General features: G+C 40.8%; 7 protein-coding genes and 1 long non-coding RNA gene across 12 annotated transcripts; 4 read left to right on the plus strand and 4 right to left on the minus strand.

The window, feature by feature from the left end:
* Nucleotides 1-1,630: 1,630 nt before the first annotated feature.
* LOC119004665 (multidrug and toxin extrusion protein 1-like) lies at nt 1,631-9,884 on the minus strand. Its single transcript, XM_037071792.1, has 17 exons — nt 9,642-9,884; nt 8,601-8,702; nt 8,446-8,514; nt 8,212-8,360; nt 8,054-8,096; nt 7,846-7,890; nt 5,395-5,492; nt 5,201-5,298; nt 4,557-4,670; nt 4,405-4,472; nt 4,184-4,292; nt 3,499-3,574; nt 3,076-3,145; nt 2,832-2,964; nt 2,587-2,681; nt 2,456-2,498; nt 1,631-2,235 (listed from the first exon to the last, which is right to left on the minus strand). The coding sequence occupies exons 1-17, from the start codon at nt 9,777-9,779 to the stop codon at nt 2,024-2,026; spliced, it is 1,662 nt and encodes a 553-aa protein (XP_036927687.1). The 5' UTR covers nt 9,780-9,884; the 3' UTR covers nt 1,631-2,023.
* Nucleotides 9,885-11,297: 1,413 nt separating this feature from the next.
* On the minus strand, nt 11,298-21,017 carry LOC119004674 (multidrug and toxin extrusion protein 1-like). The gene is made up of 17 exons (XM_037071804.1): nt 19,497-21,017; nt 18,421-18,522; nt 18,266-18,334; nt 18,032-18,180; nt 17,874-17,916; nt 17,666-17,710; nt 15,226-15,323; nt 15,032-15,129; nt 14,388-14,501; nt 14,236-14,303; nt 14,010-14,118; nt 13,325-13,400; nt 12,902-12,971; nt 12,658-12,790; nt 12,411-12,505; nt 12,280-12,322; nt 11,298-11,664 (listed from the first exon to the last, which is right to left on the minus strand). The coding sequence occupies exons 1-17, from the start codon at nt 19,632-19,634 to the stop codon at nt 11,453-11,455; spliced, it is 1,662 nt and encodes a 553-aa protein (XP_036927699.1). The 5' UTR covers nt 19,635-21,017; the 3' UTR covers nt 11,298-11,452.
* Nucleotides 21,018-21,159: 142 nt separating this feature from the next.
* Nucleotides 21,160-31,053, minus strand: LOC119004682 (multidrug and toxin extrusion protein 1-like). 2 transcript variants are annotated; one of them, XM_037071826.1, is made up of 17 exons: nt 30,785-31,053; nt 29,286-29,387; nt 29,131-29,199; nt 28,903-29,051; nt 28,742-28,784; nt 28,509-28,553; nt 26,623-26,720; nt 26,429-26,526; nt 25,820-25,933; nt 25,668-25,735; nt 25,435-25,543; nt 24,241-24,316; nt 23,818-23,887; nt 23,574-23,706; nt 23,315-23,423; nt 23,198-23,240; nt 21,160-21,526 (listed from the first exon to the last, which is right to left on the minus strand). In XM_037071826.1, the coding sequence occupies exons 1-17, from the start codon at nt 30,920-30,922 to the stop codon at nt 21,344-21,346; spliced, it is 1,647 nt and encodes a 548-aa protein (XP_036927721.1). In that variant the 5' UTR covers nt 30,923-31,053; the 3' UTR covers nt 21,160-21,343. The 2 variants fall into 2 exon arrangements, with proteins under 2 accessions (XP_036927721.1, XP_036927712.1); XM_037071817.1 differs by having other exon boundaries at nt 21,167-21,526; nt 23,329-23,423.
* Nucleotides 25,792-31,571, plus strand: LOC119004693. Its single transcript, XR_005070271.1, has 4 exons — nt 25,792-26,539; nt 27,057-27,175; nt 27,270-28,113; nt 30,838-31,571. It is a non-coding gene; the product is annotated as an uncharacterized LOC119004693 (long non-coding RNA).
* Nucleotides 31,572-37,676: 6,105 nt separating this feature from the next.
* slc13a5b (solute carrier family 13 member 5b) lies at nt 37,677-46,156 on the minus strand. Its single transcript, XM_037121677.1, has 12 exons — nt 46,001-46,156; nt 44,935-45,063; nt 44,717-44,853; nt 44,308-44,528; nt 44,044-44,224; nt 43,821-43,943; nt 43,475-43,687; nt 43,267-43,373; nt 43,067-43,188; nt 42,191-42,352; nt 40,924-41,061; nt 37,677-39,841 (listed from the first exon to the last, which is right to left on the minus strand). Exons 1-12 carry the CDS (start codon nt 46,097-46,099, stop codon nt 39,716-39,718), a joined length of 1,758 nt encoding a protein of 585 aa, XP_036977572.1. The 5' UTR covers nt 46,100-46,156; the 3' UTR covers nt 37,677-39,715.
* A 5,256-nt stretch (nt 46,157-51,412) lies between these two features.
* On the plus strand, nt 51,413-64,669 carry wdr81 (WD repeat domain 81). Of its 2 annotated transcripts, none has more exons than XM_037121691.1 (12): nt 51,413-51,730; nt 52,461-52,979; nt 53,641-57,218; nt 57,296-57,403; nt 57,547-57,746; nt 57,864-58,045; nt 58,712-58,877; nt 59,191-59,356; nt 59,480-60,298; nt 60,446-60,591; nt 60,753-60,935; nt 62,817-64,669. In XM_037121691.1, exons 2-12 carry the CDS (start codon nt 52,618-52,620, stop codon nt 63,141-63,143), a joined length of 6,237 nt encoding a protein of 2,078 aa, XP_036977586.1. In that variant the 5' UTR covers nt 51,413-51,730; nt 52,461-52,617; the 3' UTR covers nt 63,144-64,669. The 2 variants fall into 2 exon arrangements, with proteins under 2 accessions (XP_036977586.1, XP_036977597.1); XM_037121702.1 differs by having other exon boundaries at nt 51,413-51,571.
* Nucleotides 64,670-65,195: 526 nt separating this feature from the next.
* On the plus strand, nt 65,196-69,593 carry serpinf2b (serpin peptidase inhibitor, clade F (alpha-2 antiplasmin, pigment epithelium derived factor), member 2b). Of its 2 annotated transcripts, XM_037118878.1 has the most exons (10): nt 65,196-65,414; nt 65,798-65,898; nt 66,009-66,077; nt 66,177-66,251; nt 66,401-66,686; nt 66,844-66,987; nt 67,128-67,316; nt 67,453-67,595; nt 68,517-68,721; nt 68,833-69,593. In XM_037118878.1, the coding sequence occupies exons 3-10, from the start codon at nt 66,024-66,026 to the stop codon at nt 69,183-69,185; spliced, it is 1,449 nt and encodes a 482-aa protein (XP_036974773.1). In that variant the 5' UTR covers nt 65,196-65,414; nt 65,798-65,898; nt 66,009-66,023; the 3' UTR covers nt 69,186-69,593. The 2 variants fall into 2 exon arrangements, with proteins under 2 accessions (XP_036974773.1, XP_036974764.1); XM_037118869.1 differs by lacking the exon at nt 65,798-65,898.
* A 681-nt stretch (nt 69,594-70,274) lies between these two features.
* rpa1 (replication protein A1) lies at nt 70,275-97,773 on the plus strand. Of its 2 annotated transcripts, none has more exons than XM_037083700.1 (17): nt 70,275-70,543; nt 70,945-70,992; nt 71,378-71,456; nt 72,524-72,632; nt 72,723-72,811; nt 72,996-73,070; nt 74,252-74,366; nt 75,540-75,642; nt 75,769-75,837; nt 76,152-76,344; nt 78,531-78,667; nt 80,339-80,487; nt 87,039-87,168; nt 90,466-90,642; nt 91,449-91,556; nt 91,828-91,914; nt 97,033-97,773. In XM_037083700.1, the coding sequence occupies exons 1-17, from the start codon at nt 70,514-70,516 to the stop codon at nt 97,135-97,137; spliced, it is 1,803 nt and encodes a 600-aa protein (XP_036939595.1). In that variant the 5' UTR covers nt 70,275-70,513; the 3' UTR covers nt 97,138-97,773. The 2 variants fall into 2 exon arrangements, with proteins under 2 accessions (XP_036939595.1, XP_036939586.1); XM_037083691.1 differs by having other exon boundaries at nt 70,276-70,543; nt 74,249-74,366.
* The last annotated feature ends 31,398 nt before the right edge of the window (nt 97,774-129,171 follow it).

Below are 129,171 nucleotides of genomic sequence, written 5' to 3' on the forward strand. Positions count from 1 at the left end.
TGCCTCCATATAATTTTTTTTATATGATAGTGTATTCTACTGGAGATTTCTTAGATTAACTCTTGCTGTTTATCACTGCCTTCCTTTCTAAAATGTTAATGTCGTGCAGACATTTGGTGGTAAGAACCTGCAGCGGGTGGGGGTGATCCTTCAGCAGGACATCATCATCCTGCAGATGTTCTGTCTGCCCTGCTGGGGTCTCCTCATTAACACTCAGGCCATCTTGTTGTGCCTGGGCCTGAACCCGAGGTGACCACATAACTAGCTAACTACATTCTACAACTTTCTGTTAAAATGCAAGAAAGGAAATACACTTACATTTATGTTTGCACTCACCAAAAGAGTCTCAGTTTGTCTTCCACCTCTGGTTCGCTTGAAATAAATCTTTAATTGATTGAAAGATTGAGAGATTTGATATTTCAGCACCATGTCTGGCTACCATGTTTTCAATGGCTGCTGAAGCCTGATTCTCTCTCTCACCTCTGCTCCCCCTGTTGTTTTACTAACCCCTTATCTCTGGAGCCATAGTCCACGTCAGAGTAAATCACCTGTAAATCACCTCAATACTGTTACAATAGCAAACTGCAGCAAATGAAAAAGGCTAAAAAGGGCAGTGGATGTTGCCTCCTATATTCTTGGCACTCTCTTTGAATTCTGGCCATACTCTGCAAATTACACCTTTACCATGTCTTCATATAAAGGGTTTTGACACTCTGTGCTTTAGCATTTGACTTGCAAGACATACCATCAGCAGATACTCAGCAGCTTTAATACATGACTACACTAGACAGGGGTTATCAGAGTGATTGTAAGCATTGCTGCCTGCTGCTGCTGCTGCAGGATACATGATTTGACCACTGATGTCCACTGATGTACCAGAATGATAAAACCATTAACATGTGAAGTCAACAACAATGACAATCTCATTACAATGCAAAGTTCTGCTGGGAAACCTATGGTCCTCGCATTCATGTGGATGCTGCTTGATACAAACCATCTCAGACACTGTTGCAAACTATGTGATGTGTACATGGTAATTATGTTTACCGAGGGCTACGTCCAGCACAGCGAGACAATGTGCCCTGCCACACTGCAAAAAAATATCAATTAGCATCCACATGAATGCCAGTAACCCAAATTTCTAAGGATGAATATTTGATTGAGACGACGTGATCATTGTTATTCACTTAACCTCAGTAAATAGCAATGATCACTGGTTTTAATGTTATGGCTGATTGGTGTAGGACTGTGCAGTAAATGTGAGAGCCAAAAAATGTTTCAACAGTATCTTCTTATGTTGTACCCGCAGAACCAGGTGCAATGCTGGCCTAAACCCAGGTCCAATTATCTGTGTTGATCCCACTGTGTCATCTTTTATAAACTTTTATAAACTAACTGACAGCACCATAACTCAATGCGTTACATTAACGCTCAGCTTGAACTTCCTATCCATTTGCGCATTTTCATTTGCACATCATTTCTTGTAATTGTTCACTGCCAGCTGGTCTGCTCTTTTTATCCTTTTAACCAAAAAACAGATTGTGTATATATATTTATATTGTATAGTTATATTTTCTACTTTTTAAAATAGTTTATATTGTTAATTTGTTATATTTTCTATTCTTTAAATAGTTTATATTGTTAATTTGTTATATTTTCACTTAATAGTTATTTGATGCATGCACCAATATCACCACAACAAATTCCTCGTATGTGTAAGATCGTACTTGGCAATAAAGCTTTTTCTGATTCTGATTATAGGAGAGGTGGCAGTAATCACAGGTATGTGGCTGAGAGCAAATCACTGGCAGATTCACTGTAACATCGTAAAGCTGTGTAAAAGTGACATTTTGCATTGATATAAATCCACTGATCATAGATCACTTTCACTTTCTGTAATTTTTGCTCATCTGCGCTTGTTCCCTTCATCTGCATGTCCTGCCGTGACATCCTGCCATGCATCTGCATCACACTGGCGGATAAAGACATACTTCACTAAATACAATAGACTTTTTTTTTATGTTCATGTGACCAAGTTCGTGGTCAGCAGGTTTATAATAATTCCAACAGCCAGGACAAATAGCATGACAGCCAGAGCCAGGCCCCTACGCAGCACCAGTTCCCTGTAGGAGAGCTGCTTCTCCACTGGATTTTCTGCTGATCCACGCTCAGGTTCAGCCAGGTCAAGGCTGTCTGTGTGGCCGCATGAGTTCCCTTCATCATCTTGTTGGATACCTGGACATTCAAATGCAAATGCAACTAATGTTTTCACTGGAAAATATTAAATTGTTAGGTTGTGTAGGTGAACTTTCAGTTTGATGCATTAATAAAGAGCTGAATTGAGACCATGACTTGGGTTCTGTTTGAGATGTGAGAAAGTCCCACTGACACTGAGTTACAGAAGTTATGCTCTTATTCTGAAAAATAAGGAATAAGGCAGCACAAACATTCTTACTTGTATCTTTGAAGACCCCGTGCACTCCTGCTCTGATTTGAGCCTGGAAGTAAAACAAAATGTGAACATACATCCATAAAGAAGTTCCTTTATACCATTTAAAATAGGAATATTTTCCTCTGAAGACTAACCTCATCTGTCACTGTCTTCCAGTTTAATCTTGTCACATAGAACAACAGAAATGTGCACTGCAGAAACACACAGGTAAACAGGCCTGTCCACAGACCTGAGGGAAAGAGAGAGTTCTACATCTTACTATAAGAATAGTGAGTACTGTAGTGTTGATGACGTGGTGAATCTCACACATGCTGCAAAACTTAAAAATGACTAGTTGGGGAGCAGAGTGGTAAAAAAACATCTCTGTTATAGATCTTACCCTTAATCCCTAATTTGGCTGCAAACATCAGCGACACTCCAATAGGAAAACCAATTCCATAATATCCCACAATGTTGCAAATAGCTCCAACTTTCTGTTTACCTGCTCCTCTCATTACGCCACCCATGGCAGCCTAGTCATGCAAAAAGACAAAGACTTGGATAGACTTGACCAAAACGAGCACGTTTCAGAGATGCAATAATACATGTGTGTGTCACAGGATCTTAATGGCAGAGGTACTCACTGCTGTTGCCTCTACGAGGACGAATGGTGCATAAAGAGTGATGATATCAGCAACCCTTTCCCTGATTTGTCTGAAAGAGGAGTGAATCAAAATGTACAGTTTGACACTGAGAGAAATTACACTTTCATAGGTGTTTGTGTGTGACGTTTGAGCACTGTGACATGATGATCAGTCAGTAAATTGCCGTAGGTACATGATGCATCTCAACATGACTGAGCTTTGCTGTCAGGTAATTTGCCTTGAGTTAATATGTAACAGATTATGTAGCAAAGTTCACTTTTTACTGTGTAAGACAGACAATGACTGACATAATGGTGAAAGGTCATTAAGAGCCTGTTATCTCTCTGAGACTTGACACTGACTCTGTGTGTTTGAAAATAACACACCATGGGAATAAACAACATATGTTAGATTCATACTCACTCATCATATGTAAAGACATAAGAGATATGGTCCTTCAGGCTTCCAAGTGCAATCGACAAGCATACAGAGGCTGACACTGATAAAAAGTAACACAGTTAATTGTTTATGTTTGACTGTAAATGCACTGACATACAATATATTCACAAATAGAATGACCAGTCTGTTGTTGGCCAATGAGTGGCTCTGCTGGAGCAGTAAGAGAGCTTGAAGGAATGGTTTACCCAAAAATGAAAAGTCAGTCATTACCTACTCATCCCCATACCAATGGAAAGTCAGGTGAGGTTTTGTAGTCTGAAAAAACAGACTATTTCCAGCGTTCTCTTAAAGTGACACTCTCGTCAAAAAGGTCCCCAGATTCTTCGGTTGTATAGAAGATGCCACAATGCTGATTTGCTGTAGTTCCAGAAATGTATTATAGACAACAAAACTTGACCCACCTTTCCATCGTCTTGGGGGTGAACAGATTATGACTGAATTTTCATTTTTGTATGAACCATACCTTTAATGCCCGTCCAGAGCGACTCATAATTGCTTGATAGAGTAACAGCTTGCTCCTCTCACTAAGCTTTTTCTTCACTAATTTCTTGATTACATAACAGTAATTCTAGTATTATCTTCTTCAAATACAAGTAATTTGTGAGATATTAAAATAAAGATTTACAATTGTGTTTAAGAGCAAACTGACCTGCGCAGAATATTGACAGTTTAGCAGACAGCTTGGCCTGCTCAGTGTCTCCAGCTCCCAAGGCATTTCCAACTCTTACTGTTCCTGCGATACTAAAACCTAAAGGAAACTAACAACAAAAGCACACAACACGATATACACTGCATGATTAATTTCACACTCAGAACAATTTCATGTCTTTTTCATTTTTGGTTGAGGAAAGAATATTTCAGGAGCGTTACCATGTATGCCATATTTCCCATCTGGTATACAACTGACTGAGCTCCAAGCTCTGCTTCATTGATTAGACCTGTCAAAAACAGGTGTTAGATTTTAGACCATCCTTAATTAATACAAATGCTTTGAGAACATAAAGTGGCTAAGTTGACATTACCTGCCAGAAAACCTCCAATCTCATACATCCAACACTCAACACATAACATGACCATGCTGGGGATGGCCAAGTGAATGAATGAGCTCCAGTCCTGCAGACACTCTTTAGACCAACCTGTGTTGGCAATCAGTGAATCAATAAATCATTCAGCTATAAACAATGTTTCATTGATGCTAATACAGTGTTAACATGCACAATAATATATGGGTCATACTCAGTGATGGAATGTCTTCAACCCTCTGCCAACCTCCATTAAGTCATAACACATAGATGACGTAATGTAGGCACTAACTACAAACAAAAGTCAATACATCATCACAATGTTATATTTCGAAAACTATGTTGAAGTAAACATGTATATGAGGCTGTGATCCTGCACTCTCACTGAAGTTACATAGTGCAGAAACAAGTGAGGGGCGGTGGAGTGGCTGAGACAAAGACACCATTCACCTCAGTACAAGACACTGGACCATCAACATGATTTTGAGCCTCTTATTTTAGGTTAAAAAGTTACATAATGTTGATTTAAACCAAAAGCGTCCCTCTCTGACTTTTCGCTGTACCTCATTAACAAATGGGAACATTTGGAGACTTATTATATAGTATGCAGGGTCACTATCTTCAAATGCAAATGTTGTCCCCACCTCCCCAGGTGGCCTTATGAAGACCTTTCCAAAGGATATAAGCATAGAGAAGTCCTGCCATGCAGAACTGGGAAAGGGCATTGGATGCTGCAGAACCTCTGTAAAGAAAATGTAAGTGGCGATACTGGTTATGTAATGACAGGAATAAAAGTGTTACTAAAAGAATCATGTGAAGTCAGATAAGCAATACTCACGTTACTCCCAGATTTAACTGGTAAAGGAAAATGTAGTTGATGAGTGCGTTAAGAATATTAACCACAACGCCCGTGATTACCTGAGGCCAAATGATGCCCTAAAAGAAAAGAGCCACATATTATCCTTTTTGGACAGTAGTTAGAACCTAAAGATGGCTAGTTTCCCACCAATGTGTCATTGTCTCATCAGCAGACAAAACAAACAAAAAAAGATGTTTGCTGAATGCTGTGTATGGAAAGGTCCTGCTCACAGCTGTGTAGAGCTGCTCATATCTGGCAACAACTAGAGTCACAATCAATTCTGCTCTGATCTGGAACTGTTTAACGATGGGAGGAGAACTCAAAGATTACTTTTCAACTTTTGGGATTAAAAAGTGGATTTGTGTTCACTCCCATTGTTCGTACCCACAGATGAAGCTGTTCCCTGTGGATGTAAAAATGGATTCTGAACTGAACTCAGATTCCCAGAATTCTGCAGTCGTCACATATAGTTGCAAATTCAGCTCTGAGCTGCTATCGGTGCCTTTGTTCTTTCTCTTCTCCATTTCCCTCCCCACAGAGCTGCCTGCCCTCAAGTGCTCCTCTCCTGGATTTTTCTGGGCCTAACAGCTGCTAAGAGCTGCAGCCTACATTTCTAGCGAGCCCAAAGAACGTCTCCTCAATGCAGTGACACATGTTGCCCTACTAAGGCAAAATACCTTAACTCTCCAGAGTGTGAAACTGAGAAAATGACTTTAAAATTATCTTAATGTCCTGACAATTGAGTTATAGATATAATATTGTAATTTTCACATTTTGTAGTGTATACCTGTATTAATCTAGCTGCAAAAAAAGTTGAATTTAAATTTGACCTTAGACTCTTTTTTGGAAGTTATTGCATTCTGCCTTAGCATTGCCCACAAAATGACAATTGGTCATACCAAGGCAAAAGACCTTAACTTCTATTTTATAGCACAATGTTATGATAACAATGATAACTTTCACTTAAAATGTAAGCAATATTGACCCTATTGGACTCACACTTACACACACTCCTTCAGCCCGGAGCATATCACATTCACATGTGATATCAGTGAGCACATTATCCCTTATAATCATTAATTGTTATTAATAGCCAAATTTAACACAAAACTCCTTATTAATGTTGCATGAAGCACTACATATGGTGCCCCGTACCAGGAACTGTACTGTTTGATAGTCATTCATAAACATGCAATATTGGTTTCAACATAATTTCGACAGTGCTATAAATTTGAGATTCCCATCTTGAACCCTTTAGCCAAAAGTCTTTACATTTAACCCCACTAGTCTATTTCAGGAGTAGACATTGATTTATACTTACAGACAAATGCAGTGTGGTTAAAAATTGATTATCAATCAAATTTATAACCCATTTGATTCATCTTTTAGGTTAGTGACTGCCTCTTTGAGCCATTTGCTATTGCTATCGATTGAAAGTGCTCTGCCATCTCTTCTCCACAGGAAGCTATCCCCTACTGTGTAGGTCAACACGCTGTTTGGTTTGGCTACTGTTCTCCCCAAGCAACGCTACAGAGTGTCTGACAAAGCAACACCATAGCCAACCACACTGACTGTTGTTGCACAACTTTTTTAACAATGGAGAGCCCATGTGTAGAGTGGTTTATTTCTTCCCTGGCACGAAGTGTAAAACACTGACTGCCTTAAAGTCATCAGCAGGGTAAATCCTACTTAAGGACAGGTGTGATGTGCAGACCAGATTCACAAGCCAGTTGTTAAGATGTTAACTTCTGATTTTCCACAGCTAAATCAGCCTTGTTGTTCAGAGCAAAACAGCCTTAGAACAGGGGGTAGAACTCCTTAGAGCACATATGTAAGGTCGACTCCCTCTCCACTCAGAAGATGTGACCAATTCCCAACTGACCCTAAGTCCTTGGGAATTAAGTCATTTCCTCAACCTCCACCGAGAGACAGAGATAACAGTAACAGTAAAGACAACTAGAGTGTCTGGTGAGCACTGAGTTTAGTGAGACTATGACCTGACTTCAAACACATAGATACACACATTGTTGAGGTGTACTAATGTACACTAATGTACAGTAACATGATCTGGGGTGACAATACACTTAATATAGAATTGTTACATATTATAACTTTAACAAACTGTTGACAAATTTAGACCTGGCAAGGAACCAATTTGGATTTCTAACATTGCACTTTTCCTTATGTTTAACATATCTAAAGGGAATCACTTGATGGCATAGTGGAGGTTTGTGGTTTCACACACATTTATTATAAGTTCAGAAAGCCCTGACCTCATTGCCTTTGGAATTCAGACAGTATACAAAGTATTCACATCAACATGCTACCTGACATGCCGAATAAATAGAAGGCTGATTGAATTGTCCTCTTTATCTAATTCCACTGTACTTTTTTGGATAACAGCAAGCAAATCCCAGGCTATGGACTTACCTGGTTTTGTAGGTATTTTGAGAGTAATGCATACATGAATGCAGCCTAGAAAAAGCCACAAAGACATTATTAAAAAACGGATATATTCAGACACAACAGACATCATTTTTTTTGACAGCTTGTTATTACTCAGAGTAATCAGTAAGTGTAGCAGGTAAAATTCCACAAACAAAACTTTTGCTTCATATTGAGGTTTGAACATACTCACAGGAAGCGCTGGCATAAAGATCTTCACATACAGCTGAGCCAACCTAGAGAGGGATTTTCAATTAGTATCAACATGAAACTGTTTTTTATCGGTTAAGAAACTAAAAGAAAGAATGAAAAATAAAAACAACTGAAGCATGAGAAGAAGTGAATTTTGACCTGGCCACTGCTGGTTCCTGTTTGACAGCCAGCAGAATGGGTTCTGTGTTGATGAGGATCGCCCAGCAGGGAAAACATGCCAGTAACAAAATGAGTATCGCCCGCTGTAGAACGACCCCAACTCTGAGGAGGTTATTGCTCCCAAAGGTCTGAAACCAGAGTATTTTCTTATTTGTCAACCAACTTTATGATTATTTATTTCTATTTATTAATACAGCACTGACAGTTTCATACCTGAGAAACTAGAGTATCACAAGCTGCTGCCAAGCCAATTCCAACAGATATACCTGTAACATTAATAACCTGAGGATGACACAAACATCGGTGGATTATGTTCTGTTGCTTTACTAGTCATTTTCACTGTGGGAACATTAATATACATTACTCACTGCTATGGCCAAAGACACTCCTGCCAGCTCTATCCGCCCCAGATGGCCACAGAAAACAGTACTGATAAAACTCAGTCCAAAAATCAAGAACTGGGATACAATCTGATGGAAAAAAAAAAACACAAATCAATGGAAAGTCACTGAGACAAAAGTAGCAAGTACTTTTACTGACAGTTTCAGCTACTAATTACTATATAGATTAATATTTTGCATATCAAAATATAAAAAACTATAAAATATGTTTTGTTCTAAACTAAACTACTCAACAATCAGTGTTGTAACAATGACCTAAAAGATGCAACAGAGTAAAAGTAAAGGTATTTTATTAAAACATTACTTTGTTGAAGGTGAAAGTAATCCATCTGAATAAAGCTTTAGTAAAAGTACCTGATACTAAATTTACTTATTTTTTGAGGTATTTACAAATGAGTCCTTCATTTGATTTGATTGATTTCTGAAAAAATTAATTAATAAAAAAAATGTACTACTCTGGCAAAGTAACTGGTAACAACAAATGTACACTGTTCGTTTTAAAAGCTGACTTTACCTTAAAAAAGTCACAAACTGAAACATATGCATATATCTACATGCATGTATCTACTGTAAAGGGGGTGCGGGAGTTAGTGATTATCATTGATTATCGGCTGGAAGATGATGACAATCAGTGTTTCAGCTGATTGCTGTTAAATAAAATAATTTCGAAAAGTCTAGAAAATGATGTTAAATAGCTTGAATGTAATGGGAGTAAAAAGTACTAGAAACTGTAGTGGGGTGGAAGTGTAAAGTAGCAGAATACGGTTTTTAATATCTAATATATATTAACTATGGAGTAAAAAGAAAGTGCTTAAGTACAAGACTTTCCCTTGAGTCAGTGGGATATTAATAGACGACTTTTAGCCGACTTAAAGTCAGTATCTGACCGAAGCAACTTCCTCCACCGCTGCAAGCTTCAGTGATTCACCCAGTGGGTTTTAAAATGTTAATTTGACTTTTTGAGCTCATTGATCGGTACTGTCAGGACGTCAAACCCAGGCTACTCACCACTGGTCCGGCCAGTTTACACAACTCTCTGATTTCTGTGTTGAAATCAACAGGGATCATCATGCGGATCCGCCTTATAACAAAACATTCACTCCATGAAGAAGGAGGGAGATGTGAGCCCTGTCCGCTGCCCTCCATGATTCAACTGGAACACTTCCTGCTCTGCTCGGTGCACCGCTGTATGCAGCTGTCAGGGAGGCTTCGGGTCGGTCCAGGATCTCAGCCTGTGTGAGGAGGAGGAGGAGGAGGAGGAGGAGGGAGGAGACACCTGAGGGAGTCAGAGAGAGCCACGCTGACGTCGCCTGCTCACAGACAGAGTGATGGATGGGCGTCCGCACTGAGTTTTTTCTCTCACCATTACGTGTGAATTCTTCAAATTTTTCGTTATTAATTCTTTATTTTTCTCCTGCACAATAAGCTGTTCATACATGGAGAAAAAAAAACGGTTTATCGAGCCATGTTTCTCTGCAGGTAAAGTTCCTACAGTAACTTCAAAGGACCACCTTGTCTATTCTCTGAGCATAAATGAGTTTCTCTCGCCCCCTGCAGGCTGATTAGTGGCATCGCTGCAGGAACAGGGCTTTGTTTGTGTTTGTGTTCTTACTGCCTACAATATTGACTAAGGCTTAATTATTTACATAACCTTGTCTCAGGAAGATTGTGGGCCTGGTCTCACACTTGATGACTGCTTGCAATAAAATTGTATCCATCCAAGTCAGTGAATTAGTTACAACATGGTGGCCAGGGGAGCAGGACTGCATAATAATAAGTGATCTGTCTGTTTCACTCGACTGCGTGTGCATGGGCATCTTCTTAGTTAAGGGCGAACAGAGGACTCCAGCTGTGGCCAATTTCACTGGATACTACTGCATAGGACTTTCACTGAGTGTTACTCTCATGTTTGCTGCTAAACTGAGAGTAACTGAATAACTGCATGAAGGGACATTCTTTGTCTCTGTTTTGGTTTTTGTTTGAATGTGGAGCCGGCTGTGGCACTAACAGACTGCGGTACCCTTGATTCTCTTCAGAATCAGTAACTGAGCTTTTAACATTGACTTGTTGCATGCAGGAATTAGAGAAATTGAAAGTTGGTTGTTTCTGCTTGACTGCAGGCTGTGGAACGAGCGCAGAAAAACACGACCAGGCCATTATTAAGCTCAGATGCTCCCCGCCTGACCTAAAGTAATGGGAGTGTAAGCTGCCTGCTAAAGCTAACATTAGCATCAATTCATCAAATGTTATTTTATGGAAATGTATGCTTTTCCTTCTTTTTTAGCTATCCTTCGACCAAGTTTGACCACTGTTTGCTTAACACATGTCTCAACAAATCTTTTCCCCAAGTCAGTAGAAGGCTACATGTCTCTGAACACTGAGTTCCATGATGGGAACCCGGGGAGGCAGGGTGGACGCAGGGTCCAGCAGCTGAAGGGTGGACGTCTCTCCATCACACAGCTCCTCCTCAGGCGAGGCCTCACTATGTTTGCAGCAGTTACTCTTCTAGCCGTGGGAGCAAGTGTGCACTTCCTCGCGCCCCAGACTCAGCCTTGAGGGGCCAACTTTACTTGGGACTGGATCAATACTACATATTCTCCTGAACACATTATCTCCACTTCCATTGTGCTGGTCCCAAATGAAGAGACAGATTGACCTTGATGGTCCCAGATCACCACAATGTTTCTGTTTAATGTATTGAATACAAACTCAAGAGAGTTTGACAGAATGTGGTTGAGAGCAAATCACTGGTAGATTCACACAGAGCACTGCTGGATAAGGAGCTACTTCACTGGATACAATAGATTTTTTTTTCATATTCATGTGACAAAGTTCATGATCAGCAGGTTTATAATAATTCCAACAGCCAGGACAAATAGCATGACAGCCAGAGCCAGGCCCCTACGCAGCACCAGTTCCCTGTAGGAGAGCTGCTTCTCCACTGGACTTTTTGCTGATCCACGTTCAGGTTCAGCCAGGTCAATGGTGTCTGTGTAGCCGCATGAGTTCCCTTCATCATCTTGTTGGATACCTGGACATTCAAATGCAAATGCAACTAATGTTTTCACTGGAAACTATTAAAATGTTAAAGTTATTCACATGTTGTGTAGGTGAACTTTCAGTTCGATGCATTGACAAAGAGCTGAAGTGAGACCAAGACTTGGGTTCTGTTTGAGACGTGAGAAAGTCCCACTGACACTGAGTTACAGAAGTTATGCTCTTATTCTGAAAAATAAGGAAGAGTTTTAGTGTGTTACTGACCTTTTCACACACTTCATCAACCCAAAAATAAAAGTCCAGACATTGTCAACTCAGCCTCACGTCGATGTACAGTGAGGTTTAGTAGTCTACAAAACAATTCAGAAGCAACTCAGCAAAACAGAGTTGTAAACCAATGAATTATATGGAGCTGTCACATCGCGGTGAGGTTGTCTTGTCTTTGGGATCTGTCTTGTGGATTCATGTTTTATTTTGAAAGTAACTTCCCTCTCGTTTCAGATCACGTGCCCTTCCTCCTGTGTTCCTCCTGTGCAATATCAGTGTTCCTTTATCATAATACACTTATAATCATTTAAAGTGGCTCCACGAGAGAACATGTCATGTTCTTCATCTGTGGCAGTATAAATTGTTGCACAAACATTCTTACTTGTATCTTTGAAGACCCCGTGCACTCCTGCTCTGATTTGAGCCTGGAAGTAAAACAAAATGTGAACATATATCCATAAAGAAGTTCCTTTATACCATTTAAAATAGGAATATTTACCTCTGAAGACTAACCTCATCTGTCACTGTCTTCCAGTTTAATCTTGTCACATAGAACAACAGAAATGTGCACTGCAGAAACACACAGGTAAACAGGCCTGTCCACAGACCTGAGGGAAAGAGAGAGTTCTACATCTTACTATAAGAATAGTGAGTACTGTAGTGTTGATGACGTGGTGAATCTCACACATGCTGCAAAATTTAAAAATGACTAGTTGGGGAACAGAGTGGTAAAAAAAAACATCTCTGTTATAGATCTTACCCTTAATCCCTAATTTGGCTGCAAACATCAGCGACACTCCAATAGGAAAACCAATTCCATAATATCCCACAATGTTGCAAATAGCTCCAACTTTCTGTTTACCTGCTCCTCTCATTACGCCACCCATGGCAGCCTAGTCATGCAAAAAGACAAAGACTTGGATAGACTTGACCAAAACGAGTACGTTTCAGAGATGCAATAATACATGTGTGTGTCACAGGATCTTAATGGCAGAGGTACTCACTGCTGTTGCCTCTACGAGGACGAATGGTGCATAAAGAGTGATGACATCAGCAACCCTTTCCCTGATTTGTCTGAAAGAGGAGTGAATCAAAATGTACAGTTTGACACTGAGAGAAATTACACTTTCATAGGTGTTTGTGTGTGACGTTTGAGCACTGTGACATGATGATCAGTCAGTAAATTGCAGTAAGTACGTAATGCATCTCAGCATGACTGAGCTTTGCTGTCAGGTAATTTGCCTTGAGTTAATATGTAACAGATTATGTAGCAAAGTTCACTTTTTACTGTGTAAGACAGACAATGACTGACATAATGGTGAAAGGTTATTAAGAGCCTGTTATCTCTCTGAGACTTGACACTGACTCTGTGTGTTTGAAAATAACACACCATGGGAATAAACAACATATGTTAGATTCATACTCACTCATCATATGTAAAGACATAAGAGATATGGTCCTTCAGGCTTCCAATTGCAATCGACAAGCATACAGAGGCTGACACTGATAAAAAGTAACACAGTTAATTGTTTATGTTTGACTGTAAATGCACTGACATACAATATATTCACAAATAGAACGACCAGTCTGTTGTTGGCCAATGAGTGGCTCTGCTGGCGCAGTAAGAGAGCTTGAAGGAATGGTTTACCCAAAAATGAAAAGTCAGTCATTACCTACTCATCCCCATAGCGATGGAAAGTCAGGAGAGGTTTTGTAGTCTGAAAAAACAGACTATTTGCAGCGTTCTCTTAAAGTGACACTCTCGTCAAAAAGGTCCCCAGATTCTTCGGTTGTATAGAAGATGCCACAATGCTGATTTGCTGTAGTTCCAGAAATGTATCATAGACAACAAAACTTGACCCACCTTTCCATCGTCTTGGGGGTGAACAGATTATGACTGAATTTTCATTTTTGTATGAACCATACCTTTAATGCCCGTCCAGAGCGACTCATAATTGCTTGATAGAGTAACAGCTTGCTCCTCTCACTAAGCTTTTTCTTCACTAATATCTTGATTACACAACAGTAATTCTGGTATTATCTTCTTCAAATACAAGTAATTTGTGAGATATTAAAATAAAGATTTACAATTGTGTTTAAGAGCAAACTGACCTGCGCAGAATATTGACAGTTTAGCAGACAGCTTGGCCTGCTCAGTGTCTCCAGCTCCCAAGGCATTTCCAACTCTTACTGTTCCTGCGATACTAAAACCTAAAGGAAACTAACAACAAAAGCACACAACATGATATACACTGCATGATTAATTTCACACTCAGAACAGTTTCATGTCTTTTTCATTTTTGGTTGAGGAAAGAATATTTCACAGAAGGAACGTTACCATGTATGCCATATTTGCCATCTGGTATACAACTGACTGAGCTCCAAGCTCTGCTTCATTGATTAGACCTGTGAAAAACAGGTGTTAGATTTTAGACCATCCTTAATTAATACAAATGCTTTGAGAACATAAAGTGGCTAAGTTGACATTACCTGCCAGAAAACCTCCAATCTCATACATCCACCACTCAACACATAACATGACCATGCTGGGGATGGCCAAGTGAATGAATGAGCTCCAGTCCTGCAGACACTCTTTAGACCAACCTGTGTTGGCAATCAGTGAATCAATAAATCATTCAACTATCAACTATGTTTCATTGATGCTAATACAGTGTTAACATGCACAATAATATATGGGTCATACTCAGTGATGGAATGTCTTCAACCCTCTGCCAACCTCCATTAAGTCATAACACATAGATGACGTAATGTAGGCACTAACTACAAACAAAAGTCAATACATCATCACAATGTTATATTTCGAAAACTATGTTGAAGTAAACATGTATATGAGGCTGTGATCCTGCACTCTCACTGAAGTTACATAGTGCAGAAACAAGTGAGGGGCGGTGGAGTGGCTGAGACAAAGACACCATTCACCTCAGTACAAGACACTGGACCATCAACATGATTTTGAGCCTCTTATTTTAGGTTAAAAAGTTACATAATGTTGATTTAAACCAAAAGCATCCCTCTCTGACTTTTCTCTGTACCTCATTAACAAATGGGAACATTTGGAGACTTATCATATAGTATGCAGGGTCACTATCTTCAAATGCAAATGTTGTCCTCACCTCCCCAGGTGGCCTTATGAAGACCTTTCCAAAGGATATAAGCATAGAGAAGTCCTGCCATGCAGAACTGGGAAAGGGCATTGGATGCTGCAGAACCTCTGTAAAGAAAATGTAAGTGGCGATACTGGTTATGTAATGACAGCAATAAAAATGTTACTAAAAGAATCATGTGAAGTCAGATAAGCAATACTCACGCTACTCCCAGATTTAACTGGTAAAGGAAAATGTAGTTGATGAGTGCGTTAAGAATATTAACCACAACACCCGTGATTACCTGAGGCCAAATGATGCCCTAAAAGGAAAGAGCCACATATTATCCTTTTTGGACAGTAGTTAGAACCTAAAGATGGTTAGTTTCCCACCAATGTGTCATTGTCTCATCAGCAGACAAAACAAAAAAAAAAGATGTTTGCTGATTGCTGTGTATGGAAAGGTCCTGCTCACAGCTGTGTAGAGCTGCTCATATCTGGCAACAACTAGAGTCGCAATCAATTCTGCTCTGATCTGGAACTGTTTAACGATGGGAGGAGAACTCAAAGATTACTTTTCAACTTTTGGGATTAAAAAGTGGATTTGTGTTCACTCCCATTGTTCGTACCCACAGATGAAGCTGTTCCCTGTGGATGTAAAAATGGATTCTGAACTGAACTCAGATTCCCAGAATTCTGCAGTCGTCACATATAGTTGCAAATTCAGCTCTGAGCTGCTATCGGTGCCTTTGTTCTTTCTCTTCTCCATTTCCCTCCCCACAGAGCTGCCTGCCCTCAAGTGCTCCTCTCCTGGATTTTTCTGGGCCTAACAGCTGCTAAGAGCTGCAACCTACATTTCTAGCGAGCCCAAAGAACGTCTCCTCAATGCAGTGACACATGTTGCCCTACTAAGGCAAAATACCTTAACTCTCCAGAGTGTGAAACTGAGAAAATGACTTTAAAATTATCTTAATGTCCTGACAATTGAGTTATAGATATAATATTGTAATTTTCACATTTTGTAGTGTATACCTGTATTAATCTAGCTGCAAAAAAAGTTGAATTTAAATTTGACCTTAGACTCTTTTTTGGAAGTTATTGCATTCTGCCTTAGCATTGCCCACAAAATGACAATTGGTCATACCAAGGCAAAAGACCTTAACTTCTATTTCATAGCACAATGTTATGATAACAATGATAACTTTCACTTAAAATGTAAGCAATATTGACCCTATTGGACTCACACTTACACACACTCCTTCAGCCTGGAGCATATCACATTCACATGTGATATCAGTGAGCACATTATCCCTTATAATCATTAATTGTTATTAATAGCCAAATTTAACACGAAACTCCTTATTAATGTTGCATGAAGCACTACATATGGTGCCCCGTACCAGGAACTGTACTGTTTGATAGTCATTCATAAACATGCAATATTGGTTTCAACATAATTTCGACAGTGCTATAAATTTGAGATTCCCATCTTGAACCCTTTAGCCAAAAGTCTTTACATTTAACCCCACTAGTCTATTTCAGGAGTAGACATTGATTTATACTTACAGACAAATGCAGTGTGGTTAAAAATTGATTATCAATCAAATTTATAACCCGTTTGATTAATCTTTTAGGTTAGTGACTGCCTCTTTGAGCCATTTGCTATTGCTATCGATTGAAAGTGCTCTGCCATCTCTTCTCCACAGGAAGCTATCCCCTACTGTGTAGGTCAACACGCTGTTTGGTTTGGCTACTGTTCTCCCCAAGCAACGCTACAGAGTGTCTGACAAAGCAACACCATAGCCAACCACACTGACTGTTGTTGGACAACTTTTTTAACAATGGAGAGCCCATGTGTAGAGTGGTTTATTTCTTCCCTGGCACGAAGTGTAAAACACTGACTGCCTTAAAGTCATCAGCAGGGTAAATCCTACTTAAGGACAGGTGTGATGTGCAGACCAGATTCACAAGCCAGTTGTTAAGATGTTAACTTCTGATTTTCCACAGCTAAATCAGCCTTGTTGTTCAGAGCAAAACAGCCTTAGAACAGGGGGTAGAACTCCTTAGAGCACATATGTAAGGTCGACTCCCTCTCCACTCAGAAGATGTGACCAATTCCCAACTGACCCTAAGTCCTTGGGAATTAAGTCATTTCCTCAACCTCCACCGAGAGACAGAGATAACAGTAACAGTAAAGACAACTAGAGTGTCTGGTGAGCACTGAGTTTAGTGAGACTATGACCTGACTTCAAACACATAGATACACACATTGTTGAGGTGTACTAATGTACAGTAACATGATCTGGGGTGACAATACACTTAATATAGAATTGTTACATATTATAACTTTAACAAACTGTTGACAAATTTAGACCTGGCAAGGAACCAATTTGGATTTCTAACATTGCACTTTTCCTTATGTTTAACATATCTAAAGGGAATCACTTGATGGCATAGTGGAGGTTTGTGGTTTCACACACATTTATTATAAGTTCAGAAAGCCCTGACCTCATTGCCTTTGGAATTCAGACAGTATACAAAGTATTCACATCAACATGCTACCTGACATGCCGAATAAATAGAAGGCTGATTGAATTGTCCTCTTTGGCTAATTCCACTGTACTTTTTTGGATAACAGCAAGCAAATCCCAGGCTATGGACTTACCTGGTTTTGTAGGTATTTTGAGAGTAATGCATACATGAATGCAGCCTAGAAAGAGCCACAAAGACATTATTAAAAAACGGATACATTCAGACACAACAGACATCATTTTTTTTGACAGCTTGTTATTACTCAGAGTAATCAGTAAGTGTAGCAGGTAAAATTCCACAAACAAAACTTTTGCTTCATATTGAGGTTTGAACATACTCACAGGAAGCGCTGGCATAAAGATCTTCACATACAGCTGAGCCAGCCTAGAGAGGGATTTTCAATTAGTATCAACATGAAACTGTTTTTTATCGGTTAAGAAACTAAAAGAAAGAATGAAAAATAAAAACAACTGAAGCATGAGAGGAAGTGAATTTTGACCTGGCCACTGCTGCTTCCTGTTTGACAGCCAGCAGAATGGGTTCTGTGTTGATGAGGATCGCCCAGCAGGGAAAACATGCCAGTAACAAAATGAGTATCGCCCGCTGTAGAACGACCCCAACTCTGAGGAGGTTATTGCTCCCAAAGGTCTGAAACCAGAGTATTTTCTTATTTGTCAACCAACTTTATGATTATTTATTTCTATTTATTAATACAGCACTGACAGTTTCATACCTGAGAAACTAGAGTATCACAAGCTGCTGCCAAGCCAATTCCAACAGATATACCTGTAACATTAATAACCTGAGGATGACACAAACATCGGTGGATTATGTTCTGTTGCTTTACTAGTCATTTTCACTGTGGGAACATTAATATACATTACTCACTGCTATGGCCAAAGACACTCCTGCCAGCTCTATCCGCCCCAGATGGCCACAGAAAACAGTACTGATAAAACTCAGTCCAAAAATCAAGAACTGGGATACAATCTGATGGAGAAAAAAAAAACACAAATCAATGGAAAGTCACTGAGACAAAAGTAGCAAGTACTTTTACTGACAGTTTCAGCTACTAATTACTATATAGATTAATATTTTGCATATCAAACAAGTCTAAGCTTATGCCAGCTTAGACTATAAAATATGTTTTGTTCTAAACTAAACTACTCAACAATCAGTGTTGTAACAATGACCTAAAAGATGCAACAGAGTAAAAATGAAGGTATTTTATTAAAACATTACTTTGGTGAAGGTGAAAGTAATCCATCTGAATAAAGCTTTAGTAATAGTACCTGATATTAAATTTACTTATTTTTTGAGGTATTTACAAATGAGTCCTTCATTTGATTTGATTTGATTCATTTCTGAAAAAAATAATTAATAAAAAAAAAAATGCACTACTCTGGCAAAGTAACTGGTAACTTAAATATCAAATAAATGTACACTGTTCGTTTTAAAAGCTGACTTTACCTTAAAAAAGTCACAAACTGAAACATATGCATATATCTACATGCATGTATCTACTGTAAAGGGGGTGCGGGAGTTAGTGATTATCATTGATTATCGGCTGGAAGATGATGACAATCAGTGTTTCAGCTGATTGCTGTTAAATAAAATAATTTCGAAAAGTCTAGAAAATGATGTTAAATAGCTTGAATGTAATGGGAGTAAAAAGTACTAGAAACTGTAGTGGGGTGGAAGTGTAAAGTAGCAGAATACGGTTTTTAATATCTAATATATATTAACTATGGAGTAAAAAGAAAGTGCTTAAGTACAAGACTTTCCCTTGAGTCAGTGGGATATTAATAGACGACTTTTAGCCGACTTAAAGTCAGTATCTGACCGAAGCAACTTCCTCCACCGCTGCTAGCTTCAGTGATTCACCCAGTGGGTTTTAAAATGTTAATTTGACTTTTTGAGCTCATTGATCGGTACTGTCAGGACGTCAAACCCAGGCTACTCACCACTGGTCCGGCCAGTTTACACAACTCTCTGATTTCTGTGTTGAAACCAACAGGGATCATCATGCGGATCCGCCTTATAACAAAACATTCACTCCATGAAGAAGGAGGGAGATGTGAGCCCTGTCCGCTGCCCTCCATGATTCAACTGGAACACTTCCTGCTCTGCTCGGTGCACCGCTGTATGCAGCTGTCAGGGAGGCTTCGGGTCGGTCCAGGATCTCAGCCTGTGTGAGGAGGAGGAGGAGGAGGAGGAGGGAGGAGGGAGGAGACACCTGAGGGAGTCAGAGAGAGCCACGCTGACGTCGCCTGCTCACAGACAGAGTGATGGATGGACGTCCGCACTGAGTTTTTTCTCTCACCATTACGTGTGAATTCTTCAAATTTTTCGTTATTAATTCTTTATTTTTCTCCTGCACAATAAGCTGTTCATACATGGAGAAAAAAAAAAAACAGTTTATCGAGCCATGTTTCTCTGCAGGTAAAGTTCCTACAGTAACTTCAAAGGACCACCTTGTCTATTCTCTGAGCATAAATGAGTTTCTCTCGCCCCCTGCAGGCTGATTAGTGGAATCGCTGCAGGAACAGGGCTTTGTTTGTGTTTGTGTTATTACTGCCTACAATATTGACTAAGGCTTAATTATTTACATAACCTTGTCTCAGGAAGATTTTGGGCCTGGTCTCACACTTGATGACTGCTTGCAATAAAATTGTATCCATCCAAGTCAGTGAATTAGTTACAACATGGTGGCCAGGGGAGCAGGACTGCATAATAATAAGTGATCTGTCTGTTTCACTCGACTGCGTGTGCATGGGCATCTTCTTAGGCAAGGGCGAACAGAGGACTCCAGCTGTGGCCAATTTCACTGGATACTACTGCATAGGACTTTCACTGAGTGTTACTCTCATGTTTGCTGCTAAACTGAGAGTAACTGAATAACTGCATGAAGGGACATTCTTCGTCTCTGTTTTGGTTTTTGTTTGAATGTGGAGCCGGCTGTGGCACTAACAGACTGTGGAACCCTTGATTCTCTTCAGAATCAGTAACTGAGCTTTTAACATTGACTTGTTGCATGCAGGAATTAGAGAAATTGAAAGTTGGTTGTTTCTGCTTGACTGCAGGCTGTGGAACGAGCGCAGAAAAACACGACCAGGCCATTATTTAGCTCAGATGCTCCCTGCCTGACCTAAAGTAATGGGAGTGTAAGCTGCCTGCTAAAGCTAACATTAGCATCAATTCATCAAATGTTATTTTATGGAAATGTATGCTTTTCCTTCTTTTTTAGCTATCCTTCGACCAAGTTTGACCACTGTTTGCTTAACACATGTCTCAACAAATCTTTTCCCCAAGTCAGTAGAAGGCTACATGTCTCTGAACACTGAGTTCCATGATGGGAACCCGGGGAGGCAGGGTGGACGCAGGGTCCAGCAGCTGAAGGGTGGACGTCTCTCCATCACACAGCTCCTCCTCAGGCGAGGCCTCACTATGTTTGCAGCAGTTACTCTTCTAGCCGTGGGAGCAAGTGTGCACTTCCTCGTGCCCCAGACTCAGCCTTCAGGGGCCAACTTTACTTCGGACTGGATCAATACTACATATTCTCCTGAACACGTTTTCTCCACTTCCATTGTGCTGGTCCCAAATGAAGAGACAGATTGACCTTGAAGGTCCCAGATCACCACAATGTTTCTGTTTAATGTATTGAATACAAACTCAAGAGAGTTTGACAGAATGTGGTTGAGAGCAAATCACTGGTAGATTCACACAGAACACTGCTGGATAAGGAGGTACTTCACCGGATACAATAGATTTTTTTTTCATATTCATGTGACAAAGTTCATGATCAACAGGTTTATAATAATTCCAACAGCCAGGACAAATAGCATGACAGCCAGAGCCAGGCCCCTACGCAGCACCAGTTCCCTGTAGGAGAGCTGCTTCTCCACTGGACTTTTTGCTGATCCACGTTCAGGTTCAGCCAGGTCAAGGGTGTCTGTGTAGCCGCATGAGTTCCCTTCATCATCTTGTTGGATACCTGGACATTCAAATGCAAATGCAACTAATGTTTTCACTGGAAACTATTAAAATGTTAAAGTTATTCACATGTTGTGTGGGTGAACTTTCAGTTCGATGCATTAACAAAGAGCTGAAGTGAGACCAAGACTTGGGTTCTGTTTGAGACGTGAGAAAATCCCACTGACACTGAGTTACAGAAGTTATGCTCTTATTCTGAAAAATAAGGAAGAGTTTTAGTGTGTTACTGACCTTTTCACACACTTCATCAACCCAAAAATAAAAGTCCAGACATTGTCAACTCAGCCTCACGTCGATGTACAGTGAGGTTTAGTAGTCTACAAAACAATTCAGAAGCAACTCAGCAAAACAGAGTTGTAAACCAATGAATTATATGGAGCTGTCACATCGCGGTGAGGTTGTCTTGTCTTTGGGATCTGTCTTGTGGATTCATGTTTTATTTTGAAAGTAACTTCCCTCTCGTTTCAGATCACGTGCCCTTCCTCCTGTGTTCCTGGTCTGACGTCATCCCTAATCCCTGATTGTTTGCACCTGTGTCTCCCTCCCTCATGTGTATAAAGTCTTTGTCTTCCCCTGTCTGCGTCGCCTATGTATTTCGTTGTCTTGTCGTGTACCCAAGCCTTGTCTCACAGCCTTGAATTCTCATCCTGATAAGTATTGTCTTGTTTTGTTTTTCTGTATTTGTCCTCTTGAGAGAGTGATTTTGATTTTGTAAATTTTCCGGTTAGGATTTTGTGTTTCAGTTTAGCCTGTTTTTTAGTTGTTTCTTTTCCTCCCTCGGGAGCGCCTTTTGTTGTAATTTTTTGATATTTGATAGAATGGTATATTTTTCATAGCCTTGTGCCATCCTCTGCGGAGTGACTTTTCTTTTGTAAATTTCATATCTCAGATATTAAGAATAGTGTAGGTTTTCCTCCTTCGGGATCGTCTTATGTTTTTGTGTGTTTTGTGTTTGTTCGTCTTGTCTGTCCCCACAGAGTTTCATAGCTTTTCATTTATCATCTCGTCTGAAGAGTTGCGAATCAGAAAAATAAAATTTGATTCTACTTCTGTCCAATCTGCGTCTGAGTCCTCTCTTTTGTCCCAAGTCTGACAGGATTCTTGTTTTGAAGCGTAAGAAACAACCAGAATAACAAAATCAAAAGATGGCTCCAAACATCTTGTCCAGCGTAATCTTACTTCTCTGGGTACCCTGAGATCCAATTTGAAAAACAATTCTTTACACTCTCGATGCACAGGTGAGCTCATGCACGTACCTCACCGAGGTGGGTTCGCAGCTACAGATTTGATCAGATTTCAGCTTAAAAACGTGTTAATAACATATCTTCATATCAAGGTATTTGGATTAAACTGGACGAGCTGTACGGAGCCATTGTCTGTTTTAATCTGTTGTTTGATTAGGTTTTAAAAGTCCTCAACTACTTCAGTTGTTTGGGAGAATCCTGCACTGTTTTCTGTTGCTTCAGAAATGTTTTGTGGACGATGAAACTTCACCACAGTTTCATTTTTGGGTGAACTTTTTCTTTTAAAAAAATGCTCCACGTATCCTTTTTTAGGCAATATCAGTGTTCCTTTATCATAATACACTTATAATCATTTAAAGTGGCTCCACGAGAGAACATGTCATGTTCTTCATCTGTGGCAGTATAAATTGTTGCACAAACATTCTTACTTGTATCTTTGAAGACCCCGTGCACTCCTGCTCTGATTTGAGCCTGGAAGTAAAACAAAATGTGAACATATATCCATAAAGAAGTTCCTTTATACCATTTAAAATAGGAATATTTACCTCTGAAGACTAACCTCATCTGTCACTGTCTTCCAGTTTAATCTTGTCACATAGAACAACAGAAATGTGCACTGCAGAAACACACAGGTAAACAGGCCTGTCCACAGACCTGAGGGAAAGAGAGAGTTCTACATCTTACTATAAGAATAGTGAGTACTGTAGTGTTGATGACGTGGTGAATCTCACACATGCTGCAAAACTTAAAAATGACTAGTTGGGGAGCAGAGTGGTAAAAAAACATCTCTGTTATAGATCTTACCCTTAATCCCTAATTTGGCTGCAAACATCAGCGACACTCCAATAGGAAAACCAATTCCATAATATCCCACAATGTTGCAAATAGCTCCAACTTTCTGTTTACCTGCTCCTCTCATTACGCCACCCATGGCAGCCTAGTCATGCAAAAAGACAAAGACTTGGATAGACTTGACCAAAACGAGCACGTTTCAGAGATGCAATAATACATGTGTGTGTCACAGGATCTTAATGGCAGAGGTACTCACTGCTGTTGCCTCTACGAGGACGAATGGTGCATAAAGAGTGATGACATCAGCAACCCTTTCCCTGATTTGTCTGAAAGAGGAGTGAATCAAAATGTACAGTTTGACACTGAGAGAAATTACACTTTCATAGGTGTTTGTGTGTGACGTTTGAGCACTGTGACATGATGATCAGTCAGTAAATTGCAGTAAGTACGTAATGCATCTCAGCATGACTGAGCTTTGCTGTCAGGTAATTTGCCTTGAGTTAATATGTAACAGATTATGTAGCAAAGTTCACTTTTTACTGTGTAGGACAGACAATGACTGACATAATGGTGAAAGGTCATTAAGAGCCTGTTATCTCTCTGAGACTTGACACTGACTCTGTGTGTTTGAAAATAACACACCATGGGAATAAACAACATATGTTAGATTCATACTCACTCATCATATGTAAAGACATAAGAGATATGGTCCTTCAGGCTTCCAATTGCAATCGACAAGCATACAGAGGCTGACACTGATAAAAAGTAACACAGTTAATTGTTTATGTTTGACTGTAAATGCACTGACATACAATATATTCACAAATAGAATGACCAGTCTGTTGTTGGCCAATGAGTGGCTCTGCTGGAGCAGTAAGAGAGCTTGAAGGAATGGTTTACCCGACAATAAAAAGTCAGTCATTACCTACTCATCCCCATACCGATGGAAAGTCAGGAGAGGTTTTGTAGTCTACAAAACACTACTGGAGCTTCACAGCAAAACAGTGTTTTGCAGCGTTCTCCTAAACAATCGCAGTAGTGGTAGTATATTAATAATCAGAGAGCCAGTTTGACTGCAGGATCATTTGTGTTTGCATTACTCATGCAGTGTTTATCTGCTAAAAACAGCTAGATTGCTTTACTCCATTAGTCTCCATTAAACTCACACTATTCTTCCTCTTCTTTTCCCCTCTACAGTCTTTAATACCTCCATGAAATAAAGTTTCCCATTTCCAATTCAGCTCCTGTCAGCATTCACCACGAAGTAACAAGACATAAATACAGCCAACGTAGGTCTCCTCATCCACTTTTCTATGTCAAAGGTTTAAAAGTAATCTCAAGCTCCCCTCCTGTCAGTAAACCAGTCTGTATTAGGGGAGAAGTCGATGCAGGAGCCCGATTGCAGCAGAAATTACTTACTGTACATTTAAGCTGAAATCTTAACTGTAGTTGTTATGCTAAATGTGTTCAAATCTATTCAGGATCTTACAGCCTTGGATTCTGCTCTGCTGTATAGATCTATTTCATATGTTTTGGCTGTTTTTCTAAAAGGTTTTCGATGCTGCAGCGCTGTGTTGCAAAGTAGCTCCAGAAATGTATTGTAGACAGCAAAACTTGACCCACCTTTCCATTGCCACGGGTGTGAACAGTTTATGACTGAATTTTCATTGTTGTGAGGACCGTTCCTTTAATGAACACGTCCAGGGCAACTCATAATTGCTTGATACAGTGAGAGCTTGCTCCCCTCACTAACATATTCATTCACTACTTTCTTGATTACACAACAATAATTCTAGTATTATCTTCATCAAATACATATAATTTGTGAGATATTAACATAAAGCTTTACAATCATGTTTAAGAGCAAACTGACCTGCACAAAATACTGACAGTTTAGCAGACAGCTTGGCCTGCTCAGTGTCTCCAGCTCCCAAGGCATTTCCAACTCTTACTGTTCCTGCGATACTAAAACCTAAAGGAAACTAACAACAAAAGCACAAAACTGATGTGATCTACATTGCATGATACATTTCACACTTTCACACACAATTTCATTTATATTTATTTTTTTGTGGAGGAAAGAATATTTCACAGAAGGAAAGTTACCACGTATGCAATAGCTGCAATCTGGTATACAACTGACTGAGCTCCAAGCTCTACTTCATTGATTAGACCTGTTAAAAACAGGTGTTAGATTTTAGACCATCCTTAATTAATACAAATGCTTTGAGAACATAAAGTGGCTAAGTTGACATTACCTGCCAGAAAACTTCCAATCTCATACATCCACCACTCAGCACATAACATGACCATGCTGGGGATGGCCAAGTGAATGAATGAGCTCCAGTCCTGCAGACACTCTTTAGACCAACCTGTGTTGGCAATCAGTGAATCAATAAATCATTCAACTATCAACTATGTTTCATTGATGCTAATACAGTGTAAGATGGACAATAATTTATAGGTCATTCCAGTAATGGAATGTCTTCAACTGTCTGACATTTACACCACCCACAGTTTCTGAGTGCAACACCACTGTGAAAAAATAAAAATCCTTGGTCTGTAACAATTTGCCAGACTTAATGTAGGTGCTAACTACAAATAAAAGTCAATACATCATCACAATGTTATATTTTGAAAACTGTGTTGAATTAAACATGTATATGAGGCTGTGATCCTGCACTCTCACTGAAGTTACATAGTGCATTGAGCCTCTTATTTTAGGTTAAAAAGTTACATAATGTTGATTTAAACCAAAAGCGTCCCTCTCTGACTTTTCGCTGTACCTCATTAACAAATGGGAACATTTGGAGACTTATTATATAGTATGCAGGGTCACTATCTTCAAATGCAAATGTTGTCCTCACCTCCCCAGGTGGCCTTATGAAGACCTTTCCAAAGGATATAAGCATAGAGAAGTCCTGCCATGCAGAACTGGGAAAGGGCATTGGATGCTGCAGAACCTCTGTAAAGAAAATGTAAGTGGTGATACTAGTTATGTAATGACAGCAATAAAAGTGTTACTAAAAGAATCATGCGGAGTCAGACAGGCAATACTCACGCTACTCCCAGATTTAACTTGTAAAGGAAAATGTAGTTGATGAGTGCGTTAAGAATATTAACCACAACGCCCATGATTACCTGAGGCCAAATGATGCCCTAAAAGAGAAGTGCCACATGTTATTGTTATTAGAACAGGTCAAGGTTGGAATCTAAAGAATGTTTTTGCACCAATGTGTCATTGTCCCATCACCAGGCAAAGACGAAGATTCATACTCATTTTCACAATATGTAATGGGGTCTCTCAATCAAAACAAAGCAAAAGAATGTGTCTGTGGAAAGGTCCTGCTCAGAGCAGCTCAGAGCTGGCAGCAACCAGTCACAATCGATTCTGCTCTGATCTGGACCCATTTCACAATAGGCTAAGATGTCAATGTGTTACAGCCTGTCAAATTATGTGGACTTTTGTGATTTTCTGTTTTTTTGTGCTTGCAGAGGTGCAGTGAGGGGCTGGATGGAGTTTCACACCACCAGGGCTGTGGACGCACACCTGTGGCTTAAAAGCCGTAATCTTCACTCTACCTGCTGCCAGATGATTTTGCTGCATGGACATGGTATATGGCTCCTGCTAAGTCGCTTCACAAAGCCATTTATGAGTATTTTTGGGTTTTCTCTCTAAGATCTGTCTATGGTTTGTTCTGCCTCCAGCATTCACTTGTGTTCCCAGCCACCAGTGGCTTCGCAGCCAGGCTCTCTGCATGTCAACCGTCAGCTGGCACCCTCGCATCGAGCTCTACCCAAGCCTCCAAACGCCACCTTGTCCACCAGCACCACAGTGAGCAACCTCTCCCCTCTCCAACAGACTCACCAACCGGAGTTTTGCTACACCTTGCCCCTGCATTTCCCAGTGTTGAAAACTCAATAAATCAGCAGAATCATCTGGCCCTAAATATGGACCCAAATGCTCCGGGAGATGACAGACTCAATCCAGAGTATCGGTTACACCATCTCCCAGCTCAGCCACAAGTTTAACCAGTCCACAGCCCAGTCACCTGCAACTCCCTCTGCCACAGCCCCAACTGTGAGTAATCCCACTGCTACAAACTCGGCCCAACCGCGCTCCCCCCCAACCAGGGAACCTTTTGTTTCACCAACATTATTCTGGTGACTTGTTTTTGCAGCAGTTTTTTTATAACAGCCTTATGCCTCTGATAGGTCCAGCATAGCCGACAGTATGACGATAGAATATTCAATAGATTTCTGTATCTTGGCAGCTGAGAGTGGCTGGAACGAGCAAGAACTTGTAAGGCTTTAAAGGAGAGGGTTACTGGAGAGTCTACAAGACAAATCAGCTTCCCAGGAAGCTCATCTCCCAAGTTATTTGCCTGGATAACCATCTTAGGGAGAGACAGAGAGAGACGGCTTCTACCAGCCATAGACATGCTAGCTTCACCCCCAGCCAGATATCCCAATCTCTGCCAGCGCCCCAGAGCGTCTCACACTCTCCCAGGATCCCCTGAGCTCCGCCTACTGCCCTGGGGAGCCTTTGCAGGTGAGAAGAACTTCTTTATCTCCTGAAGAACGTCAACGCCTGTTTCAAGTCAGCTGTGCCCCTACTGTGGTCACTCCGGACCACATCTTGCTTCCTGCCCAGCTTTGCAAAAAGGACAAGGAACCAATTTGGGTTTCAAACATTGCACTCTTCCTAAATATAACAGTAGTATAACAGATCTAAAGGGAATCACTTGATGTCATAGAGGAGGTTTGTGATTTCACACACGTATTATGAGTTCAGAAAGCCCTGACCTCATTGCCTTCTGAATTCAGACAGTATACAATGTATTCATATCAAGATGCAACCTGACATGCCAAATACATAGAAGGCTGACTGAATTTCCTTTATATTTGATTCCAATGTACTAAGCAAATCACAGGCTATGGACTTACCTGGCATTGCAGGTATCTTGTGAGTAATGTAAATATGAATGCAGCCTAGAAAGAGCCACATTGACAATATCAAAATGAATATATTCAGACACATTAGACATCAAATTGCATGGTTTTTTTTTTACTTTTCATAACTTATTTTTATCTCATGTACTGCATTTACTGGACATAGTGAAGCAGGTAAAACTCTACACACAAGACATTTGTTTTATGTTGAGGGTTGGAATACTCACAGGAAGCGCTGGCATAAAGATCTTCACATACAGCTGAGCCAACCTAGAGAGGGATTTTCAATTAGTATCAACAAGAGTGATACTGTTTTTATCAGTAAAGAAACTAAAAGAAAGAATGAAAAATAAAAACAACTGAAGCATGAGAGGAAGTGAATTTTGACCTGGCCACTGCTGGTTCCTGTTTGACAGCCAGCAGAATGGGTTCTGTGTTGATGAGGATCGACCAGCAGAGAAAACATGCCAGTAACAAAATGAGTATCGCCCGCTGTAGAACGACCCCAACTCTGAGGAGGTTATTGCTCCCAAAGGTCTGAAACCAGAGTATTCTCCAATTTGTTACCACCTTTATTACTATGCATGTTTTAAAGACAACGCTGACAGGTTCATACCTGAGAGATTAGAGTATCACACGCTCCTACAATGCCAACTCCAACAGATATACCTGTAACATTAATAACCTGAGGATGACACAAACATTGGTGGATTATGTTCTGGTGCCTTACTGGTAATTTCTACTGTGGGAACATTAATATACATTACTCACTGCTATGGCCAAACACACTCCTGCCAGCTCTATCCGCCCCAGATGGCCACAGAAAACAGTACTGATTAAACTCAGTCCAATAATCAAGAACTGGGATACAATCTGATGGGGGAAAAAAAGCACAAATCAATGGAAAGTCACTGAGACAAAATAAATGATATTGAAAAGTTCATTAGTATTCAGTACTTTTACTCAAGTATCGTACTTAAAAACAAATGTGAGGCACTTGTACTTTACTCTTCATGCCAATTTATATTTCTAGTCTGTTAGAGGGAAAAATTTTAACAGCTTCATCTCCTGATTACTTTACAGATTAACATTTGTGGATATAAAACACATGTAGAGCCTAGACTTTAAAATATGTTTGTTCCAAAATAAACTACTCAACAATCAGTGTAAAAATGACCTAAAAGGTGTAACTGAGTAAAAGTAAAGGTATTTTGTTAAAACATTACTTTGGTGAAGGTGAAAGTCACCCATCCAAATGAAGTTTGAGTAAAAGTATCTGATACTAAATGTATATATTTTTTGACATATTTACAAGTAAGTCCTTCATTTGATTTCATTTGATTTGATTTCTGATACAACTGATTAATTGAATAATGTACTAAGGTTAAGAAAACGGATTACAAAGTATAATTACAAAGTAAAACAGACTATTACATTTAAGTTGCACAATCTAAAAAGTTTTAACAACTTTGAATTATTAGTCAAGTGTACTTGGTAATTTTGAGGGAATTGTTTTCCTTGACTTTTTGAAGTAAAGTCATTTGGTCAGATCTTAGAGTGTAGTGGCGTAAAAAGCACAGTCACTGCCTCCTAAATGGAGAAGAAGTCTAAAGTGGAAGGAAATGGAAATACTTAGGTACAAGTAGGCCTGCCTCAGAAATGTATTTTGGTACAGTATTCATACTTTACAGTTAGGTTTTATCAGTCAACAGTAGCACTGAAAAGACTGGTTGATAAATTGATTAGTTCAGTCAGTTAACAGACAGCCGCTCTGGGTAGTTAATAGTTAAAGGGTTGGCGTTAGTCATTTCCAGTGTTGGGTAGTAACGCGTAAGCCGTTACGTCACGCCGTTACTTTATTCAGTAACTAATAATGTAACGCGTAGTTTTTTTGTTTGTTTGTTTGCTTGTTTGTTTGTTTTAATTCAGTAACTCCGTTTCCATTACCAAATGCTACGTTACTCTGTTCCTTTTGGTGAGGTTTTACAACGGCACGCAGTTCCCATAATATTTTAGCGATCAATAAATGATGAGATTCAGTGATGTGGCTGCTGATGAATTGAAACGGTTGTTTTAATCACCACTTTGTATCATTCACCATCAGTGCAGAACTGCAATGACGGCTAGAGGGGAAGAACGTTTTACAGTAACTAAAAAGTTACTTTCTCAGTAACGCAATACTTTTTGGTTGAAGTTACTAACGGAGTTACTTTTTTTTTTTACAAAGTAACTAGTAACTGTAACTAGTTACTATTTTTCAGGCTACTCACCACTGGTCCGGCCAGTTTACACAACTCTCTGATTTCTGTGTTGAAACCAACAGGGATCATCATGCGGATCCGCCTTATAACAAAACATTCACTCCATGAAGAAGGAGGGAGATGTGAGCCCTGTCCGCTGCCCTCCATGATTCAACTGGAACACTTCCTGCTCTGCTCGGTGCACCGCTGTATGCAGCTGTCAGGGAGGCTTCGGATCGGTCCAGGATCTCAGCCTGTGTGAGGAGGAGGAGGAGGAGGAGGAGGAGGAGGAGGGAGGAGACACCTGAGGGAGTCAGAGAGAGCCACGCTGACGTCGCCTGCTCACAGACAGAGTGATGGATGGACGTCCGTACTGACAGTGAAACCAAACTACTGGCACTGCAGTATTATTATGTTGCTGTACAGTTGTTGTTGTTTTTTGTTGTTGTTGTTGTTTTTTTTTAGAAAGGTTGTGCTTTCTTGAAGTGGTAAAATATGGATACGCCAACGAAGAAATAAATTAAGTTTTTTTTTTAATTTTCATCCCTGAATTGTTCGATTATAATTAAATGGTTGAATGATAATATAATTGTATAAAAATTGTGTGGTTTTTAGGACTCCCTGGGTCTCCAGTCAGAATTTGCATCCGCAAATATGCTGTCAAGTAAATGTAAATAAAGGATTTGCATTGACACAGGTGCAATCCCAAAGACAAACACTGAAACTGTAACTGAAAACTAAGGGTTGTGTTGACTAGCTGTGGGGACATCAGTGCTCAGGTGAATCATTTAAAAAAAAAACAAAAAAAAAAAAAACAGTATTCAAGAGAAAAACACTGGCCGTGGCTTGGGCTGCTACAGTAGCAGTGCAGGAGTTTTTCTTTTCAAACTTGGCAGTAGCCTAATTTATAGCAACACAAACTGTACAATGTCCATGAGGAAAAAAGCGAGGACACTTTAGAAACGACTTTAGAGTGTAGAAATTCAGTGTTAGTCAATATCTTGTGATGTACCACAGAAGACAGACGCGTGGGTCTTTGCAAACCTCAGGCTATTCTAGCTTGTAAAGAAACCAGTCACTGTTACTATACTTGTCACATCCTGCTGACGGGCTGTTTCCTGTAATGTAAATATTGATAATGGTGTCACACCAGAATCAACAGCAGATGGGTTTTCCAGAAACTGACATAGAATAGAGTGTGCTCATTTGTTGGTAAAAATACATTTTTTAAAAATCCGTATTAAAAAATACAAAACTACAAATTACGTGGTGCAAGCCCCTTCTCTGGCGTTTTAAACAAACGATGCCTCTAAAACTTGATTGGGCCAAAATCAGTCATCTCAGAAAGTTGTGGGAACAATTCCTGAGCATCCTGAGTGTAAATGACATGCTTGGCATTTACATTTACTTTTGAGGTATTTAGCAGATGCTTTTGTCCAAAGCCTTGTCCTTGAAATACATGTTGAACAGGGTTGTTTCACTTTTATACATCTAAAACAAACAAACAAACAAAAACCAAGAGCAAAATCACACTTTTTCTTTCTAATTTCAGTCAGTGTCTTTCTCTTTTCTTTTTTCATCATAATTTTAAATGTGTCCACGGAAATCTGTATCTGTGAAATTCCTCCCATGAACTGGATTCCTTTTTAACACTACTTCTTCATGCCAACAGATGGAGCTATTTTTCCAAGAACAGATGCAAAGTGATTAGTTGGATTCATTTCTCCACAAAATGATGGTTAATCAGTCATTAGATACTGTTGTTTGCTTCCATTGTATGCACACACGTGTAAGCAGTAATGTAACATTGTTATATGTCCTTTTCTAATGATTAAACATATTGATAATGAGTTACAAGCTTTATCAGATCTAATAAAGGCAAGATCTATTAAATAACCCTTTAATAATTACCTGATATTGCCCTGGAGTTAACAATGCAATGCAAAGACCAAGACATACCCTTAAACGGAAAAATTAGAAGCATTGAGACTACAGTTGTTTTGAGTTTTAGCCCTGAATTGTTTCATTATATCAGCTGTCAGAAATTAAAGGGTTGATAAAGGCTGATAAAGTAGAAAACAGTTGATAAAATACTTCTTTGCCCATTATTGCATTTCAGGAGGGTTTAGAATCAGACTAAATGAGAGGAGAAGAATCTAAATGTAAGTTAAGCATCTGCCACATGAATAAATCAATCTGAAAAGTTTTATTTCTTTTAAGTGGTTGTGTGGTTTTTAGGACTCCCCGGGTCTCCAGTCAGAATTTGCATCCACAAAAATGTGCTGTCAAATTGATGTGAATAAAGGATTTGCATTCACACAGGTGCAATCCCAAATACAAACACTGTAACGTGTCATTTATTCTGGCCACCAGGGCATGAAAAACTATCACAAAGACCTATTTCAGAGCAAGCTGTGCAAGAAAAAACAAATCGCTCAGTTTGTTTGTTACATGTTGTCGTGATGTTGCCCTGAAGGACAGACGTTGGATCGAGCCACGCATGAACAACAAAATGTCTTTGTTTTTGACCTGCGAGAGAAAAGCAGACATCTATGGGCCAACTGCAAATGTAAATCAGAGGCTCGATTGACGAGCCAGTTTCATCAAAACAGTCTATTGAGAAGTTCAGACAGAGGGATACAATAGCAGGGTTGCAGTGCTTTAACCTCTTATTAAGCTTAAAAATGTCCTTTTTTTGCGAGTGGAGTGGTGCAAAGAGCACGTGAACTGTGGTCACACAGTCTCATGAGTCATCCTTCTCTCTGTTTTTGAGTACATGTGTGGTACATGCAAAACACTAAAAGCAGAATGTTCCCTGAAGTGAAGGAATCTGTGTGCAAGAGGTAGAATCCCATAGAAGTAAAGAAGTAAACAAGAAGCGGTAAGATTCAGTGAGAGCGTTCCACCTGGACGACAGTCTCCATCTACAGGAGTCCTGACCAGTCACTTTTTGATTTAATAAGCATGGAAATTATCAGATATGCACGGCTGGATTTATCTGCTAAGGCTACGGCTGAAAATTAGCTGTTTGGGCCCCATTAAGATCCAAAACTTCCCTCTTGTCACTACCACTACAACCTAAACTATGACTACAGCTACTACTACCATACCATAGTGACATGGAGGTTAGAGCTCATGTCCATGTACTAGACTGCATAATCAGCTGTTCGAGGTCTGGTTGTTGGTAACGCAATGTGAGGGAATTTTTGGGTTTCTAGCAACGGGCATGTCAGCGTTCATACTGCATTTTCAACAGGAAATGCATTTTACGATCACTTACTGACCACGCAAAAAAAAAAAAAATTGTGATTGAAAATATATCAAGGCTGACCTTAATCTATTCAGAGAACAAGTGCATGAGACAGGGAGAGGCCGAAATAAAGACGACAGGAAGGAAAAGGAACAAGTTCAAACGAAAACTAATTTCTGAGTCAAAATATATCCAGTTTCTCTGACACAAAGACGGTTACTAAATCTCCAAACGACCTCTGGTCTCTCGCCTGGCCACCACTGCCACTCCTCGTCCCGACTCAAAGATCATCTCATATACATGTAATTTGAACGTGACATGACCGGGATTGTAGGAATGTTACACATTCGAAATGCACAAATTTAACGTATCTCTGCATTTGAAGAGATGTACATTTTATTCTGGTGACTGGGCTCCAAATGTTGATCTGTGCAAATCTAATGCTGAGGATACCTTGTTGATTATGAGGTTAAAAAAGTGTAATGATTAACAAAATAATGTGACCAAGGGAAGTGTTGTAAATGTTGAATCTGGTTGGCATGAATATACTATGGCATACAGAGAGCAAAGAATGGCTCTCTGTCCTTTTCTGGAACTTTTTGGATTTTGTCCTGTTGACTTCTGTCCAGAGCTTAATTGGATGCTCGGCTTGCTAACTGAAACCATCTCTACACACAAGTCTTTATGTCCCAGGAAGGATTGATTGTATCAGACAGGCTGCGTATTGTCCTCCTGTAACTGATATAGAAAAGGTGGAAGGCCCATTTGGCTTTCAAAAAGCCCTCCCATCCATGAAAATACATCCAAATGCAACAGGTGGAAGAGACACAAAATGTGCTTTTTGACCTTTTGTGTATCTTGAAAATGCTCTTGACTCCCACAAGTCAGGTAGTCATTTATTAAACCCTCTATCTGCTTACTCAGCAACCAGAAGGCCTAGTTTTCTAATGGTTTAATAGAAATGTGTTTTTGGGTTCACCAGAGGTCTTGTGTATGCAGTGAGCTGCGTGAAACACCAGCAAAGAGAACGACTTGCAGGTTCAATTTCCATCTAAAGCCTTATATTATACAGCCAATAATGGAGGCTATGATACACGAGGATGTGTTTCAATTGGATAATGAGTGGGTGGCTGAGAGGCAGCAAAGGGAGAGAAAGGCACTGTAATTACAAAAGCTTTTTTTCCCCAGTAGGACCCAAGATCATAGTGATCTAAACTGCCCTATGAACCAAACTGCTTGTTAACCACTTTTAAACCATATAACATTTTAATTGTCCAACAGCAGTGATCGCATGATCCTTTCATTTCTTTCTTCCCACTACCTTTGCTGCAGTGTAACAAGTCTGTCTGTCACACGATGCCACCAACATGGTTTCGTGCTGCGTCTGCTGCGGAAACCTTCTGTTTTGTGGGATCCATTATCTCCCAAGACCTGAAGGAGACATCCAACATTGTCTCCATCATCAAAAAAGCCCAGCAGAGCTCCTACGCCAGCTCAGGATGATCAACCTGTTCTCTGCACATTCACCACTGTCTTGTTAGGATCGGACCCCAATCATAACAGGAACAGTTTCCAATGGACAGTCCGGACCGCAGATTCAGGACTTATACATCTGCAGAGTCAGGAGACACAAACGTCCCCATGCTGATGGAAAGTTGGGTGAAGTTTTGTGGTCTGCAAATCGTTTCTGGAGCTTCACAGCAAAACAGTTTTGCAGCATTCTCCTGATCAGCTGAAAAACTTCAAAAACAACAGCAGTAAAAACCCAGTCTGGCATATTCCAAGTGTCTGGAAACCTTAAGGTCCCAAATTGATAGAGAAATGTATCATATTTTTGTCAGTCGTGCAGGAGAATGCTACGAGGCTGTTTTGCTGTGAAGCAGGAAAAATGTTTTTTGTGAACTTTCCATCAGCAATAACTGAACTTGAATGCTTTTGAGGGTGAACTTAACCTTTAAATCAGCCATACAGTGTCAATAACAGTGCAACTGAAGTACACAATTTTCTTTAACACATATTTATCATCTATCATTGTCAAATATAAACCTAAGTACGCTGCAGACATTGTGCATAGAAATGTACAAATGCATATAGCCTACTGCTCATGGCTTTTACACGGTGCTGGTTGACCGCAAGTGCAAATTGGAAGGTGGAGTCACACAACATCTGAACGTGACTGGCACACAACACGAAGAAAATATAGTGTGCCGTCTCACACACGACATCGGGCACAAATATGCACACGACTCCAGTGAACTGAGGTCACTCTTTGTGGACACTGAAAAAAGAATTTTTGTTATGTAACATGATGGGCTTGCACTATTGGAGCGCAGGTTTCTCTACACTGAATGATGGGATTTTGTTTTGTTAATTGCATTTCTTGCGTTTAATTTTTTAACTTCTGGGTTCATTTTTTCTATGATTTATCTGAACATTGTTTGGACCCAAATGTTTTATCTGTCTGTGTCAATTAGATAACTAACTAAATAACAGACATGGGGAGCAATGGAATGCATCTAACAGGATTATGTAATCAGGATACAAAAAAAGGGAACTGTATTCTGTCAAATGTACAAAACAATGTACATCTTATTAAAGAATAATTTAGTTTAGTTACAGATTTACAGATGCAATTGACTGGTAGACATTCTATGACGCTGGTCCTTGTTGCTTTTTATATATGAACAATATACTGTATGCACCATTTTAACACTTGTGTGTGTAGTAGAAGGCCTTCTATCTTTATTTTTACACAACTCCTTTTTTGTTGGTTTTAAGCTGCTTGCTTTAGAAAACAACTTAAAATCCCACATATGTGTACACTTCTGATTTACAGTATTTAAAGATGATGCTCTTCCGTTGCGCTGTAACACATCATTTTCCTGATCATCGCATATACTCCCAGTGTTGTAATAAGGAGGAGTGAGGTCTTTAAATGCAGACATGTGAAATGTCTTCTCTGAGCTCATAATGTTCATGACGCACGACAACGGCAGACAATAACTGCCTTGACCGTTGGCTCACGCAGTTTTGGCAAAAGGACAATGACAGAGAGCTCATGGCTACATACATAAGGTGTGTCCTTTCAGTCCAGGATTACTGTGGCTTTCCACACTGTGTTTACTGGATTATACTGGCTTTGGGCACGAGACAAGAAGTCACTGAGCAAGAAGCCAAGAAACACGTGTGCACTTTGAAACACAGGTAATTGTCATGTGAAGTTGAGAAAGAGCCGACTGCTGATGAAAGTGGGATCATTTTGTTGTGGATGACACTAAAGGATGACAATGCTGTTTTTAACTGCTTAGACTGAGTTGTCTTTTGACCTACTTCATCAAAGCCTTATATTTGTTTTAAAGTCTTTAACAGACTATAAATAATCCTGCTATAAACCAAGAGCTTACATTTTAAACCAACTTTTGTCTGCATGACTCAATGACTAACTAAAAAAAGAATAAATTTGTCAGTCTGTCTTTTGTTCTATCAAACCAGAGTATGTAGAGGCAATGACACAAGAGAGAAGCACTAAACTCAATATATTAAAACTCATGTCTTTTTTAATTTTTATAGTTACAGGCCGAGAAAATAGTGTTTATGACAGCAGAAAAGATACTTTATTCACCATTTTCCTAGTACAAAAGTCTTGCAATTGAAAACAAAAAAATACAGATCGGTTCTTAAATATCACTTTATTACAATTCAGACAGAATTCATTATTGGAGTGAGACATTTCGTAAGTCAGCATAAAATGTATTGATCAAAATGTGTTTACAGTACAATAAGTCAAGGCACATAGGTTTGTTGTTTTGAAGTGACAATACATTTCAAAGGTCAACTGGTACTGGAACAACTCCTGATACATCAATATATATGTCAATACAGGGGTCGCTCAAGGGAGTGGAAGTATTTCTTTACTTGTTGTCAAGGGTCAGCTGTACTGCACTTGTTAGTCCTATCTATTAATACCAAAAGGGCAAACCTGCAAAACAGCCTTTGTCACGTGCATACAAAAAAGGTGTCCAGCCCTGGATAGCAGTGGTGGAAGAAGAATTTAGATTTTTTTTTTTTTTTTTTTTTTTTTTTTTTTTAACAGAAGTAGCAACAACACAATGTAAAAAAAAAACAGTTGATCAAAAGATTTGCATTAAATTTACTTAAAGGTGTTATTTGTAAAATATGGCAAGAATCTGGAGGTGGCTCCAAAAATGTGGTGCAACCAACAACAACTGCTGCTCTTTGCTAGCTATCTTTGTAGGTAGCTAACTGCCGTTAACTAATTAGCTCATGGTTCAGTTGTCTGTGGAGCCAGTTGACCTAGAGTTTGCCTAGACCAGGATCTCAGATTTCAGGGGAAGTCCTAACTGGCGATGGGGCTCAGCTCAACAAGGTTAAGCAGCCTGAGATTGAACAGTGCTGGACAATGAACTGGGACTGAACACAGCCTTTCAAGATCGTCAACAGGTCAGTTTGAGGACAGGGGCTACAGTACAGAAGCGATTTACATCAGCTCTGCGATTGTGGAAAGACAAACCAAGACTGTCAGTGAGTTTTATTTTGTTCATGTCAAGTTTGAATGACGTGTGTTTAACAGTGAGTTTATAAGGCAATTAAGATCATCTTAGTTCCATTAATGAGAAAAACTTGAATTCAGAAGATGAATGGTTATTTTTTTTTTCTTTTACGGTTAAGTAAGGAACAGAATATTTCATTTCTTGGCATTTGAAGGTTTCATTTGTTCCTATATGTTTGGGGTTATCAAACTATAGCATCTTTCTGGTGCAAAGTGACATTATGTGATAAAACAGAGCTGAGGTTAGCTGGTTAGAATGCTAACTTTTAAGTCTTTGACATAAGGGGGATCATATTAGTTCTTTTTTAAAGTGTTTTAAAACCAAACTTCTGAGTACAGCTTTTGACACAAGAATGTATACATAGTAAATGTACTCTTCAGGAAGCTGAGATGCTTTTGTGTTACAGGAAATGTTATTGGATTACTATTTTACAGACGTGAAATTAAGTGGTTGGAATGGGGCTAATTTGTATGCGGTTGGATCATTTAATCTATAACCATACATACTTATTATCTTAATATGAAAAGTAACTAGAAACTACAGCTATTAAATAAATGTAGTCGAGCAAAGAGGACAATATTTCCCTCCTGAAATGTAGTGGATTAAAAGCAGAGGTGGAAGAAGTAAAGTACCTTAAAAATGTACTGAAGTGCATCACATTATGTTTGTTATACCTTACATCTCATTGCTAATAAGATATGGCTACATATAACTTCGTAAAAAAATTCTAATAACTCAGCACGCTTGAATAGCGCTTCCTGTGATTTACTTTGTTCAAAAAGAGTGGACTTGAATGTTTTTCCTAGAATTGGCTGCTTGGGAGTATTATAAAGTCTCTCTATTTGAAGATATAAATAATTTGAAGTGTAACGTCATTACTATACAATGCTAATAAAACAGAAAGATTTTGATTTTTCAACTTCTCCTCTCCCAATCATGTAGATCACCACTTTCTTTTCCAAGCAAGACTCGGGTGTCAATGAAAACAAGCCTTGAGGGGCTTGTGTTCTTAGCAGCAGTCGGATGCATGCGGTCCAGCGCATGGTCCTGTGCTTATGCTCTGACCAGAGGTCTTTGTCTGGCACCTGTGGATAAGGAGGGCAGGGTGTGCATGGATCATCTTCTGTGGCAGAACCATGCTCACACCCCGGTGGCGTTAGCCCAGCTTGGGAAGGTGCTCAGGTCAAACATGGCCTTGCCCCAGCTGTTGATGGCCAGTGTTATACAAAGGATGCCAATGATGTTCATGACTATTCCTGTCCTGGCCTGAGGGAAAGGAAGAGCGAGTATTGATGTTAAAGCAACAACAGGATTGGGAAATACTTGTTTTCTTATTGAAAGTTGGACGCAAACATTGATATGAATGTTAGCTTAGCATAAAGAATTGAAAAGTAGGCAAACAGCTAGCTTTGGTATGTCCAGAGAATCTGCCAGCCAGTACTTTTAAACCTTGCAACTCAATGCACAGTATGTAGTTTCTGTCACTAGAGGTCTCTTAATCAAAACAAAGCAACAGTAGCGTAGGATCATGGGAGCTGTAGTCTTCATTGTTAGACAACCACCATTGCAGATGAAAATCTATCTACGTGAGTCAGGGACAAATGTGCATTAACAAGATAATGTATCAAAGTTTTATTGATATTATCTGTCAGTTGATGACTTTCTTCCTAACTCCCTGACTCACTTCTGGAAGTTATGTCGACAGCTAGGCGAGTTAAATTACAGGTTTTTGGGTTTCAACATTGTTGTATAGGTTAAATTGCATTTTCAGACATTTGAATGCAGAAATGTTACATATCATATCATGTCATCTGAATGTTAAAATGTCAGGTTGCATTATGTGCAAGACTATTTTTCATTTTCACATACTAAAACCCTATTTAACAACCACCACAACCTTTTGCTTTTACCCCTCTGGTTTTGTAGGAATTATGCAAACTAGAGTGCTGTTGTTGAATACTGAATTTTAAGGTTTACAGATGCTAATAGGCAGGACTTGTTATTTTTTGTCAGGCCAGCTATTTCCTTGTTTATAGTACGTAAAGCAAACTGTCTGGTGGTGGCAGCTTCATAAACTAAATCTTCTTTATCTAAATCTTTCTTATCAAATTCAAGAAAGCAAATAACCTATGTTTTTGTGTGTATGTGTGTGTGTGTGTGTGTGTGTGTGTGTGTGTGTGTGTGTGTGTGTGTGTGTTTTTTTTTTTTTCACTGTCTCAGGTTACAACTGCAAGTGACTCTAAGCCCACATGTTACACTCACAGTGTAAGGGTTGCCCCAAAGTGACAACTTTGCCTGTTCAACATATAATTTTCAGAATAAACCCAACAAACCACTGCCATACTCACCATGTCAGCAACTTTGAGGTACCCGTATGAGAAGACTATAGCGTTTGGAGGCGTTGCAACAGGCAGCATGAAGGCAAAAGAGGCACTCAGTGTACAAGGCACCATGACGTACAGTGGATTGATCCCAATGGACTGAGACTGCAAAATGACACAGAAAGCATCAACAGTCTGAGACATGGATGAACATAGCCTTGATAACAAAATGCTCCACCTCCGACATTTGGCTATTTTTCTGCCGCTGTAATCACTGACTCATAACTCAGAGTGAAATGTGTGCAATTCTGTGTGGAGAGAAAACTCTCATTAGGTGGGTGTAATTAAGATGTAATTCCTGCAAGCTTGGGGCTGAGTCATGATATCTAAAATAGAAAAGCACTACATATGTAGCGATAATGGCAGACTTCTAAGTTGCAGAAAACATTACTCTGGAATTTGCTGCTGAATTACATATCCCGCAGCGCAGCAAGCTTACAAGTGCACAGTAATTTCTGTTTCTCAAAATAAACAAAGGGGTGAAAAGACAAACTTTATAGTTAGTCTTATTTAAACTGTGAGCCGTAAATCAGGTCACTGCGATGACAGTGTTTTGTCTTGTCTGATGTCTTTTGTTTAAATCAAGTGAGAAAGACTCACTTGACAGGATGACACATATGGTGACACACCGCAAGCCATGACTACCACCAAGTGTCATCTCCCCACTTTCAGCTGCATGTAACTGATCAGATGTTCTTTTTTTCCCTCTCTCTTTCTACCTCTATTTTCACACGGGGGTTGGACATCCTTGCGAAACCCACTTGGCTTCATTCTCCATAAATGTCCCACTGAATACCCCTGCTTGGCACTGTCTTTCACAACCCAGCTTTGGCGTTCTCTCGAGTGCTCGACCAGCGGGCACAGCAATGCCATTCTTCAGCGGCAGCGGGGTGGGCAGCATTACAAGGCACTGGACTGAATTGGTGTCTTTGGCAGCTTATTAATGGGAGGAGGGGCCCGGGGAAGGGGACCAAACATATTCAGCCTGAATGACCAACTAGATGGGTAACCAAACAAGGGAAAATAGGCCGGCTCCCACTGGGAGTAGTTTCAATGCTGGACTCCAATTGGGGAAATGAGTTCAAAAGAACTTACACTACGGAGCACTTCACCTCACTGAACCACTGCTACCCAAACATAATTGTCCGCCTCCTGTAGTCTGAGACTCTGCTCCTGTTTTTTTTTTTTTTTTTTCATCAGACACATTTTACTCTCTCTTTCTCTCACAACTTACCATTGAAGCTAAGACAGGTAGGAAGAGCGTCGCAGTGGCCACATTACTGGTGCACTCGGTGAAGGTAGCAATCAGCAGGCATAAGATGATAGCAATTGCCCAGGGAGGGATGTTTTGCAGTGGAGTCATTTGATCTCCCATCCACTTTGAGAGTCCTGATTCCTACGGAGATGTACATAATATACATAGACAGGGTGAGTCTCTTCTGGAAGTGTACACAGTATTCATCTAAACAGCTGAGTTGACATTTGCTCATTTACTGTGAGTGTACTGTAATTAAGGTTTGTGTGTCATAAGCAGTAGCCTTTAAAATGTTACTCACGTGCCAGCTGCAGCATAAAAAAAGCAAGATGAATTAAACAAAAGCAAAATATTCAAGAGGCGCTTTGTATTTGCGGAGAAGAAATTCAAACTCCAAATACAAATTGAATTTATTACCTTACTTCATCTAATTTACTTGTTCATTTTGAGACAATCGGTTAACTTAATTTTTTAAAATAAAATCAACTTTTTATTATTTACAGTGTACAGCAAAGCAAATGGTAATTAGTGAGTCTGATTCTGATCAAACTGGATTTCCCTTGTGTATGAGCATTTTTAATCCAGTGCCGGAGTTAATGACTCCGCCACTAACAATAAAAACCACTATATAGGAAGGTACTCACACAACGTAAATACATTGAATAGCTTCTTCTGAAAAATATCAACTTAAATAGTATAGAAGAAGAGGATTTGATGTCATGAAAATATTTTGCACAACCAGCCATGAAGCCAGCACCACACTTCATCCTTTGGAGACATTATTAATCATACCATACTGTGGGCAAGCTCCCAGTCCAGCTTCACATTAACATTGTGAGTGTCAGCGTCACTTACCTCACTGCCTTTGGCCAAAGCAAAACCTCCTCCAAGAAGAAGCACAATGCCCCAAGGTAACTTCTTTTGGGCAACTTTCCAGGTGAGCAGAGGTGGAGTTGGGCCAGCAGCTTGATGGGGTGCTACAAAACCATTAAATTCAATGTCAGTATCATGACTTTATGACATGTGATCTGAACTCCCCCAGACTGATGGCTCACCTGTGTCAAAACTCTGAGTCCTCCTCAGACAGAAACGTGGGGGTTTAGAGGGCAGAACAAAGAGAAGGACGGCAATGAAGATTGCCACTGTGGCGTCTGTCACGTACCTGAGGAGTGAACAAATGTAGTTAAGATATGAAAGTGTTCTCAGAGTGGATCTTTAACAGACATTTGGTGAAGAATTAGATGAACACTTTTGTCTACACACTCTGCTTGGGAGTTGAAGATCTCTGTGGCCCAGCCGTGGACGAACCCGGGGTCCCTTGAGAACCACAACACCACCAGCAGAATGAAGAGAGCTAGGACATTTATCTCTCCAAACGACATGGGCCCCAGCAAACGATGCTGCTCACGGATCACGTTATAGGCGGCGATGTCCTTCTCTGTCTTCACGGCCCCACAGCCCCAGGTCTTCTTGAAGCTGGAGGGATTGCATGGGAAAAATCTTTGTGTCACCTCGGCACTCAAAAACACTCCTGACGCGGTAAAAAGTTTCTTGATGTTGAGTCAAGTCTCTGTCAGTATAATTAGGCTTTAACCATCACCAAACTCACTTGAATCCCATGAAGACAAACTGCAGCCAAAGCCAGGCCAGCGTGAGCATGAGGATCATGTTGGGGAAAGCAAAGCCAAACCAGGAGGCAAAGTTAATCACATCTCCGTTTTGAGGGAAGAGTCTGAGGAAAACAACAAAAGGGATTTTAAAAAAAAAAGGTATTTTTGGAACAAGACTGAGGGCTATAACGTGACTACATAATGCCTTGAGAAAACACTCACTGGTTCATCTGGCCCATGAGCACCAGATTGGGGCCGGTTCCTGTCAGTGTGGCAGTTCCTCCAATGCTGGCAGCGTAACAAACACACAGGGTCATTCCTTTACACATTTTCCGCCTCTCTGCTGCCTCATTAAGCCTTGTAGCCTCCACTGTGGCATCTAAGAAAGTCACCACCGTCGAGCCTTCAAACAAAGAGCATGGGATGAAAAGAGCTGTGTGTTTTTCAGCGCCAAACAGACTCTGCTCGAAGGTGACCGTGTCTCACCTTGTCCGTCACTCTGTTTCTCTGTCTGTGGAGGCTGTTTGCTGTCAGCGTCTGACGTCTGGACCTCCTCGTCCGAGCTGAGGATCTGCGGTATCTCCCCCTCAGTGTTGTTGAGCTGCTCCAGCACTGCTTGGACAATGGGCACCATCATGGCCGTGGTTGCCGTGTTACTGATCCACATGGACAGGAAGGCTGTCACACCCATGAAACCCAACATCAAACTGCAAGGAAGATAATAATAATAATAAAAAAACACTGTTAGTGGCCTTGGCTTGGAAGAGGTGGGCCCTTTATGTACTCTCTTATCTATATCAGCTGTTTCTGAAGTCGTAGTTGATAAGATATGCTTCAGGAATGTAAATCATGAAAGAGAGAGTCTGCTGTGGAGGTGTGCGTCTGAGCCACTCACAGCGCTGGACGCACGCCGACTAAGAGCAGCACCCTCAAGGCGATGCGCTTGTGCAGGTTCCAGTGCTCCACGGCGACTGCCACCATCAGTCCCCCCACAAACAACAGGTTGGTGTCCTTCAGGTACTGCATGCACACCTGAGACAGCACACAGAGTCAGACGCGTGTCAGCAGAAATTCCTCCCGACCGAGCAAAACTCCTGCAGGTATTCTACTTACGTCTTTGGACTGCATGATGCCAAACAAGGGGAAAAGGAGGGCCGGGAGGAGAGCCGTCACGGCCAGCGGCAGGACCTCGGTGCACCAGTAAACCGCCATCAGGATGATCACATAGGCGCATTCTGCCTCCTGCGTAAAAGGATCAAGAGCCATGCAAGGTGTAAAAACAGTTTCAGGGAGCGGTGTTACATAATCTTAATGGGATGTTATTATGGTTCAAAGGGTAAAGATAAGTGCGCTTGTTGTTCTATTGTTTTTGGTCACCTGCCTGATCATTTGCCAAGAAGATCACAGCTCTGAGCTCTACAAACACCCCCTTTAAGTATTATTATAACATGACATGTTCCTTTGTCACTTTTATTGCCCTGCAGCCTGTGTTATTAAGACGTTTGAAGCATTGTTTCAGCCCAAAGAGTGCATTTTAAATCCTTTTGTCGTCGGTTTTTGCGGGCAAACAATACAAGTTTGAGACCGCTCTTTCTGTCAGCCTTTGTTCATGGCTGCAGTCTGCAGTCTATCATAACATGCGTACATGCCTGTGTGCATCTCTTCTGTGTCACATGTGTGTTCCCACGCTGGACGTGACCCTTCACGTAGACAACAAGGAGCTAAAACAACAGGACCTCAGAGAGCCTCAGCCTCAGGCAACACTGCACAGATCGCATGCGATTTGCTCCAGAGTGCGCTGCGCACTTGTGGGCAGCATCAACAGGTGCAGGAGAGCACAGATCATACTCATTCATTAAAAAAAAAAAAAAAAAAACCTCGTGGGAAAAAAAAAAATGTCAGTGGCGCGCTGAATTAATGTGCGCGGCAAATTCTCTCATGTGTTAGAAGTGCGTGAACGCCGAATGGGACGTTTTAATTAAACTTTATAAAAGTAAATTAAAGACATTCTGAGTGCGCATGTTGCCAACAAACAAACAAACCAATCAGAGATGCAACGTTTCTATTAATTTTACGCCTAAATCGCCAAGAAATGTCGTTTTTTTTTCACCCCCCTACTTTTCCAACACTGTGACAAAGTTAAATTGAATCTATTGTCTCTTCCACATCATTTACATACCGAGGTCCCGATCACCAGAGGCAGTGGAAGAAGAAGAAGCGGAGCTGAGAAGAGGATAAGCTCATTCTTAACAGAGCGGAGATATTTGAAGAATGCCATCCTGGAGGAAAACGGAGAAAAGGAGGCTTTCGCACCGTGGATCGCGCTTTTTGAGGCAGAGGAGAGGAGGAGGGGAGGAGGAGGAGGAGGAGGAGGGGGAGTCAGCAGATAAAGATAAAGGAGAGAGAGAGAGGGTGAGAGAGAGAGAGCGAGAGGGAGAGAAAGAGGGAGAGGGGCGAATCACAAAGAAAAGAGAGAGAGAGAAACAAAAGAGCTGAGAGATTATTTCTCAGAATCAACGCAAAAGTTTCTCCCACATCATCAGTGAATCTCCAAAATGATCTAAAAAAAAATCAAATTGTCTCCTTGAGTAATTATTAATGACTCAACTGCTGCAAAGTTGATAAAAAGTTGATAAAAAGTTGAGGAGCTTGAGGTTCCTGGAGCAGCCAGACCACATTGACAGGTGCATACCATTTTAAACCATTACTTCATTCATTTATAGATTTTTCCAGTTGTGATTGTTAAAGGACTGCCTGCAGTGAGCTTAGTTGTGTTTGTTTGTAAGCCCCCTTGGATAAAGATCATGCGGATACCTCTTGCATCAGATCAGACTGATACTAGTTAGTCAGTGATTCACTGTAACATGAAGTCATTTTTAATTCGAAAAGGATTTCAGTAGTCTGGATTTCTGCGGAAGAACTAATGTAAGAGAAAAGTCAAAGCTCATATGACTACACAGGGGTGGTCATTTGCATCATTGCTGCTCCACCTTATTATTTTGGTTGACCAGCAGTGGAGCAGTGAATTTAAGTAATCTTCGGTAAGTATTACATTTATCTTAAAAAAAAAAAAAAAAAGATGACAAGCTATGGCCTTCATCTGAATTTTCACAATAGTGAGGTCATGAGACCAGATTTAGTGATTTACTGTATATCTTTTAGTGCATGCAAAAGGTCTTAAAGTTAAGGAGGTTAAAGTTCGCACCAACAGAAGCTCCTCACTCCCACAGAAAACACGGTCCCTTAAACACATCATCAGTAAACCCCACCTTTACATATGTGACTTTGTGACATCATGCTACATCACAATGTCACAGAATCACGAATTGTGTTTTTGAGCATTAACGCATGTAAACCTATTCAAGTAGTAAAACAAAACAAAATTATGAACCTGAAAATAAGCATATTATGTCTCCTTTAACAATAAATGTTATCACGTGTGTTGGGGAATAATTAAATTGAAATGTCTTTTTAAACAAAGTATTTAAAGGCCTAAAAAATATGTCAGTCAGTTGGTAGGTGTCAAGCATCGTAACTACAAGCTAGTGAAAGTATATACCAACTCTCCACCCTCAATGATAGAAGACGTTTGAGTTTCCGGACCGTTAATTGGAACAAATGTGTTGCGATTCAACTGTGTATAAGTAAATGGATAATGTGTTGGCTGCTATTGTTGTAGGACGGTAACATAATTATAGGCAGGCATAAACTGTACATACTTATGGTAGTTTCTTAAATAAACACAATCAAGGAGTAAGTCACTACAATATAATCTGCCCTGTCACTGTAAGGACAGGGCAGATTAGGAGTGAAGGAGTTCACAACACAATGTTGCATATTCTGAGAGATAAGCTTACAATGTCTCCTCTTGTCTTTGCCAAATTTAAAAAAATGCTGCAACTGAGCCACTGCCATTACAAGACTTTTGTGTCTGCATCAAATTGCTTGAATTCTGTGCACTAGTTGAGAAATTACACTACACAATTATATCAATGTATAGTTTCCTCTCCTCTCCCTCTGTGTTTTCTGCTCAGCACCCTTCAGCCTGTCTGTGTGCTTGACCACAAAACTACAGCCTTTCCAGTGCCCACTATCACTGTGAGTTTGTCAGTTTCAATCAGATGTAAGAACGGGTCACTAAACTGTAAAATGGATTGTCACATTGTGCTGTGATAGATTCGCAACACTGAAATAAACATTAGCGTGGGTTTTTTTTTAAGTCCCACAACTACCCTGGATTTAAATGAGATATATACTCGTCTTCAGTATCATAATTTTATTTTGGGTTATTACTAAGACAAGTTTACAGGCTTTAATGCTCAATAAACACATCAGTTTTCTCATTATCATCCAGCGCTGCAGCTGTTTTAGCTCCTGTCTCTTTAAAGCCCCGCCAGGTCCGCTCTGATTGGTTAGCTCACAACAACAGATGAGCAGGTGTGCTGAATGAATTTTTACATGCCAAGCTATCGTAAGATATTGTCTGGTTTACATCGTCTTTCTCAACATTAAGTCACCACACCAACATGTTATATATATGAATAAACAAAAAGTGCAAACCACAATTCAATCAGACACCGTTACCAATGCAGCTGTTGAGTGGGTAGTCTTTAAAATGATGTACTATCACAGTCTTATACTTCATTAGTTTTATGACAAACGTCAACTTTCTCAAGTTTAAAATAATATTCATATATATATAAATTGAAACTGAATAACATCCAACAGGAAACACTGGGAACAGAAGATTATTTCTCTCTCTTTATTCACTAACATACGTATTTTTTCCAGAATATGGTCCCATGGTGGTCCACCTAGAGGGGCGTGACTCTGTTCTCCACAGGTCTCCTTTAAATCAAACCCTGCAGGGTCCGTGTGAGTTGGTTTGTGGTTGCTACTTTTTCTCAATTCAAGCGCTTATTTCACAGCACAGTATACATTTTGCTCTTTGGTTCAAATTACAGTATTCACCAGTCAGAGAATGAAATTATCTTTGGCACACAACTGAAAAAAAAAGTCTTTTGGTTGTTTGCTTGGTGAACTGAAGGCTCAGAAATCTTTTTGAGTCTTTTTAAAAATCCTCTTTCATGCGGCTTTTTCATTGCTTTGGCTACCTGGCAGCACTCTGCCGACCAAAAACTAATCCTTCCCTCAGCCCAGGACCTAACTTCTCACCAGACACACACACTGACAGAAAAAATAAAATTGTTGGCGGAGATAATACAGCGAGAAGAAACAACTTTAATGGATCTTGCTGGATTAAGACAACATAAGACTTGGTTTCAGCACTAAACATAGTGCTGGAAACACATTAGCGCTTTAAAAAATGATTAAGTTGTAATAAAAGCTTTTAAATATGTCCTTTCTTGTTTGACAGGTTTTCTTATACGTGTGCCTGGATTACCTTCTGGTCTTTTTATAGTACTCACTCTCTATGTTTTCTAAGAACACATGACACCATTTTTTTAATCTACACTGTATGACAGAACAACCGGTCATCTCTCTTCTATTGGCACTTTTAGATTGAACTCTGCGCACTTTTGAGTTGTTAAAGGTCATTAAAGGTCACCTCATCAGCTCGTCTGTTGACTTTATGAAATGACACATTATTTCGAATGATGTGGTACAATACAACACTATTTATTGCAAAGCTACTATAATGCATGTGTTTCATTATGTCCTTTGTGTCCTGTGAGATCAGGCCAATTGCAGTGAGTGCCTATAAACCAAAACCAACATTGTGCTTTGGGATATAAAACACATTCAGCCTGGCAGCGCTATAAAACTACTAAGAGCGGAGCTAAGAGAAGGACACAATCTGCCGAGCCAAGGAATGTCATGTTCTTTGGCTGTGTCTTTTCTGTAAAAGTGCTGACAGTAATTATGTTGCATTGGCGGTACGCTGAAATGAGAGAAGCTTTTCATTTGCGTCCCTGTAATTGTGAATCTACAAACCACTGTGGGATTTCAACATTCATGACTCTAGACTAATTCTTTTAAGAATTTCAAAGACACGCAAAAGCTGTTATAATCAGGACAGGTCATTTGTAGAGTTCTGACAATAATTGCCTGAATTCTTTTTGTTTTTTCTTATGAGTGTTGTCTGCAAATTTTGACTCCCTTCCTCAAAAGATTGGCTCAATGTGCACCCAGTGCTCCTGGCCAAACGTGCTTTCGAAATATTCATACATACAAATATGCATTCCTAAGTTGTGTTTGTTCATTCAACTAGAGTTGCTTTGTTAACAGCCTTCCCAAATGCTGACATTTTTTGTATGAATAGGAAATTATGAGTGTATTACATTGTACTGGATGTAATAAATTGACCATAGAAACAAGTTAATTCTATTCATTCTCTGTTTTCACATTTATGTGTAATAAAATGTCCAACTTTAAGTCATTCTTAAGAGAACTTTGGTCAGAGTTTTGTGGAAAAATAACTCAAGCATGCAAAATGAACCTGATGCAGTAGAAATCCTGATTTCATTGTCATACTAGTCAAACAGAGATCCCATTTGGCTTCCAGTCATAATTTCTGTCAACATGGCAACCTCGTGTTGTGCCAGAATACAACACTGGTAAAAAGAAGTCTTGGTGCACATCTTTTTTTGGACATACTGAGTCAAAGTTGGAGCCACTTAAACAAAATAAAAGATCAAATGACTGCAAAATTGCATCCTGTGTATGTCTGGGGGATCTGTCTGTGAAATTACACACATAGTGCCACCTTGTGGATATGACTGTCATAACACCCCAATCAGTGTCACTGAGCAAAATCAGACTCTGTAGACTTAAGGAACCGTCAGCTGGGGAAGTATTTATGATGGGCTGGTACCTGAAATAAGAGGAGTATTTCCCAGAAACATTAAAGGTCCACAGATCTGTTTGCAGAATAGGGAATATATTACTGCCAATCACACATTCATTAGTGTATAGGCACCTAAAAGTAAAATTGTTGAAAATTAATAATTTTATGTGTACAGTTAATGCAGCTTCTCCTCATAAAGCAATAAAATGGTTCAAATAAAGTGCTTCAAAGGACGGGCCACTGCAGCTCTGACAACACGTACTGTTAAAACTGTAACAATGCATTATCTCTGCAGATAAAGTTATGTTTTCACCTCCAGTTTTTAAAGATGATTATAGATTGTTGGTTTGTGAGCGGGGTTACACAAAAAGGACTAAATAGGTTTGCAGGAAACTTGGATGGAGGATGGGTCCTGGCCTAGAATAGACATCAATTACTTTTGCTGCAGATCTGGATATAGAGACAGATCCAGGAATATTTTTTCCGTTGATTTCTCGTGGAATAATGCAGCAATTGTGAAGAAAAAAATCACATGAGTTTAGGTGTGAACATCTGAGATCTGGTGATCTTAAATGATGTTTAAGCAGATTTAATTTAGAGTGATACAGGGTTGTTAGGTTTGACACTGGTGCCATTGTAGTTGTTAAACCAAATTAAATCAAATCACAGACATAGATATCTCCCTATTTCAGTCTAGGGAACAGTTTATTATCTACTTCTGCTCTGCACAGTAACCATAAAAGCCACTTCTGTATTGAGGACCTTGTGCAGGTCGTTGAGGAAGCAGCCTGCCCTGCAGCAGCAGCAGCAGCAGCAGCAGTCACATGAGATGGGGCTGGTGTTGTGTCACGTGAGGAGTCGTTTCTAAAACATGGCTCCAACGAGTTCAGAACAAAAACACCATCGGCCGACTGACTGCTGTCTGTCTGCTGACACGCATCGGTAAACATCACAAAATGGAGCATGTGGCTGGCTGTCGCCCCGCAGCATATCCGTGTTTTATTAAGTTCATTTAGTACGAAGTCATCATGCGTGAAGCCGGCGGTGCATCGTTAGCTTAACGCTAGCTAGCTAGCTGTCAACTGCTACAAGTGGTGAGAGGTGAGCTAAACATTAAGCAGTGAGCGCTGTTGTTCTTTCTCTTTTGCTCTGTAATAACACTGGATATACATTAAATCGGTAGAACTGCTCGTCGTGAAAGTGATGTTAGTAACCATATCATTTTATTTGCGCTTGCCAGAGCTGAGTAGCGTAACGTTAGCCACTTCGCTAAGCTAACTTTTAGCATTAAGTTGACGTTACTTCCCCAATTCCCAGCTCACTTCCTATTACCTCTAACGTGAAAGGGCTCGTCAGTAGCTAAGTGACAGATAAGCCGACATGTGTTGGAGGGTACAGTGTTTACAGCTGGGCTTTCTCATCTACTGGGTGTTATCTCTGCCGACCAGCTAGTAGCCGAGCTAACGGACTTCGAAATTTATTCAAACTTAGAACTGTTTTTCGTTTTCGGAAGCTGTCACAAGTAAATTGAGTTATTACTTTTGTCACTTATTACTTATGGGGAATATTCAGCTCAAATCGGTGCAATTGTTTCTTTAAGCAAACTTAGCCGATGCAGCTCAGTCATGTGAGCTGAGCTCAAACTTCGGGGACTTGCAGCTGAACAGGAAGTCACCATCTCCACCGATTTCACATCACTGTTATTGCAGCCCTCAGGGTTTTCTCCTCTGTTTAAATACAACCGTCTTATCGTTACAGTGTTGCACAGTAGTGTTATTGTAAAAGCAACTCAAAAGCAGCAGTTGCTCAGCTTATATGCTTTGCTTTGCAGTTATTTCCTCAGAGGGACGGGTGGAAGAGGAGATTGATCTGCCCTTGATGACTTTGTTTTCGACATCCATGAATGGCTGAAAGTCATCCTTGTGGGAGACAGTGAGGCGCGCGCAGCAGGACCTTGTGCGACTTTTGACAAGCATTGGAAACTCACCATGGATTGGCTGATGCATGCGGTTGAGAAAGACTTGGGGGTTGACCGACGGCAGCAAGGCCCAGGTCCCCGTCCCAGGGAGCTTGTAGCCCTCGTTCCTATACGTTGGGTGATGGGCCTGAGGGAGAGGAGGATCATGCGCTGTGCCCGCTTTGACAGCATCAGCGAGGCAGAAGTTCGCACCTACCTTCAGTGTTCCCAGGCGAAGTTGCCTCCTGGCTGGACACGCGTGTGCATTCAGGGTCTGAGGAAAAGCAAACTGAGCTACAGATTGGCCAGAGACCCCTGTCTTCAACAAATGGAGTTCATGTCACAGGATTCTTATGTCAAAACCATGCAGTGTGTGTCACAACATAATGTCAGGTACGATTTATACTCCAATTTTCTACTGCACTGCTTGCCACTTTGCGTTTGTGCTGAAGCTCAATCAACGTAAAATTCTCATTTTAAGAGGATTTGTTATTCCCACAACTATTAGGTCATTATTTGTGAACAGTGATGCCTGTCATCCAAAGAGCTTTCTGTGATCATTTTAAGTAGAGCCCTAACAATGAAATGGTTAATCAGTTAGTTGATCTACAGAAAATGAATCAGCAACAACTGTAAATGTTAACTATTCAAGTAACTTATCCAGCAGAAATACCAAACCGTCGCTGCTTCCACCTCTGAAAAGTGCGCATGTATTAGTCGAACCATTTTTTCCAACAAGCTTCATTTAGATCTATTTCTCCCTTCTTTGATTAAGATTGGGCACTTCTTAAATGTGAATATTCTCTGGAATATTTTCTCTTCTTCAGTCGTCTGTGACATTAAACTGAATATTTCTGGATTGAGTACAAAACAGGACAGTTGAAATGGTCAGCTTGGACTTTGGGAAACACTGATCAAAATTTTTCACCATTTTCTGACTTTTGTATGCCAAGCAACTAATCCTTTAATCGATGAAATTACCAATAGATTAATGAACAATGAATATAATCCTATAATATATCAGCTTTTCTGTGCTTTTGTTTCTCTTTTCTAGAAACCTGTGGCGTGAAGCTCATTACAAACTTGTGCAGGAATATGCAGGAGCTGGTGAGCAGATGCATACTGCGGCTGTAGATGCTGTGCGTCATGCTTTACAGAGGCTCTTCAATTCCACATTTGTTTCATCTGACAAAGTGTCACCATCCCTTTCTCCAGCCAGAGAAAAAGAGAAAGAAAACTACTTGCCATCAAGTTCATCCTGTTTTTCCAAGTCTCAGTCAGACCATCTGTGTCCTAATGTTCTACCTGCAGAGTGTCTGCTGGAGACAGCAGAGATGCTCTACGTGATTCTACCTTACACTCAGTATTCACTCCATGATATCGTCTCCTTCAGCCCAGCCAAGCTCGCTAACAGCCATGCCAAAGTGTTGTTCATTCTCTACCAGTTACTAACAGCTCTGCAGGCATGTCATGCAGCAGGTCTGTCTTGTGGAGAGCTCTCCCTGCTAGACATAGCAGTAGATGAGCAGCTCTGCAGCCGTCTCAAACTCAACCTTGCCCATTACGAGGATCTGGGGGCAGAAGCAGATGCTAATGGTCATGTTACTGGCAGACAAGTGCCAAAAAGTGTCCTGCCCAGGGACAACTCATGTGAGAGCCAACAGAACAAAAGACTTTGCAAAGACTGTTTTGGTGAGCTCAAGACATTGGTTCTGGATTGGGTTCATGGACGAGTCAGTAATTTCCGCTACCTGATGGAACTGAACAGGCTAGCAGGACGGCGAGAAGGAGACCCTAATTATCACCCAGTGCTGCCTTGGGTGGTGGATTTCACTGTGCCATTTGGGAAATTCCGTGACCTCAGGAGGTCAAAGTTTAGGCTCAATAAGGGCGATAAGCAGCTGGACTTCACATATGAGATGACCAAAGAGGCTTTGGCAGCTGCAGTGGGTAATGGGGTAGGTGGAAGCGGCGTAGGTGGAGACCTCAGTGGCTCTGTTGGTGCTGGTGGTGCTGGACAGCCTGAACACCTCCATGTACCTCATCACATATCTGATGTGCTCTCAGACATTACCTACTATGTCTACAAAGCCCGGCAGACACCCAAATCAGTGTTGTGCAGCCATGTCAGATCCCAGTGGGAGCCCAATGAGTACCCTGCCAGCATGGAGCGCATGCAGAGCTGGACCCCCGATGAGTGCATTCCAGAGTTCTACACAGATCCCTCCATTTTCCGCTCTATCCACCCCGACATGCCGGACCTGGATGTGCCTCCCTGGTGCAAGTCAGTAGAGGAGTTTATTGAGGTCCATCGGCGCCTTCTGGAGAGTAGAGAGGTGTCCCAGCATTTGCATCACTGGATAGATCTCACATTTGGCCATAAGCTGTCTGGTAAAGAAGCTGTCAAGGCCAAGAATGTGTGCCTGCACCTAGTGGACAACCATACCAACCTTACTACCTATGGTGTAGTTCAGCTGTTTGACCAGCCCCACCCGCCTCGCTTATCTCCTTCTCAGTACGCTCCAGCAGAACCTCCTCTCCTTGGCCTTGCTGCTCTCAATGTGCCTTCTCTACACATCCCTCAAATAGACACCATGGCTGACACTGTGGATGGAATGGTGCCAGAGTCCACAGGGTGTGAGTCCAGTAGCTGGACCATGGTAGACAGAGATGAAGAGCTTGAACAAGGTATGGAAGCTTTGGACTCATTGGCGGCCGCTGGCTCATCCAGTTCTGTGTCCTCCTCTGTGCCAATGCCAAGCATCAGTACAGCTGGAGGAAAGATGGGAGGAGAGCACACAGCGCTTATTGTATCTCAGTCCCCCAGTTCATTCCCCGGGGATTTCACAAGTGGCTTAGGCCCTGGTTTACGCAGTGCCATGTTACAAAGAGGTGGGCCAACGAACAAAAAACACGGGGAGGGGAGTGTGACCACCAACAGCATAGAGGAAATCAAGATCGTCCTCCCTGAAGGCTTCAACCCATTGCAGCCTTTGGAAGAACTGGAGAAGTTGAACAATTTCCTGGTGAAGAGTCTGCACGCTGAAGTGTGGCATCCTGCCGGATCTGCTGGCTGCATGAGAGATGGTGTGATGACTGAATCGCTACCCTCTCTAACACAACTCTACCAAAGAGACATGCAGGCCCTCGGTGTTCTCATCGCTGAGATATTTTACTCCTCTAAACTGAGAGGACTAAAACCAGGAAACTGCCTTAGACAGCGTTTCCAAGCTGTCATGAAGCTATGCTCTGCTAGTCTCCGTGATGTGCCACTGTCTTTGCATCATGCTCTTGAGACCCTGCTGCTAGTGGAGAAGCACTCTGGAATGGCACACAGAGAATTACCAGACTGCCCACGTCCACTTCTATTCAAATATGACCCCATCTGTGATGGTCTGCCTCCTCCAAACCCCTGCCAGTTGTTGAACTCAATCATCACCCCCTTTCCTTTCCCTTCCTATTTTGCAGCACTTCATGGTTTCATCTTTTCCTACCACACCAAGATGGAGACTACTTGTAGTCTTCAAGGAAGAGATGTTGTCTTTCACCTGTGGCAGCAGCTTGAGACACTGTTGAGGGGTAACATCACAGCTGAAGGTCTTGAGATTCTCTTGCCCTTCATTCTAGCCCTCATGCTTGAGGAGTCCACTGCTGTCTATGCTGCTTGGTACCTTTTCGAGCCCATCTCTAGAGTGCTCGGTCCCAGAAATGCAAACAAATACTTACTGAAGCCACTGATCAATGTTTATGAAAACCCTAACTGCCTGCGTGGACGGTTCTATCTTTATACTGACTGCTTCATTCTACAACTGATTGTGAGGCTTGGCCTGCAGGCGTTTCTGTCCAGCTTACTCCCCCATGTGCTGCAGGTCATCACAGGCTTTGAAAGCTGTATCTCGGGCTCGGCTGGGGGGGCTTGCAAAGGGCTGAGGGGAGGCACATGTAATCTAGGAGAGGAAGAAGAAGAGGACTTTCAGTGTGGTGAGGTGCGGCCATCTTCTGGGTCTGTTAGTGGTAATATGGGAGGTAGCAGTGGACCCACTGGAGGAGTCGGTGTGGTGGGAGATGCAGGACTAGTTGATTACTCCTCTGGCATCAGTCTAAATGACCAAGTGTTTCTCTCAGAGGCAGAGGACTTTCAGAATGGGTTTTATGACAACAGTGGAGCAGGGGTGGCTGCTGGGAAACAGCAGAGCCAAAACTCCGCTGCCAAGGATCAAGACCAAGAGTCGCTTAGTGTGGGGAAACTAAGTGACAAAAGCAGCACAAGTGAGCTCTCACTGGGTGATGGAGACTCAATGCGGGATCGAGCCAGTCTCAAATCAGCTGACAGCAGCCAGGACCTGAAACACGCTAGCGAGGGAGAGGACGGAGGGGAGCTGGAGGAAGAAGAGGTGACTGAGACTAACGACAGTAGAGAGGGAACAGACAACAGTGCTGTTCCCAACATGGAGCTCACACTCTCTGGTTGCACAGAAGCTTCAGGAGCCACAGTAGCCACTCTGGAAGGTGACTTTGTGAATGGAATGGAGCTGGAAGAGACTGAGAAAGGCAATGTGGGAGAGCCGGAGGAGGATGACGACCACGATCCATCAGAAGAGTCTGAGGAGAAGGAGCACAAGATTCTTCTAGGTGAGTGAATGGTTGAGGTTTTTGTAAACCATTTGTTTATTGACCGATTAATGTCTATGTCTTGTCTCCACACACAGATACAGTCTGCAAAACAGTTCGATGGCTGTCGGCAAAGCTCGGACCAACAGTGACGTCTCGATTTGTGGCCCGAAATTTGCTGCGATTGCTCACAAATTGTTACATTGGTATGTCAATTTACACCTAAAGCTTTCTTTGCCTAAATCTGTACACCTGTATTTTACAAGACCATGCTCTGGAGTTTTTGTCTTACAAACATGCCTTTCACGTTTTCTTCTCCACCTTTCCTTCTCATGTTCTCTGCCTGCAGGAACTGAGAAACACCAGTTTGTGGCCCCCACATCAGAGGAGAGCAGCCTGGAGAGTGTGGGAATGGGCAGTGTGTATGAGAAGAAACCTGTTGTTGGTGACCACACAGCAGGGCCTGTGTTGGAGTGTCTCATCTACATAGCTCAACTTTATGGAGAGCCTGTACTCACTTACCAGTACCTGCCCTATATAGGATATCTGGTATGGCCCAAAATAAAGAGAACATATAATTAAACATATAAAACCTTTTTATGGAAACTAATTGTCTAAAAACATTAACAAAATGTGCTTTGATCTGACAACTGTGTGTATTTTCAGGTTTCTCCGCCTTCCTCACAGCGTCTCAACACGCGTAAGGAGGCCAGTCTGCTCGGCGCCGTTGCACTTTCACATAAGATCATTGTCTTTCTCTCTGATGCCACACTAATGGACATGCTTATGAAGATCAATCAGGATGTGCTCCTGCCACTGCTGGACCTGCTCACCACTCCTCGAATGGGGTAAATAACACACATTACAAATACACACATACTCAAGATGTATGTTGAGTCATAATAATGGATGAGCGAGAGCACCATTATCTGTATCTGTTCAAGCCACTAAATTATTTGTATCTTGGACCGAGCATGGCTTGAAGAAGCGGTTTATGGTCCTTATACCAGAAGTTGATTTAGGCCTGAAATGTACATTGGCTGATCAGATGTTTCAATATTTATTGTTAGTTTGAGGTTTTTTTGACAAAACAGCTTCAGAATTGAGCGTTGGATCAACGTTTATGATTTGATTGAGCTATTTTGTTTATTTTTTACTTTTTTAAACTTCACTAAATAGCCTAAGTCATCTATGTAATAATAGTACTTACACATCTTACTTGGATGATGCTCACTTCAGCAAGTACTTCCTCAACCCAAATTATAACATGGTCTCATTTTTCCATTGGTTTCTACCCAGCACCTCCTATTTTTTTGCATGTGGATGTATATGCTTTTGCATACTCTTTAAATAATTTATAATTGTTTTCAATTATTCAAACACATATCACGTAACAGAATGTTGCAAACAGATTGTTTTGATTTTTATTTGTCACACATTGAATTAGATTTTTTATGTCTTTTTCAAACATGCCACAATACATCTGTCATTCATCCTCTGCTTGCTGTGCCCAGGTTCCCCAGCGGGGTGCAGACACGCACTGCCGTCTGTCTCAAGACACTCAGCCTGATGGCTCTCATCTGTCTGCGCATCGGGAGGGAGATGGTGCAACAGCATATGGCTGACACTCTGCGTCGGTTCTTTGCTGTTTTCTCTCTGCTGCATTCTCTGCAGCATCAGGTATGCACACGCACACCCCAACACAACAAACACCACACAGCACATGAAGACTGACAAGGCTCGCATCAAATCTACTTCTAGACAAGCTTTCAACAAGCAGATGTGTCAAAAAGGGATTTACAAAAACAGAACAAAACACAAAAGCAGATGAAAATATGGAACGAAAATAAAAACGAGACAGAAACAATGACAGAACGTCAGAATGTCTTGTCTTGTTGCATTAGATAATTTAAAGGTTTCTTCATGTATTTGTACCCATTTCTATTGGAAACAAAACTGTAAATACATAGATGTGGTGACTGTCTTTCTGCAGCTGGACAGTGCCCCTCGCAGAGTTGTAGGAGAAGTCACTGTCGTGGACGTCTGTACACCTGAGGAGTCGAATGTGACGTATGAGTTGGGGGTATTGGAGGAGCTGCAGACTGTATTTAACCCAGAGATGGCTCATGCCTCTTACATCCCATTCTATTGCCTCATAGGTAGGAAATGTCAAATACAAAATACTGTAACTGGCAGGAAATAGACAGTATCCTCTGTGCTAAAATCAAGTGTATTTTTACACCCCGGAGGTATAAATCAATGCTTTATTGTGATTTCTGTAGGTGATGTAGCAATTCGGAAGCTGGTCCCCAACCATGAGCTGGTCTGGCAGTTGGCACAGTCGTACCACCAGAGTGTGAGCCAGAGGATTTCAGAGACGAACCTTACAACAGCGTCCAGGGTGCCTCCTTCCTCTATGGGTCTCTCTACGGGTTTTGCCAGACGTGCAGGTTGTAGCCCATTCCCTGCTCCCTCGACTAGCTCCACCCAGCTAGGAGACTCCCTCCCTGAGTCTGGCACATTTGGAAGCCACCTGGTAGGAAACCGTATCCAAGTGTCTCGGGATGCTGATTATGATGGCAGCCCGAACTTGGGCAGCTCTTGGGGGCGGTCCAGCCATACCACCCCCATCATCACCACTGCCTCCACCTTCACCACTCCATCTGTTGGCACCGCTTCCTTTTCCTCCTCCTGGGTGACAGGCCCCACCCTAGAAGACAGTGCTCTGAAGCAGGAGCTCCCTCGCAGTGGCCGCTCCCTGCAAGGCAACTGGTTGGCCTACTGGCAGTATGAGATCGGCCTCAACCAGCAGGATCCACACTTCCACTTCCACCAGATCCGACTGCAGAGCTTCCTGGGTCACTCTGGCACCACAAAGTGTTTGGCACCTCTGGCAGGAGAGGATTACTTCCTTTCTGGGAGTAAAGACAAGACTGTGAAACTCTGGCCCCTATATAACCATGGTGATGGAACTCAGGAAGTGGAGCCCAGGCTGACATATAACGACCATCGAAAGTCAGTCTTTTATGTTGGACAACTGGAGGCTTCACAGGAGGTAGTCAGCTGTGATGGTAGTGTACATCTATGGGACCAATATACAGGTAAGAGAAAATCAAGACTAATATATTCTGCTCATGATTACAACTGTGCTTCTATAAAATTGTTCATGTTGTTGGAAGATGCAAGACTCAAATGGGTGAAGCGAAAATTACTGTACTGTCTTAACACGCTATATCTGTCGTCCTCAGGCAAGCAGATCCGCTCGTATGAAGCCGTGGATGGGAAGAATCCAATCACAGCTGTCACCACCATGCCAGCTCCACACTGCAGTGTTGTTTTTGGCAGTGCAGATTCTGTTCTCCGCTTCATTGATCCTCGCAAACCAGGACTGCAGGTAGCAATTTCACTTAGCAAGCTCATTCCGTTGAGCCCTTATCCAAAGTCCTGCATCCATCAATTATCAATCATTACCATGATTTCTAAGCATGTTTTACTTGTCTCCACTGTAGAGTTATTTCAGCCTTAACAGTGACAAATCTTCCCCTCCGTCCCCAGCATGAATTCCGTCTGGCATACAACAATGTGAGCGCCGGGCTCATCCGCTACCTGGCAGTGAGCCCTTCAGGCCGCACTGTGGCTGCAGGGTTCTCATCTGGATTCATTGTTCTGCTAGATGCACGTACTGGACTTATTCTGAAGGGCTGGCCTGCTCATGAGGGAGACATCCTCCAAATGAAGGTATAGAAAGAAAGTTTATGTGTGTTTGTGTGTGGTTTTCTTTAACTAACTGAGCAGGCTGCCCCTGGAAATAATCTTGTAGTCAGTAGTCAGTGTTAGGGATAGGTATTGTTAGGATTTTTATTAATCCACCAAAGAGCCTGCAATCGTTGCGGAAGGTTATCTGATGAGTGTTTCCCCTATATGCATTCTGCTGCTGGATTTTCAGTGCTGCTGCAGAAAAAAAAGACATGATTTAGTAGGTTTAATATCACAGGCGAATGATGAGCATGTGTCGCTTTCTTGTTTTAAAAAGTCACACCTTGCTCAAACGATGGCCACGCACTAATTTGAACCCTAATAACACTAAGTACTCATATTCAACGTGTTTCATAACACTGACATGTGTGGGACTCTTAACAGTCAAGTTGTTTACACAAGACGTGGGCCGGCAGACGCAGTCAACCAGTGTGTCACATAAATGGGTGGTTGAAACTTGTAGTAGCCATACAGCCGTACATCAACCAGCAGAATCTATGAAATCACACTTTCTGGAAAAAAAAGTGAAAACTAATGGATGAGCCTGACTGTGGAAATCACAACCCACTCGACAGTTCAAATCAGCTACTTGGCACTTGTGTTGACTCATTTATTCTTATCGACCCACATTACATCAATATGTCTTAACCTCTTGATCGGTTATCAACTTGCAATATTGGATATTTTGACGCTTGACCCATTATTGATGCATGTTGAGAGCTTGGTGTAAGAGGGGTTTTTACTAATAGTTTTCAAAATGTGCAGGTGTAGTGTTCATCTATTCTTAACTGTGCACCATACATGTTTCAACCCGAGCTGTTGCATAACATCATCACATTTCCCAAAACATCTTCTTGAAATGTGTTGTAAGAGTCTGTTACTGTATTCCTGGACCACCTCGTGTGCTCAAGCCAGAAGGTGTGGCTGTACGTTTTGAGTCGTCATGTGATAAATATTCAAGAAGACGAATAGCCAAATGGCTTTTATTTTGACATTCCCCAAAGGTAGTGAGGGAGAGATATGAAGTGGTGCAGAGATGGTGAAAGTTGTACCCAGCAAATCTGTTGTCAACAGAGCGCAAGGATGAGCAAACTTTATTTAACCCCAAATTAGGTCAAGGATTGTATCTCTAGTTTTAAAGGCACAAGCTTACGCAAATATGGACACAGGTTACTCATTAGAAAGACCACATTGGTTCTTATTGGTACATCCATATTACTCAGACTTCCCCTCAATTGTTTGCTGTATTAATCACTGGCTTTTTTATTCATTTTTTATTTTATATTTTTTATATATTTTAGCTGGGACAAATAAAGTCATGATCTTGTATTATTTCAAATACATTTTGTCGAAATACCAAAATAATCCAAGGTATTGCACTCCTTGCTAAATGTTCTAAGTTTGTAGGTTTAGGAACATGAGTCTTAAGTTTTTTGATTTTTTTCAGTAAATTAAGAAAGGGATATGGACAAATTGTCTGTAAACTGTGTTCTTATTAGTCTTTTATGTGTCGCATGTTTCTGTTTTAAAGACATTTTAATATGGAATAACCATTAAAGGGTAACTTCACCAATTTTACGCCTTAAAGTGTGTTTACAGCTCTTGAGGAGTACTACTGCGTATGTGGGGGAAAAAAAGTAGTATAAAGTGTTTCGTGGCTCCAGAGGAACCTTTTATTACATATACAGTAGTACTTACCAAGACCCATAAACACATGTCTTGTTTTTCTAAAGTATTCAGAAGAAGATTTAAAGTGCGTTGTTTGATATTTAATCATACATCTTGATAGAGGATGTTGGAAAACTGAGACTGGCAGTGTTTACTTAAATACTTAGTGTCCTTTCTTGTCTTTTCACTTTTCAGGCTGCTGAAGGAAACCTGGTCATCAGCTCCTCCACTGACTACACACTCACTGTGTGGAAAGATCTGGAACACAAGCCTCTCCGCCAGTACAAGTCGCAGTCAGACCCCATTCACGCCTTTGACCTCTACGGTTCTCAGATTGTAACCGGGACAGTGGCTAACAAGATCGGGGTGTACTCCATGGCAGACATCTCCCTGAGCCCTCTTAGCAGCACAAAGCTGAGCTCGGAGAACTTCCGCGGCACTCTGACTAGCCTGGCGGTCCTGCCCACAAAGAGGCTCTTGCTGCTGGGCTCTGAGAACGGGGCCGTCCGTTTATTAGCTTAGGAAAAATGGCTCCCAGCTACACTAAACTCTCTTAGCACTGACCTTGAAAGTGTCTTAATCGTGAAGACACCAGGTGTCTGAGCTCTCTCTCTCCCGTCTCCTGTACTTGAGGTCAGTTGTACTGGTGGGGCAGATTTTCAGTTCCACTAAATTGCTTTTTGAATGAAGCAGCACAAGTAAAGGCATTGGATAAGCTACATGTCTAATGAATCTTGCCACTCTGGCTGTTAGCACCAGATTTGATGAACAGGAAACGTGCCACGCAGTAAACATCTATCATGTACAGTAAAGCCCATGATTTTTTTTTTAAAAAAAGCCTATAAATGTATAGATAGTATATAATAGGACATTCTTCTTTTGACAAGGTCATTTGTTCCTTTTGACAAGGTCAGTTATTCTGTTCAAAAGAATGAATCAGAAGACGTGCTCAGGAAGGTGGAACCAGACACGGTTCTTATGTAGTGTTTACACTTTCCAAATAGATGCATAACAACACCAAAAATACATTGACCTCAACTTTCATTTCCCTTGATGTTAGATTACATGCGTATCCAAATGCACTGATTAAACTATGCAGTATTTGTAGATCATTTGTTTGTGTTGGCATCACTCCGTCTTTCATGAGAGTTGTTTCACATTAGCTTGTTGATACATCTTGAACAATAAAAGTACGCTCACTGTTTTGTCGACAGTCTCGGTGCATCTTCTCAGAGCGGAAGACGCTTCAATGGGTCGTCGCACACAAAAGTAAATTACTGATGCACAGCCTTTATTCTACTGCACAAGTATAGCCTGAAGTGTAACATTTAGATTCTCACACAGATTTTAAGGACTGAATGTTTTTATCCACTAATAAATTACTTGAATTTGCTTTGGCATTTTTAAACAGTTGATTTAGCAGTCAGAACCTGTAGCAACATACTGGGAGTGCATCTAGGCAGACACCACTTTGACTAGACCCACCACTTTCTGATTTCTAACTTCAGAAGCTAACATAGGAGCAATACCTGCCAAGATAAACAGTTTTGCATTTCAACATTTATATGAAACTGCATATGAATATTATCAGAAAATGCCAACAAAGGTTGAAAATCAATAAAAACGTGGTTTATCTTGCTGCAGTAGAGATTTTTTGCTCCTTAGACCAAGCTCAGTTTTCACAAAACTCTCTCCATGAATTCAAGTTATAAAAGGCCACTAGCATCAACGATCAAAGCTCTCCCCTTTGTATGAGTTTTATTACTGTCATACTGTAAAACACAGTTTGCCTACTTTTCTAATAATTTGCCCAAAGCTCAAAATGCTCTGACAAGTGTATTAAACCTTTTGATATTTTGTGTTTTTTGTAAATCTGGAGTGAAAGCTCAATAATCCTAAAACAACAAACTTTTGTTTTTAAAAAAAAATAAATTTGTAGTTGCATATTGATCATTGGTTACAATTGTTCCAGTATATCTTTGAACATTTCAAGAAAAATCAATGAGAAAGCTTATTTATTAACTGGATTAATAAAAAAATAAAAAAGATTTTGCCTCTGTGTTTTTTGTGTTCCAGTTGTTCTGTGTGATTCACCGGGATTCGTCATGACTCCCAGCTTTACTTTCTGATCTTGTCTGAGTCATTAGAGCTCAGTTTGGACAAAGTCCCCTCTTGTGTTTGCAGTCAGCTGTCATGTGATTTAGAAGATATCACTTTTGCTTAGTGGTGAAATTTGACCAAATCATCCGAACAAGTTTGTTGTTGTCTTGAATTCTGTCTTTGTCTTGAGAAGTTGTTGGTCACAGCATCAAACCAGCCATGATTTTTAGAGAAATCAGTGAAGTTTGGCTGAATGTTCTGTGAAGAAGGAAATCTGTCAAAGCCAGGGGTTTCTGGGAAATGTGGGCTTGTGTCCTCTGATGTCAAATGTGTAACTCTGGTGTCAGCAAACTGTTTTTGTTTGCCCACACCACGTAGGATTAACCCCACTTTGGCAATTAATCTATTACGTTTCCCGTCAAAGATTTAGTTGTGTCACAGTGTTATCACCTGCTCATTGAGATGCAAAACTGCTAAGCGTGTCAGTCTTCAATATTTAACCCTGGACAAGTCTCAGTAGATGCATTTACAAACAAATAGTGGCTGAAACAAGGCCTGATCAATGCAAGTTGATGTTTAACTGCTTGCTGAGCAAGTGCCAATCTTTGACTCTCAGGAATTCTGCCATCCGCAGTCACTTAGTCGCTCCTTTTTTGGACAAGGCAGCAGGTTTTTTACTAATTTAAACTGAAGGTAAGATCAAATATTTTCTCATAAATGTATTGGAACACTATGGGATGTCTGAATAACTTGAATATTTAGTGGAATATGCTGAATTTTACTGGAATTTTCATGGATGGCTCATGTTTGTGCATGGTCTGTAGATGAGTCTATGCTTCTACACTTTTTTTTAAAAAAACATTTGCATATTTTATGCTCACCACTACAATTCTCAACATTGTTCTTGCCTACGCAAGTGAAATTTAGTACATAGCCTATAATAATGTTTTATTGAACAATAAATCAGCAAAATTAGGATGTGGTTTAAGACAGCCTGGATGTGAGAGCACACACTTTGCAGTTTCTTTGTGGAGATCCTGTCTACACATTCCATTTGTGTGGCTTTCATGCTTTAGGCATACTTCCAGATGATCTGGGCTCCCTTAAAAGAGAGGGTGACTAAGTCGTACAGAGGTGTTTGAGATCAGCAGACCATACTTATCAAACTATAAACAAGGTGAGAGTGGTCTGTTTTTAGAGGCTTGACTGTGAGAGGTATAATATAAATCTTAAAATGTAACCAAGTGGGTTTTTTTTTTCAGCCAACATAATTTGTCTCTCTTACAGTTTTGTTATAAGGACATGGACTTTCGTCTGACACTCCTGTTCATCTGTCTCTGCTGCCAAGGAGTCACTGTAAAGCCCTGAAATTATTTATAAATCACTTTTTAGATTATGCTTGGCTATATAACACTGGTATGAATTGTTATTTTCTGCTGTCTGTCTACTCAACAGAATGCTGAGGTGGCAGACAATGAGTCAATCCCTTTGGTGCCTCTCATTCCTCTGATGCCCAGCCACCCCATACAGGTGAGAGGCAAAAATAGAAATATTTGGAGATTTTTTTGTTTAGTTTTTTTTTTTTTTTTGGTTTATTGTCCTCATTTGTGCTGGCTGTCTACATTCACAGAAAACATGTCCTTGCATTTTTAACTTTTGTTCCTATTCCTGCCTTTTAGAAAGCAGAAAACGAAAGTACACCAGAACCAGGAACGGCATACACCACAGAAGCACCTGAAACTGTAACAGCCACAACTAATAGGACCAACGGGGGCTCATCAGAGGAGGAACAAGATGAGGATTGTCTGTCTATTGGCCGAAGCCCACAGTCCAGAGAGGCCATCGCCGCTGCCATTCAGAAACTGGGAGTGCAGCTGCTGCAGAACCTGGAGACGTCGGCAGAGCAGCCAAATGTCATCATATCTCCCTTCAGCATATCATTAGCACTCTCCCAATTGGCTTTAGGTATGTATGTCCTGCTGCTTTTACTTAGCACATTGTCCCTAAACAGCCAATTTTCTACATGTATTCTCTCACCACATTTAAAGAATTGTGTCAGCAATTTGCCCAAGTATATAGTCGTCTTGAGACCTTCACAGAATTGCACCCCTCCTCTTTACAGGTGCAGTAAATGAGACACAGGAGCTGCTGATGCATCATCTCCATGAACACACTCTCCCCTGCTACCACCAGTCTCTGCATAATGTCTTAAAGCAGCTCAGGAACAGTGACCTGCAGATTGCCACGCGTATCTTCCTGCGCCAAGGTTACTACCTAAAAACAACTGGGAGAGCATTTTTTTTTAAATGTACTATGAAGTTGAGACTGCGCAGCTCCTGCATGCAGAAACATTCATTTGATTTTATTTTCAATATTCAGAGGGTGTGTGTTCATTATGTCTTGTAGAGTTTCAGCCAAAGCAAGACTTTGTGGATGAATCTCAGCGGTTATATGACTCAGAGCCAGCGATCTTGGAGAGCCTGCAGCAGATAAACGACTGGGTGGACAACGCAACAAATGGAGTGATGACCGACTTCCTGTCTGCTCTGCCACCCAATCTGCTCCTCATGCTCATCAACGCTGTCCATTTCAAAGGTGAAATGTCCTCTTGTTCACCTAATTAGCCTTTTTTTCCCCCTACCCATTCTCCCCGAGATCCCAGTGGAAATTTCGAGTGAAATTTCACTGTGTTTGTATTTTACTGAGACCCCCTTGTCCACGTTACCCACAGGAGAGTGGAAAGCTCGATTCGACCCACGCTTCACCTCCAGAGGTGTGTTCTACCTTGACGACGAACACATGGTTGATGTGGAAGTGATGGAAGATGCCAAACATCCCTTGAGTTTATTTATTGATAATGAACTGGAGGCTCAGGTACAACATCACTCAGTCTTTATGGTTTAATCGGTGTCCCCATTTTATCATACAAGTGGAGATGCTACAGATGAATAGGGTAACATTTTTAACTGATGAACATCACCATGAATCTTCCCCAGTTGATTACTTACATTCAGACAATTATTATTTCTTTAGCATTACAAGTTTTCTGTCAAAACTTCTCTTCTTTGCAGTTTTCAAGACCAGAAATTCTTGTTTCATTTTGTTGAGATATTAAAGTCAAAGGTTTCTACTAAGGAACTTTTGGATATCTTTTTTTTTTTTTTATCACACATAAATCAGAAAATACTGTCAACAGCCATCAGAAAATAAATTTTTGTCATGTTTTTAAGGAATGAAATATTAAATAAATCGGCGAGTGAATTATTTATGAAGTAGCCTCTCTGTAAAAACCTTCAGAATGTAGTTTGGAGTGGAATTGGAAAGTTTGGTGTATGTATGTTACAGCTCTGAGTGTGACAAATACTCAATTTGAGAAAATGATGCATGTGTTAGAAAAATCCACACAATGTTTGACAAAAATGGTAAAAGGGATCAAAATGTTAACTAATAGATATTACCTTGAAATGTCCTCCTGTTCATCTCTTACATTAAAACAATTCTTTTTTGCATGTTAATTATAAGATTTCTGATACTTTGTATGTTCACGTGTGCTGATTAAGCTGCCTAATTTAATATAGGGTGATTTGCGTATCTGTCGAATCACAAAATAAACACCCGAATGTGTATTTTGGAGGTTTTCTTTCCAGTAATTGGACACAAGCGGTGTCATGGAAGCAAAATAGCCAAAAATCTAACAATGCATGAGCAGTGTTTTTAACTGTACTGTCTCCCCGACACTTAAATTCCTGACACAACCTCTGTTTCACTACAGCATCATTTCTTCTTCCTGTGCAGGTAGCAAGATTCCCATTCCAGAAGCTCATGAGCTTGTTGGTGGTCATGCCTTTGTCCGGCCAGGTGAATGTGTCTTCACTTTCTGCGAAGCTGAATTTCTCAGACCTGTATAATCGTCTGCCCAAGGAGAGGGCCATTCAAGTTAAAGTCCCCAAATTCAAACTGGAGTATGCTCAAGAGCTGCAGGATGTTTTTACCAAATTAGGTACGTCCTAATTTTTTTCTATGTGTTCTATTCACCACATAAATACTGTTATAACTTGATGGAAGTTGTACACATGCTCAAATTGACCCTGTCCTCTCTGCTATGTGTTAGGCCTCGGAGAGATGTTTTCCAGTCCGAACTTGGCTGAGATTGCAGACGGCCCCCTGCTGGTGTCCAGCGTGCTGCACAAGTCCAGCATGGAGATAAATGAGGAGGGTGCAGAGGCGGCTGCAGCCACCAGCGTGGTCATCTCACGGGCATCCAGCCCTGTTTTCCACCTGATCCAACCCTTCTTCTTTGCCCTAATGGATGATATGACACAAGTGCCGATCTTCATGGGTGTCATCAACAACCCAAATCCTGGAGCTCCTGTGTTGCAGAGAGGAGACCAAGGAAGCAAAGATAAAGTGGGATTCCCATTTGATAAGAATCATGTTGGCACATTTGGAGGCCCACCTAAGTAGGGACTGATACTGTTATCCCAGGGAAGACCAAGACCTCTGATTGTACAGATTAAATGTACAATATCGCTTAGCTGGATCAGAATGTGTGTGCAAACTTCATATGCGTCTTTTTGTCATTGTAGAATAAACACACTGTGTAGCCAAGTATCCCATGTAAAAAAACCAACCAAATATTTCTTTGAAAAAAGTTTTGCTGCATGAGATGATTGTCCTGGTCAAGTCAACTCTTGAAATTAGAAGATGACACCAGAAATGGTTCATAAAATGCCTACAACATTTAGATTTCCTAGGTTTCAAAATGTAAGGTCATTGTCACACCATGACTGCACTATTTTGTATGTAGTTTAATTTTGAGAGATGTCATCTAATATCTAATGAGGTAATAAATCTTAATAATTTGAATCACAACCTGTCAAGGTCATGTGTTTTATTATCTCCTGCAACTAAAAGTCTGTTACTGTGGCCTAATCTGATGGCAATTTGGTGCATTTATGATAATGGGAAAATATATTACTAATTGCAGTACAACATGCATACCTACAAACATTTACTTTAAATGTACTTAGGCAAGTATCTAACTTAGTAGTTAATAGTCTTGTCCTGTCAGTTTTCCACTTGTCTCTGTGACAAAAAATAATTGATTAAAATGGTGCCATCGTGATTAACTGCAATAAAAAAGAAAATTGAAATTGCAGACATCTCATATCTGTTTTCAAAAAATATTGTTTTGTTTACAGTCATAATTATAATTTAATGTATATGTTTTTATGAACAATTGTTCACTTTATCTAATATGTAACTTCCATGGCAATAGAGCTGGCAAAGGGAAAACAATTTCTCTTAAATAACTTTGTGTGTGAATTGTAATTGAATTTCATATTGGCTTGATAACCACCTTGAAAACATAATACAATGCCTAGTATTGTATAATTTCAAAACTCATAAAAAACACCATTCAAGATTTAGCTTACTTGCTTTCAAACAATATCTGTCGTGGAGTACGAAGTCTTCTGTCTTCCTATGTCTTTGAACGCATCGTAGTGAGCGCCTGACGTCACGATAATGCTTGGCGCTTGCCTTCCTATAACTGCTCTCCGGACAGCGTAGGCTTGCTTCAGTGTGTTGTATCGACAATGTACAAACGGAGCTCAGATCAGTAAGCGGAAACGGAAACTGGAGCAACACAGACGGCGCTTGGCGCGTTTGTCCAAGCTGTTGGCGGCAACGGCACAATTCAGCTAGTGCTGTCAGTGTCAGGCGTATTCAGCGGACTGTCCGGCTAAAACTTCAGCAAAGTCGCGTTTTAGTCGCTAATTCATCTCGCAAACATGACGAAGCTTACAGAGGGCGCGATAGAGGTAAGGGTTCAAATCATGAGCTAAAACATTATTTTAGAAACGAAAAACTGCCCCAGTTGTAAATGATTTGGTGCAGTATGAACTGTAGTCTTTGTTCAGCTGGTGTTAACAAGCGGCATTTGTTTGTATTTCCACTGAAAGTCCAAAAAACAACGGGCGGTTAGTCAGCGCTAGCTTAATGTTATATTAGCAATTCTGTTAACGTTTGCGTCTTTGGAAAATATCAACTTTCGCTAGTGTATGCACCGTCGAAGATGAGCTCTTGAGGTACCATTGGATGTGATAGTTGAGTTATCTTTGTGCAAATAAAACGTTTCCAGCTGTTGTCAGGTGAAACATCATGTAAAATATCTACTAGCTTGTCAACGAGTGGGTTGAGCTAATCAACGGTTTGTGTTTAGGCTCTATCAAATGGCGGTGGTGGCAGCGACGTAGTGCTTCAGGTGGCGGTAAGTAACAAAAAAAACAGAGCTCACACTGTGTTTCCCAACGTTTCTGTTCAGCAACTACACCCCTGCTGACTTCACTCTCTATGTATTTGGTAACATTGAAGATTGACCCCCCCCCTTGTGTCCTCTTGAATCTGATCAATTACTCAGAATTCAGGGTCAGATTATTCTGCAAACCAAAGCTGCATCCACTCCAGGGTGGAAAAGGTCATTTAAGATCATGTAACACGGCTCATAACTCAAAATGTAGAAGTTCACATCTCTGTGAGGCCACACTAACAGATCCTGGTATGTTTCAGCTCACTGTATGATTCAGTTTGTTTAGTGCAACTCTCTTGTTTTAGTAATATATTTTTTTAACATTTTCACCTATATCACCTGTCAGAATATTCGCAAGATTGACGGAGGAAATGGTCCACCTCGCTATCGAGTGATGATGAGTGATGGGCGGCACACTCTGTCCTGTAAGTACATCATTCCTCAACACAGCAGAAACAGAGATGGGATATATACAAGTGATTATTGCAAAGTATTTGTCTTTGTTCTAACTGATGTTTGGATTTGTTTATGAGCACATGATAGAAGGTTTACCAATAATCAAACAGTTAACCTTCTTAAAAACTTAACTGAATCTTAAACCTCTGTGTTGATATTATCTCTGTAAAAGGTGGATGTGGGTGGCATTTGGATGGGTAGTGCAAGACAGGTGTTGAATAATATGCAGGGTTTGATTGGCTTTTAGGGAAGATTGTGTGTTTTTTCTTTTTTTTTTATTTCACACTCTGAATGTGAGATATGCATGAGGTCAAAGACTAGCTGTCTGTTTGGAGTGAATATTCTTAAGAACACATTGTTCTGATACTTACTCTCATACATATTCTGGCATGTCTCCCTCCAGAAGCTGAAAAAAGTTAATGCCCCCACCCAACAATTTTTTGTTAGCCATTAACAATTATAATGGATCAACTAATAAAGAATAAAAAAGGACCCAGTTTGTAGTTAAATAAAGGTCAGAATGATAATGTCAGAAAACAATTTTATGTATTTTGCGTACATAAATCTTATTTATTCAACTTTGTTCGCATCTTTCTCACTTCCCAGTGTTATCTGGAGGATTTCATTGTCTCGAACTAATGGGAGAACTTCTTGTCAGATATCATCTTTGTTTACTGATCTTTAAAACAGTTCACTGAGACCGCTGATGCTGTGTATCAACAACCGAAAACGCCTATATTCGATGACCTATGAATGAGACTCAACAATCAACTTATTTTCATCTTTATTCAGAATTACTCACTCAAACTTTAATACACTTCCACTTGTGCTTAAAGAGATTTTTTTTCACTCCACACTTTGATCAGAGATATTTAAATGTGTTGGACTTAAACAGATTTTAGTTTTGTTAAGACATAAATAAAAAACAAACAGAAAACTCCAGTAACTATCGACTATCAGACACCCTGCCATTTCCTCATTTGAATAAACCAGTACTGCCTCGTCTGATTTTCTTGGTCATTCTACACCTTTACAGCTTTCATGCTCTCAACTCAGCTAAATTACATGGCTGATGAGAACAAACTGGTCCCAAACTGCATCTGCCTACTGAAGAGGCATGTGACGAATACACTGAAGGATGGACGGTAAGCACTTTCTCTACACATTTCCTGTCTTTATATCCAGACTGTCTTTTATAACTTCTTTCTGCTGTTTATGGTGATGTTTTTCTACAGACGGGTGGTAATCATTTTGGAAATGGATGTCCTGAAGCCCGCTGAAGATGTAGCTGGAAGAATAGGCGACCCCATTCCTTACACTGAGGGTAAGTCTTCAAAACACATTTCATCATATTTGCTGCTTACTGAATATTTAATGTTTGTCTTGAAGCGGTACTCAGTGAATATACCATAACAATATGAAGTGAGTTTGATATTTGAATACACACCCATACATGTTGGGGCACAGTGTTACTGCAGGCCCAGACTAATGTCATCTATTTCTTGCAGGTCAGGGTAAGGGCCCACAGGCAGCGCCAAACCCTGAACCCCGCCCTCCCCTGCAGCAGCAAAACAGGAATGAGAGTGAGTGCAAGTTTTTATTTTTAACTCTTAAAATGGACGAATAGGTTCAGCATACAACAGAATGCACCACACAAATAGTTCATAAGTAACCACCAGATGGCAGCATTTCTCTACTGCTTCCTATAATTTGGGTGACCCATAGATTTACAGGCCACAAGTAATTCTGACAACCCCGCTGAGGAACCTTTTCATTTTTTAGCTTTCTCAAGAGTTTTTTTTCTCCATCTGTTATTGATACTCATTTTCCATAGCTCTTCTATTTCATGTGATTGCTTTAACAACTGTGAGCCTCTGCTGATGGGTAGCTGTCTCTGCCTCTGCCTGTCAGTCATTACATTTATCTTGTTTGGATGCTCAAACAAATACATTTGCAGCACAGTGTACCTGGAGAGTGTGCATTAGCCCCCATTAGTGAACAGATTCGATAAAACACTGAGAGTTCATGTAAAAGATAAGTGGTGTATCACTGCAGACCAAACGTCTAGGACCTGGAGAGATCTGCAATCCAGCTGTCAGAAGGCTTTTTCTGTCCTCTAGTGTATTTCATAGCAGGTATTCATCCCTCTAATCTGCCATGTGGGAATTTAGGTTGTGGCAAGCACCCTCCTCATCAGCACAGTCATTGTTCATTTCTCTGTATGTGCTGCTTGATCTGGGGGCTTAATTACCAGAAGTGCAGTGGTTGGCAAAGTGGGAGGACTTAAGTGGACACTTTGAACTCTAATCCTCCGCGTGAGACGCACACAAATCAAATGTGCAGCGCTTGTTCAAACGGAAAATCTCAAAGTCAGGCAGCCCGGCTCTCCTGGGGAAGAGCAGCTCCAGTTTGTTATAGCATTTCACACTCTGCCCTGATTCTGTGAAATGTGAATCATCCTTCTCGCCGCAATGCTGGATCACACATCTCCAACAACTCGCTTTGACAAGATTTTTGTTTCCTGCTCTTTCCTTTTTCTCAACTCGAGAGTCAACGGTGGTAAATTTACTTGAAGTCATTAGTTTTTCTTTGATGAAACTTCCCTCATGAAGTGAGATAATTACAGTGATCAAGCAGTTGCAATCCAAAGAAATTGGATTTTTTGTAATTCCTCTCTGATGAATAATGTATGTGCCTCTCTCTTGACTCCTCTCCATCACTGCTCTTCATGGATCATTTATTTTTCTCCTCATTCCTCCAGCAGTGAACAGAGGTTTCAGTAAAGACTTTGGGAAGAAGGCTCCATCTGCCATGCCCAGTACTCCAGGGGGAAGTTCCAAAGCAGTGCCCATCGCCAGCCTCAACCCCTACCAGTCCAAGTGAGTATGTTTTCCAGGCAGTGGGAAATGTCATGCCAGCTTGGGAACAACTTCCAGGAACAAGAAAAAAAATAAAACAGTGGCGTTCGCAGCAGTGTTTGTAATACTGGTTGTCATGTTTTCTGAGAAACCAAAAAAGAACCACTGTGATCTTTCCTGTTTCACTGTTCCACCTTGCAGCACCAACACCATCGTTATTTTTTGCTTCCACAGTTGAAAAGTACAGGCGTTTCTCACATGTGGATCTGCCAAACACAGGTGTTATTGATAAAATTGCTAACGACTACATTCTGTTGAAGAGCGCCAGTGCAGGGCTCATGCTGTTGACTTCCTGGCATGCCCAAATGTAACTGGGCCAACTTTAATGTCATTGGCTACACCTGTGCCTTTCTCTCCCATGAGGAATTAAAAATGTCTGTGAAAAGCCTGTTTCAGAGGAGCAAAGTAAATAGCCCCTTTAACACAGAGATCTTGCAATACTGCAGCAATGGAGACCATTACCCCGCTTTTGTTTATTTACACTTAACCATACAGAGGCAGTGTGTGGTTTAAAAAAAAAAAAAAAATGAATGAATGAATTCCTTCTTAGATGGGATGCTGGCATTCAACAAGCAAAAGAGCCATGATAACTAACACAATAGCATTGGAGTGTAATGTGACATTTCCTTGGCTGTAGGTCAGCGCCTGTTGCAACATAACGGCAATTCATTAACATACCTGTTATAAGGTGATGGAGTTAGCAGGTCCCAAGCCTAGTTGTCTCCCCACCTTGCAAAAATGTTAGTTGGTGCCCCTCATCTTTGAATTAGGAGCTAAATAAAGCTAGCTGCCTTTTTTAAATCTCCCGTTGGCGGGTCACATGCATAACATAACGTTACACCCCTGTCCTGTCCCTCACTCCCACTACACAGACATCGATTTGGGACTGTTACTGCATATGCTGTCAGCTTAAATGCGGAACAACGGAGGCTCATAATTTATCTTCTGTGTTGTCTATCCACTTTGCCATTAATCCACTATACCATTAGAGGGCAGACTATTAAAAGGTTGAGTTGATTAATAATTTATGAATTATGAAGAAATAAATCGGTACAAAGGTTTACATTCTTAGAACATGAGGCTTTAAACATGAACACCTACCTGAATAACCTTCGACTTGTTTCTTTATGACAGGTGGACCATCCGTGCACGTGTAACCAACAAGAGCAGCATCCGCACATGGAGCAACTCTCGTGGTGATGGCAAACTCTTCTCCATGGAGATTGTGGATGAGAGTGTGAGTGTTATTGTGTTCTCACTGATAATTTTATGTAAATAACCTACACCGTGTGAAGAGCTGGAAATCCTGCACTGTACCTGACCTACTTTAATATATTAACCAAACCACAATGTTTTATCACAGGGAGAAATCCGAGTGACTGGTTTCAACCAAGAGGTGGACAAGTACTTCAGCCTTATTGAGGTTGGCAAGGTGAGACGTTCCTCTAGATAATGATACAGGAGTTTGTAATTTTCGGCCAAAAATGTCTTTCACTGTCCTGTTGGAGATGGATTTGGCGGCTGAGTGTTCTAGCAACAGCTGCCAGTACTTTGTGAGTTAAAACCATGGAGACTATGAATGAGTCATCTGGCTACACTATACCCATACAATAAGCAGCTTATGATCATCTGCCAACCTTTGTTGATACGATTGTCTGAAGTCGTATCTTGTTTGCACCATTCAGTCAGGTGAAATGCTCCCCAGATCTGTGATTAACACCAGGTTCATCCATCTGTACGGGCCAGGTCTACTACATCTCCAAGGGCTCCCTGAAGATCGCCAACAAGCAGTACACCTCAGTGAAGAATGACTATGAGATGACACTCAATGGAGAGACCAGCATTATTCCCTGCGAGGACAGCTCTGATGTTCCCATGGTGCAGTGTGACTTCGTCTCAATCGGTGATCTGGGGAACAGAGAAAAAGATGCTATTATTGGTGAGGATCATTAGTTGTACACACAAACATTCCTGAACCCGACCTGTGACTTCAAATCAGTTTCATTTCTTGTTCCCAGTCTGTATTGAGACAAAACTATTAAACAGGGCCTAGATCCAAGCACAAACACAAAGACATTACATACTGCCAAAACAGAAAGCCCTACTCATAGCCCTGAAAATGGATCTGTAAAAGTTGTGTAGAATCCTCAATCTTCATGTCTTTATTAGAATAGGACTCTCCCGTTATCTAAAGGATCTTTTGATACAGGTTGAAACTGTCAGCTTTATACCCTTGCATATTTTGATGTCGTAATGGCTGGATAAAACATTTAAAAGCGGCCTGTGTAAGATGAAGAAACCTTACCTACAGTTCTAGCAGGTAAAAATATATCATGGAGGACTACAAATATTAGATCTGTTCATCCCTTGTTGTCTCTGTAACAGGCTCACAGTATGAAGGGATGCATGATGTGAATATTTGTCAGCCATCACTGATAAGATAATTGATAATTTCACAATTATGTATTTTAAAATTAAGTGAAGTACTTGTTGATTAATCACACTTTCCCTCCTCTCAGAACCCTTGCAAATTACAGTAGTCTCGTCTTCCTTGGAAAAGGTTTTTAGCTGTCTAGTCTACATTGTGTTGCCACCATTACAGATTTAACTTATTTTTCCTTTTCTTCGTTGTCTGCATTGCTTTTGTCAAGTCACTGAAATGCATTTTGTCAACCAATACCAGTTAATGGCCACCAAAATAAATTTCTGAGTCTTTGTCTGATATATATTTTACATCTCTGTCCTACTTTAGATTTTCCTTTTAGTTGTAGTCTCATTCGTTCCTCCAAAACTGCTACACCTCCTAAACAAAATCATATCTAACACCCTAAAATATTGTGTGCAGTCAGCTGGTTTGTCCGAATTACTAGTTAAATTTGCCCTACTCTACTACACACTGTGGAGTGTTGGTTACACAGACCAAGGTCCTGTAAACCCTTCCAGGGCAGAGCTCAAAGCACAGTGTGCTCATATGCTGTGTTGTTGTGATGGGATGATCCGTCTAGTATGGGCTGTTTTTTTTTTGTTTTTTTTGAATGGCGGCCACTTTTTTCCAACAGATTTTATGAGACATTAACTTTGATGATGATGATATCATGCTGTGATGTATCCTGCTCTCTAAACAAATGTACAGAGAGCAGAGGTGTACAGCACAGTGCACAGAGGAACCATTACCTATCAAGTGCAGGTAGCTTGTGTTTGTGTCTTCAATAATTCCTGGTGCGTAAGTGCACATTGCTTTACCTTTTATGGAGGACTCGAGCCTAAACAGATTCTAATTCTCTCCTGCATAAACCAGCCAGCCATCTGAGGTGGTCCCAACCACACAATAATAAGCTATAGCAGAGGATAGTTTGTAGCAGAAAGTGGAGCCGGATATGCTGGGAGGTTGAGGTAATTACAGTATACGAGCAGAGAGATAAAAGTGGTATTAATAAAACTGGTGACAGTAACAGCCTGTAGTGAAGATTGGCTTTGGGCCCGATGGCAGAGCTGGGGAGAAAATGAACCTGCTGTCACAGGTAAAATGAAGTGATAATAATTAGTCTGCTTGTAATTGTGTTAATGAAGACTGCAGCTTGTACTTCAGTTTGAGTAATTTCTCTCCCACATACCAGTCGACATCAAAGTTAAGTTTTGTTCATCATGGTTTAATGCATTTAGAAACCCTTTACTCACTGGGGCTGTGGGTTTGTACCTTAGGTTATGAGTAATGTTGGCAGTGCCACTCTCGATGCTTTATTGCACTGGTCAACATGGTATGCTTCAAGTGCGTTGGTGGAAACAATTAAAGCCTGTTTCATGGAATTTCTCCTACATTATGGATGTTGGTTCCAGGTGCACAGGCCAGTGACCTCACACCTGATGTGAAATTAATGAATCACTTATTTCCCAAGAGCCAATTTGTGCTGGAAACCATGAGACCCAGAGTGACCCTTGGGCGTTAACACCTCACTCAATATTTATGATATGTATATGTGGGAATAATCTGTTTATCTGGAACATTAAACCATATGTGGTCTTCTCAAGAATGTCATATGCATGAATCGGGTTGGGACAACAAAAATAGATCCAGTGTCAACTTCTAATGTTTTTTAATGTTCTGACTCATGTGTCCCGTTACAGATGTGATTGGAGTCTGTAAGGGTGTGGATGAAGTGACCCGCCTCACCACTAAGACCAACAAAGAAGTGTCTAAGAGGACGCTCAGTCTGATGGACATGTCTGGGAAAGTGGTGACCGTCACACTGTGGGGAGAGGAAGTGAGTATAGACATAAGATGGAGAGTAAAAGATGTAATGTGACAATGCAGTTGTTTAAATTGGTGGTGAAGAATCAATATCAGCGTTGTAACAGTTAGTTGTAGGCAGCTGTAACAGTTATGCCATCTTCTCTGAACTCTTGTCTTTTCAAATGTTAATCATCAGAGAACAACCAGTTTTAATAAGAGAATTTGTGAAATTGTTTTAACCATAAGACCTTTTTTACCCGCTGTTGGAGGGTGATCATTTGCTACAATTACTATGAATAACTGAAGCTAAATTAGATCACACATTCAGCAGGTGAACACAAAGACGTTAGCACCTGCAATACAAAGTGCCTAAAATAAGTGCTCCTTTTATGAAGTTTTTGTTTACTTTCTGGTGAGCCTGTCAGATAGGTGTTTAATGGGAAGGGATGTTCAACACATTTGCTGATCACTATTCAGCAGCAGAGTCAGACATTTAACAGCGTGTGCAGTGTTTAATGGAGGTGTATGTAGTTGAAAGCATCGACTGAATGCCCTGTCACGAGGTGATAAAATAACTGTCCTCCTGCAGTTGATTTTTACCTGTGGCTCAGAGGGACTGTGCTCAGTTCACCACCATTTCTTTCCTCCTGACAAGAAGCACAGTGTTCCCTGTTTGTTTCTTCGACAGGTAGCCCTTTACCAGAGGGACTAGCTGAGGCACACAAGATGTATAGTTTATTAAGAACAATGGCAATGCAAGAAGCAAGTGCTGGATTTTCCTCTCATCGCTAAGGGCTTTAATGTTGCCCCCCCCCCCACCGCCCCATTGTTTTTTCTCAGTTGGTCTCCTCAGGTTATTATTGAAATGAGAACTGAAAAAACTATGAAAATCACTGAAACTGAAAATCAAGTTACCGTGAAATATTTTGAAACTGTCATCAAGCTTTAAAGAACTAAAACTGCCAAAATCAGGAAGAAACAAAGAAAAATAAAGGGCTCAATCAATAAATGAATTTGCCATTAAAATCAGACATTTATGAAGATGTAGAAAGAAAATACACTTACAAGTTGGGGAAATTATATGGGGGAGGGCCATGCTAAGAGAAAATGACTCAATCACTACAGAAATGTATACCTAAATCTTTTTTAAATGAATACATTTGATGGGTAAGTAAACAAATAGGCTAGGAATACAAAGGTATGCTAATTGAGAGGAAAATTGAAACATATCTTTGTTACATTTTAGAAATTAATGCCTTTAATTTTAGTGATAATTTGGTGCATTTAACAATGTATTAAGTTACTTAGATGACCAATTATTTTAAATTTTGGTAGTATTAGTCCTCTAAACAACATTGTGGTTCTGGGGATTGAAATGATCTGTGTTTTGGGCTCTCATTCAGTCTTCCTGTTTAGTTTAGATGGAAATATCTTGACTGGATCATGCTTCAATGAGTAATGTCATGGTAAATATGATGAACATATCTGCTAATCTTCAGCATGTTAGCATGTTCACAGTGATCACTTTAACATGATGAACATAGCATTTAGCTCAAAGCACCGGTGTGCCTCAGTACAAACAAATTCTTAATCCAAGATGAAAAAGTACCAACACCATTATAAATTAAATGAAATCCAAACAAATAAAAGTAACAACAAAGTTTTAATGACTGTCTCTCCTTTTGTCTCTTGCTTTGTGTAGGCTGAAAAGTTTGATGGCTCTGGACAGCCCATTGTAGCAGTTAAGGGTGCAAAACTTTCTGACTTTGGAGGCCGGTCCCTCTCTGCATCCTTCAGCAGCACTGTGATGATCAACCCAGACATCCCTGAGGCATATAAGCTCAGAGGCTGGTAAGTGAACCTGATGCTCATAGATAATGCAGTGCAGAAAATTGCTTATATGTTCTGGCAATTGTAAACCCATGGCCGAGGGCTTTTATAGCAAGTGTGAAACATGGTTTACGTTTAACGGCAAAAGGCTTTCTCATATTTATTTCTGCCTGCAAGTATCACTGTTAAAACTGAGCTAGTGATACGATTTAAATCACAGGTTTCCATTTCCCAAGTTGCAAGAGTGCATGCTCTGATTCTCATTATCAAGATTAGTTTCCCCCCATTAGCCACAATGTGGGGGGTGCCTCAATGAAGCATTACATATAAATGGAAATCATACTTAATCTGTGTAAATGTGTTTTTTACTCCTAATCGCCTTTCCAGATGAAATGAAATCCAGACTAATTTCTGTGTGATTATGTTTTTCTCTTACTGTGTGAGTGTGTATGTGATGCTGCAGTGCACATATTCTCATGTTTATTTTCTCTTGAACACAAAGGATTATGTGGAAATAAGGTCAGGTATCTTTTCTTTGTGGTGGTGAACTGTGCACATGTAGTCATGCAAATTGCATTTATTAGAAGTACAAGAGCCAAATGCAGTGTTAGCATAATGCCTTAACACAATTAAGGCATGTGACTCAATTCCTTGAAGAATTTTAGTTGAATTTTTCGAGAGAAACATTTAAGACTCTAGCTTTCATCTTTTCTTCAGGCTCATGTGCCAGTTCCTCGATTCCTTCTTTTCTAATTTATTTCCTCTCCCTGGTGTACAACACGGCCAAAAATAATTACGCTCTGCATGCATTGATTTTTGTCAGAGGTTAGGATAAAAGACATTTCTGCTGTCTATTTTTTAACAAAGGCGTCATCTGGTCAGTGTGTGGTGTTAAGGTTTATAATGCCAGCTGTATGAAGTGGCACAGGCTGCACGATTGACAGATGATGCAGAGGACACGTTGACCAAGGCGGGAGACGATACTCTACCTCACTCCAGCACTTGTGGCATACTGATTGATCCATCCTCCTTATAGATTTTACTTAAACAGGCCGAGTCTGGCCCTCCTCTCTGACATGAAAGCAAATGTCTCCATTTGTGAGTGGAGATCTGGTCGATTCCATCAAACATGTTTCATTTCTTTACCTCCTAATACAAGTGTCTGCTCTGCACTGAGGAATAAAAGACAATAAACACATTTATTTTGTGACAAGTCTAGTGCAGTCTCCTTTCCCGCCTTGACAAATGTAGTTGTGAGTATTTATACATGATCAGAGGATCTGATCTGCATAATCAGAGCAGTGAAATGTGACTTGACTTTAGAGGTGAGATGGAGGCAAATCACAAAATATGCTAAAATGTGCCTCTTTAATCAGATGTCTTGGCTCATGGTAATTTCTTGATGATGGTTTTAGCTCCAGCCTCTGGCTTCTCTGAATATTTTTTAATTTATTTAATTTCTCAGAATGCCAACTGCTGCTGTTAGGTTTTCTTTGTTGTGGGATTATTTTGTATTCATGTTGTGATAAAAAGTGCTCCATTATCAGGACCACTCCTGGGTCTTCTGCATTCTTTTACCTGAACACCATTAAGTCCTGAGTCACATTTTCAAATCCCTGCTGTTGCAAAGGCCTTTTATTCTCCCTGTGCATGTCTTTCCTGTTTAATGATGGAAGGTTTGTCCAGTCACTTCTCACTTGAACAGCCAGATATAACCATCATTAAATTCTTCTATTGGTTTATCCAATGCAGAAGAGCATGTGGCCCATATTGCTCCTCTTTGGACAATGGGTTCCTGCAGGTTTGCAAGCATTCGCTAATGAACAGTTTAAAAGTCACAGATGGAAGGATGCCAGACCTAACTCATTACTCTCGATCCAAGTCGATCCGAGTGAGAGCCACCGTGAAGACGAGATCGTTATGCACCATTTTTGAGAGCTATCACCAGCCTCATGCTGAGAGCAGGATGGAGAGAGTAGCTTCCTTAGTCATTAATCTTTATTTTAAAGCTGCATTACAAAGATATCTAGTAAGGGAAAGTATGTTTTAGTGTCTCTATTCATCCTGGTTGCAGCTAACCGACAACTAACTAATTATTTTCGGGGTTATTTTTGGGATACTTATTTTCCCGACTGGTGTTATCACCATGATTTTGTTCGTAAATTTGAAAGGATTTTTCAAAATTGTTTTGACAGAGCCCGGTGACATCTTTATGTTGCCTCTTTTGCAACAGTTAAAAATGCAAACACTCTTCAGACTCTTTTTCTGTCATAAATGATGACAAAAAAGCAGCAAATCCTTACGTTTAAGGCTAGAACCAGCAAATGTTTATATTTTTCATTATTGGCAATTTTTATTTTTTTTTTGATCAACTCATTGTTGCAGCTCTAGTTTTCGTTGGAAGTCTGCCAGCTGTTGAACAATGTGTGTTTTGTTGTGCTGTTGATAAGCTCGGGTCTCATGATGGTACTCCTCCAACTTGTGTGTCCGTTGGTGATCCATATGCCAAAATGTGAATTGTGGAAAATGGAACAAGGCAGCAATTCAATTAAACTCTGAATGAATCTTTTAATGGTTATTTTTTTAAGTCTTGCACAGAAGCACCCAAAGCTTTTACCCATCTATGCCTTTACTGTACAGCCAAGCCTGCCGAAACATTATTGTTTTACTCATGCGGAGGCGTCTTAATTTGATTGTGTTTTGGTGCAGACCTTTGGGACTTCCTCAAATGAATAGTCCATCCTTGGTGGGCTGTTGACTCAAATTCATGCAGAGTATTAGTGGTGCTGCTCAGCACTTTCCAGTGTGCTTATAAAAAAAAAATGCTGCCCCCTGCACTAATTATCTTGATGTTGGATTAATCTGGGGGTTTAGTGCGCTGTTAGTGTGCATGTTCTTTATGCACCAACCAGCTTTTATTGACATTACTTGACACAAGTTGTCCATTTGACATTAAATCCAAGTTCCTCTTTGTAAACATTTTCAGTGAAAAAAGTCTGACTTCACAGTCACTTTGACCCATCTAACTGTGTACATGCAGTTGTCCATTAGGTGGCAACAGCACATCTAGAGATGTTACTTTCTCCCATACTGTCAGGCAGGGTAGTCACTTTTCTGTTAACTACACCTCGTCATGTTTGTTCCCAGAGCTTGATGCTGTCAACCTCAGACATTCACCACCGACTCATTTAGTCACACAAGTCCAAGCTGACATTTTCACTGTCTGTCTTATCTTGACTTCAGCATTTCCGCATGTGCAGGATGCATCACATAGCCTGGGCAGTAATTATGTCAGCCAAGAAGCAAACAAGCTTTAACACGGCAGTCTGGTGAACATAATGCCTCATTATATCATTGGCTGTTATTTTACTGAGATGCTTCACCGTGCTGTAATGATTTGGGGGAAAAAAAAATATGGAAGAAATACAAGCTGTATTAGTGGAGCAGAGTTATTAACTCAATTGAGTTAGTAACTATCTCACTGAATGTTTAAATCCAAATTGCACGCTCACTCATATTAGTCACAACTGTCAAAGTACCAAGGCTTCTACTGAATCTGCTCAGTGGCATACAGAGCTCTCATATGATTAACTCTGTGCTATATTTCGTTTTACTTTTGAACCAGTTATTTCCATCATCAATCAATCAGAGTTGAATCAGCAGATATTTTAATAGATAGTTTCAGTATACGATTTGATGATTATTGTTGCCATGTATGATACGTTTGTGGGAAAGTTTGGGGGTTTTAGACTGTTTGTTGGTCAAAACAGGCACTATGAATACTTTAGGTTGGGTTCTTTGGAAATTATAATGGACGTTTTTTACTGTCACTGACTATCGATCTATCAGGAAAATAATTGGCATATGAATCAATAATTAAGTCACTACCCTGTTTTTAGGTTTTTTGCATTGACCCAATCACAATGTTTGTTTATAGTTATTTCCATGTAAGCAGTGTTCAGTTTGCTTCACTGCACTCACTGTTTAGATTCCTTTTTTTTGTCAGAATAATAATGTGGCATAAAAACAGCTTGTTCTGTTTTTTTCCATGATACACTTGAGCTCTGTATTGGACAAGCTCATATAAAGTCAACTGTTGTAACACACTGATTCATGCTGAAAAGTCCTAAGCTGTATAAATGACATGTGAATGTTAAATTGCTGTATTCTCGCACTTAATTTATTCTACAGTGTTCTCTTAAACAAATGGTTTTACAATTGGAGCCTCTGTGATCTGTCTAATATGAGACAGTATAAAAAACTTAGCAGTGATTTTGACAGGCCAGAATAAGTTAAAGGACGTTATTCAGTCATGTTTACATTCAAATGAACATACTATGGCTTCTAAAGTTACTGGTCGCTCCTTGTCGGACCATATGTCACTCACTACCGATGAAGTGGCTAACGCCAGAGCACATACAACATGTGGTAATCCTGTTTGCCACTTTCAGCCCAGGCATTAGATTCTTAGCCTGGAGCTGAGAACTCTGCTTACTGAGACTTTCCCATCATCCCCCTCCTGCTTCTTCCTCTGACACCTCTCTGCCCCTGTCCTGTCCTTGCTCACTGACACACTGACATTTGACATTTATATGTCGTGCACATGCATGTCTGTCTCATGTGATCCGTCTCTGTGTCTCTGCTCTGAGCTGGGATGTGCCTGCTTTTTCAGTTGACTGTTGCACATTTTCTGCCAGCTCTAATTTGTCCTCTTTGTGTCTCCTTCATCACGATCACTGTCTGCCATGCCATGTCTGTTTCCCGTGCTCCTCGCTGTCTCTGTGATAGAAACAGCCGCAGCTTGGCAACTAGATTCTGTCACGGTGGCATCTTGTTGAGCCTTTTACAGTCCTTTTGGGAATCTGTCAAATCAGATGTCCAGGGTCGCATGTAACACTGAAGCCTCACCAGTCTGCAGGCTTACGTTTTTGTGTGATGCATTTTTAATCATCTCAGCTATGTTGTCACTACATCTTCCTCTGTACAACATCTGTCCTATTCTACCACATCTGTGAGTTGTTGAGCCGTGATGGAAAACGGTATCTCCATTTTACGTGATTTGATTTGTCGCAATATCTTTCCACAAGCTCCTAACTGGTTGGTACAATTAAAGCACAGGTACACTATTGAGGAATCTGGTGCCACCGTGAAGAATTGCTCCCATTTGTCAGTAGGAGTGGGAAATTGGCAGCCTGTGCGTCACCCTGGCCACACTCTGAACCGTTAATGGGGATATTTTCAATTAGTCATGCCTCCAGGAGCAACGCATGCTCTCGCTGTATTTACAACCTGACCTCCCAATTGTGCCCCACTCTGCCTTGTGGCCAACAGATTAGTAAGCTCTATTGATCCCTCTGACCATTTTAAACCGATCTCTCTTTTTTTTTTTTTTCTCCCCCCTACTGCATTTTACCTCCACCCATCTTTCTTCCTCCTTCTTCCCTGCCTTCCCTCTTCTCCTCCTTCCTATTGTCTTCCCTGAATTACCGAAAACATTGGGCGAAAATGGGTTTCTGATATCACTGTAACAGCCCTGACCCTGGCCAGCTCATCTGTCCCTCTGCTGTTGATTCATTTCACACGCCTCTCAGCTTGCCTTGCTCTCAGCTAAGCCATCCCTGCTTTGACAGACACAAATGAACGCTCTGCTTGGGACAAGATATTTTATTTTACTTTATTTTTTTTTCTGCTAACAGTTAGATGGACAGCCTGCAGCCTGTTGACAGCCATTTGAACAGCAGCGTATGGTCCCCTGCTTTGTTGCAGATGTATTAAAATGAATAAAGCTGCAAAAGTAGACCTTGGCATACCAAGCATGAATCTCTCAATTAGAAATGACCGGAGACCAGCTGCACCACATACCTCTGGATGAAGTGTTTAATCCTCCTATTTTTAGAAAATCAAACAGGACCAGAAATATTTTTCCACTGTACCATCAAAATGATTTTGAAGCTGTTATTTTAAGGTAAAAAGTTGCATAATGTCCCTTTTTTAAGTTGTCTTTAGGTTTTGTCTGAATATTGGCCCAAGAGGCAAAATTTAACCTTTGTTGCATAACATCCATTGTAATTGACAAATGTATTTTTAGTCCCAAAAAAGGATTTACAAGAAAAATAATACTTTTTAGAGAGTTGTAAAAATACTGTTTTTACCGGTCTGGTTCGCCAAGAAAAAACAGACACATTTTATATGGTTGATGCATCGTGTCCACTACAGTAGACATTTATGTACTTCCTTCTAAACAATAAGTGGGGGAAAATTTACTGGCATAATTTTTTAGTTGTGTAAGAGTAAAACTATATAACATAAAAAATATATATGTATTACCCTCTGGTTTAATTATTAGTGCATTAAAAGGGTTCAACTAAAATCTTGGTATTCGAGTGATACAAGCTTATTAAGAAATTGAGATGCTTGCGTTGTTTTTTTGTTTGTTGTTACTTTGTAAGGACTAACAATGAATCAAGGACACAATCAACAGATGTAACAGTTAGTTATAGCCCCAGGTATACTTGGTTGACTGCAACCGGGGTCTGACGAGCAGTGACCGGTATCCATTCTTTTTAATGTAGGTATGACAAGGAGGGTCACACCATGGAAGGAGAGTCTCTGACAGAGATGAAAGGTGGCAGTGGCGGTGGAAACACAAACTGGAAGACTCTATCTGACGTTAAGACGGAGCACCTGGGACACGGAGACAAGGTACACACACGTGGTCGGCTTTGCTTTGACGTGCTCAAACATTCAAGATATGGTAACTCGAGACATATTGTTATTCAAAGATGATTCTTTGAAGATATTCAAGGACAAACTGAAAGACTGGTGCTGAATCCCAAACAACAAATATGAAAGTGCTCGCAGTCAAGCTGCATTTGTACATGGTGCACACTGCAGGTCTGTAAAGCCTTGCTGTAGTGTAACCTTGTCACTCACAGCTCTGCTTTGCAAAGGTACTTTTTAGCAGAGAGTCAGCATGATGAATCTTTATAATCGATTCATAAAATCACTGTAGCACCAGGTTTGTGCACTTAAAAGCAGACCACACAGGGGTTCCTGATCCTCTACTCATTAATCCCCCTGTGTTGTTGGTGTCCTCTTACAGTCTTGGTGTATGTTCATGGTGAAAGTCGCATTTATCTCTTGTATTGATTACAAAGAGTACATATGCTCCATTCGTTGCCTTCTGTAATGAAATCACTCTCCTCAGATAAGTAATGTGTTTTTTAATTTCCCTCTTTTTTATATTTGTACTGTTGAGGGAAATGGTGCTCGCAGTGCATGAATTGTTCAGAGCAGATAATGTGACCTGTGCAGAGATCTTAACTTGTCTAATTTAATATAATTTAACATGCACTGCACATTAGTAATCATCACAGTATGACGAAAACATCCCATTAAGACCAGCTCAGTTAATAGATGGAAGCGATTAATGGAAGGCACAAATATTATGCGTGGCTGTTAAAGATGAGTACAGAGTTGGAGGCGGCGGGCTATACTACTATCTATTTGGAAGCTGAAAAAAGACCTGACAGCTCATAGCTCAAACAAAGAGAAAAACAATAAAACATGGATTAAACAGGATCAGCAATCTCAATTAAGTGGAAAATATGTTTTGTTAAATAATTTTCTTTGCATGACCATTTCCTGCCTCTGCAGCCCTCACAATTCTCTCGTCTGCATCCATAACTGCAGAATTCCCAGTCACAGATAGTAAATGGCTTATTGTTCCTCCGTATGCCTCCTGTTATTGTAGCCATGTTGGCAATTTGATTATCTGGATGTCTACAATGCAGCTCATGCAGCCCCATCTATTTCTTTCACACTCAAATCCTGACTGTAAGCAGTAGCCCCCCTGTCAGGTGGAGGGCTTCTTCTGGCATTAGCTCCCTGCGGTTCAGGAGGAAATGTTTGACCCTGGGCTATCAAGGCTCTTGCTTCTCCTCAGCATGGCGTGTGATGAGACCCAGTACTGACAAAGGAGCTGAGCTGATGCTGTCCTCAACCCCTCCGAGACATCCCATACACAGGGGGCATGGGGTCAGGCCTCTCAAGACCCCCCTTAACCAAAGTCTGTTGCAATTAATTGTCCCTGTCAAAAAGTCTTTGTGTCACAATCTCAAGTTTCCACATTGCACATTCCCCGTGCCCTCTCTGACAGTAAATGGTCACCCCCCTCTTGTTTGCTTGACACTGCATTTGTAAAGACCTGTGACAGAGGAGAGAAACAGGTTCTTCTGTCCTCTTCCCAGTGTGGCAACCCCGCTCTGTCACACGCTAATTGAAGAGGTATTTAGTTGATTAATTGGACCTCTTTTGGATAAGCAGCAGAGGTTGATGCGTGGGTTGCATTTGGTAAAATCAAAACAGTAATTATAAAAGCATAGCCAGCGGCATCTTGTGTTGGAACAGAATGATTTTCTCTTGTTTTGCTACTGTCGCTTACTACGCACTTAGGGGCTTTTTATTTATCCAAACTGACATGAAATATCAATTGTCCTATTTTAGAAGTTAATTGGGAACAGTTACCCTTTGCGCAGAGAAGCAATGGTAAGTGCTTGGAGAAAATGGAGAGGAAGGAATTGATTTTTCTTTGTACTGTAGGGAATATGAATAGTTTGCCTGCTAAGCAAATGTAAGAAGAGTCAGTAAGATAATGTTTTTTCCACTCAGCAAGGTATGTTTTGACCTTTGTCAAGTTTGAAAAAGCTCTCCTGGACCATGAAAATGAATCGGAATAGACAGATCATGGAAACATTTTAAAGGTTAACATACCTGGGCCCTATTTCCCCATGTTTTTGTGCCTAAGTGACTAATGGGGACAGCAATTTTGAGAAATTGGTCCAGTATTGAGCGGTGCCACTGCAGCTAGCAGTTATGAAACGTGCTGCAATGTAATTTGCACCTTCGAGGTACCCCCACTTAAAGTGCTTGTTTTGTCACTGACAGTCTCCGGTTGTTATTCCATGTGTCTGAGGACCTTACCAAAATGATCCCTGTTTATCAAAGAATAAGATCCCTTTTGTTTAACCAGTAATGGCCACTATTGCTTTGCCAAAGCCACCAGACTCCATTTGCAGAAACATTTATTTTATTGTCATAAAGATTTCAGAAAGAAATGAAGTAGAATTCACTAAAACCAACCGAGTATGTTCCAACAATCAGCAACTCTGGTTTTGATGAAAATCACTGCATTCGATTGAACATATTCTGGATTCTGGATATATTCCATATCTACCTGTTGTTTATTTGATGTCCATCCTCCATCTGGCTCCTCTCTGTATATTTTCACATCTTACATGGTGATTTAAGGGCTGTTTCCAGATTTGGTAAAACTCTTAACTCTTGGTTAATGTATTTGCATCCTCTGCCCCAACCCTAAATGGGCACCTTTGGCCTTTTATCAAATCATGCAGGGGCACAGTCTGTTCTCTATGGTCACAGCTGAGGTTAGTGGTAGAGGAAGACTCTGTCCAAAGCAATCAGCTGTTGGGGTGTAACACCTATGTCGTGTGCATTTGGGCCTGCCCTGCATGAGGGAGCACTTCTAGACAAGGAGAGGTGATATTACTCTTCTGCAAACATGTCACAACATTTCATCTCTTTACAACATATGCAGCACTGTGTTTGGTGTTCATCTATTTCTGTCCAATGTGAAATTCATGTTACTTGCTCAGGTGTTGGCAGTGTTTCCTGAAGGCAGCTGGTTTCCAAAGTTTGTCTTTCCCCTCAAAAGCAGCAGCTACCTCCCTAGTTTGCATTTGTGTTGGAACCATTAGAATTTTGGTTCAGAGTGTGACTTGTGCATCTGGCACCCAAATGTTGCTTTCTGACGGTTCACGCACACCACTACATGCTTCGTAAAATGTCATCCTAATGTTAATTTCATGCAGGTTTTATTCCTGGTTCTAAACAGTCACCATGTTTCACATAACAAAACACAAAGGTCGTGAGCGAGGGAGAAAACATCTTGTCAGAAGTTTGTTTTATAATCCCTTATAGGCGGACTACTACACCTGCATTGCTACCATAGTGTACCTGCGCAAGGAAAACTGCCTTTACCAGGCCTGTCCCAGCCAAGACTGCAACAAGAAAGTGGTTGACCAACAGAACGGCATGTTCCGCTGTGAGAAGTGCGACAAAGAATTCCCCAACTTCAAGTATCGCCTTATCCTTTCTGTAAGTAACTTCTATCGGACACTTTTTCAGTGGTGCCACACATGCACTCACACACAGTCATATATGCTAATGCACATATCTTAAATGGCTGCATACCCTGCTTAGTCCTGTGCAGATGCTTCGGCTGCTCCTTCTTATGTTCGTGTTTTTCTGTCTCCCAGGACTCAAACCACTCTCTCCCCTTTTCGACCCATTCCCTGTGGTTCACCATTGGCCCAATCTGCTCTTTGTCGCTGAATTTAGAGACGTTTAAAGCACATTTTTACACTTAATTTTAAATCCGAACCATGTCGGGTTAATTGCTGCAGCTTTCAATACCGAATCGTCTGTCATTTTTACAGATGTAAATCTTATGAAGAGACACAAATATGAGCCCTTTTCCTCAGCTCGCTTGCACACAAACATTTAAAAACAACAACATTGACTATAAAAAGTCTCTGTAGCCAGGCGACTGAAATAAGCGGCTTTTGTTTCGTACCACTCACCAGTGGACATATTGTTATTCTTCACAGGCTGTCACATAAGCTGTGAATTTGCTTCCACTGTATATATCACAAATGCGCTGTGACTCTGCATGTTTTGCCAGGCTTGCCAGCAGGATATAGGCTAATTAGAGGATCTAATGAGTTCTTAAGAACAGAGAGATGTGTCAAGTTAAAGTATTATATTTAAGCATCCAGCCAACTACTCTATCAGAAAGTATGCAAGATTTAAATATGGCTACACTGATCTATGTTTGTGCCTTTGTCTGTGTATGTGTCTAACTGTTTCTCCCTACTCTTGCTTTCTCTTTTTTATATAAACAGGCCAACATTGCAGATTATGGGGACAACCAGTGGGTGACTTGCTTCCAGGAGAGTGCAGAGGCCATCCTGGGCCAGAATGCAGCTTACCTGGGGCAGCTCAAGGACTCGGTGAGACTCTACCTGAATATAATACTGGCCTCAGGAAATGGCCACGGCATGAGCTAAACCTCAGTCTTTGTCACTGCCAAACATACACACACTCACAAACACACACACTCCTGCAGAGACAAATCTGTGACACCCACTGTGCTTTGTTTCTTCCAGACATAATTACTTACATAAATCACAGGAGTCATTTTGCTCTTGAAATTATGATGAAACTAACGTTTGATAAACTAAAAATGCATTCGTCTTGAAATGAAATTTTCCTCAATTTCAGAATGAAGCTGCCTTTGACGAGGTCTTCCAGCAAGCCAACTTCAACACGTTTGTCTTCCGCAGCAGAGTGAAGTTAGAAACGTATAACGTAAGTAAAGCATGGTAATGAATCTTGATAAAAATGCCTGCAGGTTTGTCATCATCGCAACATGCTTTGCAGAGAGACCATATTGCTGCAGTACGCTGGAAAGCGTGAGGAAGGAATGGTGTAGCCGCTGTCCCTTGAACCTCCATCATTCCTTTGGAATGAAAAGGCACAGCACAAAAAGAGCTTCTTCTTGCATTTTCCCATTTATAAACAAAGCAAGCCTGCCTTGATTGACAGAAGCATCTCTAGAAAAAAAAAACAAAAAAAAAACAAAAAACTCTTGAGTGTTTGTCCTAGCATGTTGCTCATTTTCAGTGGCTTTGTGAAGGATGCACACACAGATTAGTCGCGGCCACTGTTTCCTGTAGGCCACACAGATAGAGGTTTGTTTTGAGGGAAGAGCATAAAAGAATTGATTGGGCTGGGACTCTGAGCAGGAAGTCTGGAGCCAAGCCAGAGGCTGCATCCGCCTTCAACACACAGAAGAGGCCACTGTGTCTGTCACATTCAGCGCGGCTTCCGAACTGCCAATGGCAATGCTACAAGCATGTATTGGCTACTGCCTCCAAACTCCATACTCCTTCAGCAGAGACACCTGCAACCCCTCTTTCACTTTATTTTCTACCTCCCAGTGCCACAAGCCAGCCATTGTGCTGCGCACTCAAATGTTGTCCTGACACAATGCTGTGTGTGCTTGATGTGAGACTAAGCAGGTCCTTAACAGTAAATGACACCCTTCCATTCTGTTGCATCATAGTGAGGCTTGTGCTTTGTCGAGCTTAAGACATCAGCTTTTTTTTCATGTGTAATTCAGTAAAGGACCTGCAACAGTCACATGAGGATTATGATGAAATTATACATCATAATGACATTAAGACACAGAAGCACATATTTTAAGATCACGCTGACTACAAGACATGCAGACGACATCACATGTTTAGCATACATGCGTATTTTGCTTGTATTAACAGTATGGTTTTAAATGATCATATTTAATTTACTTGTACTGCAGTTCAAGAATATAGATAGATAGATAGATAGATAGATAGATAGATAGATAGATAGATAGATAGATAGATAGATAGATAGATAGATAGATATAGAATTAAATAAATTATAATAAAATATATTTTTACAGACAGTATAGGGTTAGGGTGACAGCTTACAGAATGATAACTACTACTATTACTACTACTATAATACCATGTCGTACCAATAAATCTATCATTGTATTTTAAGTATCAACATCAAATTAAAGTACTATGATGCATTTGTTGCTCAAAGTCACACAGAAGGGAAACTGAAACTATCGTGATGTTCTTATAAAGCATAACAAAGACACAGCCTTTTGTCCTGTTAAAGATAAAGTCAGAAGTACAGTAAGTTTTCCAGTTATATTTCATGTCTCTCTGGCATTCTATAATAAATAAATGCACACAAAGCTTTTAAGGAATAAATATAGGTTGCTACTGAAAACCAAAAGCCATGTCACTCAGTATAGTTTACTTGATGCTAACAAATCAACGGTGTTTTTAATTACAGTGTATTGATCAAAACAAGTCTGTTGTACAATTGATGTGGTGAAGAAGCATAATGTAATTATTTTCACACAAATCAATGTCAGTTGTATTTTGGCATTCAAATTATTGGTATTTTGATATTGTGCAAAGGTAATTGTGTTATAATTCCCAAAATGTCAGAGGATTAATGTGTTGTTACTGTCAAAACACACTCTTAAATATCACCGAGTACTCGACTCTTTGACAGTCTTGAATATTTAACTTGCCTGACATCAGGACTATCTGCTTGCAGCTGCAATATTGGAACTATTTTGCCGTTATTAAGCACTCATCGTCCCTATAGGCTCTGTCTAGACGTTGTAACTGATTTAAGCGTCTCAGAAGGACGAGAGTGATGAAAAAATTATATTGAACATTCAAGGCTTTTTATTGCAGTCCAGTCTTGACCACTGCAGGCCCACTTTCAAACAGAGATGTGGTGGAATTGAAAGCAAACAGCTGGTCAGCAAATGTTTTCTCATTTATTAATCCTGTCTCACTTAGAAGGTGCTAATTATACAATGAAGCCTGCTGTACAATTCTGTGGATATTTTAATTTCATATCGGGGTAAAATGCCAGCTAGGGGCAGTATGTTCACAATGGGTACAATCTGCAGTGCTGAATTTATGGTGGGTTAGTACCTTTTTTTTTTTTCTTTTTTCTTTTTTATTGCATGTTCTATCTGACACTGAATAATCGCTGTAGTTTAGAGGTGATAATCAGCTGAACCCTTTTAAAAAGCACCAAAATGTAATCCCCAAATAACTGCAGCTTAATACATCGGTTGTTGAAGGTCTCACAATCATGCTTCATGCTACTTGGGTTACAGGGTAGGCCTGACATTGACACTCTACACTACTGACCTACTGCGTATCTCACTTATATCAAGTAATCAAACTGAAATCAGAGGATTTAGATTTTTGTCCCCCTGAGAAAATGACTTGGATCATTTAAATGATCATCAAATAATTGGCAGTTAACCTAATAGTTGACAACTAATAATTAATCTTTGCATCTCTAGTATGAGGATATCATCACTCTTGCTGAGATGTACACATGCCTGATGTATCAGACGTATCTACCTTTCATTGTCGATATTCATACATATGATTAATTTCATCCTGTCTATCACAGACACCTGAGACACATTTGATCAACAAAACCAAACCTCGGGAAATTCTAATACCAACTTTTTTTTTTTTTTTCTTCCCTACAAAAACCCACGTTTTGGTATACCAGCAAGTTTATTGTTTACTGCTGTTTTCCATGGCTGGGAAAAAAACACTGATGCAGCACTGTGTGCACTGATCAAATATACAGGTTAGACAGAGGTTAAGGATATAAAATGAGGATTTGGCTGCATTTTTCAGTTACTCATCAGCTGCTTGTATACAAGTGTCTGTACAGATTTTCAGTCCTCTCTTCATCCCCGCTGCTCTCTTAAAGGCTGCACAGGAGAAGCTATGTTTCATTTAAGCACGTATGAAATGGTTAGTTTATCTGGGCCGCTGTTAGCTGTAAGTGTTCCTGGCAAGTTTAAAGTTGTTAGAAAAGAAGTCATAACAGAACAAATTCATGTGTGTGTTGTTCATCGCACAGGTTGTATAAGTGTGGATCAACACCCAACTTGGCTGCGTGATGTTGGCTGCTAACAGATTTACACACATCTTACCTTCCCACTCATCAACTGCAACCACAGTCCCCGTCACTTTCAGTGTGTATGGTGAATATAAGATGCAACCACAGCCCCGTTATAAAACGGCTTGTTTATAATTCAGCTTTTTCTTGAAGTTAAGCAAGATATCATTCCAGCCTTTTGAACAAGGAAGAAAATGCTGCTTTTCCTGAGTGATAGGTTAAAATAAATGATAACATTGGCAATATTAATGTTGTAACATGTCGTGACACTTCCTATAATTTAATTCTGTGATTTGAACAATGTTTTATTTCCTTAGTGCTTGTATTTAATTTCAAGGCTGTTACAACATTGGTCAGAAGGGAGAATGAGAGTGCGAGCTGTGTGCACTCGTAGGACTGATTAATTAAGCTTGGTTAAACTAAACAGAAACAAGAAATAGACGTGCTTGTTCTAATGAAAAACCTGATGGATTTCCCTATTCCTTCACCAAAATGTGATTTAGTATTAGTGTGTGAGAGTGGTTGGGCACAAACGTGTGTAGGTGTTAACTAGGACTTCACCCTTAAAGTTAGTACATTTGAGGTTTCTGCACTGATGATCACATTCGAGTCACAAATTGAAGCATTTCTTTAACTGCAAGATAAAAGTCTGCCGACCTTTTAGAAAACCAGATGGCACTTTAACAACACTGAAAGGCTGTTGGTGCATTGCTACATTATAAGGCGCTTTACATGAGGAATATTCTAAATGACTCCTTTTAAGGAAATTTAAAACGTTATGAGAAAATTGTGCATTTTGTGTGATTTGGCGGCACACCACAGACAGTGTTATGTTTTGAAAACTTTTATGTTTAAGTAAACATGTATGTATAGATGTGATCCCACCCACTCGCTGAAGTTACATAGTGCAGAAACAAGTGAGAGACACCCATTCCCCCTGTTACAAGACACTGTATCTTCAATATGACTTGCATAATGGTGCTTAAAGTTAGACTAATTGACTAGTCCAGCAGTAAGAGAATGCCCAGAAACAGTGTGAATAGAGCATGATTTAATCTGTAAGGTTAAATATTGTCTTGGAAAAATATGGCAGATATTGAAGGATCCTATTTCAAACCGTTAATCACATTCTTCAATAAACAGATATTTTATATGCAGTTGGCAGCGCAGTGTAACATGTAGTGTTTTTAACATCAGTTATTTACCAGCAGTAGTAATGGATACTTGTGTTTTATAAACCAACATTTGACTTGGAAGACGTGTCATGTCATTTTAGTTAATATTTGTTTTGTACAATGCCTTACTAAAGGTTTTATACGTGGCTCATTTATCTATATTGGTGTACAGCTTGACAGTTCATCCCTGTCCGTTCAACTCTTCATCAAACTATATTGAAGCTATTCGTTATTTTATGTATTTGCTTAAGATACATTTATATTTCTCTTGCAACACAGAAAACAGGCTGAGAGATTTATAACAGGCTATTCTTAAAGGATGTGGGCACAGATCCAAAGGAAGATGATTTACATTTCACCCAGTTGAGCTGCAGAGGATTAATGGAGACCAAATGAGTGTAACTTCTGTTTAAATGCAGAGAATAATGGCCCTGGTAGACATGACCTTACCCTGTCTAGACAGCTGTGGAGGTGGTTATGCCTTTAAAAGCTGCATTTTCTTTTCTTTTCTTTCTTTTTTTTGTGTGAAACATTGAATGGCAGTACATTTCAGACACGGAGTCCAAACCTCTCCATTAACATAGAGAAGGGGTGTGTGTGTGTGTATGTGTGTGTGTGTGTGGTAGATTACCAATGCATTAATATAAAGTAGGGGGCAAGACTGAGGTCTATTACCTCTTACTTTGTTGGTCAGAGAATTCAGCCTCAGCTAATACAAATGTTTTCTCACTGTTTTGTCTGACAGGATGAATCCAGGATCAAGGCCACAGTGATGGAGGTGAAGCCTGTTGACCACAAGGACTACAGCAAGAGGTTGATCATGAACATAAGGAAATTGGCGGCCCAGTAGGACCCTTGAGATTTATGTTGTGTGTTCTGGTTTCCTTTTGTCTCTGTACAGCCATCAAACAGCTCTAAATGTAAGAGAAAGTTGTTGTTTTTCTGTACTTAACTGTGATTCTTCAGAGTACTTGTAACTGTCCAGCTTCCCCTTGAAATAATGTTTGGTGACCTGTTTTTTTGTTGTTGTTGTTTTTGATGGTGGTGAACGTAACAGACAACTGTTTTTTGTTTCCTTTCTCTGTTATTTGGGGAAGCAGAGCAGAGAGTGGGTCAGTAAGCCACAAAAGAAATCATTGCTGTGTCTGTCTTAAGTCGGCCAGTTGTTCCTGCATGTGCTGCGGTCATGTGGGGGCGGCGGCTGCTTTAAGCACAAGACCAGCACAGTACCCGGCGCTCTTTTCACTTTCAGATGCACACTCAAAATGGCTGGGCTGGACCTGCACACTCCTGATAAGACCGTTTACTCTCCCACTCTTTTTTTTTTTTTTCCCCTCCGTCGCTCACATACTTGCTAACATAAGCACATACACACATGCACAGTGCAGACTTAACGGGAAAAGGAACTGCATTCTATTTAAGTAGTTACAAGGTGTTTGTCCAACTGCGTTCTGTAGTTGAGTTTTTTTTTTTTTGTGACAATTAACTCTCAAAATAAAGATGTTTGTAATCAAATTAATGTCTGATGTGTGAATGTGTAAATATCCCTCACAGCTCCTGACCCTGACCCAACAAGAGAAACGAAAACTTGTCTGTTATTTATTTTAGAAACTGCACTATGTGTAGAGGATTTATTCATGGCCTGGCACACAATGCCCTCCATCTCCTCAGGTTTTGCTCAGATGTGCAACAGATTCCCCCCGCAAACTTGACTTTCATGTTGTATTAAAGCAGAACATCAATGAGGCTGCGCCTCCCCATTTTTTCTTGTGATAACATCTCGTTTCTGCTGAGTGCTGCATCTGTTGCCTGTAGTGCGCTGAGATGGATTAAACCTGTCTTTAAATGGTAAGGAAAGGTGAGTTTGACTTATTCATTTTATTTTGCCAGCCATGCTCGGAGATATTGATTTGACTTTGCCTGTGATCGCCTCTCCACATCTCGCTGCTGACGTTGTTTGGTTGTTTTAACTATTAATGTGCTTCCTCTGTGTCTTCCTAAATATTGCAATAAATCCCTACATCTTTTATAACACCATAAGTCACTTATTGTAGCTGGTGTCAAAGGTTGGCAGTGATGCTTCACCTGGTCGTTCTCACAGCTGCAGCAGAGAGGGCCTGAAATGACCTGGTTGCTGTCCAAACTGAAACATTTCCCTCAGTTATGCACACAACACTGCTGAGAGAAGAAAAAAAAAAAAAAGGTTGTACATCTGGCAGGCTAAATCTAGCAGTTCCCCCTGGGAGTCGGGGCTGGAGTTATTTTCTACCCTCATTTACATCCAGCATCCCGTAAACTTTCATTGGAAGCAGGAAAACTGTACCTCAAGTGGAATCTCTTTATAAATCAAATCTCACACCTCTCTGGTAATTCCGATTAAAGTGATTTACGCAGTTCTAGTTATGTAGAATTGAGTTTGTGGTGCATTTGTATTTGTGCACTTGTTAGAATAAGATTGGCTGATTTAATCGGACCTGAATTGCATTTGTTACTCAGGGCTAGTTTGCTCTTGCTGTTTTTATTAGCAGTAAATGAGCGTGGCTGACTGGGATCATCACAGCACGTGGTGAAGACTAAAAATGCTGATTATAATCTGTGAGGTGGCACTCGTCAATAGAAGGCACTTCTGATTAAGGTTTTGCCCAAACGTGTCGCTAATTTGTGGCTGTCAGAGACCCAAAAGAAGCTACGTCGGGTGTCACAAGCAAAGGATTAATTAGACTAGAATATATTCCTGTTATGTCTGATGGTAGTAAACACATTGACATGCAGGACATACGAGGTTCACACTGATGATTGCACCATTATCCTGACATGCGTTGCTGCTGTGCCATCAACAGATGCCACGCTGTTGCTGCGCTCATCTGTTTCACTGATGTGTTTATGGGCTTGACATTTTCTGCCCCAGCGTGGGGAAAATATCATTTGTACGTTTGTCTGCCTTTTTAAAAAGAATAAAAAATGACATCAATTTTATTCTAAATGCATTTGCCCCATAAGATTGAGCACCTAAGGCTCGGTGTAATTCAGGCCGTGGGTCGGCTTTGTGTCCCCGTTTAGATTGTGTTGATCTTAAGCCCCGGCAGCTGCTTTCATCTCCTCAGGATTAGATACCTCTCATTTTGATCACCTGCACGTCATGCAGGCACTTAACACCACACGTAACAGGTGTGATTTGAAGGTTTTAACATTTTAAAGCTTTTAGTTTGATTTGACACATCGCTCCTCACTAAAAGGATGTTAATTTATTGGGACAAACGGCTATCACGTACCTAATGGGGAGCATGCCATTCTTCGTCATCAAGTTAATGTCAAGGGCCTGTGTGAGAAGATTAAATATGTTAACATACTGATAATCCACAAATACACCATCTCATAACCATGACACTGCCTTCAAAACTAAGTATGTGCTGCATTGTTTTGAGCTGCTGTCATATGAAGAAGATAATGTTGTCTCCCATGTGACTAATAAGCTAACTTGTTGTGCAGATGTACACACATCACTGGACTTGATAGTCAGTGCAGTTTTAAGTCCAATAGTTACTATCTACTTTACACATTACAATTATGCATACAAAATGTAAACAATAGCTGAATGATTATGTATTATTGTGGATTAGTCTATATAATAAATAACTGTTGGATGTAAGTTGAGATTCTTTCTCTCTGCAAAGCACGTGACTGACAATAGACTGGACGGTGAAGATTTTCCACTAGTTAATCGATCGTGGATGACGTCGTTCTCCTGGACAGATAAAATGAAAAGTAAGAAATGCTTAAATGACTCTCTGGACGGACTAAAGTGTATTCTCTCTCTCCCTTCACTCGTATACATTTAATAGGTTGCATGTATTAGGAGACAGTGTAGGCGTAAGATGCCCTGCGGGTGACCAGGCACCCGCGGGATCCTTGAGGCTGACCCCTGCCTCAGGCTGAAACACTTACCAGCTCATATTCCGAGCTGGTTTTACTCAAAATTTAGAATTTCATATTGTGTGATTGTCTTCTTGACTGAAAAAAAACACAAAAAAAAACAGGCGGGTGCAAATTTCGACCGGTTCAAAATATGCATTTCCATATAATGTTTCTTTTTCATGATCCACCCATCAGCACGTGTAGTTAAAAGTAGCCGACCCCTTTACTCACTGCAACATTAGTGATGTTCAGTAATCAATACTCCTAATCTAATAATATAGTAAAATATAATCTACACTGACCAACAATAACCTTTATTTTGCTCCCATTTTCTTGCAAGTTGACATAATAGCTCCAAGACTTTTTCTTTGTGCACGCGAAACACTTATTTCGCTTCAGTTTCGAGCTGAAACGTGTTCAACTCCGTGTTAGTGAGCACTTCTCCTTCGACAAGAGAGTCCTTCCACCTGACAGGTGTGGCACAACACTCACAGATTCTGAGTGAACAAGACACTCTAAAATAAAAAAAAGATTATTTTCTGGACTTATTGATCACTTGTTGACGTCTTCAAATGTCTTGCTTTGTCCACAACCCAACGATAGTCAGCTTACTGTCTACGTATAACGGAGTGTTTCTCCACTGCTATTTTTACTCAAGTCACAGATCTGTTTCCTCCCCCTCCAGCTGACTTTTCTCTTTTGCTCCGAGCCCAAACCGTATCTCATCATTTCGGCAGTGAAAGGGTTAATCTTGTGCAAACTCAATTACTTTTATTAATGGAATCTGTGTAATGGCGCCATTACAGAAGCTGAATGTGTTCTGATAGTCCGTACTGCAGCTATTTAAATGTGGAGCCAGTATAACCGAGGGGTCGAGTCAAACTAATCACCAGTCCACTCTTCAACATCACTGAGTGTCTGGGTGCTGGCCATGTTTTCACATAGGGTCTTTATTTAAAGAAGCATATATGCTAATTATGGAGTTACTGTGTTGATATTCAGTCAGCGGCTCCTCTGCCGAGGCCTTGACCAGTCTGGTTGTTTCACTTTATAGTTGGTTTGTCCTTCTGGACCCGTGGAGCCCGGCAGGTTGAGACTGAGCGTAGGGAAGCCCACGGCCCTGACACCATGGAGACAAATGGAAGGGAGGGAGGGAGGACCTCTGGGGTGCTGCTGTAATGAATGGGAGTGTAAGCAGTTTGTGTTTTTCTCAAGATTCATGGGTCTCGTTCCTCTCCGGGCCCGGGGTATATTTGCTCATGTGTATTAGAAAGGACAGGTGCAAGACTTTGTTTTTGCAGCCCAGTCTTGTCGAGGGACCTGTTGACCAAACACTGGTCACGTGGCTGCAGCACAGCTTCTTCTTCTTCTTCTTCTTCTTTTTTCTTTCTTTTCTGAGAGCTGGGAGAGAATAAGTGTTTTTATGGCTGAATCTGTGCGCGGTCTTCGAAGTGGTTGTGGGAAATTGCACTGACTGTCAAAACTGCTGGCAGGTGGAAAGCTGATCATTACAATAATTGTTGCAATCAAATAAAGTAATAATCCATTGTTGCTTCTGAAAAACAGCGCAGATTGAATCTGTAGACACAAATGTGTCTTGGCCCTGCGATCTTGTTTCCAATTTAATTGGATTTGGGTATAGATAAAGTTCTGTTTGTCCTCTCGAGCGCTAGATTATAAGGCCATGTAGTGGGCTTGTATTGTTATTTTTCTCTGCAGTGTCTCCTCGTCATTGTCGGGGGCTACACGTTTCTGAAAAAAACACTCTCTGCCTTCATTCAATTTCAATGAATTGTTTTCAGTTTTGTGTTTTTGTCTCTCCGTCGAAGCTACTCTCGTCTCTGTCAGACTGAAGACAGAGCTGCCCCATACAATTCTCAAGGTAAATGTGGGAGCAATCTCTCGTGCAAAGATTATATACTTTCACTGTGATTCGCTCCTATTTGCTAGTAAAGTTCAGGTAATAGCATCTAAAGTGGACAGGGTGTAATGGTTTGATATGTTAGGGCCAGGAATAAGGCTGATTTGCTCTCTGAGATAAACACTTCTGTTTTTCGATTTCTTACTTTTATCGCGTGCCCTCAGCTCTCCGCTATAAGACACACATGGTTTGTTTGTTTATTTATTCACTTTTTTAAAAAAAATGCTGTCCTCCAGTAATTTAACATTCAGTAACCTTTATCTGGACCGCGTGCGTGAGTGGAGCTTCTTCGTGCGCTGAGGTGATATGAATTTGCCTCTCAGTCCTGTTTAGCTCAAATAAACATGGGCTGTAGGAAAGAATGGGGTTAGTTGTAACAACAGCTTTAGCCATAACACGTTACAAAAAGGTCTCGTGTTTGAATGCTGAGATGGTTGGGGGACATTTTTGGGTAACCTTTTCTCTGAACACGTCTTCATACGGTCTCCGTTACGTAACCTGATAATTGGACTTTGAATGTCGTCAAGTCTCTCATTTTATTATTCACATTTGGCAGATGCTTTTGTCCAAAGCTACTTACAGTGATTCATACATACATTCATGCACAGTTTGAGGTTCAGTATCTTGCCCAAGGACACTTTGACATGCAGACCAGGGGAACTGAACCAGCGACCTTCCAGATAACAAGACACTGGCTCCACACCTGAGCCACAGTATTTAAAAGACTGACCGAGAGATCCTGATGTGGATAGAACCATTTCTTGTTTTTATCGTATGAAGCGACAAACTAGTGCATCCTTCAAACTCTACGTGCAATTTAAAGGGCTGTGCTGAGTATGTATAAAGATATATCTGCATCTATGTATATATGATTTATACAGTATAACTACTGTATGCATGTATGTATGTGTCTGTATGTGTGTGTGAATATGAGTGCATGTGTTTAAAGAAGCACATTTTGATTAAATGTAATTCAGAAACACATCTGGCTCGACTGGATACATATAAAGACAGACGCTGGCGGGGGGGCTTCTTCCTGTAGCTGTCAGGTTTTTTCTTGAAGGACTGGAATCAGCACCACAGGGGTGTCTTGAAGGTGCTGCTAGATTTTTTTTTTTTTTTTTCAGACACTCATTACATTGAGGGAAGGGGAAAAAAAAAAAAAAAAAAACATCAAAGGTTTCGGCACGTCACCGAAATTACTATTCCTGGTGTGGTTTCCAATATCAAAATAACTTTGAAGTTTCGTGTTGCTCTTTTGTAAACCGCACAAAGGAGCTGACGCCCCCGCGCATTAGGATCCGCTGGTCTTCATTCTGTATGTACAGGTGCGGACGACCTTGTCTCCGCTCTCTTTAATTGGATGACCCGATGCTTTGAATAAAGGGGCTGCTCATCAGTGAATATTGAGGAAGGGGAATCATCTCTGAGTTCATTGAAGTGTCAAGATAACAAGTGATCAGACGGTCGGAGGGGAGATGGAGGGTGCGAGACCGTCGGAGATGTGAAAATATCAAATCTGTGCGTCCACGTCTTCTCCCTCTACGTCTTCCTGAATGAACCGTCAGAGCATCTCAGTCTCTCTTACTGTACTGTGCAGTCCGCTTCCTGGATTCTTGTACATCATCACTTCATACACCCTCTTTATCCAGTTCCTCCCTGACTGTCCACTTATACACCGCTCTGTTTTACTCTCCCTCCCAGACTCCATGCAGAGACGTTTTTAATAGTCCCTGTGGTGTGGGATTTGGACAGGCCTTTTAGTTATGTAACTGGGCCCTCTTTCCCTCCTTTATTGCTTTCTTTTCCCTCTCCTCTCCCTCTTCTCTTCACTCTTTCATGCACTAGGGCTTTAATTGTTTAGAGATGCTGGCGGAGTTCCCTTCAGGCTCGAGTGTGAGACCTGCACGACGTCTGTTTTGTGTCCGCGTGCCTCTGGGACGCCACATCTGTAGAGAGGCACTTCTGCATTATTTCAGACTCACTCGCTCACTCACCGTCCTCTGTTCTCTCCACAAGCTTTCTAAATTTACAGTATTCCTCTGTGTGGAGATTCACTTTTAGCACTTTCCTTTTTTGCCCACATTTACATCGTGCTCCGATGTTAACTCAGTATCTATCGTCGGTGGGCGGCTGCACATTATCTCCTCGGTGCAATGGGAGTCCGAGTGGAACTCATGCATTCAAACATGTTTGTTTGAATTTATGCCAAGGTCTTGTTGCGAAAACAAAATCTGCTTGCTTCTCCGTTTCTCGCTGGAATACAGATTCAATCTCCGTGTCGAGTAATGGGCCAGGCCGGGCGAGCGTCACCCCTTGAGGGGGAGAGGCCGTAGCCTCGGGCCCTGCTGGTGTACAATAAAACTCAGTAGGCCAGCCCTCTTGATGCTGAGGGTGACACAACGCAGTCACAGTCATTTTTTTTTTTTTTTGCTGCGTCTGTACAATACTCCATTTACACAAACCCTTTAGAGTCGGCCCACTCCTACCAAAGTGAAAAGCAATTGGCTTATTTACTTACTGTCAGTGAAACACTCTCTCTTCCTCTGGCACAAGATGAAAAACGGGGAAGTCAGGGAGAGTGACTGTGCTGTCTCAGGAGCTGACAGAGTGCCTGCACAGGCAGCTTTGCACACTTCCTGCAGAGGATGATATTTTGACATCTTTTTACAGACCCCTTGAAGACAAGGCTGAGTGTGGAGAAAACCTTTAGTCAGTCTGCGTGTGAACAGAACGGTGAGGGAGAAAGAGGAGAAGCAGCAAAGGAATGAAAGCTGAAAAAAAACAATCATTCACATCATCATTATATGTTTTACATGAACTCTTACACCTGTACACTAATAATCAGAATAATAGTCCAATCAGAATTGAATGAGCTGATCTGGCCCAATTTACAGTCACATGAGCTGCAGTAACAATATTTCTGACTAATTTAACTCAAGACAAGATGTGTGTTTACCAGCCCCAGAGGATTTCATCAGAATTTGACTTTTTGAAAAGTGGTTCCACCCACTCTGAAACAACTGTAGGAGAATATCCCAGCAGAATAAGTTCCATTGACTGAGAATAGTCTCCAGTTTTATGGAGAAACTGCAGTTAATTTATCATTGTTCATCTTTCAAACTTGTCGTACTGAACATTTCAGCTCCAGGCATTAAATGATCCTTAAATCTTTAAAGATCTTCAATAAAAAAGTTGTACTGGGCCAAAGACCTGTTCTGTTTTGCTACCTCTTCCCTTCTGGAAGCACCACGTTAGGCCCACATGAGGTGAAATGTCACCAGAATCAAACGTTAGCAGGTAACAATTCTGCATCCACCGATCCGTCCAATGATGCCATCTTGTTTCAATAAATGCTTGTTGGCTGAATTTCACACTTCCAGCCATTGTTGTGCTGTACAACATGGATGTATTTTAAGTAGACCTGCGGACATTTGCGACTAAAATGTGCCATTTTTCACAGGAAGTGGGACCGTCTCCAGCCACGATCTTGGCATCCAAAGCAGCCATTTTATGCCAAACCATGTTTTCCTAACCCTAAACAAGTGCTTTTTTGTGCCTAATCAAAGCTGAGCTTAAGCAAAGTGTTGTGACAAAAGAGAAAAATAAAATTCCACCTGGACAAACATGAAGTTGCAACATAAAGAAAGATCCAGTCTTTGGCCTGCCTGACTAACATTTATTCTGTCTACCTGGTTGGAGAAATGATCAGATAAAATGTTCAGATGGTTATTAAGTGCTGTTATTTAACTGATTATCAAAGTTTGCGGATGAATAAAGCCATTGTCCTTGGAACCACAAACGCAAATACTGTTCCCGGGTCTTGATTTGAGCCCGCCTAGAAAACGAAGCTTAGCGTTAGCTCACGCGTGACAAGAAAGTCGTACGCCCCCGCTGTAATCAGCTGACAGCCTGCCGATTGAATCACTCAAGTCAGTCTCTCACCAGTCACAGCTATTCTCACCACGAGGCAGGCCGTTTAAATACGACTCCCTCCTCAATCATAACCGCTCCTCCTCTAAATCTGCCACACACTGCTGCTGCTGCTGGAAAGCTTGCCACCACCACCACCCCAGCCTTTTTACTGGAGTCTCATCAGGGCTCAAGGTTAAAAAACTGTATCCATTGCTCTTGCTCAGGGCTCACTCTCATATGCCCTGGGGTTTTCTGCATTTTGCTCCCCGTTTTGGCTTGGCACGCTGCTTGGTCAACTCAGGGAGCATCTTAAAAGCGGAGCAGTCAGCGCCAAGCCTAACTGTATTCCATTTGATCCGATAAATGATTAATGTAGGAATGAATGAATGAATATTTTCTCAACGAAGTTTGTAAGAGACTTTTTTTATTCATCTTCTTCTGTAATGTTTCTGGCGGAATTAGATGCTTCACAGTGGGGTGGACGTACTTTGCAGCATTTCAAGCTCCTGATTAAAGGCTTTGGGCATGCAAACGCACATATCAGATCACTTTACTGAGTGTCCACGTTAACAGTTAGATTGGATTGAAGAAACATGCAACCACAGCTGCCGTCTCACTTACTGTATTTTCACAAAATCTTCTGTCTCCAGCCACATAACTGAGGCAATGTTTGTGTTCGCAGAGAATCTCCGGACTTCATCCTCCAGACGACGTCAGCTAGAGCCGCACAAAGTGACACTTGAAAACTAGACAGTTTAGCTGAAGACATCTTTGAAAAATGTCAACTCCTGCTATCACTCACATTACCGGGTTGAAGAGCACAATAAAGGAAGATTTCTGTGTCACACACTGGGCTGTTAGCTCTCCGGTCAGAGGCTTAGCGTGTCAGCCTGGGAGATCAATACTGCCTTCAGACCTCGGGGCAGGCGGTGGGGAACTCTTGGCAACATCTTTGACTCTTGGTTGTTTCTCCTTCTGGCGTTGTGCTTTTAAAAAAAAAAATAAAAAAACCACAGTCCCTTCTTCTTATCACTGACTCTCGCATTATCAGCGTGGAAGAAGAGAGACGACGCCGTGCTGCAGACACAGCTCGGCTGTCAAGGTGCCTCAGCTTCTGCCCCGCCAACTCCGTGGTTTTAGATCAGCGGATGCCCTGCGGCTATCATTTCACATCATTACTTGTGAGCAATTGTGCCTCGTGTTTGCCTTATAAAATCAACAAACTGAAAAAAAAAAAGAAAGACAGAGGGGTAGCGGGAGAAACTGGGGGATGCTTTATGACAATCATTAATGAGGGAAAATTAAGGTAATGTGCCGCGTTACTCTGAAGATCTCTAATTAAACAAGAACGTCCGGTGCCAACTGTGTGTCTTGTGAGGAGCTCCGGGCAATGCACGCATGTCTGTGGTTGGAGAGATAACGCTGCTGTGTGGGAGGGAACGTCTCCTCGAGCCAGCGGTAGCCCGAACCTGCACCCATTGTTTTTTCGCCTAATTGAAGTCCTGATTTGGCCAAGCAGTGACCTGTGTGTTTCCTGGCCGGTGTTTGAAGTTTCCTGGGCGAGGCAGCCGCGGGGGGGAATTTAATGGTCTGTGTACTTGGACTGTTTATCCCATCAGCAGCTGCACCATTGAGCCGCGCGGGAAACGTAACGAGAGTAGATGAGCGGGAGGGGAAAATACGTCACAACTGAACCCGAGGATGTGTCTTTGACCGGGAGCGGTGCTGCGAGCTTTACAGCAGGAAAGCGAGGCGGTGGGACAGCGTGATACCAGGCGTTTTACTCGCAGGCTTCAAAGCCAGGTGGAGAGATGTTTGGGTCAACATCTAAATCCCTTCTTTCATGGCTGTCAGTTCTGGAATCAACAACGACCCCTTAAGACTGAGGTTTACACCGCGGATAAAGACAGAGGGCCCCGCCGTCGTCCCTCGCCATGTTCTGCACCCTGAGTTATCCCGATAAAGAAATAAGCCCAGGATCTGATGTCACCAGGAGCACTGCTTCAAACACCGGGGATTCTGTGCGATTGTTTATTCTGTTATGTATAAAGAGTGCAGGGCAGGAGACACAGTGTTCTGTGTCGGAATAAAAAGAAACAGAGAGAACTGTATTATATCATTTTCAGACTTGGAGGAGAGGCAGTGTTTTGTAATAAACGTTGTAAACAAGATGTTTAAAGCAAGTGGTAATATAACTAAACATGAAACATTAAGTCTGGTTCTGAAAATGTTTTTTCCTCATTATGTAATCCCATTTCAATTCACTTTTTAAAAGTTAGCCTCAGTGTTTTATTATGTCGGGATGTAACCATCCCGAAGGGTTATTATTTAACCGCGTTCCAGAGAAATCATGTTTTCTAATAACAAATATAAACTTTATTTATATAGCACCTCTCAAAACACAAAGTACTTCATGATAAAAAGGGAAATGTTTAAAATCACAAAAATCTGGTTTAATCTGAATGCTTCAGTATCCACAGGCTCTGAATCCAGTACAGAGTTTGTGAACACAACACGTTGATCACATCTGTATTCATATCTGTGCAAAATAAACTATAACATGTGTTTTCGATATTGTATTCTGCAATAATAATCTACAGTTGTAGAAAATCCCACTGTTTTTTCACATCCATAGTTTATGTCTCAATGTGTCTATACAGTTATATGTTAAAGTTGCATTACTAAATATTAACAACATTCAGTTTTCACTTTTTTCTAACTTGTAAACTCTGTGGTGTTTCTTTGTTGTTGTTGTTTGAATTGATTGGATGTTTCTTACTGAAAGGTCGTTAACTTCACACCTCACGTCTTCTCTCTTCGTGTACCCAAGCCTGCACCGATGACATCGACTACTTTCCAACACTTCGTGTGGTCTTGATTCTGCTCGGAGAGTTCACATCCAGTGTACAAAGTATGGATGGGAAATTAATGAATGGGAGTTTCTCTTCTGGAGCCAGGGATGCCTGAACAACTCTGAAACGCTGCTCCCAGAAATTCTAACACCCCCTATAAAGACATCCAGCACTGACCTCCAGCTTCTCTGTTGCTGCAGGGATGCACAGGTGTGCTGCAGGACGCCGTGACATCACCGCTGGGTGTGGTCGCAGGCGGGCTTGAAACCAGAGAAGGCAGCACAGCGCCGCTCTTCAGCCTGCTGTTCCTCTCTAACATCATCATAAGTCAAACCTGACTGGGAGCGAGGGGGAACACTTCGCTTCCACAGTGGACATTTTCACTTGAAAAGCACAGGTATAATGTGCCACTTCTCTGGTTTTGCACATGCTGGCTCACGGGAGACAATTAGTGGAACTGGAAGACTTGATCATTAATCAGACATGTGCTCACCTGCTGTAAAAGAAGAAGAAGAAGAAAAAAAACCCTCTGAGGAACCAAACTGACTTCCGATATGTAGCCATGCTTGCTAACATTAGCCACCTTAAACTTCTGGTCACACTGAATGCATCATGCTGAGCTACAGTATGTATTTATATATAGTTTTTTTTTTATTATTCATGAATTAAACTTATTATTCTGTGTATTACATAGTCTTGCTCAAAGGGGAATCTAGAGATGTACAGTATACAGGCGCCTATTGTTTGTGTGTTTGCTGTGAATAGTTTAACAGTGACCGTGTTCTCGGGCGAAAATAGTTTAAATAACAACAGTTCACGGCGAGGTCTGTCGATAACACCGGCGGTGTTTTTGAAAAGACACACTGCTGCTGAATTGTATTTTATTTTTTTCTAATTTCATTATCACTTGTTTGAGCGCCACACACAGAACTCTGTTCACCCCCATTATTCTGGGGTGAGGCATTAGTCTGAGTAGTGGGTGTCTTTAAACCCTGGCAAATAAAAGGGAAACTATCTGTACTGCTAGATACCACACGGAGAGGCAAAATATGTTGTTGTTTTCCGTGATTTGGCAAACTGACCCTTTAAACCGCCAGTGACTGTATTTGGAGAGATGAAAAGAAAGGGAGGTCTCTCACTGTTTTTTTTAACGTCATTGACGCAAATGCCAGAGGACAAAAACATATTTTTAATATAATGCAGTCCAGCACAATGCAGGCACAGAGCACGGCCACAGAAGTGACAGTGGACTTGATAAAAGGTTTATTTCAGGGCTGAATTTCATCATATTGCACGGTTGTAAACGGTAATAAACTGCTCACTCACTGTATTTAAGCATGACGGCGTCGTCTGTCCGTGTGTTCTGGAGATAAATCAAACGTCCCATGGTGGTGCAAAAGTCCTAAATGCTCCCGTTCAGACAGCCAGGATACACAGAGTCTGATTTGTCAGATCTATAGTTGCATCTTTCAGAGGTAAACAGCCATCACTTAAGACTTGTCTTTCGGGGGCTGATATTGCTTGTTTCATGATAAATGGGAATCCAACCTGCCATCGAGACTGGCCTCACAAATATTGACATTTCTGTCAGTCTGTCCGATCCTTAATGATGAGCTCTCTGAGCCTACAGGGACGTCAGTTTTTTCACCTAACCACATGACAGGCTCCTCTGGAAAATGCGGCTAAAGAGAGGTGGTGGGGTGTGGATCTGACAATGTTTTGTGACTAATTGTAATACTGTCAAGCAGCGCTGATATTAATGAGGAACAAATTGTTCCAGCTATGACGACGCTCTGCATTAAACAGGTCTGATGCGATGTCATCTCACAGCCCGTCTGCGACACCATGCATACAAATAACACCACCTGAGACTTTCAAATCCCGTGCAGTACATACTCCAAAATCCAGATTTCTGTGCAGGTAATGCTTCCCATTAAGGTCTGTGGAAAACAGATGCCACACATGAAGAATTTCAGGTTATATGTTGTCGAACACAGATCTCCCATGTGAAGATCCAGTGTTCCCTTCTTGGATTTACTTGCTTTTTATACTTAGAAAACACTGATTCCAAAAATCTGAAAAATGCTGAGAACTGGATCCAATAATTTATTACTATCAGGTATTTTAATTCTCTTAATCTTTGACTCAAGTTCTATTTGTATGGTTGAATTCCGTATTTACCAAAGTAATATCTTAACGTGATATTTTATTTTATTCAAGTATGACTTGGTCATGCCCCCATGTTCGCAAAAGCCCTCCTTAAAACATGATTACGTGCTCTTTAGAGTAAACTCCCTGTGCCCTTTCTGCACTGATGCACCACCACGTACAGCTGGTGCCTTCTGTTTTTTCTGCCCCTCAAACATCCTGAGTCGCCACTGCACTCTGTGTTTGTGTTACCATGCCGGTCACCTGTACGCAAATGACATTACTAGCAATGTATTGTCCTATCATCCACTGTTAAGTGTGGGAACTACTTCGAGAACAATTAACCAGTGAGCCAAGATGCAACATACCTTGTTTATTGCAACCAGAATAAATGTTCACTACGATATTATTCCCAGTGTACGTGTTGGCTTTTTGTTTGAACAACAAGACGGAAGCTTTTGTGGTCGGAGACGATGCTGTGTTTGTGTACTTGTTCCCACAAAAAAAACACCAGAGGCTGTGTACATACTGTATCTTATAAAACGAGTATTAGATTAGCCCTTTTTCTCCTGGAAGCTTTATGCATATGCAAGCAAAAGCAATTATTTCTGTGAGATACTCGCAGACTCCATTAACTCATACATCACACCGGCCCAAAACCCACATTATCTGTCACTGAAATACTGCAGTGGTGGATAGGATAAACAAACACCCTTACTGCAAATATCAAAATTGTTTAATGACACAATTTCAATTATCTTCAGCTGTTTTTCCCGGCCTGCCCGCCGGAGTATTGGGAGCAAATGAAACGCAAAGCTAAAACCTCCAGCTGAAAGCCCGCTCTGCTCATTGAGAGTGAAAAGCAAATATGTTTTGTGTTTGCCACGTTAATGCGGTCGTAACGACAAATGTCAACATGCGTAGATGAGATTAAATCATTTGAAATCGCTTTTTTTAAATTTTTTTCCCTGCTGGATTGCAAGGAATGTTGGTTTTTATGGAGGAGTGTCTTGTGTGCGGTGGAGCCGTGAAGCGAGTTAATAACAATCAAGGTGGCGCTCAAGGTGGTGTGTAATTAAAATCTGCATGTTGTGGGAAACATAGCCTTGAAAGACGTACAGCTACGACTGAGTGCTGTGCCGACACACATGTCTGTACGTGTTGTGCTAACACTCGTGTGTGTGAGCTTGTCGACTAGATTACATCGAGCAGCAATAGAGCTGGGCCAGATAACAGACAACAGAGGCAGATAGAGCAAACTGTCTGAATGAGGACTCAGTGAGAGGAGCGTCACCGTGTTCTCTCCTCCACCAGGAGTTATTGATTCAGATTGAATTGATTATGACTTGAAACGGCTTTCTTTTCGGTGGACTATGGACTAGAAGTAGGAATGTAGTGATTGGGTTGAGATGTATTATGGGTCATTAAGGTTGAATAAAGTCCAGACTGCCAAGACAGCAAGTGAGACGAGGCAACTCTGATTTTCCGGAATGATGAGGGGCACGACGAAACCTGATAGATTCCTCCTTTGCAAAACACTGATTGGAACACTGGGAAGCTGTGTGAAATGTAAGAGAAATCAGACGGCTGAGTGAGGTGTTTCACAAAGTGGTGAACCTCGCTTGCTTATCAACAACTGAGCCTTTCGAGGATGCCCCAAATCACGATGCTATCACCTGTTACCTGTTGTGAAATTTACTGTCTCTCCCAACAGACATGTATTTTGCCCATATTCAGTGCAGATCTGATATATTAACACTGACATTTTCACTGTCATTTAGACTGTGTTCTGACAATTCTGAGCTTGCAATAACATATAACACAGACATGAAGAGTTGACACAGGCTTATATTTGAACTTAGTGCAATCTGTATATGTTTGAAATATGCATTTAATAATATGCTTTCAGTGTATTTTTGAACAAGTCAGTAATATACTAGATACATTATCTTGACAAATATACCAATTATTGCCATTTTTGCTACATTTTAAGCATTTTTTACTAGATATACCAGTAAAATATGCAGAATACATTTTAAAGTTTTAATCACTAACCTGGCCTGTCCTGCTTCAGAAAACCATTTCATATACAGGGACACAATGGTCTGATAGTAAAGCTCAGGCTGAGTCAGTGAACTGAGCTGAGCTAACTACAGCTAGCAGCAGTGAGCAGTTTCTCTGGTTATATGCTGCCCCTCTATTTGCTATGGCCAATTCTTAGTCAAACACAATTTGCAAACTGTCACATTCTGTTTATGTTTGTATGTGGTAGCCTCACTTTTACACTTGAGGATAAAAAAAGCAACTTCCTTTCTAAACACTGAATTTTCCATCTTCACATAGAAATCAGAGGGTGTCTCTGATGTCGCTCCTCTCCTGTAAAATGCTCTGTAATCCTGCACCAGCGAGGTGGCTATTGTTTCACTGCAAAAGCCAATGTGGAAGGCAACCTTCTAGTTATGAGGGAGCTCATACACACTGACCCCGACCAGTCCTGCTAATCAATGTGTAACTGGGCGCCAGGCTGTGTTCATTGGCAGCCACTGGGCGCCTGGATTTGGTTGGCTGCATGTGTATTGTTACTGTAAACGCTCCCTCATTAACTAAAATCATTTATGCACGGGATTAGAAATGCTCTGCCAAAGCCGCCCCTTCATTACTGCAGCCATTGATTACTTTGTGGCATTTTTCAGTGGTTTTGGTGTGCGTGTGTGTGTGTGTGTGTTTAGTAGAGGATGCCACACTACACATGCAGTGTTCATGTGTGCTATGTGCATTGATTAAATGCCTCTGACTAATGAGAGTTTTTATTTATTTATTTGACTTTTATTTGCCATTCTATCCTGATCAATTCATTATAAAAGTAATGTGTTTTTGTTTGCTTTGGTTTGCGTTGGCCTGCTGCATCACATAAATTCACATGACTTAAACCTGCATTAACTGGTTTCTTTTTTTTTTGGCCACTTGGGGGAGACACAAACATGGTGTAAATGCTGACAGCATTAGCAAGCAGCGTTAATATTCATTGGAAGTCGGATGTCTGACCACCTGAAGAATATCTGCCAGTACTTGTCCTCTTTATTGCTTTGCGTTGTTCTACACAAACTCTTGGGGAGTAAAACTATTGAGTCTAGTAGCCAATAAGCAGAGGTTTGTTTCTTTTTGTATGTTGTCATTTTGATGACAGAATGGCTGTTATTGGGCATCTGAATCTGTTAGCGTGTATGAATGGTAAGTTGCAATCACAGTACTGTTAGGTGATTGCAACTTTGTTCTGTACATGCAGTTTTCTGAGGTTTTCATCCATCTTTTTTCTTAACTTCTTTTTCAAAAAGGTTTTTTTTTTCTCAACATGTCAAATTATTCCTTGAATCGAGGGTCTAAAGACAGAGGAGGTCGTTCACTGTACAAATTGTAAAGCCCACAGAGGCATTTGTGAATTTTGGTTAAGTAATTACAGTTGATTTGACTTGATTTGATTTATTACTCTTACATAGCCACAACATCACACTCATCTACATGTTAATAAAAGGAAAAAAGTATAGAAATAGACCCTCTTTATGTCTTTCTTTTACTTGCTTTTAAAGTTAATGCACCAGCAAAATCAAAATCAAAATCAAGTACAAGGCGATGGGGCTCGTTCTGCTTTCGTCCACAGGGGCCGCCAGAATCAACAAAAATGAAAGTTTCTTGTAGCTGCTTTAAAGACTTGCAAATCTCCACATTGTTTGTGTATGCAAATTGAACTGGATTCCCACAAAGCTTCTGCTTCACCTGCTAATACCACTTCTGTTGTAAACAAACCTAAGTAACCATGTTGCGAGTGCTGAAGTTCCGGTTTTGCATTGACGGAACTGCACAAAAACTAAAGACTCTCGCCTTTGTGCTCAGAAATGTACTGCTGTCACATTCACAGAACACAGCTACAGACTAAGCACTCCTCCGTATTAAAACATACACAAATAAATCAGCGGAATTGGCGAGCAGGAGGCTTAAAAAAAAGGTGCCCACGGAAAGTATTGTTTTCTGTCACAGGAAACTGAGCGGAGAATGTGTTTTTGTTTATTTTTTATTTCAATTCCAGCTTGCTCGGGGGAAAATAAAAAAGTTAATCCTTGTATTTCTCATGTCAAGAGTCCATGAAATAAGTACAGGAGGGGTGGGGGCCTCTGAAGTCAATGCAAACTGTCATCGTGATGATAGTGTTTTTCTGAAAGGCCCGTGACTCTCACTTTGTTTACGGTGGGAATACAGGAGAGCGCTTCACCCGCTGTTTACATATTGTTGTCCCTTTGGAAAGAGGAATAATAAGTACAATCATACGTAAGCTGCAGCGCATGTCTGACAATATTATACAGTTATATTCATAGCGTGCAGCCTCCTGGTCATATGTAAGATTTCAGCCCTCTCCCATCATTTCAAGAGGTGAAAATTAGCATCATGATTAGCACATATTATCCCCTTTTGACCCCATACATCTTAAATGGGGCACATGTGTAATAATGAGTGGCAGAGATGAAACCTCTCTCCTCGAAGTTGGAGGCCTCTGTCATACTGAATTTATATATTTGTGACACATGCTAACAAAGTTTGGGGTGCTGCGCGAGGATGCAGAAGGACTTTTGACCCGATCTCTGTGATCAGTGGGCTGATTATGTCTGTGGAGTAGAGCGTCCCTTGATGTCACCCAGGTGTGTCATGTGTGTGCATTGGCATGTGTGCTGTGGGCGGGCAATAACAACGGCCCCAATCAAATCAAATCAGTTTTATTTATATAGCCCAAAATCACAATCACATCGCCTCAGTGGACCTCTACAATCTGTACAGTGGACAACCTCCTCTGTGCTTAGACCCTTGATTCACGTGAGAGAATACTTGCCATGTTGAGGAACAAAAAACATTTAACAGGGAAAACCTCAGGAGGAGCCACAGAGGTGCAGAGATGCAATAGATGTTGCATGCACAGAACAGAGCAACAAAATCACAACTTACAACATTGCCAAAATATCTGATACCAACCCAGAAACATCTTGGTTTTAAAATAATGCATCCTCTGTTTTGTTCATGTTCATCAGGTTTGTGCAATTACTGACTGTTGGTCAGTTTTGGAGTATGCATTTGTGGATGGACAACTTCTGCCTCTACCTTTGTGATTTTATTTTCATTTCATTTTATTTTTTTCATTGAAATAATGTGTGAGAAACTCAAATTAAATTGTCTTGGTCACTCGTAGTTCCCAGTTGTCTCTTCACTAATCAAAACATTGCTGTAATCTTACAGTTAATTACTGGCTAATCATTTCAGCAAAGTCACAAGTAGTGTACAGTAATTGTTTCAAAGTAATGTTAATGAACATCACAGACATATGTTGCGTTTCTCTAGTAACTGCAAACAACTTTATCATGAAAATACTGTATTTTGATGTAAAATTACATCATGATACTGTAATTAGCATCTGTGGTTCTTGTGAAAATACAAATTGACATTAAATGTACAGTAACATTAGAACAATGTACCGCATTTTCATGCTAACCCATCCGTACTGCCTATTAGCCTGTCAGCCTGTTAGCATGTGTACCTTGTTGGACAACTTGTAGGACTTTTGTTAGCATGTTAGCATCTTAGGAATTTAATCTGTTAGCTTGTAGTTAGCCATTTGGCATGTTAGCATGTATACCTTGTTGTAAAACTACAGTATTTGAGTGCTAAATTACTGTATGGATCTGCGTGCCAAGTACAGTATTTCCTTGTTATGTACAATTTGCTTCAGAGCGCTGCTTAAACTGTACTGTAATATTCCAAATAATTACCTGTCGTGCATTGTTAAAGCTTAATTAGAAGAAAATTAGAAGAAGCTGCTGTGAAAACCTGCTGTTTGTTAACAGTGTTTATTTACCTCTTCGACATGCTGTGGCCTTTAATTTGCTAATCTAATAAAGCCAGGGGGAAAGAGGTGCTCTTGTGTGACTCCAGGTCATAGAAATCGATCTAATCGAGTCTCAGCGGATATCAAAAAGTTTTTTTTTTTTTTTTTGGGCAGAAACATTTCAAGCAATCAGTCTTTTATTAAACTTTCTCACTGTCAACTGATCTACCAGCCGTGTCAAGATAACAGATGAATCATTATGTACAAGAATTAAACATTTATAAGATTTTCATTTCATCACTGTTATCGTTTATATTCCTCTGGGCTACAGAAATCACTCTCGGTGGATTGATCTGGACTGTTTTCTATTGACATTTTCAGATGCACTTTGCTCCCAAGAACAGGCCGATCTGCTCAGGTTAAATCTGAGCCTTTCACACACCGCAGGGCATCCAACAGAACAGAATTATTAAGGGAAGAGAAGCACAGCAAGTGCTAAAAGAGAAAGCTAAAGTGCCGACATGTTGCCTGCATATGTGTAGGAGTGCCTCACTTGTACCGGCAATGAAATCATTAATTGATAACATACAGTAAAAAATTAAATAAATAAATCAAGTGTATGTTGTTTCTAACCTTTCTGGGATCTTCCCACAGTAGTCCCTGTGTCTTGTATATTCCTCTGTGAGGAATTCACAAGGCAGAACAGTATTGTGCATAAGCAGATACAAATCTATAATCAGATGGGTACTCTGCATTTTTTAATTTCATTCTAATTGCTGGTAATGACTAATTATGGATAAAAGGTTGACTGAAGGCTTGACAAATAAATATAATAAATAGTGCTTCAGCAAATCACCAAATTAGCTTATTAGTGGTTTTGTATTTTAGACATTACCTGTGCAAGGGTGTCATATTGTGTGGAAAGTTTGTTAGTGTTTGTGATTTTTATTTTTATGTGATTAATGTCACAAATAGATAAAAATTTGAGAGACTGAACTTTGTATCAAATAAAATGATAGTAGAGGCTCTCTGACGCCCCTCTCACCCCTTTTACGTAAGGTGCAAAGTGGTTTGGTCCATCTGTTGCACTAGGATTCACTAGTTTGTGGTGTTAGAAAAATATTGTTTCCTGACTGGAGAAATTCACGCGACGCCCCCTCGAGTTGGGGCAACAGCTGTGAAAGTTAGGGAACAGTTTTGTACAAGAGTTGCTGAGTTTACGTCATATGACGCTGAAACATGGCTGATGAAATTAAACATTGGGTTGATGGTGACATACATATTGTGAAATATAATACACAGCTTACATGATCAGTTTCCTTTGCTCCTCCATGTCACTTTTATACTGGACACAACTGTTAATGTGTTGTTTGAATGCTTTAAGCAATAAAAGCAACAACAGAGGACAAAACACAAGATTGTAAATTCATGTAGACTATAATAGAGATGTGAAAGCAGACAGAAGTGTTGCCAGTCTAACAGTCTGACCAGAGCTCCAGTCTTCCTTTCATGCCTGACAAAATAGCATGGCGGAGGCAAACTTTAAATGGAATCTACATGCCAATGGTTTGTACGTGGTGATTATTCTAAGGCCGTCGTAGTGAGATCTAAAAATGGAAATCTGTTTTTAAGTGGCTTTCTAGTAAATGCCTGAAATTAGGTCTATGGTTTCAGGAGGCTTGTAATATTTACATGCTTTGTTTCACAACACAAAATACATCAATAAATGTCCCACAATTGAATTGCAAAGAAAGGAAAAGAAATTAAAATGGTCGTCGTGCCAAACATAGAGACTCATCTACTCACTATTATATCTATTCTATCTACACTTTAGTTGCAAACTATTCTGACTCTATTTTTACAATGTGTAGACTGATCAGTTTATAGAAAGCATGTATAGTAGTTGTGTAGTAAGATGCTTAGTGGTGGTGACGTTTAAGTCATGTGACCAACAATAGCTTTTAACTTCTGCCAATTTAATTTATGCTTCAAAAATCATCATCAAGTGTTGTTCATCTGCGGAGATTATCTGTCAGAACAAAACGTTTAATCTTCTGCAATAATCCAAAGTTCAATTCAAAAACCTCATCCGCCTTTTTGTAGAAGGAACCAGAGTGATGCCGGATTTAACCTTCAATTCATCCTACAAGTCATCCCTATTACATCGTGCAGCATTAAGCCTAAAAGCTGTTTATTACCAGAATAATATTGTTTTATGCATTATACTCCAAAAAGAAAAAAAAAACTGATTGAAGTTAGATAAACGTATTGCAAAGTAATTGCTGGCCACAGTATGTTAACATCAGAGCAGAGCTATGAACAGTTTATTAGTGACTATCCTGAGGACAACAAAACAACAAAAAATCATTTCAAAAGCTGCAAGACAGACATTGATGAAGAGGTGTGCCCACAGTCTGCTTATATAGGCTCCATCTATTTAGGCTGTTAATAATATAAAATGATTTGAGTGCGTCTCTTATTGCTGTTTTCATAATACTGCACATTTGCCCTTCGCCATTCTTCACACTTAACTGAGGCTTCAATTTATTCCTGACCTCAGAAATGAAAGTTGCGAGAACAATCTCACTACAAGGTCCATTTAGCAGCTATTCTGCAGCTTTGACCACGTGACCACCAACAGCAGACAACATGAGAGGCGCTGACTGTGGTTCCATGACAACTGGACAGATTCCATTGACGAGCTGCAAGTAATGGTTAGATTTTGCTTTTATGGAGCATTTCATTCAACCTGTAGCATCTTTTTAAAAAATTTTTTTTTACTAAAGTCAATAAATGTTGTACAACAATACAAATGCAATACAAAAATTCCGCTTTTATACTCCTCAAATGTCACAGATGAACTCTCTCTCCAGAATATTGCAGTCTCAAGATGCAATCTCCCAAGAAAAGACGTGATGTTGAAAGCATCAGCATATTCCAGTCTTTGTGCCCACAGTATGTGAGCAATGTGTCCTTGCACTTGTGGGTGGGTGTACGTACGTGTGTGTGTGTGTGTGTGTGTGTGTGTGTGTGTGTGCCCATGTGGGTGTTGCACAATCAATAGCGAGTTACGTCCAGAGCATATAACAGCAGATCAAAGGCGTCTACGGAGCATGTTGTTAATTGAGTGCACTGGACAGTGTGCATGCGCCTCACGGCATCTCTGGGCAGAACCGATGCTCGTCCGCAAATGTCAGCTTTCTTCTCCTCACCGGGAATTAAAGACATCGCCTCACTTCCTTGTGTCCTTGTGGGGGGTTGTTATGTGTGTGTGTGAGAGAGAGGGGGAGAGGCAGAGTAAGCCCGTTTGATCTGACAAGCTTGGATTTAATTGACTGTGATGGGGCTACAGAGGATACATAAGGAGAGAGACGGACAAGAAGCAGAGGTGGTTTCCATTTTTGCTCGGTCCTTTCACAGTGTTGACAGAGAGGAGTGTAGACAGACCGGGTGGCACTTGTCACTTTGAACCACAGCAGAAGACTGCTCCGGCTTCACTTAATTAACAGACCTCAAGGAACTTTTAACTGGTTATGAAACAGTCTCAGTTTAACACTGATGTCTCTTTATGACCTACATAAGCAAACAAGACCATCAGCAAGAGGATTCGACTTTTCTGTATAGTTATTATAGCTCATCTTTACGCCTGTCACCAGGACAGATTTCAACTTATCCAGCAGTGTTTCTCACAGCATGACAATGCTCCTGTGGCGGTTGGGGTGGTGGATGGTTTCCTCGGACCTGAGCCACCAATCCAACGACCGCAGACTGAGGCTCAAAAATCAACTACTTTTATTCAACCCAAGAATAAATGTTACACAAACACGGCTTTTCCTGTGGAAAATATCTGTTTTTCGATGCCACAAGCACGGTTTGAAATGTCCCGAGTTCTCCTATCTGATCCAATAATGTCCAGTGGTGTCATGCTTGAAAACATCCATCTTAATGCACACACACTGGCATGCCCTCGCCTTTCAGTCTCTGTCTCCCAGTGTGTGTCTGCCCCTATTGATTTTCTTCGTTAGGTGTCTTTTGGGGTGACTTTATAAAAAATGCTGCTCACATTGTGTTTGGATTCTTTTTACCCATGACTTCATTTTTACAACAGCAGGTGAGCCACATATGAGGGAAACTTGTTGTTATTGGTGCGGTTTACAGGAAGGATTTGTGATAAACGTTTCCCACTTTCTGTGTTCCTCTGCAGAGCATGAGCGGTATAGCGAGCGGAACGGCAGTTAATATATGGAGACGGCCTGCCCAAGTGAAGTCTATGTGTGGGAAACACTGTATCTAGGCTGGAAAAGTCAAAACATTTAAAGCATTTTTCATGGCGGAGTGCTGAAGATGGACTGAGGAGTTTCACAGCTTGAGGAAAGAAACTGCTCTGTAGTCTTGTGGTGCGGCACTAAAAGCAAGTTTGCCTTGTTTCACCATCGTTATATTAGTTATTAATGTTATAGCCACAAAGAGATACATCACCTCATTGCCATGCAAACTGCAAACAGCTTAGTTTCCATCCGTTATCAGAAACCCCTTGTCCTTTTCAGGGCCACAAGGAGAAATGAGCAAATCCCAGCTGACACTGGGCGAGGGCTGAGTACACCCTGGACAAGTAGCCAGTTCATCGCAGGGCTGACACATAGGGACAACAAACTGTTCACACTCACATTCACACATATGGACAATTTAGAGTAACTAAGTAAACTAAGTTTTTTGCATGTCTTTGGATTGTGGGAGGACGCCAGAGTACCTGGAGTCACATTACTTTTGTCCACAGTTGCCGCCAGAATCAACAGAAAAATGAAAGCTCCTTGTAGCCGCTTTGAAGTATTAGTTATGAAAGTTTGAATCAAGTTTATGTGCAGCCACAGAGCCTCTACATGGGCCTGAAAAGTGTTTTGTTACCCACCAAAGAGCTGTTTTGTTTCCCCCCACCACCCATGTTCACAGGAATCTCTGCATACTTTTTGGTTCAGGCTTGGTTCACGGCATCACAGTCTGCCTGAAATATCTTGAATTCTCTGATCAGGAAACCATACCTTCATGAAAAGACTGTATCTTCTGCACACCACCTTCCGCGCCGACTGATGTGGAGCTTCTACAGAGGTAATGCTTTCAATGTGTAATGTGGCTTTTTTAGATCCTGACAGTTGCCTCCCCAGTGTTTGCGGGATAGAGGAGAGTTGCACCAGGGCTGATGGGATAGATGGAATCTCTTAGAGTCTCCCTGTTGAGATGATTTAGCAAACCAAGTGAAATGGGAGGCAGTTTTTTTTTCTTTTTTCAAAAGGGTTATACATCTTATTTTTAGCGGCGAGGAGAGAACGGCACGCTGACATGAGTAGCGGTACCACTAGTCCCCTGTGACGGAGTGGCACTCACAACACTGCCGCGCCGTTTGCTGTCAGTGCTGCTGGGACGTGATGCAGGAGCTTGATTCTCCAGCTCAGACCCCCGAGGGAGATGGCAAAGGACACTGTTGGGTACATTTTTACATTTTTATAGCACGCTTGGCAAACCTTATTACAAAAGATGGCAGGCCATGCCTTGCCATTAAATTAAAATGAGAAGAAAAGAAAAAAAATCGTTACCATTTTTCATTTTCTTTTGCGCTCTGTTTATCTATTCATTTATCTTCCCATTTATCACACTTGTCATGAAGACCCCCCCTTCCCTTTTTTTTGTTTCAAATGTTTTTCATCTAACCAGCGTCTGCCTCCTGTAAATAATAAATAACAAAGAATCACATGCCAAATCATTTTTTCCTTAATGCTCAGAGTCGACAACTTTTGTTTTAGCTTTCAATTACTCTGAAAGATTACAGTGGGATGCTCACTGTCATTAAAAGAAAAAAACAATTTGAGAAAAGCTTGTGAAAAAAAAAAATCCCTTTGTATATGTATATGCAAAGCGTGGACAAAACAATACACATATAATAATAAAATCGAGTAAAAAAAGACTAAGAGTTGAACAAATTGTCTTGTAAGCTCATGAATATGTTATTTTCTCCAGTGCATTGTATTTATTATCTACAGTATCTCTCAATATGAAAAATGGATGAAGGATTTCTGTGGCATGCCAGATGTACTATTCCTCTTTAGATTTAATGTTACATACTGCACAAGATGATGGACAGTAGGAAGCACAGAGGAACTCCCACACATGGTGGTTGCACATCTGGGCAGTATAGCTGTGCTCCCCCAAAGCCAAGAGAAACATGACGGGCAGGGTCGGGAAGGGGTGGAGTGCGTGGAGAGAGCCTATAGCCCTGTGGAGCGATGTTTTAATGAGCAGGTAAAACAATTCAAACTCCTGGTGATGCTCCGAGAAATGCAGCGCGCAACGTGCTAGAAGAGGAAAAAGACTGCGAGCTAACAAACAAGGCGGTAAACAATGCAAGTTTTGAAGTATTCAAAAAAAACAGCTTTGCAAATGTTTTATGTAGAAGGAAGGGGGTTCATCTTTTTTTATTATGGGGCTGAAGGATACCATGCGGGGTGTTTTAGAACAAAATAGTGCATGAGAAAGACGAAAACTCCACAGAGTATCATTAAAGAGAAATTTAACACCAGGCTGAAAAAGCAGCGGTACACTTTTAGTCTTTAAAGCCTGCTGCACTGCTGACCACACCCTGCATGTTCAGAGGTGTGCTCTGCTGCTCCTGGAACCAGAGGATTTCAGAATTGGAGATTTAAAAAGTTGAATGTTCTAGCTTTAGAGTGTTTATAGTTATCTCTTAGTTATTCAATAAAAAGAGTATTTTGTAGTTTTTTGCTCTGTAGGGGCAGATTTTAACACTCACTAAGTGAATTCACTCAGTTTTTGTTTCTCTGTCAGTGGCGCTGCATCCTTTAGAGGCAGTCAGCTCTTTTCGTTAGTTCTTGTTCAGTAATTAACAAAGATTCAGCCTTCTTGAAATGTATTCATATGAAGGTGATTTGTGCAATTTTTTCAACAGCGTGGATGGATGTAACCTTTCACCCTAAAACTGGATGTGTTGTCAAGTCTCACCTACAGTATTTAGTTACAGAGGCACCTTTCTCTAGTGGTGTATTTCCACCAGCACAGATGCTACTGAATGATTGTAGAAATATTATAGTAAACTACAGGCGGCACCGTGTCTCTACGATCATCTTGCTCTTACATTGTTACTACTTGTCACTTTGATCATGAGGGAGACGAGAGGCCATAGAGTCGAATTTCAAAAGTGCAGGACAGAGACAGAGAGGGCTCTAATACAAATCCGTCTGCCACTTCAGCACCACGGACGCAGCACAGTTAGACCGTGTCCCGGCTGCATGCAAACGTCTGATGCAACAGGGTGCCAGATGCTCGGCGTCCCCACTGAAGCCATTAAAATATGCATCATGTGACGTCATGTATACAAACCACATGTACGTCAGATGTGGACTGGAGATCGGACTGGAGTAAGTAAAAAAAAAGTGTTAGTTTGCCAAGATTGCCTCTTCTTACATCTGTACTTTTTAAAAACAGATAACACAAATTTTACAGAGTGATATTTACATGTCTCGCTGCTGACATAATACACAATACCGAGCAGAAGGAGATGGTGTGTTTACTTACCACCAACTTAAATCATCTCTCCAGATCTCGTTCCAGCTAGCAAACACCTTATAAAGGTTTTAATACCAATCTACCGCTCCTCGTCCGTGTCGCACTTTCAACTCCAGCGTCATGAATGAAAATATAAACAGGTCTCAGGAGTTGGTGTCAGTCTACTGATGTGTCAGATTCTTACTTGCACAAACCTCAGTCAGATAAAGGACCAATGAGTCAGCTAGACTACATTAATAGATTCAAACAAACAACCCCTCTGCCCCTATACTCTCTTTGCTATGGCATTGGGGCACCTACTCAATTCGCCCTCTGGCTAAACATGTATAAAAAGCAGACTCTTAAAGTAAGTCAGCTAGTGTTGCAGAGAGGTCAGCGAGGGCAAGATTTTCACCTGCAAATAAGTTGCTCTTTAATGGTAACATTTATTATTCATCTATAGCAACATGTACTCATTCTGTGTATGAGGAGAAAAATCCAGCTAAAGACCAAGATCAGCCACAAGATCAGTCAGCTCAACCTCACCTGCAGCAGCCTAATCCTTACACTAGGCAGGATGTTTTTCTGACTTCACACGTCAACTATTGACCAAACCACTTGCCTCCCAGGACGATATTGGCGTAACAATGCTGTCACGCCGGAGACAAATCAGTGATAAAACAGGGCTGGTCCTCTGCCTCCAGCCCGGAGTGATTATTCTACACGGAGAACTCAGATCGGGCCAATACTGTCGAGGATCACACTGGTCCCATCCCAGCAGTGCTTCCTGAGCTGCCATGGCCTCATGCAATTAGCTCAGAGGACTGCAAACGCATCTATCAAATTAAAGCAGAGAGTGATTCACTTGTCACTAAATCAATGCTGATCCGTCTCTCGATGCACGAGGCAGCGGCGCCTGAAAAAGTGTGAGCAAAGTGATGCCTTTGGTGCCTTTACCGTCATGTTCCTCCGCTCTGCTCGCTGCATGTGATACAGCGGCCTCTCAGTACTGAAGTACTGTCAGGGAACAGCAAATTAAATATTATAGCGATTGCAGTGGATCGCAGACAAGTGTTCTGCTTTTTACAGTCTTTGTTGTTTTTGTTGAGATGTGTTGTAGATTGTAAAAAAAAACCAACAAATAAAATCCTTTGGATATTCTCTGGTCGTCACGCCGCCTGCCATCTCCCTCCCTGCACCAGTCTGGCACGTTTCAAAGCTGATGAAAAGAAACTGACAAACATCTCAAAGGAATATTTCACTTTGATAAAACATTTTGTTTTAACTGCAACTTTTGACATTATTTACCCCATAAGCTTATTTAGCCCTTTTCTGTGTTCTCTGCAAAACCCTCTATTGGTCTTAAGTTTTTTTTTCCATCAGCATAAATGAGATTGCATCATTAAATATCCAGAGAATTTAAGGCAGAATAAAAGTAATACTATGTGATACATCACTCGATAGTCATCATATTCTGTTTTCTACATTAACTTAACTAGTGCTTTCTTTTAACCATGATCAATTTTACCATCGACTTAAACCACCAACATCAATGTTAGCCATCATCATATGGATCATTTTTTGACAGTCATGTATCTGGAGAAGACTGACAAGTGACATCCTGCTTTTTGGGGAGTCGGATCAGAAAACATTTATGTGTCATTTTGTCATTGTGCCCAATGTCAGCTGGAATCAGCTCCAGCCTCCCTGTGACCCTGAAGAGGATAAGCAGTTACAGACAATGGATGGGTAAATTGATGTTTCAAGTTGTCACAGTAAATATGACAGGAGCAAAGGAGGAAGTCAGGTGATGTAGTATCAAGAGCAACAAAGTCAGGGTTGAAAAACAAGAGACAAACTTTCATAAAATAAAGCTTTAGTCCACGTTCAAAATCCAAAATGCTGTCAACAAAGGGCAGACGACAAAAAGGCTTGCAAGGGAGAATCTAAGAAAAAAAATAAAATAAAGAAAAATACAAAGACTTTTGACAAACCAGAAATCCACAGGGAACAAAAGCAAACACGCATGAGGAGCAACTACTGGAAAAGCAGACAAAATAAGGAAGCATGAAGGAAGAACACAGACTGAAATACACAGGAGCTGATTAACTATCCACACACGGAGACAGCTGGGATATAGACAAAGGCAGGAAGTGGACACATCAGTGTGCAACCTACAAAAAAACAAAAACCAAAAAAACAGGAATCAATCGATCAATCTCAGTCTCACTTCTTGGCAAAGTACGGCATCATAGACATGTACGATTCAAATGATCTTCCGGAAATTCATCTTAAACATAATAAACTGTATTTCTATAGCCACAACTAACACTTTCATGCTGTCATGGTGATTTCTTTAATTGTACACAGTGTGTGTAAATTCACATATAGCATTAGCACACTGGCTTTCAGCCACAGTCTCCGAGTTTGTCAGAGGGGTTTGTTTTCTGTAAACACAGCTGGAGTCTGGTACTTGCGTGGGCGGTACAAACCTACTTGGAAGCCACACAGGCGCGCTCATACACCCATGTATGCTGGTTCGTGTGTGTGTGTGTGTGTGTCTCATAGTGAGACAGTGAGAAGCTGATGAGCCTCCCTTGTAAAAAAAATACGCGCTTTTAAGCACATGTTTGTGTGTGTGTTATTGCAATGTGCCGCGCCGCATGTGAGTGTGGGTGTGTGTTTATCTGAGTGATGCCTGCGCCGCGGGGCAGGAGCACAGAGCGGGGGGGTTGGGGGGGGGGGGGGACTGGCTTGAACTCAACCTCAGACGCCCCGCAGCTTCCCACTGAGTGGGCGCATGTGGATGTGAGGGGACACACTTGTGGTGTCTTCTTTTGTTGGAGTGGCAAATACGTCTGCAGCGGTGTAATCGAGGAACGGCCGCAGAAAAGCCACTTCAGACGGAGAGTTTCGCTCTCCGCGCTCTCCCTCTCCCACACACTAATATTTTTGAAGACTCGGCTGATACACAGGAGATTGTTTGATTTGTTATCTCCAGCTGCCTTCGTTAGTTTTGACGTCGCGTTGGGCGGTAATCCTTGAAACGCTGCGATTGCCATGTTGTTTCAAAAGACAAACATATAAAGAAACAAAAAGCCCTCTTTGATTGCTAAACTGTATTTTTGATGCCGTGCATAACAAGTGCACAGCTTCAAAGTACTGGCGTTGGGCGTGTTGCCAGCGTGGTATTAAAATGCGTGCTGGATATGACATGATAATTAGACACTGCTGGCCCGGCGCTCAGGCCCATCAGCTGCAACTGACACCCTTCGTTGCATTTCAAACAGCGCCATGCTAAGTCACAGGAGAGAGTCCTGACTGCTCTGCTAAGTCTGTGTTATTTCTCTGTACTTAAAGAGGCAGAGAGGATTAAGAGGGTTTGGGAGGGTCTGTCACCGGCTTGCCTCAAGGTGAGTGACAAAATCACTACCACATCAGCATATTTCATTCTCTTTGTACCCAGTGGTGAGAGAGCTGAGGAGCCACTTTGTCAGGAGATCAGAACAGAGTTTTAAGTCGAATTAAAAACTAGGAGATATCTCGACATGGACTACTGAGATGTACTGTGTAATTTTCCCTCTCTGGCTCGGTGCTCGAGGAGAGCAGCTGTGTGTCTTTGCCCTGTGACTTCCCCAGAAATCCTCAGCATGGATTTAAATGATAACATTATGCAACAAAATCTGTCTTAATGAAGAAATAATGTGGTCTTGCTAATATGGTAGCCCACCAGCACATCTGTATATTGATTTTAGTATTCACTTTGACAATGTACACAGAGAATGAGAATGTAAAATAATAATAAAAGGCATGTTTTTTTTTGGATTGTTCATGATTTCGTAATATCTTTCTAGGAATACTCCTAGGAAGAACTACATGTGGTACTAATAATAGGAAATGTAGTTCTTAGAGAGTCTTAGAGATAATTCAGCTATGTTGATTTAATCAGCCGTTGGTGGAGGAATTATTCCAGACTATTTCTTGGTAACTTCCTGGAATCTGTGCTTCAACTGGTCCAGGCCAAGAAATAGCCTGACACATCATCCCCCTCGGCGAGGGCGATTTATCTCTTCAGCTCCACATTAATTGGTGAGTTTTAGAGAGACCAGGGGTTGGATTTTTTCTTTACCCTTTAGACAGAGTCAGACTAGCCTTTTCCCCTCGTTTCCAGTCTTTGTGTGTGTGTCAAAAATGAGAGTGATACGTACCCAACTTCTAAATCAAAATCGGAGCAAGGAAATAAATATCGACCAAAACTTTATTAATATTAGGTGTTGAATGTTTTTTGGCAACTGAGTCATTGTGATGTGAAAAAAAAAAAAGAAAAGAAAAAACTCTTCCAGACGGAGAGTCAGACAGCAGAATCGCATTGTCAGTTATTATTATACAACAACAAAAAACAGCAGACTGATAAACAGCATGACAAAGTTGGGAATATTAAAATGAACATACTCAGATAAAGACCACAAAGGAAATGCTTTAAGTAGCCTACTCACCCATGGTAGAGGCACACAAATCAAGGAAAAATGACAAAATAAACACAATCTGAGCAAGTCAGCCACGTCGCTCCAATTCTGAAATGCTCCCAGCGAAATTACAGTTTGTTTTGTTTTGGTGGAAGCAAAACGAAGGTCTCCTGGGTGAAAATCACACGTGCCATCCACGACCAACCCCCAGCCTCCATCCCTGTTGGGACTTTGTTGGTCTGTATAC

Source organism: Acanthopagrus latus, chromosome 2 (genome assembly GCF_904848185.1).
Source record: "Acanthopagrus latus isolate v.2019 chromosome 2, fAcaLat1.1, whole genome shotgun sequence".
NCBI classification, from domain to species: domain Eukaryota; kingdom Metazoa; phylum Chordata; class Actinopteri; order Spariformes; family Sparidae; genus Acanthopagrus; species Acanthopagrus latus.

Bases quoted from the DNA above. Each gene is read 5' to 3' on its own strand.
- LOC119004665 (XM_037071792.1), bottom strand. From the start codon at position 9,779: ATGGAGGGCAGCGGACAGGGCTCACATCTCCCTCCTTCTTCATGGAGT. The intron at 4,473-4,556 runs GTAATGTCAACT...TGTTTTTGACAG, and splicing joins GATTGGAGGTTTTCTGGCAG to GTCTAATCAATGAAGCAGAG. The intron at 2,682-2,831 runs GTAAGATCTATA...TCTTTCCCTCAG, and splicing joins AGCCAAATTAGGGATTAAGG to GTCTGTGGACAGGCCTGTTT.
- LOC119004674 (XM_037071804.1), bottom strand. From the start codon at position 19,634: ATGGAGGGCAGCGGACAGGGCTCACATCTCCCTCCTTCTTCATGGAGT. The intron at 18,335-18,420 runs GTGAGTAATGTA...TGTCATCCTCAG, and splicing joins GAGTGTCTTTGGCCATAGCA to GTTATTAATGTTACAGGTAT. The intron at 12,506-12,657 runs GTAAGATCTATA...TCTTTCCCTCAG, and splicing joins AGCCAAATTAGGGATTAAGG to GTCTGTGGACAGGCCTGTTT.
- LOC119004682 (XM_037071817.1), bottom strand. From the start codon at position 30,922: ATGGAGGGCAGCGGACAGGGCTCACATCTCCCTCCTTCTTCATGGAGT. The intron at 28,785-28,902 runs GTCAAAATTCAC...ATCCCTCTCTAG, and splicing joins CAGGAACCAGCAGTGGCCAG to GTTGGCTCAGCTGTATGTGA. The intron at 28,554-28,741 runs GTGAGTATTCCA...GGCTCTTTCTAG, and splicing joins TCTTTATGCCAGCGCTTCCT to GCTGCATTCATATTTACATT.
- slc13a5b (XM_037121677.1), bottom strand. From the start codon at position 46,099: ATGGCATTCTTCAAATATCTCCGCTCTGTTAAGAATGAGCTTATCCTC. The intron at 45,064-46,000 runs GTATGTAAATGA...CCTTTTACGCAG, and splicing joins CTCTGGTGATCGGGACCTCG to GAGGCAGAATGCGCCTATGT. The intron at 44,854-44,934 runs GTAAGTAGAATA...GTGCTGTCTCAG, and splicing joins GCATCATGCAGTCCAAAGAC to GTGTGCATGCAGTACCTGAA.
- wdr81 (XM_037121691.1), top strand. From the start codon at position 52,618: ATGGATTGGCTGATGCATGCGGTTGAGAAAGACTTGGGGGTTGACCGA. The intron at 57,219-57,295 runs GTGAGTGAATGG...CTCCACACACAG, and splicing joins GGAGCACAAGATTCTTCTAG to ATACAGTCTGCAAAACAGTT. The intron at 57,747-57,863 runs GTATGGCCCAAA...GTGTATTTTCAG, and splicing joins TGCCCTATATAGGATATCTG to GTTTCTCCGCCTTCCTCACA.
- serpinf2b (XM_037118878.1), top strand. From the start codon at position 66,024: ATGGACTTTCGTCTGACACTCCTGTTCATCTGTCTCTGCTGCCAAGGA. The intron at 66,078-66,176 runs GTAAAGCCCTGA...TCTACTCAACAG, and splicing joins TCTGCTGCCAAGGAGTCACT to AATGCTGAGGTGGCAGACAA. The intron at 66,687-66,843 runs GTATGTATGTCC...TCCTCTTTACAG, and splicing joins ACTCTCCCAATTGGCTTTAG to GTGCAGTAAATGAGACACAG.
- rpa1 (XM_037083691.1), top strand. From the start codon at position 70,514: ATGACGAAGCTTACAGAGGGCGCGATAGAG. The intron at 72,633-72,722 runs GTAAGCACTTTC...GTTTTTCTACAG, and splicing joins AATACACTGAAGGATGGACG to ACGGGTGGTAATCATTTTGG. The intron at 75,838-76,151 runs GTGAGACGTTCC...TGTACGGGCCAG, and splicing joins GCCTTATTGAGGTTGGCAAG to GTCTACTACATCTCCAAGGG.